At 41.3% G+C, this 115,232-nt stretch overlaps 4 protein-coding genes and 1 pseudogene across 10 annotated transcripts; all 5 read right to left on the reverse strand.

Moving 5' to 3' along the window:
• Window positions 1-4: 4 nt before the first annotated feature.
• On the reverse strand, window positions 5-9,674 carry LOC129845655 (zinc finger protein 239-like; the record flags this gene model as incomplete). The annotated part of the gene is made up of 6 exons (XM_055913523.1): window positions 9,172-9,674; window positions 8,636-8,733; window positions 8,324-8,501; window positions 2,390-2,487; window positions 2,082-2,259; window positions 5-706 (listed from the first exon to the last, which is right to left on the reverse strand). Coding segments are annotated over exons 1-6 (1,471 nt in total), but the record flags the coding sequence as incomplete, so codon positions are not given.
• Window positions 9,675-12,570: 2,896 nt separating this feature from the next.
• On the reverse strand, window positions 12,571-52,024 carry LOC129845651 (zinc finger protein 70-like). Of its 4 annotated transcripts, XM_055913518.1 has the most exons (5): window positions 35,943-36,422; window positions 35,406-35,500; window positions 35,093-35,270; window positions 30,480-30,570; window positions 27,327-30,146 (listed from the first exon to the last, which is right to left on the reverse strand). In XM_055913518.1, exons 1-5 carry the CDS (start codon window positions 36,157-36,159, stop codon window positions 29,687-29,689), a joined length of 1,041 nt encoding a protein of 346 aa, XP_055769493.1. In that variant the 5' UTR covers window positions 36,160-36,422; the 3' UTR covers window positions 27,327-29,686. The 4 variants fall into 4 exon arrangements, with proteins under 4 accessions (XP_055769491.1, XP_055769490.1, XP_055769493.1 ...); XM_055913516.1 differs by lacking the exons at window positions 27,327-30,146; window positions 30,480-30,570 and adding an exon at window positions 12,571-17,850; XM_055913515.1 differs by lacking the exons at window positions 27,327-30,146; window positions 30,480-30,570; window positions 35,406-35,500; window positions 35,943-36,422 and adding exons at window positions 12,571-17,850; window positions 51,076-52,008.
• Window positions 52,025-59,117: 7,093 nt separating this feature from the next.
• LOC129845650 (zinc finger protein 345-like) lies at window positions 59,118-72,540 on the reverse strand. 4 transcript variants are annotated; one of them, XM_055913512.1, is made up of 6 exons: window positions 72,070-72,540; window positions 71,531-71,628; window positions 71,219-71,396; window positions 66,077-66,174; window positions 65,769-65,946; window positions 59,118-61,198 (listed from the first exon to the last, which is right to left on the reverse strand). In XM_055913512.1, exons 1-6 carry the CDS (start codon window positions 72,281-72,283, stop codon window positions 59,928-59,930), a joined length of 2,037 nt encoding a protein of 678 aa, XP_055769487.1. In that variant the 5' UTR covers window positions 72,284-72,540; the 3' UTR covers window positions 59,118-59,927. The 4 variants fall into 4 exon arrangements, with proteins under 4 accessions (XP_055769487.1, XP_055769486.1, XP_055769489.1 ...); XM_055913511.1 differs by having other exon boundaries at window positions 71,525-71,628; XM_055913514.1 differs by lacking the exons at window positions 65,769-65,946; window positions 66,077-66,174 and having other exon boundaries at window positions 71,525-71,628.
• A 2,314-nt stretch (window positions 72,541-74,854) lies between these two features.
• Window positions 74,855-85,899, reverse strand: LOC129845653 (zinc finger protein 239-like). Its single transcript, XM_055913519.1, has 2 exons — window positions 84,736-85,899; window positions 74,855-80,628 (listed from the first exon to the last, which is right to left on the reverse strand). The coding sequence occupies exons 1-2, from the start codon at window positions 84,902-84,904 to the stop codon at window positions 80,006-80,008; spliced, it is 792 nt and encodes a 263-aa protein (XP_055769494.1). The 5' UTR covers window positions 84,905-85,899; the 3' UTR covers window positions 74,855-80,005.
• A 7,314-nt stretch (window positions 85,900-93,213) lies between these two features.
• Window positions 93,214-113,088, reverse strand: LOC129845649 (zinc finger protein 850-like; annotated as a pseudogene).
• Window positions 113,089-115,232: the final 2,144 nt, after the last annotated feature.

A 115,232-nucleotide genomic window follows, 5' to 3' on the forward strand; every position in this document is an offset into this window, starting at 1 on the left:
CTCTCATGTCGTTTCAGCTCCCCTGATCTGCTGAAACACTTTCCACACTGGGAGCAGTGGTAAGGCTTCTCCCCGGTGTGTATATTTCCGTGAGCTTTAAGGGTTTCTAACACATTAAAACTCTTTCCACATTGGGAGCAGTGGTAAGGCTTCTCCCCTGTGTGTATTCTCTCGTGTTGGTTCAGCTTTCCTTTCTGGCTGAAACACTGTCCACACTGGGAGCAGTGGTAAGGCTTCTCCCCAGTGTGTATTCTCTCATGTCGTTTCAGCTCCCCTGAACTGCTGAAACACTTTCCACACTGGAAGCAGTGGTAAGGCTTCTCCCCTGTGTGTATTCTGTCATGTCGTTTCAGCTCCCCTGACCGCTTGAAACACTGTCCACACTGGGAGCAGTGGTAAGGCTTCTCCCCTGTGTGTATTCTGTCATGTTGTTTCAGATGACAAGGCCGTTTGAAACTCTTTCCACACTGGGCGCAGTGGTAAGGCTTCTCCCCTGTGTGTATTCTCTCGTGGGCTTTAAGGGTTCCTAAAAGCTTAAAACTCTTTCCACACTGGGAGCAGTGGTAAGGCTTCTCCTTTGTGTGTATTTTCTCGTGTTGTTTCAGGTTCCATAACCGGTTACAACCCTTTCTAAAGTGGGAGCACTGGTGTCGTCTTGCTGGTTTGGACGTCCCTGGCTCTGGTTCCTCTGAGTCTGGTCTTTCTCCTGCCAAAGACACTGTGTTATTTTTAAATTAGAGACCCGAATGGAACCTCCACATGATAAAACAACCTTGCTACGAGGGTAAATCCTAAATCAGATCTCTCAATAACCTGAGGCCAGTTTTAACAATTATAGTGTGATTTTAAAACAAATGTAGAGCTTCCTGGCAATTACTGCTACGTTTACATTACTTATTTTATTCATCCTGTTTTACAAGTCAGAACACAAACTAGACAGTTCTAGGACACTGAAGACACAGACGTCGCTAGATTCCAATCAAGCAGGTGGTTCTAAATATATGACTTTCATAGCTGTATGATACAGAATGTGACCTACACACTTCCTTAAACATAAAATAACTAAAGAAGTAATGTTTGTGCTTTGTCGAAGATACAAAGCACAAGATACAAAGCACTTGAACTTTGTGAAGCTGTTTTTACGTTGAAAATACAAAGCACAAGATACAAAGCACTTGAACTGCATGTATTGTGTAACATGAAGTCCTATGAGAATCATCTGATGAAGATAATCAAAGGTTAGTGATTCATTTATCTATATTTCTGCTATTTGTGAAAGCTATCTTTCGCTGGAAAAATGGCTGTGCTTATTGTGGTTTGGTGTGACGTAAACATAATAATTTGTAGTGCTTTCGCTGAAAAGCATATTTGAAATCGGACACTTTCGTGGGATTAACAACAAGATTATTTTTAATTATGAGATTTCTGTTGTTTTTGAATTTGGCGCCCTGCACTTTCACTGGCTGTTGTCATATCGATCCCGGTAGCGTGATGCAGCCATAAGAAGTTAACAGTGTCTTGAGTTTAGTTTGCCTGTTCTACAGTCTTGTAAAGATAGGGGAGTTGACTGGGACAGGCAATGTAACATCCATAATGTTTTAAGGAAAAGTTTTTGTAAAACCTTACAACAGATCATTGAAACTTTCTCTCCAAAACTAACTTTCATCAAGGTTTTATATGGTCTATTGGTTTCTCTCTTTTCATTGGCAGAATCCTTTTTCAGTGTTATGATATTCATAACATCCATATCCACCAGTCTATCTTCATGTCAACTAACAGAACTCTGCTGGTTGTCCTGGTAACAGATACCAGTCTATCTTCATGTCAACTAACAGAACTCTGCTGGTTGTCCTGGTAACAGATACCAGTCTATCTTCATGTCAACTAACAGAACTCTGCTGGTTGTCCTGGTAACAGATACCAGTCTATCTTCCTGTCAACTAACAGAACTCTGCTGGTTGTCCTCGTAACAGATACCAGTCTATCTTCATGTCAACTAACAGAACTCTGCTGGTTGTCCTGGTAACAGATACCAGTGGGCAGATCTATTGTATTTGTCCAAACTAAATTACAGCACTTACTTTGATGTGTCAAATCTGATCCTTTCTTCTCTTCTCCTCCTCTCACAGTTCCACTCAGCCCTGTTGTTTTCCTGCAGTCCACCAGCAGCACAGACAACCTCTTCATACCCAGCAGTAAGGCGCTACCGGGAGAGGCACGACACGGGGACTCCGGGAGGGAGGAAGGGCTAGCGTTGTCCTGGTAACCATAAAGAGGGGACACAGACACATATCCTTATGGATGCTGATGTCACTGTTGTCATAAAGTGCTTTACAGAAACCCAGCCCCCGATAGAGCAAGCTGTATGCTAGACCAGACCAAGCTGTACCATCTGGTGTTCTGTTCTGGAGAGACTCTTCTCTGCCTCGTCAGCATCAGGATGTTGTTGAGGCTCCCCAGAGAATCCATGATAGTCACATCTCTCTCCTGTGTGAATGACAACATCAAACAGACAGTCAACTTATGATCTTCTATTGCAATCATAGGGTCTTACCAGAGACATTAATATGTCTAAAAAGGGCCTAAATTGGCCACTTTCATTATGCTTTTTTAAAAAACGGTTTGTGATGCAAATGTAAAAGGTTGTACCACGAAATGGGTGCCTTTTGCATTCCTTTGATATTTTATGTAGAAATTATGCACCAGAATTGGATTGTAAAATCCTGTTATACAAGATGAAGTGCGCTTTAATATAGACCACGTCCTGGTCCTAAAAAAAGATGTACCAATGGCAGATTGAAACTAACAACTTATACAGTACAGAACAACATATTCATGTGTAGAACTTCAGTAGAATCCCCCTTTAAAACCCCACAGTTCAACAACTGCTGTTTGTGCCCCTGTTTTTAAGACAGTACTCACTGATGGTAATCGGATATTCTGACTCCTCCTCCTCCCTTTTCACTCCTAAAACGTCTTCCTCCTCTTTTATTGAGATAGCCTCCTCTTCCTCTTTTACTCCAAAAGGTTCTTCCTCGTCTTTCACTACATTCTCCTCCTTCAATATTACGGCATCTTCCTCCTTTTTCATTCTGAAGCTTCTTCCTCTCCTTTCACCAGAACTTATTTTCTCCGTCTAGTTTAGTGAGCTCATGCTCTGGGCGATTAGCCTAGTGCAGTATGAAGTTAACACATTCCCTAATTTAAGAAGCAAATTACGTTAAAATGAACTATTAGATACGTAAACAGAATTGTGTTCTAAACACCATATAATATAATATACACAGGATTAGTCTAAAGAGCTTAAATGCTCCTGTTTTATCTTCGCTAGCAAACCACCGCGTTGGTTGAATCAGAGGCCTTTTGTCGCTGTTGAAGAAGCCTCCCGCCCCGTCCATTAAATTATACGTCACGCAAGAAGCATTACCTGAAAAACTCACATTGCCATCTGCTGACTGGAGTGGGTAACACAGATTGGAACAAAAATAAAGCAATGTCAAAAAAAGTAATTTAAAAACGACCAGATGTTATGTTAACTTACTTCTTAGAGCCAAAACGTTCCTCCAGGGCTGACCTGCCCATTAGGTGACAGATTAAAGAGGGCGACATTAGCTTGGAATATGCCATCCTCGTCAAATTGACCAAGGCTCATCGCTAACAACACCTCACATAATTCTGCCCAAAAACAATGAAAACTTCTCACCCAGTGGCATATGGGATATTTAGGTGAGTGTTAGCACATAAAGCAGTGCCCACTTTGCAAAAGGCAACATGGACAGATAGGACTCTACCTGTGTAGAGCACATGCCCCTTTGCCCTTCCTGTCTCTAAAGTGCCCTTTTGGGTGGTGGTATAATTTGTATTCATTTTTTGTCATAGTTATTTTTAACCCACTGCCTGCAAGTCGTTTTTAAATTCACCTCAGTGATTTGTATTTTCCTTCAACTTTCTGAAGAGGAAACAGCCAGGAAATGCCCCTGTCTGAGTCCATTTGTCTACCACTATGTGTAGTTTTTAGCGATGATGCTAATGACAACCATCTTCTGGTTGATGGAAAAGTTTTACATTTACATTTAAGTCAAGTTTTCCCACAAACCTTTTCAATTAAATGTCAACTACAAAGTAGTCTATGCCTACCTGGCAGAATGATATCATGATTATTTGCATCAATCCAGTTGTGATTTGTTCAGCAAACTCTGCAATCACATGTGTGCTACAGAGACACCACTAACCAAGCAAGGCTCTTGCTGGTGCCACTTGAATTAAAGGGTATCTACACCCAAAAATGAAAATGTCTTAGATTTTTCTCAGGCGACAAAAGTGGTCTCCTTTTGTTGTTTTTCTATTAACAATGTGATTTTGAGAGCGAAAAACTGAAAAACAGAAACAAATCAGAAACCTGGAAAATTACTAAACGGAGAAAACGGAATTTGAGAAAATATATTAAATATTCTATTGGTTCTCTCTCATTATGTCACACCAGACTTCGCTTTGGCTCCCCCTCCTGTCCAGTTTAGGCGTTCAGCGTTGCCGGCCTTCTAGCTGCTGCCGAACCTACTGCTGTCAAACGCCCTTCACTCATCAACCCCCGGCCTTCTAGCTGCTGCCGAACCTACTGCTGTCAAACGCCCTTCACTCATCAACCCCCGGCCTTCTAGCTGCTGCCGAACCTACTGCTGTCAAACGCCCTTCACTCATCAACCCCCGGCCTTCTAGCTGCTGCCGAACCTACTGCTGTCAAACGCCCTTCACTCATCAACCCCCGGCCTTCTAGCTGCTGCCGAACCTACTGCTGTCAAACGCCCTTCACTCATCAACCCCCGGCCTTCTAGCTGCTGCCGAACCTACTGCTGTCCAACGCCCTTCACTCATCAACTCCCGGACTTGTCTCGTCATCATTACACACACCTGGTTCCAATCGCCCCTCTATCACTGTATATATACACTCCCTCTGACATTTGTCTTTTTGTCGGTCATTTGTAAATGTTACTTGTTTTCCTGAGAGGAATCTCTCCTACTATTTCCTGAGTACTTTATATAGTTCACCCTGGGCCTTTTTGTTTATGAAGATATCAGTTGAGCACAACAACGTTTGGGTTTTGTTCCGCTTTGATCTGTTGGTGCTGAAATAAATTCAGTCTTTCCAAACCTGAGACTGCATCCTTCCTACTCCTCTCTACACCAGTAACACATTATCTAGGAGAGTGTAGAGCAGTGTTAACCAATCCTACTCCTCTCTACACCAGTAACACATTATCTAGGAGAGTGTAGAGCAGTGTTAACCAATCCTGGTCCTCCACTACCCCCAACAGTAACACATTATCTAGGATAGTGTAGAGCAGTGTTAACCAATCCTGGTCCTCCACTACCACCAACAGTAACACATTATCTAGGATAGTGTAGAGCAGTGTTAACCAATCCTGCTCCTCTCTACACCAGTAACACATTATCTAGGATAGTGTAGAGCAGTGTTAACCAATCCTGGTCCTCCACTACCACCAACAGTAACACATTATCTAGGATAGTGTAGAGCAGTGTTAACTAATCCTGGTCCTCCACTACCACCAACAGTAACACATTATCTAGGAGAGTGTAGAGCAGTGTTAACCAATCCTACTCCTCTCTACACCAGTAACACATTATCTAGGATAGTGTAGAGCAGTGTTAACCAATCCTGCTCCTCTCTACACCAGTAACACATTATCTAGGAGAGTGTAGAGCAGTGTTAACCAATCCTACTCCTCTCTACACCAGTAACACATTATCTAGGATAGTGTAGAGCAGTGTTAACCAATCCTGGTCCTCCACTACCACCAACAGTAACACATTATCTAGGATAGTGTAGAGCAGTGTTAACCAATCCTGGTCCTCCACTACCACCAACAGTAACACATTATCTAGGATAGTGTAGAGCAGTGTTAACCAATCCTACTCCTCTCTACACCAGTAACACATTATCTAGGAGAGTGTAGAGCAGTGTTAACCAATCCTACTCCTCTCTACACCAGTAACACATTATCTAGGATAGTGTAGAGCAGTGTTAACCAATCCTGGTCCTCCACTACCACCAACAGTAACACATTATCTAGGATAGTGTAGAGCAGTGTTAACCAATCCTGGTCCTCCACTACCACCAACAGTAACACATTATCTAGGAGAGTGTAGAGCAGTGTTAACCAATCCTACTCTTCTCTACACCAGTAACACATTATCTAGGAGAGTGTAGAGCAGTGTTAACCAATCCTACTCCTCTCTACACCAGTAACACATTATCTAGGATAGTGTAGAGCAGTGTTAACCAATCCTACTCCTCTCTACACCAGTAACACATTATCTAGGAGAGTGTAGAGCAGTGTTAACCAATCCTACTCCTCTCTACACCAGTAACACATTATCTAGGAGAGTGTAGAGCAGTGTTAACCAATCCTACTCCTCTCTACACCAGTAACACATTATCTAGGAGAGTGTAGAGCAGTGTTAACCAATCCTACTCCTCTCTACACCAGTAACACATTATCTAGGAGAGTGTAGAGCAGTGTTAACCAATCCTACTCCTCTCTACACCAGTAACACATTATCTAGGAGAGTGTAGAGCAGTGTTAACCAATCCTACTCTTCTATACACCAGTAACACATTATCTATGTGTTGGGTGGACGAGAGGAAAGCAAGTGTGAAACAGGGGAGACAGATGGACATCTGTGGATTAGATGAAGGAGGGGTTGAGGTCAGGACAGATTCTCATCAGGGAGACAAAGGTTTGGTATCCTGTTACCCTCTTTACTCTCTTCCTGTGGAACCATAAGATGTAAGGATTGGAGAGAAGGAGGAATGTCTTACGTGAGATATAACGTGGGGCAAAAAAGTATTTAGTCAGCCACCAATGAACCTTGTGAAGACTTACAGAAAACGTTTAACCTCTGTCATTGCCAACAAAGGGTATATAACAAAGTATTGAGATAAACTTTTGTTATTGACCAAATACTTATTTTCCACCATAATTTGCAAATAAATTCATTAAAAATCCTACAATGTGATTTTCTGGATTTTTTTTCTCATTTTGTCTGTCATAGTTGAAGTGTACCTATGATGAAAATTACAGACCTCTCTCATCTTTTTAAGTGGGAGAACTTGCACAATTGGTGTCTGACTAAATACATTTTTGCCCCACTGTATATCTGGATGGAACAAATGTTGGGTTGTCTGAATTACAGCTGTACAAAACCTTTGGGAATAATTAAACTTGGTTAAAGCTTCTCTAGTGTCCGTGAGTTATTTACTGTGAAAAAAAATAACCCAACAACATCAACAACATAGGAATCACTACAAACAATTGTATGACCTCTTAAATAGCACATTAGGTCCAGCCTTTTGGAACTTTGGTTTTCCTAGATATGGCTACTATATTGTGATCACTACATCCAAAGAATCTGGATACTGCTTTCAAACAAATTTCTGCAGCATTAGTAAAGATATGATCAAAATATGTTGATGATTTCATTTCTGTACTGTTTGTAACTACCCTGGTAGGTTGATTGATAACCTGATCAAGGTTGCAGGCACTGGTTACAGTTCAAAGCTTTCTCTTGAGAGGGCAGCCTGATCACAGCTTTCCTCCAATATTAGTTAATTAATTAACAGTGTCTGGAGTTAAGTTTGCCTGTTCTACAGTCTTGTAAAGATAGGGGGGTTGACTGGGACAGGCAATGTAACATCCATAATGTTTTAAGGAAAAGTTTTTGTAAAACAAGCACCTTACAACGGATCATTGAAACTTTCTCTCCAAAACGAACTTTCATCAAGGTTTTATATGGTCTATTGGTTTCTCTCTTTTCATTGGCAGAATCCTTTTTCAGTGTTATGATATTCATAACATCCATATCCACCAGTCTATCTTCCTGTCAACTAACAGAACTCTGCTGGTTGTCCTGGTAACAGATACCAGTCTATCTTCATGTCAACTAACAGAACTCTGCTGGTTGTCCTGGTAACAGATACCAGTCTATCGTCCTGTCAACTAACAGAACTCTGCTGGTTGTCCTGGTAACAGATACCAGTCTATCTTCATGTCAACTAACAGAACTCTGCTGGTTGTCCTGGTAACAGATCCCAGTCTATCTTCGTGTCAACTAACAGAACTCTGCTGGTTGTCCTGGTAACAGATACCAGTCTATCTTCCTGTCAACTAACAGAACTCTGCTGGTTGTCCTGGTAACAGATACCAGTCTATCATCCTGTCGACTAACAGACCTCTGCTGGTTGTCCTGGTAACAGATACCAGTGGGCAGATCTATTTATTTGTTCAAACTGAACTACAGAACTTACTTTGATGAGTCAAATCTGATCCTTTCTTCTCTCCTCTTCCTCTCACAGTTCCACTCAGCCCCGTTGTTTTCCTGCAGTCCACCAGCAGCACAGACAACCTCTTCATACCCAGCAGTAAGGTGCTACCGGGAGAGGCACGACACGGGGACTCCGGGAGGGAGGAAGGGCTAGTGTTGTCCTGGTAACCACAAAGAGGGGACACAGACACATATCATTATGGATGCTGATGTCACTGTTGTCACAAAGTGTTTTACAGAAGCCCAGCCCAGACCCGATAGAGCAAGCTGTATGCTAGACCAGACCAACCTGTACCATCTGGTGTTCTGATCTGGAGAGACTCTTCTCTGACTCGTCAGCATCAGGATGTTGTTGAGGCTCCCCAGAGGATCCACGATAGTCATGTCTCTCTCCTGTGTGAACGAGGACATCAAACAGATGGTAAACTTATGACCATCTATTGCAATCTTAGAGTCTTACAAGGGGCATGAATATGTCTAAAATGGCCACTTTCATCATGATTTCCTAAAATGTTCTTTGTGGTGCAAATGTAAAAGGGTCGTTCCACAAAATGGGTGACTTTTGCATCCCTTTTATATTTTAAGTAGAAAATATGCACCAATATTGAATTTTAAAAGCCTGTTATATTAGATGAGGGGAACTTTAATATAGACCACATGGAGAATTCAATACATCTAATTGAAAAGTCCCAACAAAAATGTACCAATGGCAGATCGAACCGTTAACAATTTATACAGTACTGAACAACATATTAAAATATATAACTTCAGTAGAACGCCCCCACAGTTCAACAACTGCATAGTTTGTGCCCCTGTTAAGACAGTACTCACTGGTGTTAATCGGATATTCTGTCTCCTCCTCTTTCACTCCCAAAACGTCTTCCTCCTTCACCTTTACTGAGATAGCATCCTCTTCCTCTCTAAAAGGTTCTTTCTCTTCTATCACTATAACAGCCTCCTCTTCCTCCTTTTTCATTCTGAAAGATTCTTTCTCCATACAGCAGACCCCCTCTTCATTAGCAAGGGAGGAGTAGTTTGGTGTGCTCATTGTCAGGGATGTTAGCTAGCTAGGTAGCATTAGCGACTAGCCTAGTGCTAGGCTCAGTATCAATCTTTAACAAGTTTGCAAATTGAACAAGCAAATTAGGTTAAAGTTAAGCAGTTGATACGTCAACCGAAATTTGTTTAAAACACTGGGATTAGCTAATGTACACAAACATGGTCTAAAACGTAAACCTTTCAGTTTTATGTTGGCTAGCAAGCTACCGGGGTGGTTGAAAGAGTATCCGCGTTGTTGTTCCTGAATAAGCGTCCGGTCCAGAAAATGACACGTCACGCAAGAAGCATCACCTGAAAGACGCACATCGCCATCTGCTGGCTGGAGTGGGTAACGCAGTTTGGAAACAATAGTTTCTACACTTTTTTGTATTGGAAAGAACGTCATAATAATTTAACAATAAGCTGATATATTTTCTCTTCCAAATAATACGTTCCTGTACACAGACGTAGAAGCTCAATATGAATATGTAGATGATGAATAAATACTTATATGAATAGGTAGTGTGTTATTAATACACATTTTCTCTGTTTATTTTTCACATTCGTTTTTATCTAGATGTGACCATACTATTCCCTTAAAGCCACGCTCTATAAGATACAAATCATCCTGTAAACAACAGAGCAAATGCATCACATGCAAATAGCACTTGATTATCTGTAGTGCTATACACTGAGTCTACAAAACATTAAGAACACCTGCTCCTTCCATGACTTAGACTGACCAGGTGAATCCAGGCTAAATCTATGATCCCTTACTGATGTCACTAGTTAAATCCACTTCAATCCGTGTAGATGAAGGGGGGAAACAGGTTAAATAAGGATTTTTAAGCCTTGAGACATGATACATGGATTGTGCATGTGTGCCATTTAGAGAGTGAATGTGAAAGACAAAATATTTAAGTGTCTTTGAACGGGGTATTGTAGTAGGTGCCAAGCGCATCGGTTTGTGTCAAGAACTGCAACGCTGCTGGGTTTTTCAGCTCAACAGTTTCCCATGTTTACCAAGAATGGTCCACCACCCAAACAGTGGTGGTCAGTGCCGTTTAAGATGAGGCAGGACGATTGGTTTTTTTCATGAGCATGGCCTTAATTCTATTACAGCATATTGGATGACTGTCATTCATATTTCACTCACCCTGTTCAATGTAACAGCAATAGGTTTAGGCTACTACATGATACTCTAATTGTCCCTATACCCATCATGAGGTAGCAACCTAGCCTAAACCTTTGCAGTGACACATGGACAGACACATTCAATATCGGCTTGCACACTCTCGCCTGCATCTAGCTAAGATAGAGAAGGTGAACAGTATAACTTTAGACCGTCCCATCGCCCATACCCGGGCGCGAACCAGGGACCCTCTGCACACATCAACAACAGTCACCCACGAAGCATGGTTACCCATCGCTCCACAAAAGCCGCGGCCCATGAGGTAGCAACCTAGCCTATGAATGAAAGTTTAGAATGTAGGTCACACTGGTCGAGAGCGAATTTTGCGGTGACAGACAGTGACACATGGACAGACAGTGACACATTCAATATCGCCTTGCACACTCTTGCCTGCATCTAGCTGAAATAGAGATATTACTGGACAAATTCAGGTATGTTTATCCTGGTTTTGTTCCGTTTAAGAAACATTTGTCAACAGAATCGGCGGAATGAATACAACCCTGATCAGGCATAAACACAGTTCACTTTCATAACAGCCACGTTGTATTCCTTCTCTCCTGCTCTCACCTTCTCCCTTTGCTTCTGGACTTCAATGCACAACACATCAGCTGTGTGTGACCAGGCGAAAAAACCCTTCCAAGCCAAACCATTTCATAACTGCTACACACAGCCTATATCCTTGTCACCATATTAGCTAAAGTAACATCATAGTCAACATAGTTAATAGAACTAACGCGTTAGTAAACCTGGTACAATCATGCAGTAACATTACAGTGTACAGTCAGTAAGCAGTTTAGCACTTACATTGGCAGGTCCCAGTGGCAATAAATTAGTAAAACCAAAAGCTTGCCTTGACTTGGAAGAGTTCCAGTGTTTTGTTGGATAGTCATAGCCAGCTAGCTAACATAGCATCCCTTTGTTTGAGCCAAGTGTTTGAGTAGGCTAAACTAGATAGCTGCATTTGCTAGCTAAGTAAGTGAAAGTGGAAAATAAGTGATGAAATATCTCTCTCTCGCTTCTCCTTCATTTTGGAATAAAATAATTTGTTCAAAACTGTTCAACTATTGTCTTTCTCTCTCTTTGAGTCAACTACTCACCACATGTTATGCACTGCAGTGCTAGCTAGCTGTAGCTTATGCTTTCAGTCCTAGATTCATTCTCTGATCCTTTCATTGGTTGGACATCAGTTCATGCTGTAAGAGCTCTGATAGGTTGGAGGACGTCCTCCGGAAGTTGTCATAATAATAATAAGTCTATGGAAGCCTTGAGGATCCTCCTAGGTGTTGTATTGAAGTCAATGTAACCAGAGGAGGATGCAAAGTAGTATGTTTAATTCAATTATTATTTGGTGATAAAAGTATACTAAATATAATTACATCTAAACTGAAACTGACATACTCCATATTTAGTTCAAATAAATTGTTATTTCCCACATGCGCTGATTACAACAGGTGTAGTAGACCTTACCGTGAAATGCTGAATACAACCTTACTGTGAATTACTTACTTACAAGCCCTTAACCAACAATGCAGATTTAAGAAAAATAAGAGTTAAGAAAATATTTAGTAAATAAACGAAATAAAAAAAGTAACACAATAAAGAATACAGTAGGTACCTGTACAGAGTCAATGTGGAGGCTATATACAGGGGGTACCAGTACAGAGTTAATGTGGAGGCTATATACAGGAGGTACCAGTACAGAGTTAATGTGGAGGCTATATACATGGGGTACCAGTACAGAGTCGAGTCAATGTGGAGGCTATATACAGGGGGTACCAGTACAGAGTTAATGTGGAGGCTATATACAGGAGGTACCAGTACAGAGTTAATGTGGAGGCTATATACAGGAGGTACCAGTACAGAGTCAATGTGGAGGCTATATACAGGAGTTAGCAGTACTGAGTCAATGTGGAGGCTATATACAGGAGGTAACGGTACAGAGTCAATGTGGAGGCTATATACAGGGGGTAACTGTACAGAGTCAATATACTGAGGTACAGCTTAGGAGCAGGTGTTGAAATAAAAAACATACAGCTTTATACAGTTTGATTTAATGAGGCTTAATGACCAAAAGCACAATTATATTTTTGTAGAAAAACATGAGACAAGTGTACGAGCAGTATGCCTGTTCTCTCATGAACTTTAAGTAGCCTACATTTGATGTGATATATTCTTTTCGAGACAGGATTGTGTGACGGCACAGATCTGGGGAAGTGGACCAAAACATTTCTGCAGCATTGAAGGTCCCAAATAACACATCATTCTTACATACATTTTCTAATAGAAAAAAAACAGAATTAAACAAATAAAATTATTATATACCTGAGTATCTTCAACATGGACAATCTGGTTGATTCTCTGCTCAACAACACTGACTGTGAATCAATCTGGTTGATGCTCTGCTCAACAACACTGACTGTGAATCAATCTGGTTGATTCTCTGCTCAACAACACTGACGGTGTCAAACTTTGCTGTGTGTCCAGGCTGTCACTTCTGTCATCAACTACTAACACCAAGTGCTGCACCTTTGTCCTTGAGAGACTGGATGATGGCTGCCTGCTCCCTCTTCCATAGTGACAACACTGATGGCTCTACATGGGTTTCTGATAGACTGGATGACGGCTTCCTGCTCCCTCTTCCATAGTGACAACACTGCTGGCTCAACATGGGTTTCTGAGAGACTGGATGATGGCTGCCTGCTCCCTCTTCCATAGTGACAACACTGATGGCTCTACATGGGTTTCTGATAGACTGGATGACGGCTTCCTGCTCCCTCTTCCATAGTGACAACACTGCTGGCTCAACATGGGTTTCTGAGAGACTGGATGATGGCTGCCTGCTCCCTCTTCCATAGTGACAACACTGATGGCTCAACATGGGTTTCTGAGAGACTGGATGACGGCTGCCTGCTCCCTCTTCCATAGTGAGAACACTATTTTCATTCCCACAGCCTTCATCACCGTCCATGGCACCTTCGCTGCACATCAGACAAGTTCTGAAGAGTTCCAGAAGCTGTGATTGAAACATGATGTACTTCATCTCCTTGTTAGGAGCAGAGTTTCAGACTCTCTGAAATAATATTATGAGTGGCAATACATCAACAGCACAAAGTTAATATGCTACTATGTCCAGTAATGGCACCACCACCCATCAGCCCATTCTCTTCTTTATGTCAAAGCTCCAGTGTATTATTGCTGTAGGAGTTTATGATTAATAATCCTATTTATTTAAAGCCCCACTAAGATGTCACCATACTATTCCTTTAAAGCCCCTCTGTCAGATATAAATCATCAGAGTGGGAAACCAACTGACATGGAAACAATGGAGCAAATGGATCACTATCAGAAGGGTGTATTATGACCTCTTATAGAACTACTCAGACATTCCAAATATCACTTGATTATCAGAGGGGTGTATTATGACATCAGATAGAACTACTCAGACATTCCAAATATCACTTGATTATCAGAGGGGTGTATTATGACATCATATAGAACTACTCAGACATTCCAAATATCACTTGATTATCAGAGGGGTGTATTATGACATCATATAGAACTACTCAGACATTCCAAATCAGGCTTCATCCATATCATGAAGGTGGATATTGATCCAACCATTTCAAAAGTAATGACCAGGCTGACGGAAACAGGATATGCACTTTTATGAATGCCAACAGACAATTTGTTAGTTTGTTTGACAAGTTGTTAGTTGTCTTTTTGTGTCAGTAAAAAATGTATAAGCGAGAAATGGAGGTGGAAACGGCTTTATAAGCAAATATGTCTATAATAACTGTAGTGTCTCTTTGTCTTAGCTCTTATTACTTATTTATATCATAAGACTCCGCATACAAGGAATGGAACTGCAGCTTCACATTTACTAAAACGAGTTAGTACCAGATTAACATAGAACAACACTGCGCATGACCAAGGCTGCTCCGTTCTTAAAGGGGACATCAGTAATTAACATAACATTCCTTCTCTTATTCAATCAGACTTTAACCAAACCACAACTGAAACACTTCCCAGAACTTGTTGTAGTTATTTTGTATCTTTTTAATTTGAACTTGAACAGTTCGTTTTTGTTTGTGTTTGTTTATAAGTCCAGTCTGTCTGGTGGACGGTGCCTTCGTTCTGGGCAGCGCCTAGGATTGAAAAGTGAAATTTGTAAGGCTTCTTTCTCCCTGTGTGTATACGCTCATGAGCTTTCCGCTTCCCTAACTCCGTAAAACTCTTTCCACACTGAACGCAATGGTATGGCTTCTCCCCTGTGTGTATTTCGCTCATGATATTTCATGTTTCCTAACATGTTAAAACTCTTTCCACAATGGGAGCAGTGGTACATCCCTGTTAGTGAACATTTATCCTTTGCCAAGATAATCCATCCACCTGACAGGTGTGGCATATCAAGAATCTGATTAAACAGCATTATCATTACACATGTGCACCTTGTGCCGGGGACAATAAAAGGCCACAAAAATGTGCAGTTCTGTCACATAACACAATGCACAGATGTCTCATAGGGAGCGGGCAATTGGCATGCTGACTGCAGGAATGTCCATTGAGGCGGTTGCCAGGGGATTTTATGTACAGCACCAGTCAAAAGTTTGGACACACCTACTCATTCAAGGGTTTTTCTTTATTTTCACTATGAACTATGAAATAAGACATATGGAATCAGTAACCAAAAAAAGTGTTAAATAAATCAAAATATATTTTAGATTCTTCAACTTGCCACCTTTTGCCTTGATGACAGCTTTGCAACACTCCTGGCTTTCTCTCAACCAACTTCACCTGGAATGCTTTTCCAACAGTCTTGTAGGAGTTCCAACACATGCTGATAATGCTGTTGGCCACTTTTCCTAACCTCTGTGGTCCAATTCATCCCAAACCATCCCAAACCATCTCAATTGGATTGAGGTCAGGTGATTGTGGAGGCCAGGTCATCTGATGCAGCACTCCATCACTCTCCTTTGTCAAATAACTATATCACAATCTAATTTTTCTCTCTCTCAATCTCCAAATCTCTACTCCTTATCTCATCTCTCTCCTCTCTCAATCTCTCAATCTCTCCCATCTCTTGGGGCAGAACACTGGCTTTTATCTTCAGGTGGCAATGGTGATTAGTGTCAGCTGCTTCTTGACGAGGGGGCGGGGTCAGCTCCAATCATCAATTAGCCTGGGGTAGACCAATCAGCTGGTTGGGGAGTACTTCCGGAAGCCATCTCCTGAAACACACACTCAAATACAAAACAGAACACAGAAACTGGGGAACGTAACACGCCCACCACAAAAATTGCAAACATACAGTTTGTAATAACAAAAACCAACGCTTCCCCAGTTAGTAAACCCGTTATAGAGCGTCAGCAACCACATTCGCTGAGCCCTTCATATAGGCTATCTGTACATTATTGTTAATAGGAACTGGTTACCTGACCTGGTTTTCGGCAACGGACCTACACAATCAACTATCACTCTTTCAAAACGGTTCCCCCACCACAGGAATCGGGTAGAGCGGTGCTATAGGAACTGTTTGATTCGCTTTCCCAGTGAGTTGACATACGTGACACGTTTTACAAAATTGGACCACGTCAGACTTCAAACCTGGCCAGAAAAAATGACGAAGGACCCGGTTATAAGTCTTTGTGATCCCCAAATGTCCAGACCACGCCTGGTCATGGGCGAGTGACAGCACCTGCTGTCGGAACGGTGTAGGAACAACCACTTGACACACTTCACTCCAGTCATTAACGGTGTCATGAGCTGCCCATTTACGCATCAAAACTCCTGCTTCCATAAAGTAGGCAGTCTCTCTAGTTTTAGCTTCCTCAATGGAAATTACCGAAGCAAAACACTTGCGAAGACTGGTGTCTCCTTTTTTGACATTCAATCACCTTCTCAGGGGTGACAGACAAAAGAATGTCATGTAATTGGGGTGCGATTTCGCAGTCCTCTGCCTTAGTTTTTACAGGAGTAAAAACTGTCGGACTTGCAGAAGGAATACTCGGTGCATTGTCTTCTACTTCAACATTCTCAAAAATGGAACTAGCCAAATCCACCACATCTCCAAGCTTGCGAGATTGTGCCCTCGTTAAGACACAAGCAGGAAAAACATGTGGAAATGCTTGAACCAATTTCTCATCTGCAATTTTGATTTCTGGGTTGTCTACTATCTCTAACACAGGAGTAACGTTACCACCAGCAATATCATTCCCTAATAGCAATGTGACTCCTGTGTTAGAGGTAGTAGACAACCCAGAAATCAAAATTGCAGATGAGAAATTGGTTCAAGCATTTCCACATGTTTTCTTACACAGCCTGGACGTGTGTTGGGTCATTGTCCTGTTGAAAAACAAATGATAGTCCCACTAAGCCCAAAACAGATGGGATATCGCTGCAGAATGCTGTGGTAGCTGCTGGTTAAGTGTGCCATAAACTGAAAATAAAATCACTGACAGTGTCAACAGCAAAGCACCCGCACACCTCCTTCTCTATGCTTCACGGTGGGAACCCCACATGCGGAGATCCTACTCTGCATCTCACAAAGACATGGTGGTTGGAATTAAATTTGGATTCATCTGTCCCACCATGTATTGGGCATTCTCCTGTCCTATGACCTACTGTTCAGAAGCCTACATCTGTCCTATGTCATACTGTTCAACAGCCTACACCCTTACCTCCTGTGTGGTTTATCTCATGTCTTCTCAGGTTACCCAACTCCTTAAAACTCTTTTCACACTGGGAGCAGTGGTAAGGCTTCTCCCCTGTGTGTATTCTCTCATGTGTTTTCAGGTTACATAACTGGGTAAGACTTTTTCCACACTGGGAGCAGTGGTAAGGCTTCTCCCCTGTGTGTATTCTCTCATGTCTTTTCAGGCCACTTAAGTGGTTACTACCCTTTCCACACTGGGAGCAGTGGTACGGCTTTTCTCCTGTATGTATTGTCTCATGAATCTTCAGGCCCCCTAACCTTGTAAAACTCTTTGCACACTGTGAGCAGTGGTATGGCTTCACACATGGGTGTATTCTGTCATGTTGGATCAGGTGTCCTTTCTGGTTGAAACTCCTTGCATGTATTCTCTCATGTTTTTTCAGGTATCCTCTCTGGTTATAGCTCTTTCCACACTGGGAGCAGTGGTATGGCTTTTCTCCTGTATGTATTCTCTCATGTTGTTTCAGGTCCCGTAACTGTTTAAAACCCTTTCCACAGTGGGAGCAGTGGTGTCCTCTTGCTGGTTTGGACGTCTCTGGCTCTGGTTCCTCGGAGTCTGGTCTTTCTCCTGTCAAAGACAAACAGAGTGTTTATTTAAATAGAGACCTGAATGAAACCTCCACATGATAAAACGGCCTTGCTACGAGGGTAAATCCTAATCAGATCCCTCAATAATCTGAGGCCAGTTTTAATCTTTGTGTGATTTTAAAACAAATGTTGTAGAGCTTCCTGGTAATTACTGATATGTTTACATTACTTATTTTATTCATTCTGTTTTTACAAGTCAGAACACAAAAATTAAACAGTTCTAGGACACTCAAGACACAGACATCGCTGGATTCCTATCGAGTAGGTGGTTCTTAATATATAACCTTCATAGCTGTATGATACAGAATCCAACCTACACACTTCCTTAAAACTTCTTGTCAATAGGGGGAGCTGTTAGCATTATTTTTTTTATTGTTGTTTACAAATTAAACTGCCTCTTACTCAATTCTTGCTCGTACAATATGCATATTCTTATTATTATTGGATAGAAAACACTCTCTAGTTTCTAAAACCGTTTGAATTATGTCTGTAAGTGAAAGAGAACTGGACTTAGAGCACTTTTCCTATGTCTGTGTGAGAATGGCAAATTTTATCATCTGCTCTGAGAGCTGTCTTTAACTTTGCCTGTCTTCTATTGGTTGAGATGCACTGCATACGCCTTCCCCTGGGTGTCAGCGAATAGAGGGCCTTCAAACGGAGTCTCTACACAGTTCAGAAAGTCTATAAATTGGTTGGAACCGAGATGACCAGCCTTTTGGAACTGCGCCCTGACGCAAAGAGCGACTTGCCATGTCTTTTTAGAATCTCTGGTTTTAGAAACTAGATATATCCGGCTCTATTTTTATTCGCTATAGGCTTTAAAGACATCATAATCTTGTTATTTTAAACCGATAGTTATCAGTTTGTCAATATATAGCAATTTTCGGCCATTTCATTTTGTGACGTTGTAGAAAGTTGGGTATCTCTCTCAAATGCCATGGTGTACTGCTAATTGCTACTTCGAAGGAAACATTCTCCAACCCAGCAACGATTCTTTTGGCCAACGGAAACCTTTACCAAGATTCTGATGGGAGTTCAGCTAATAGTAAGTACTATTTATGCTGATAAATCGTTGGTCTGTTGAAAAAGTAAAATGTAAATGACGCCATAATTTTCCGTGTAGCGTTGCGCTATCGCACCCTGTATTGTACCCAGTATTGCGCAGTAAGGTTAATTTAAAAAATGTAATTCAGCAATTGCATTAAGAACAAATTTGTCTTTCAATTGCTGTCCAACTTGTATTTTTTTAGTCAAGTTTATGAATAGTTTTCGATAAAAATAGGTGTCTTTCCAAGATGGCGCCGGGCAGATTGCTTGAGTAGTTGGACAGTATTTCCATTGTATAAGCACGATTTGTGACGCTAAATATGCACATTTTCGATCAAACTCTATATGGATTGTGTAATATGATGTTACAGGACTGTCATCTGAAGAATTCTGAGAAGGTTAGTGAAAAAATTAATAGCGTTTGGTGGTTTATAACGTTATTGCTATTTTTGCCTTGAATCAATGCTACTGTGTGACTGACTATTGTAGTAAGCTAAGATAACGCTATGTTGTGTTTTCGCTGTAAAACACTTAGAAAATCTGAAATATTGGCTATATTCACAAGATCTGTGTCTTTCATCTGCTGTACGCTGTGTATTTTTAAGAAATATTTTATGATGAGTAATTAGCTAATACACAATGGTCTCTGTAGTTATTCTAGTCGCTTTGGGGAGAGTTGGGATGGTGGCTGCAATGGTAAACTCTGATTTATACCTGAAATATGCACATTTTTCTAACAAAACATATGCTATACAATAAATATGTTATCAGACTGTCATCTGATGAGGTTGTTTCTTGGTTAGTGGCTATGTTTATCTTTATTTGGCCGAATATGTGATAGCTACTGATGCAGTAAGAAAATGGTGGAGTAAAAAAAAAGTTGTCTTTTGCTAACGTGGTTAGCTAATAGATTTACATATTTTGTCTTCCCTGTAAAACATTTTAAAAATCAGAAATGATGGCTTTATTCACAAGATCTGTATCTTTCATTTGGTGTCTTGGACTTGTGATTTAATAATATTTAGATGCTACTATTTACTTGTGACGCTATGCTAGCTATGCTAGTCAGTGGGGGGTGGTGGGGGGTGCTCAAGGACCCGGGTTTCTGAGGTGGTAGAAGTTAAACCTAAAATAAGTAAAGTAATTTAAGTGGAAGTCTAAAACTTGTTTTTACATCGAAGACACAAAGCACATCAGTAACATCTCCCCGTTGTCGAAAGGGTTCGAAACGCTATTGAAAAGGCCCAATTTATTTAGACGTTCACAAATGTTCAACATTTTGACTAAACGCTGATGTCGTTAACTTTTTGGGTAAAGTAAAAAAAATAGGGTGAAATATTTTGGGTAGATGTTCCTAAAACTGATAGTAACTATATATAAACTCAGCAAAAAAAGAAACGTCCTCTCACTGTCAACTGCGTTTATTTTCAGCAAACTTAACATATGTTCATACAAATATTTACACAAGATTCAACAACAGACATAAACTGAACAAGTTTCACAGACATGTGACTAACAGAAATGGAATAATGTGTCCCTGAACAAAGGGGGGTTCAAAATCAAAAGTAACAGTCAGTATCTGGTGTGGCCATCAGCTGCATTAAGTACTGCAGTGCATCTCCTCATGGGCTGCACCAGATTTGCCAGTTCTAGGTGTGAGATGTTACCCCACTCTTCCACCAAGACACCTTCAAGTTCGGACATTTCTGGGGGGGAATGGCCCAAGCCCTCACCCTCCGATCCAACAGGTCCCAGACATGCTCAATGGGATTGAGATCCGGGCTCATTGCTGGCCATGGCAGAACACTGGCATTCCTGTCTTGCAGGAAATCATGCACAGAATGAGCAGTATGGCTGGTGGCATTGTCATGCTGGAGCGTCATGTCAGGATGAGCCTGCAGGAAGGGTACCACATAAGGGAGGAGGATGTCTTCCCTGTAACGCACAGCGTTGAGATTGCCTGCAATGACAACATGCTCAGTCCGATGATGCTGTGACACCGCCCCAGACCATGACGGACCCTCCACCTCCAAATTGATCCCAATCCAGAGTATAGGCCTCAGTGTAACGCTCATTTATCCTTCGACGATAAACGCAAATCCGACCATCACCCCTGGTGAGACAAAACCGCGACTCGGCAGTGAAGCACACTTTTTGCCAGTCCAGTCTGGTCCAGCGACGGTGGGTCTGTGCCCATAGGCAACATTGTTGCCGGTGATGACCTGCCTTATAACAGGCCTACAAGCCCTCAGTCCACTCTCTCTCTGTCCTCAATAGGCTGTCTAAGCACTGATGGAGGGGTTGTGCGTTCCTGGTGTAACTCGGGCAGTTTTATTTTTTTGAATTTTACCCCCCAATTTTGTAGTATCCAATTGTTAGTAGTTACTATCTTGTCTCATCGCTACAACTCCCGTACGGGCTCGTGAGAGACGAAGGTCGAAAGCCATGCGTCCTCCGAAACACAACCCAACCAAGCCGCACTGCTTCTTAACACAGCGTGCATCCAACCCGGAAGCCAGTCGCACCAATGTGTCGGAGGAAACACCGTGCACCTGGCGACCTTGGTTAGCGTGCACTGCGCCCGGCCCGCCACAGGAGTCGTTGGTGCGCGATGAGACAAGGATATCCCTACCGGCCAAACCCTTCCTAACCCGGACGACGCTAGGCCAATTGTGCGTCGCCCCACGGACCTCCCGGTCGCGCCCGGCTTCGACAGAGCCTGGGCGCGAACCCAGAGACTCTGGTGGCGCAGCTAGCACTGCGGCTCTAGACCACTGCGCCACCCGGGAGGCCCCATTCCTTTGATATTTTATGTAGAAATTATGCACCAGAATTGGATTTTAAAATCCTGTTATACAAGATGAAGTGCGCTTTAATATAGACCACATGGAGAATAAAATAAATCGAATTAAAAAAAATATATGTACCAATGGCAGTACTGAACAACATATTCAAGTGTAGAACTTCAGTAGAATCCCCCTTTAAAACCCCACAGTTCAACAACTGCTGTTTGTGCCCCTGTTTTTAAGACAGTACTCACTTATGGTAATCGGATATTCTGACTCCTCCTCCTCCCTTTTCACTTCCAAAACGTCTTCCTCCTCTTTTATTGAGATAGCCTCCTCTTCCTCTTTGACTCCAAAAGGTTCTTCCTCGTCTTTCACTACATTCTCCTCCTTCAATGTTACGGAATCTTCCTCCTTTTTCATTCTGAAAGCTTCTTCCTCTCCTTTCACCAGAACTTCTTTTCTCCGTCTAGTTTAGTGAGTTTATGCTCTGGGCGATTAGCCTGGTGCAGTATGAAGTTAACACATTCGCTAATTTAAGAAGCAAATTACGTTAAAATGAACTAGTAGATACGTAAACAGAATTGTGTTCTAAACACCAAGATTAATACACACAAGGTTAGTCTAAAGAGCTTAAAGAGCTTAAATGCTCCGGTTTTATGTTCGCTAGCAAACCACCGCGTTGGTTGAATCAGAGGCCTTTTGTCGCTGTTGAAGAAGCCTCCCGCCCCGTCCATTAAATTATACGTCACGCAAGAAGCATTACCTGAAAAACTCACATTGCCATCTGCTGACTGCAGTGGGTAACACAGATTGGAACAAAAATAAAGCAATGTCCAAAAAAGTAATTTAAAAACAACCAGATGTTATGTTATCTTACTTCTTACAGCCAAAACGTTCCTCCAGGGCTGACCTGCCCATTAGGTGACCGATTGAAGAGGGCGACATTAGCTTGGAATATGCCATCCTCGTCAAATTGACCAAGGCTCATCGCTAACAACACCTCACATAATTCTGCCCAAAAACAATGAAAACTTATCACCCAGTGGCATATGGACTATTTAGGTGAGTGTTGGTGTTTGTACATAAAGCAGTGCCCACTTTGCAAAAGGAAACATGAACAGATAGGACTCTACCTGTGTAGACCACATGCACCTTTACCATCTTCTGGTTGTTGGAAAAGCTTTCCCCAAAACCTTGTCAATTAAATGTTAACTACAAAGTAGTCTATGCCTACCTGGCAGAATGATATCATGATTATTTGCATCAATCCAGTTGTGATTTGTTCAGCAAACTCTGCAATCACATGTGTGCTACAGAGACACCACTAACCAAGCAAGGCTCTTGCTGGTGCCACTTGAATTAAAGGGTATCTACACACAAAAAATGAAAATGTCTTAGATTTTTCTCAGACTACAAAAGTGGTCTCCTTTTGTTGTTTTTTTATTAACAATGTGATTTTGAGAGCGAAAAACTGAAAAACAGGGACAATATCAGAAACCTGGAAAATTACTAAACGGAGAAAACGGAATTTGAGAAAATATATTAAATATTCTATTGTTTTCTCTCATTATGTCACACCAGACTTCGCTTTGGCTCCCCCTCCTGTCCAGCTCAAGCGTTCAGCGTTGCCGGCCTTCTAGCTGCTGCCGAATGTACTGCTGTCAAACGCCCTTCACTCATCAACCCCCGGACTTGTCTCGTCATCATTACACACACCTGGTTCAAATCGCCCCTCTAGCACTGTATATATACACTCCCTCTGCCATTTTGTCTTTTGTGGGTCATTGTAAATGTTACTTGTTTTCCTGAGAGGAATCTCTCCTAATATTTCCTGAGTACTTTATATAGTTCACCCTGGGCCTTTTTGTTAATGAAGATATAATTTGAGCACAACAACGTTTGGGTTTTGTTCCGCTTTGATCTGTTGGTGCTGAAATAAATTCAGTCTTTCCAAACCTGAGACTGCATCCTTCCTACTCCTCTCTACACCAGTAACACATTATCTAGGAGAGTGTAGAGCAGTGTTAACCAATCCTACTCCTCTCTACACCAGTAACACATTATCTAGGAGAGTGTAGAGCAGTGTTAACCAATCCTACTCCTCTCTACACCAGTAACACATTATCTAGGAGAGTGTAGAGCAGTGTTAACCAATCCTGGTCCTCCACTACCACCAACAGTAACACATAATCTAGGATAGTGTAGAGCAGTGTTAACCAATCCTACTCCTCTCTACACCAGTAACACATTATCTAGGAGAGTGTAGAGCAGTGTTAACCAATCCTGGTCCTCCACTACCACCAACAGTAACACATTATCTAGGAGAGTGTAGAGCAGTGTTAACCAATCCTACTCCTCTCTACACCAGTAACACATTATCTAGGAGAGTGTAGAGCAGTGTTAACCAATCCTACTCCTCTCTACACCAGTAACACATTATCTAGGAGAGTGTAGAGCAGTGTTAACCAATCCTACTCCTCTCTACACCAGTAACACATTATCTAGGAGAGTGTAGAGCAGTGTTAACCAATCCTGGTCCTCCACTACCCCCAACAGTAACACATTATCTAGGAGAGTGTAGAGCAGTGTTAACCAATCCTACTCCTCTCTACACCAGTAACACATTATCTAGGAGAGTGTAGAGCAGTGTTAACCAATCCTACTCCTCTCTACACCAGTAACACATTATCTAGGAGAGTGTAGAGCAGTGTTAACCAATCCTACTCCTCTCTACACCAGTAACACATTATCTAGGAGAGTGTAGAGCAGTGTTAACCAATCCCACTCCTCTCTACACCAGTAACACATTATCTAGGAGAGTGTAGAGCAGTGTTAACCAATCCTACTCCTCTCTACACCAGTAACACATTATCTAGGAGAGTGTAGAGCAGTGTTAACCAATCCTGGTCCTCCACTACCACCAACAGTAACACATAATCTAGGAGAGTGTAGAGCAGTGTTAACCAATCCTGGTCCTCCACTACCACCAACAGTAACACATAATCTAGGAGAGTGTAGAGCAGTGTTAACCACTCCTACTCCTCTCTACACCAGTAACACATTATCTAGGATAGTGTAGAGCAGTGTTAACCAATCCTGATCCTCCACTACCCCCAACAGTAACACATTATCTAGGAGAGTGTAAAGCAGTGTTTCATTTTTACTGTTGTAGAGTAACAGCTGTATCCTGAAGTGACCTTTAACCTCCCTGCTCCTTAATACTTCTTCCATTGGATCAAAGCTTCAGCCAAGTAGGATACATGATAGTGGCAACACATGGAGCTTGGTTGGATATAGTCATGGTAGGATACATGATAGTGGCATTACATGGAGTTGGGTTGGATATAGTCATGGTAGGATACATGATAGTGGCATTACATGGAGTTGGGTTGGATATAGTCATGGTAGGATACATGATAGTGGCAACACATGGAGTTGGGTTTGATATAGTCATGGTTAACAAAATACTTTACTCAACATATTGTGCAGCTTTCTGTCGCAGGATCTTTTTATGGGGGGGGGGGGGGGGTGCCCTTTGTTGTTTACACATCACACACATGGTTATGGGCTTTAAAAAAGAAGACACCAGTACCATGTCAGATACAGATTAAATGTATTCATGTTTGAGTTTGCATCCCAATATGACACTTCATCACAGAAGACTGAAATGTAACAAAACTACTATTGTGTTTATTGAGCTGTACACTGAGATGCTCAGTTGGTCAATATTCCCCTCCAGTGATTCCCCAACATCTTGTCAACATGTGCCCCAAAAATGGTTCAGATATCTAATACCAGTCTATCTTTATAGACATGTATCCATAACAAGGCTTATTCCTCTCATATAGTCTGCAAAAAACTCTCCAAAATGTCAAAATTTTTTTAACATCTTTATTTTCATGCATATAACTTGTCAAAAATCCTTTTTATTACCAAATTCAGTCTTTCGTGTGGACAATATTTTTTTCATGTTTTCATGACTGCTTGAGATTAGGTCTCTGAATGGTCAAAAAGCTCTTCAAATAGAAGTACGTTTATAGCACAAAATATCTTACAAGTCGGCCCTCTCTCACTCTCTCTCATCATGTCACAAGCTGACAGGCTCCCAGAGGCAGGGCCATAAAAGGCCCCAGCTCACTCAACTGCCCCTCCCCTCTCCAACAGCCATCAACCCAGAACATCCTGAAGACAGAACATCTAAAAGATCATCTGGGAATCCTTTCTTCCTCATGGAGCTTTTCAAAAGTGAGGTGAATATTCAATGTGATGTTTGTTCAGCGCATTCGGAAAGTATTCAGACCCCTTTACTTGTTCCACATTTTGTTACGTTACAGCCTTATTTGAAAATGGATTTAAAAATATATATATATATTCAGCAATCTACACACAATAGCCCATCATTTGGGGTGGCAGGTAGCCTAATGGTTAGAGCATTGGGCTAGTAACCAAAAGGTTGATGGATCGAATCCCTGAGCTGACAAGGTAAAACTCTGTTGTTCTGACCCTGAACAAGGCACTGTTCAGCGGTAGGCCGTCATTGTAAATAAGAAATTGTTCTTAACTGACTTGCTTAGTTAAATATAAAACATCTAATTACAAAGCAAAAACAGTTTTTTAGAAACATTTATTAAAGATAAAAAATATACCTTCTTTACAAAACAGTAAGTATTCAGACCCTTTATTATGAGACTGTCAGGGTAAAAACCAAGCCATGAGGTAGAAGGAATTGTCTGTAGAGCTCCGAGACAGGATTAGGTCGAGGCACAGATCTTGGGAAGGGTCCCAACACATTTCTGCAGCATTGAAGGTCCCCAAGAACACAGTGGCCTCCATCATTCTAAAATGGAAGAAGTTTGGAACCACCAAGACCCTTCCTAGAGCTGGCGGCACAGCCAAACTGAGCAGTCGGGGGAGAAGGGCCTTGTTCAGGGAGGTGACCAAGAACCCGATGGTCACTCTGACAGAGCTCTAGAGTTCTTCTGTGGAGATGGGAGAACCTTCCAGAAGGACAACCATCTCTCCACCTCTCCACCAATCAAGCCTTTATGGTAGAGTGGCCTGACGGAAGCCCCCCCTCAGTACAATGCACATAACAGCCCACTTGGAGTTTGCCAAAAGGCACCAAAAGGACTTTCAGACCATGAGAAACCAGATTATCTGGTTTTGGCTTGACGCTTTGGCCTGAATGCCAAGCGTCACGTCTGGAGGAAACCTGGCACCATCCCTAGGGTGAAGCATGGTGGTGGCAGCATCATGCTGTGGGGATGTTTTTCAGCAGCAGGGACTAGGAGATTAGTCAGGATCAAGGGAAAGATGAACCGAGCAAAGTACAGAGAGATCCTTGATGAAAACCTGCTCCAGAGCACTCAGGACCTCAGACTGGGGGCGAAGGTTCACCTTCCAACAGGACAACAACCCAAAGCACACAGCCAAGACAATGCAGTAGTGGCTTCGGGTCAAGTCGCTGGTCTCTGAATGTCCTTGAGTGGCCCAGCCAGAACCCGGACTTGAACCCGGTCTAACATCTCTGGAGAGACCTGAAAATAGCTGTGCAGCGACGCTCCCCAACCAACCTGACAGAGCTTGTGAGAGTCTGCAGAGAAGAATGGGAGAAACTCCCCAAATACAGGTGTGCCAAGCTTGTAGCGTCATACCCAAGAAGACTCAATGCTGTAATCGCTGCCAAAGGTGCTTCAACAAAGTACTGAGTAAAGGGTCTGAATACTTATGAACATTTTATTTTTCAGTTGTTAAAAAATAAAATAAAATTTGCAACAATTTCTAAAGACCTGTTTTTGTTTTGTCATTATGGGATATTGTGATGTCATAATGGGATATTGTGTGTAGATTGATGAGGGGAAAAAATGATTTAATACATTTTAGAATAAGGCTGTAACGTAACAAAATGTGGAAAAAAGTCAAGGGGTCTGAATACTTTCTGAAGGCATTGTATATAGCCATGTTATAAAGTATGAAAAGGCTTGTTCATTCACATGTCATGAAATCACTATGACATCATCATATTTGTATATACCCTAATGAATAAACTTTGGCTGGAAACATGGTTATTATTTATTTATTTAACAAGGTAAGTCAACTGAGAACACATTGTCATTTACAGCAACAACCTGGGGAATCATTACAGGGGAGAGAAGGGAGGATGCATGAGCCAAATTGTAAACAGTTTATATAGTTTACACAAATATTAGTCTCTTAGCTCTTATTGCAGGACTTTGACTGTGGTACATCACCTCCCCAGTCAACCTATTGTCAGAGGGGTGTATTATGACATCATATAGAACTACTCAGACATTCTAAATATCACTTGATTATCAGAGGATCATCCATATCATGAAGGTGGATATTGATCCAACCATTTCAAAAGGTATGACCAGGCTGATGGAAACAGGATATGCCTTTACAATTTTATAAAAGCCGACAGACGATATGTTAGTTCGTTTGACATGGTGGGGTCTTTTTGTGTCAGTAAAAATGTTTAAGCGAGAAATGGCGGTGGAAACTCCTTTATGCTCAAATATTTATATTTAAGTTTTGTCGCGCAAAGCCTTTTATCTGCAATGAGTCTGTTTGATAGAAACATTTCTGGTGGGAAAATGCGTATATTGTTTTATGCAGATTTTAGAATATTCACATGACAATCTGTCGCAAATTGCATGGAAACTTAGCTACTAAGGTGGATATTGATCCAACACCTGCCACGTATTCAAACCAGCCCACTGGGCACAGACGTCAGTTCAACATCTAGTTTCTATTTACATTTCTTTGAGTCGTCAACTAAAGTGAATTCAACATGAAATCAACACAAAATGTCACCTGTCATTGGATTTAGGTTGCCAGTTGGATGAAAAATAACAAAAAATACCTGATGTTGATGGCTTTTTACAAATCCAATCAGTTTTCTACATCTATCATCATCACATGGATTTGTTTTGTTGAAAGTACGTGGAAACAACGTTTATTCAACCAGTGGGAGGCTTGTAATTGCCCCCAGGAAAGTGGAACGAGGAACTCTTCATTGAGACAATGATAAACAGCAATCCGTGGGAGAGTTGAGGTGGATATTATAAAATAAGGATCTGCTGGAGTCCAAGTCAAACCAAGATTCTTTATTTCTGAGCTCAGAGAGAATAACAGTTACAAAGCGCAGTGTAGACAGTCTGAATTCCTGAAGCATTGGGTGATGAGCACATATCTTTATAGTTTCCTGTTCCTGGGAGGGACTTTATTCATACAAGGACCCAGGTGCAAATTGGTTTGCAACACAGAATGATACTCCTAAGAACAGGAGCTTATAATAGGACAGTTTCACAAGGTTAGTCACATAATCAGTTATGTGGACACACATACAATTAACATTTTCCATTACAGAGTCTGAACATTTTAATTTCATTAAATCATCAGTGGGCCAACAATGCAAATGTCAACAATGGAGCAAATGCATCACATCCAAATATCACTGTATTATCTGTAGTGCTGGAGGAATGACACACCCAGATAAACACACAGTCAGAGTTTTAAAAGGACCATTTAAACACATGGAATCTGATCTACTCTATATTCAAAATGACAGACTCCATATTAAAGTCATGTTTTCTAATAAAAACAAACAAATATATGTTTGAGTATACCTTGTACCATTTAATTTCATACGGTAAAAACAAGTAAACACATTATCAGTCAACAATATAAGACAATGAGAGCACTGTGTATGTTCTCTGATGAATTTTAAGTCAATGAGATGTGAAATATCAATATACAAGTAATTCTTCTCTTCTGTGTGGATTCTCTCATGACGTTCAAGTGACTGTGATGAGTAATATGTTTTCCCAGTCTGAGCAATTTCTAAGCCTTCTCCTCTGTGTGTAGTCTCATGTGTTTTTACATTTAAGTCATTTAGCAGACGCTCTTATCCAGAGCGACTTACAAATTGGTGCATTCACCTGTGTTCTTTCAGGCTTCCTAAATGGGCAAAAACGTTGCACCCTGGGAGGAGTGGTAAGGCTTCTCCCCTCTGTGTATTTTCTCATGCTGTTTCTTCTCCCCTGTGTGTAGTCTCTCATGTTGTTTCAGCTCTCCTGACTGGCTGAAACACTTTCCACACTGGGAGCAGTGGTAAGGCTTCTCCCCTGTGTGTATTCTCTCATGAGCTTTAAGGTTTCCTAAACCCTTAAAACTCTTTCCACACTGGGAGCAATGGTAAGGCTTCTCCCCTGTGTGTATTCTCTCATGTTGTTTCAGATGAAAAGGCCGTTTGAAGCTCTTTCCACACTGGGAGCAGTGGTAAGGCTTCTCCTCTGTGTGTATTCTCTCGTGTTGGTTCAGGTCTCCTTTCTGGCTGAAACACTGTCCACACTGGGAGCAGTGGTAAGGCTTCTCCCCTGTGTGTATTCTCTCATGTCGTTTCAGCTCCCCTGAACGGCTGAAACACTTTCCACACTGGAAACAGCGTTAAGGCTTCTCCCCTGTGTGTATTCTCTCATGGGCTTTAAGGGTTCCTAAAAGCTTAAAACTCTTTCCACACTGGGAGCAGTGGTAAGGCTTCTCCCCTGTGTGTATTTTCTCGTGAGCTTTAAGGGTTCCTAAAAGCTTAAAACTCTTTCCACACTGGGAGCAGTGGTAAGGCTTCTCCCCTGTGTGTATTTTCTCGTGAGCTTTAAGGGTTCCTAAAAGCTTAAAACTCTTTCCACACGGGGAGCAGTGGTAAGGCTTCTCCCTTGTGTGTATTTTCTCGTGTTGTTTCAGGTTCCATAACCGGTTACAACCCTTTCTAAAGTGGGAGCACTGGTGTCGTCTTGCTGGTTCGGACGTCCCTGGCTCTGGTTCCTCTGAGTCTGGTCTTTCTCCTGCCAAAGACACTGTGTTATTTTTAAATTAGAGACCCGAATGAAACCTCCACATGATAAAACAACCTTGCTACGAGGGTAAATCCTAAATCAGATCTCTCAATAACCTGAGGCCAGTTTTAACAATTATAGTGTGATTTTAAAACAAATGTAGAGCTTCCTGGCAATTACTGCTATGTTTACATTACTTATTTTATTCATCCTGTTTTACAAGTCAGAACACAAACTAGACAGTTCTAGGACACTGAAGACACAGACGTCGCTAGATTCCAATCAAGCAGGTGGTTCTAAATATTTTGTGTGGAAGTCCAAAACTTGTTTTTACGTCGAAAATAAAAAAGCACAAGATACAAAGCACTTGAACTTTGTGAAGCGTTTATTTGGGCTGCAATTTCTAAGGCTGGTAACTCTAATGAAGTTATGCATCAGAAGTAACTCTGGGCTTTCCATTCCTGTGATGGTCCTTAAAGTAATGATGGACTGTTGTTTCTCTTTGCTTATTTGAGCTGTTCTTGACATAATATGGACTTCGTCTTTTACCCAATAGGGCTATCTTCTGTATACCACCCCTACCTTGTCACAACACAACTGATTGGCTCAAACACATTAAAACCTGTTATGGCTAGGGGTTCCGCTAGCGGAACGTTTCGACAACATCCGGTGAAATTGCAGAGCACAAAATATTTTTTTATTCACAAGTGCAATACACCAAATTAAAGCTTAACTTCTTGTTAATCTAGACACCATGTCAGATTTCAAAAAGGCTTTACGGCAAAAGCAAACCATGCGATTATCTGAGGACAGCACCCCATCAAACAAACACATGACAATCATATTTCAACCCGCCAGGTGCGATACAAAACTCAGAAATAAGTATATAATTTGTGCCTTAAGTTTGAAGAGCTTCTTCTGTTGGCACTCCAATATGTCCCATAAACATCACAAATGGTCCTTTTGTTCAATTAATTCCATCGTTATATCTCCAAAATGTCCATTTATTTGGCGCGTTTGATTAAAAAAAAAACGGTTCCAACTCACCCAGCATGACTACAAATATCTAACAAGTTAAGTTACCTGTAAACGCTGTCCAAACATTTCAAACAACTTTCCTAATCCAACTTTAGGTATTTTAAAATGTAAATAATCGAGAAAATTTAAGACGGGATAAACTGTGTTCAATACAGGATAAAAACAACGTGAAGCGTGTGACCTGGAGCGCGGATCAAAACTTTAGAGAGCACTAGGCTGGACCCTCGTTCTGAATAGCCGTACTTCTTCATTCTCTAAAGAAAAACATCAACCAATTTCTAAAGACTGTTGACATCTAGTGGAAGCAATAGGAACTGCAACCAAGTGCCACAGAAAAGTGCCACACAAAGCCATTTGAAAACAGAGTCACCTCAACAACAAAAAATTCCTCCTGGATGGTTTGTCCTTGGGGTTTCACCTGCCAAATAAGTTCTGTTATACTCACAGACATTATTTTAACAGTTTTAGAAACTTTTGAGTGTTTTCTATCCAAATCTACCAATTATATGCATATCCTAGCTTCTGGGCCTGAGTAGCAGGCAGTTTACTTGGGCACGCTTTTCATCCAGACGTGAAAATACTGCCCCCTATCCCAAACAGGTTAAGACTCCATTCTACAGTCCTCCTTTAAGACTCCATCATGTTTAGAATGTGTCTGGAAGCGCTACTCTATCTACTCTCATCCTTTCGGTTTTAATCATATTTATATTAATAATGTTATAATAGCTAATAACTAACTTTAATAACTAGGGTTAATACCTGCCTGGCGCCCCAACAAAATCTTTATCTTTACCCCCATCTAACAATACCGCTACAGAATTAGCATAGTAGGCCATGTAACTTAAGGTAATCTGAAATATTTAGGACTAACTTATTCCTTGCCACCCATTCTGAAACTAACTGCAGCTCTATGTTAAGTGTTGCAGTCATTTCAGTCGCTGTAGTAGCTGACGTGTACAGTGTTGAGTCATCCGCATACATAGATACACTGGTTTAACTCAAATGTCATTGGCATGTTGTTGGTAAAGATTGAAAAAAGAAGGTGCCAAACAGCTGGCATGGGGAATTCCTGATTCTACCTTGATTTTGTTGTACAGGCTTCCATTAAAGAACACTGTGTTCTGTTAGACAGGTAGCTCTGGGGCGGCAGGTAGCCTAGAGGTTAGAGCGGTAGGCCAGTAACCGAAACATTGCTGGATCGAATCCCCGAGCTGAAAAGGTAAAACTCTGTCGTTCTGCCCCTGAACAAGGCAGTCCTAGGCCGTCATTGGAAAAAATAATTTGTTCTTAACTGACTTGCCTAGTTAAATAAAGTTTACATTTAAAAAAAAACCTCTTTATCCACAATATAGCAGGGGGTGTAAAGCCATACGTTTTTTTCAGCAGCAGACTATGATCGATAATGTCAAAAGCCGCACTGAAGTCTAACAAAACAGCCCCAACAATATTTCTATCGTCATCAACTTCTCTCAGCCAATCAGTCATTTGTAAGTGCTGTGCTTGTTGAATGTCCTTCCCTATAAGCTGAAAGTCTCAATTTGTTTACTGTAAAATAGCATTGTATCTGTCCAAACACCATTTATTATTTTTAAATGTAAGGGTTGGTAACAGGTTGATTGGTCGGCTATTTAAACCAGTAAAGGGAGCTTTACTATTCTTGGGTAGTGGAATGACTTTAGCTTCCCTCCAAGCCTGAGGGAACACACTTTCTAGTAGGCTTAAATTGAAGATAAGGCAAATAGGAGTGGCAATATCGGCCGCTATTATCCTCAATCATTTTCCATCAGACACCGGTGACATGACATTGTTGACATGACATTGTTGATTTTTTTGCCCAAAATGTCAGTGAAGATGCTCCAAAGATTTTTACTATCATTCTTCATGTCATTTATCTTTGTTTTATAGTGTAGTAGTTATTTTTATTCAGTTTAGTCACATGATTTCTCAATTTGCAATAGGTTTGCCAATCAGTTATACAGCCAGACCTATTTGCCATCTCTTTTGCCTCCCTCTTCATTATACCATTTTTAAATTCCTCATCAATCCACATGGATTTAACAGTTTTTACAGCCATTTTTCTTAATGCTTATTAGTAACTGGGATAAGCAATTTCATAAATGTGTCAAGGGCAGCGTCTGGTGGCTCATCATTACACACCACGGATCAACAGATTTTATTTCCATTGTTGGAATCGGCTAAACTTTGAGACATTAAAGAGACATTAAAAAAGTGATAGGAAGTGAAAGAGACTGGGTGTTATGTCAGAAGTTAATGGTTCTCTGAAGAAAGACAGATGGCTTCGGAATGTGTTGGGTGACGAGAGGAGAGCAAAGTGTGAAACAGAGGAAACAGATGGACATCTGTGGATTAGATGAAGGAGGGGTTGAGGTCAGGACAGATTCTCATCAGGGAGATAAAGGTGTGGTATCCTGTTACCCTCTTTACTCTCTTCCTGTGGAACCATAAGACGTAAGGATTGGAGAGAAGGAGGAGTGTCATAAGTGAGATATATATCTGGATGGAACAAATGTTGGGATGTCTGAATTACAGCTGTACATAACCTTTGGGAAAAATTAAACTTGGTTAAAGCTTCTCTAGTGTCCGTGAGTTATTTACTGTGAAAAAAAATAACCAAACAACATCAACAACATAGGAATCACTACAAACAATTGTATGACCTCTTATATAGAACAGTAGGCCCAGCCTTTTGGAACTTTGCTTTTCCTAGATATGGCTACTATATTGTGATCACTACATCCGATGAATTTGGATACTGCTTTCAAACAAATTTCTGCAGCATCCGTAAAGATATGATCAAAATATGTTGATGATTTAATTTCTTTACTGTTTGTAACTACCCTGGTAGGTTGATTGATAACCTGAACAAGGTTGCAGGCACTGGTTACAGATCAAAGCTTTCTCTTGAGTGGGCAGCCTGATCACAGCTTTCCTCCAGTATTAGTTAATTAATTAACAGTGTCTGGAGTTTAGTTTGCCTGTTCTACAGTCTTGTAAAGATAGGGGGGTTGACTGGGACAGGCAATGTAACATCCATAATGTTTTTAGGAAAAGTTTTTGTAAAATTTGCAGCTTACAACAGATCATTGAAACTTTCTCTCCAAAGCTAACTTCCATCAAGGTTTTATATGGTCTATTGGTTTCTCTCTTTTCATTGGCACAATCCTTTTTCAGTGTTATGATATTCATAACATCCATATCCACCAGTCTATCTTCCCGTCAACTAACAGAACTCTGCTGGTTGTCCTGGTAACAGATACCAGTCTATCTTCCTGTCAACTAACAGAACTCTGCTGGTTGTCCTGGTAACAGATACCAGTCTATCTTCCTGTCAACTAACAGAACTCTGCTGGTTGTCCTGGTAACAGATACCAGTATATCTTCCTATCAACTAACAGAACTCTGCTGGTTGTCCTGGTAACAGATACCAGTGAACAGATCTATTTAATTGTTCAAACTGAACTACAGCACTTACTTTGATGAGTCAAATCTGATCCTTTCTTCTCTTCTCCTCCTCTCACAGTTCCACTCAGCCCCGTTGTTTTCCTGCAGTCCACCAGCAGCACAGACAACCTCTTCATACCAAGCAGTAAGGTGCTACCGGGAGAGGCACGACACAGGGGCTCCGGGAGGGAGGACGGGCTAGCATTGTACTGGTAACCATAAAGAGGGGACACAGACACATATCATTATGGATGCTGATGTCACTGTTGTCATAAAGTGCTTTACAGAAGCCCAGCCCAGACCCAGATAGAGCAAGCTGTATGCTAGACCAGACCGAGCTGTACCATCTGGTGTTCTGATCTGGAGAGACTCTTCTCTTCCTCGTCAGCAGGATGTTGTTGAGGCTCCCCAGAGGATCCACAATAGTCATGTCTCTCTCCTGTGTTAACGAGGACATCAAACAGATCGTAAACTTATGACCATCTATTGTAATCTTAGAGTCTTACAAGAGGCATGCATATGTCTAAAATGGCCACTTTCATCACGATTTCCTAAAATGTTGTTTGTGATGCAAATGTTAAAGGGTCGTTCCACAAAATGGGTGACTTTTGCATCCCTTTGATATTTTAAGTAGAAAATATGCACCAATATTGAATTTTAAAAGCCTGTTATATTAGATGAGGGGAACTTTAATATAGACCACATGGAGAATTCAATACATCTAATTGAGAAGTCCCAACAAAAAATGTACCAATGGCAGATCGAACCTTTAACAATTTATACAGTACTGAACAACATATTAAAATATAGAACTTCAGTAGAACGCCCCCACAGTTCAACAACTGCCTAGTTTGTGCCCCTGTTTTTAAGAAAGTACTCACTGGTGTTAATCGGATCTTCTGTCTCCTCCTCTTTCACTCCCAAAACGTCTTCCTCCTTCACCTTTATTGAGATAGCATCCTCTTCCTCTCTAAAAGGTTCTTTCTCTTCTTTCACTATAACAGCCTCCTCTTCCTCCTTTTTCATTCTGAAAGATTCTTTCTCCATACAGCAGACCCCCTCTTCATTAGCAAGGGAAGAGTAGTTTGGTGTGCTCATGGTCAGGGACGTTAGCTAGCTAGATAGGTAGCATTAGCGACTAGCCTAGTGCTAGGCTGAGTATCAATCTTTAACAAGTTTGCAAATTGAACAAGCAAATTAGGTTAAAGTTAAGCAGTTGATACGTCAACCGAAATTTGTTTAAAACACTGGGATTAGCTAATGTACACAAACATGGTCTAAAACGTAAACCTTTCAGTTTTATGTTGGCTAGCAAGCTACCGAGGTGGTTGAAAGAGTATCCGCGTTGTTGTTCCTGAAGAAGCGTCCCGTCCAGTAAATTATACGTCACGCAAGAAGCAACACCTGAAAGACGCACTTCGCCATCTGCTGGCTGGAGTGGGTAACGCAGTTTGGAAACAACAGTTACTACACTTTTTGTATTGGAAAGAACGTCATAATAATTTAACAATAAGCTGATATATTTTCTCTTCCAAAATAATACGTTCCTGTACACAGACGGAGAAGCTCAATATGTAGATGTAGATGATGAATAAATACTTATATGAATAGGTAGTGTGTTAATACACATTTTCTCTGTTTATTTTTCACATTCGTTTTAATCTAGATGTGACCATACTATTCCCTTAAAGCCACGCTCTATAAGATACAAATCATCCTGTAAACAACAGAGCAAATGCATCACATGCAAATAGCACTTGATTATCTGTAGTGCTATACATTGAGTCTACAAAACATTAAGAACACCTGCTCCTTCCATGACTTTGACTGACCAGGTGAATCCAGGCTAAAGCTATGATCCCTTACTGATGACACTAGTTAAATCCACTTCAATCTTTGTAGATGAAGGGGGGAAACAGATTAAATAAGGATTTTTAAACCTTGAGACATGATACATGGATTGTGCATGTGTGCCATTTAGAGAGTGAATGTGGAAGACAAAATATTTATTTACTTTGCACGGGGTATGGTAGTAGGTGCCAAGCGCATCGGTTTGTGTCAAGAACTGCAACGCTGCTGGGTTTTTCAGCTCAACAGTTTCCCATATTTACCAAGAATGTTCCACCACCCAAATAGTGGTGGTCAGTGCCGTTTAAGATGAGGCAGGACGATTGTTTTTTTCATGAGCATGGCCTTAATTCTATTACAGCATATTGGATGACTGTCATTCATATTTCACTCACCCTGTTCAATATAACAGCAATAGGTTTAGGCTACTACATGATACTCTAATTGTCCCTATACCCATCATGAGGTAGCAACCTAGCCTAAACCTTTGCAGTGACACATGGACAGATACATTCAATATCGCCTTGCACACTCTCGCCTGCATCTAGCTAAGATAGAGAAGGTGAACAGTATAACTTTAGACCGTCCCCTCGCCCATACCCGGGCGCGAACCAGGGACCCTCTGCACACATCAACAACAGTCACCCACGAAGCATCGTTACCCATCGCTCCACAAAAGCCGCGGCTCATGAGGTAGCAGCCTAGCCTATGAATGAAAGTTTAGAATGTAGGTCACACAGGTCGAGAGCAAATTTTGCGGTGACAGACAGTGACACATGGACAGACAGTGACACATTCAATATCGCCTTGCACACTCTCGCCGGCATCTAGCTGAAATAGAGTTATTACTGGACAAATTCAGGTATGTTTATCCTGGTTTCGTTCCGTTTAAGAAACATTTGTCAACAGAATCGGCGGAATGAATACACCCCTGATCAGGAATAAACACAGTTCACTTTCATAACAGCCACGTTGTATTCCTTCTCTCCTCCTCTCACCTTTTCCCTTTGCTTCTGGACTTCAATGCACAACACATCAGCTGTTTGTGACCAGGCGAAAAAACCTTTCCGAGTCAAACCATACCATAACTGCTACACACAGCCTACATCGTTGTCACCATATTAGCTAAAGTAATGTCATAGTCAACATAGCTAATAGAACTAACGTGTTAGTAAACCTGCTACAATCATGCAGTAACATTACAGTGTACAGTCAGTAAGCAGTTTAGCACTTACATTGGCGGGTCCCAGTGGCAATAAATTAGTAAAACCAAAAACTTACCTTGACTTGGAAGAGTTCCAGTGTTGTGTTGGATAGTCATAGCCAGCTAGCAAACATAGCATCCCTTTGTTTGACCCAAGTGTTTGAGTAGGCTAAACTAGATATCTGCATTTGCTAGCTAAGTAAGTGAAACTGAAAGTGGAAAATAAGTGACGAAATATCTCTCTCTCGCTTCTCCTTCATTTTGGAATAAAATAATTTGTTCAAAACTGTTCAACTATTGTCTTTCTCTCTCTTTGAGTTAACTACTCACCACATGTTATGCACTGCAGTGCTAGCTAGCTGTAGCTTATGCTTTCAGTCCTAGATTTATTCTCTGATCCTTTCATTGGTTGGACATCATGTCAGTTCATGCTGTAAGAGCTCTGATAGGTTGGAGGACGTCCTCCGGAAGTTGTCATAATAATAATAAGTCTATGGAAGCCTTGAGAATCCTCCTAGGTTTTGTATTGAAGTCAATGTAACCAGAGGAGGATGCAAAGTAGTATGTTTAATTCAATTATTATTTGGTGATAAAAGTATACTAAATATAATTACATCTAAACTGAAACTGACATACTCCATATTTAGTTCAAATAAATTGTTATTTCCCACATGCGCTGATTACAACAGGTGTAGTAGACCTTACCGTGAAATGCTGAATACAACCTTACTGTGAATCGCTTGCTTACAAGCCCTTAACCAACAATGCAGATTGAAGAAAAATAAGAGTTAAGAAAAAATAAACGAAAGAAAAAAAGTAACACAATAAAGAATACAGGAGGTACCTGTACAGAGTCAATGTGGAGGCTATACACATGGGGTACCAGTACAGAGTCAATGTGGAGGCTATACTCATGGGGTACCAGTACAGAGTTAATGTGGAGGCTATATACATGGGGTACCAGTACAGAGTCAATGTGGAGGCTATATACATGGGGAACCAGTACAAAGTTAATGTGGAGGCTATACACATGGGGTACCAGTACAGAGTCAATGTGGAGGCTATATACAGGGGGTACCAGTACAGAGTCAATGTGGAGGCTATATACAGGGGGTACCAGTACAGAGTTAACGTGGAGGCTATATACAGGGGGTACCAGTACAGAGTTAATGTGGAGGCTATATACAGGAGGTACCAGTACAGAGTCAATGTGGAGGCTATATACAGGAGTTAGCAGTACTGAGTCAATGTGGAGGCTGTATACAGGGGGTACCAGTACAGAGTCAATGTGGAGGCTATAAACAGGAGGTAACGGTACAGAGTCAATATACTGAGGTACAGCTTAGGAGCAGGTGTTGAAATAAAAAACATACAGCTTTATACAGTTTGATTTAATGAGGCTTAATGACCAAAAGCACAATTCTATTTTTGTAGAAAAACATGAGACAAGTGTACGAGCATTATGCCTGTTCTCTAATGAACTTTAAGTAGCCTACATTTGATGTGATATATTCTTTTCGAGACAGGATTGTGTTACGGCACAGATCTGGGGAAGTGTACCAAAACATTTCTGCAGCATTGAAGGTCCCAAAGAACACATCATTCTTACATACATTTTCTAATAGAAAAAAACAGAATTAAACAAATAAAATGATTATATACCTGAGTATCTTCAACATGGACAATCTGGTTGATTCTCTGCTCAACAACACTGACTGTGAATCAATCTGGTTGATTCTCTGCTCAACAACACTGACTGTGAATCAATCTGGTTGATTCTCTGCTCAACAACACTGACTGTGAATCAATCTGGTTGATTCTCTGCTCAACAACACTGACGGTGTCAAACTTTGCTGTGTGTCCAGGCAGTCACTTCTGTCATCAACTACTAACACCAGTGCTGCACCTTTGTCCTTGAGAGACTGGATGACGGCTTCCTGCTCCCTCTTCCATAGTGACAACACTGATGGCTCAACATGGGTTTCTGAGAGACTGGATGACTGCTTCCTGCTCCCTCTTCCATAGTGACAACACTGATGGCTCAACATGGGTTTCTGAGAGGCTGGATGACGGCTGCCTGCTCCCTCTTCCATAGTGACAACACTGATGGATCAACATGGGTTTCTGAGAGACTGGATGACTGCTTCCTGCTCCCTCTTCCATAGTGACAACACTATTTTCATTCCCACAGCCTTCATCACCGTCCATGGCACCTTCGCTGCACATCAGACAAGTTCTGAAGAGTTCCAGAAGCTGGGATTGAAACATGATGTACTTCATCTCCTTGTTAGGAGCAGAGTTTCAGACTCTCTGAAATAATATTATTAGTGGCAATACATCAACAGCACAAAGTTAATATGTTACTATGTCCAGTAATGGCACCACCACCCATCAGCCCATTCTCTTCTTTATTTCAAAGCTCCAGTATATTGTTGCTGTAGGAGTTTATGATTAATAATCCTATTTATTTAAAGCCCCACTAAGATGTCACCATACTATTCCTTTAAAGCCCCTCTGTCAGATATAAATCATCAGAGTGGGAAACCAACTGACATGGAAACAATGGAGCAAACGGATCACTATCAGAGTGTATTATGACATCAGATAGAACTACTTAGACATTCTAAATATCACTTGATTATCAGAGGGGTGTATTATGACATCATATAGAACTACTCAGACATTCTAAATATCACTTGATTATCAGAGGGGTGTATTATGACATCAGATAGAACTACTCAGACATTCCAAATCAGGCTTCATCCATATCATCAAGGTGGATATTGATCCAACCATTTCAAAAGTAATGACCAGGCTGATGGAAACAGGTTATGCCTTTACAATTTTATAAAAGCCGACAGACGATATGTTAGTTCGTTTTACATGGTGGGGTCTTTTTGTGTCAGTAAAAATGTTTAAGCGAGAAATGGCGGTGGAAACTCCTTTATGCTCAAATATTTATATTTAAGTTTTGTCACGCAAAGCCTTTAATCTGCAATGAGTATGTTTGATAGAAACATTTCTAGTGGGAAAAGGCGTATATTGTTTTATGCAGATTTCTGAATATTCACATGAAAATCTGTCTCAAATTACATGTAAACTTAGCTACTAAGGTGAATATTGATCCAACACCTGCTACTTATTCAAACCAGCCCACTGGGCACAGACGGCAGTTCAACATCTAGTTTCTATTTACATTTCTTTGAGTCGTCAAATAAAGTGAATTCAACATGAAATCAACACAAAATGTCACCTGTCATTAGATTTAGGTTGCCAGTTGGATGAAAAAAAAACTAAAAATAACTGATGTTGATGGCTTTTTACAAATCCATTCAGTTTTCTACATCTATCATCATCACATGGATTTGTTTTGTTGAAATGACGTGGAAACAACGTTTATTCAACCAGTGGGAGGCTTGTAAATGACCCCAGGAAAGTGGAACGAGGAACTCTTCATTGAGACAATAATAAACAGCAATCCGTGGGAGAGTTGTGGTGGATATTATAAAATAAGGATCTGCTGGAGTCCAAGTCAAACCAAGATTCTTTATTTCTGAGCTCAGAGAGAATAACAGTTACACAGCGCAGTGTAGACAGTCTGAATTCCTGAAGCATTGGGTGATGAGCACATATCTTTATAGTTTCCTGTTCCTGGGAGGGACTTTATTCATACAAGGACGCAGGTGCAGCTGGTTTGCAACACAGGATGATACTCCCAGGGACAGGAGATTATAATAGGACAGTTTCACAAGGTTAGTCACATAATCAGTTATGTGGACACATACAATTAACGTTTTCCATTACAGAGTCTGAACATTTTCATGTCATTAAATCATCAGTGGGCCAACAATACAAATGTAAACAATGGAACAAATGCATCACATCCAAATATCACTTGATTATCTGTAGTGCTGGAGGGATGACACCCAGATAACCACACACAGAGTTGAAGAAAATGACCATTTAAAACAAGGAACCTGATCTTCTTTATATTCAAACTGACAGACTCCATATTAAATTCATGTTTTCTAATAAAAACAAACAAATATATGTTTGAGTATACCCTGTACCATTTAATTTCATACGGTAAAGACAGGTAAACACATTATCAGTCAACAATATAAGACAACGGGAGCACTGTGTATGTTCTCTGATGAATTTTAAGTCAATGAGATGTGAAATATCAATATACAAGTAATTCTTCTCTTCTGTTTGGATTCTCTCATGACGTTAAAATGACTGTGATGAGTAATATGTTTTCCCAGACTGAGCAATTTGTAAGCCTTCTCCTCTGTGTGTAGTCTGTTTTTTAAGGCTTCCTAATTTGTTAAAATGCTTTGAACACTGGGAGCAGTGGTAAGGCTTCTCGACTGTGTGTATTCACTTATGTGTTTTCAGTTGACATAAGTGGGAAAAACTCTTTCCACACTGGTAACAGTGGTACAGCTTTTCTCCTGTAGGTATTCTCTCATGTATTCTCAGAGTCCCTAACATTGTAAACCGCTTTCCAAACTGGGAGCAATGGTAGGACATCTCCCCTATGTGTATTCTCTCATGTGTTTTCAGGTCCCTTAACTGGTTACAACCCTTTCCACACTGGGAGCAGTGGTAAGGCTTCACCCCTGTGTGTATTTTCAGGGGTTGGTTTGGGTGTCCTTTCTGGTTAAAACTCTTTCCAGGCCCTCTACTCTTTTCTATTTGTGACCATACAGTTTTTAAATTCCTCATCAATCCATGGAGCCTTAACAGTTCTAACAATCAGTTTCTTAACAGGTACAGGTTTATCAATAATTGGAAGAAACAATTTCATATAGTGAAAACAGGGAAACACATTATCAGTCAACAGGAGCACTGTGTATGTTCTCTGATGAATTTTAAGTCAATGTGATGTGAAATATCAGTATACACACTAAGAAAAGTAATTTCTCTCTCCTGTGTGGATTATCTAATGACGTTTAGGTGACTGTTATGAGTAATATGTTTTCCCACAGTCTGGGCTTCTGTAAGCATTCTCCGCTCTGTGTGCAGTCTAATGTGTTCTTTCAGGCTTCCTAAATGGGCAAAAGCTTTGCACCCTGGGAGGAGTGGTAAGGCTTCTCCCCTGTGTGTATTCTCTCATGTTGTTTCAGCTCCCCTGACTGCTTGAAACACTGTCCACACTGGGAGCAGTGGTAAGGCTTCTCCGCAGTGTGTATTCTCTCGTGTTGTTTCAGCTCCCCTGACTGGCCAAAACACTTTCCACACTGGGAGCAGTGGTAAGGCTTCTCCCCTGTGTGTATTCTCTCGTGCCGTTTCAGCTCCCCTGACTGGCTAAAACACTTTCCACACTGGGAGCAGTGGTAAGGCTTCTCCCGTGTGTATTCTCTCATGCCGTTTCAGATGCCCTGGCTGTTTGAAACACTTTCCACACTGGGAGCAGTGGTAAGGCTTCTCCCCTGTGTGTATTCTCTCATGTTGTTTCAGCTCCCCTGACTGGTTGAAACACTTTCCACACTGGGAGCAGTGGTAAGGCTTCTCCCGTGTGTATTCTCTCATGCCGTTTCAGATGCCCTGGCTGTTTGAAACACTTTCCACACTGGGAGCAGTGGTAAGGCTTCTCCCCTGTGTGTATTCTCTCGTGGGCTTTCAGGTGTGCTTTCTGGTTAAAACTCTTTCCACTCTGGGAGCAGTGGTAAGGCTTCTCCCTTGTGTGTATTTTATCCCCTGTGTGTATTCTCTCATGAGCTTTAACTTCTTGAGAATACAGGGGGTGCTGTTTTCACATTAGCATAATTGCCTCTACAGATAAAACTGCCTCTTATTCAATTATTGCTGTTACTATATGCATATAACCATATACCATTGGATAGAAAACAAGCTATGGTTTCTAAAACCGTTCCAATTGAGTCTCTGAGTCAAACACAGGTCATTTCACAGCACTTTCCCTGAGCCAGAAGAAGATTGCAAGATGTGTATGCTCGCTTCAACGCTCTGCCTATATATGGTCACGCCACCTATGACCCGAAACACACTTCCTTCTTCTTCCTCTGTGTGTCTGGAAGACGTCAGAGGAGAAATTTTTTGTTTATCTTGTACTGACGTGAAATAAGACCTATTTCTTTAGCGTGACCGACAACTTCCGGTTTCCTGAGATGCGCGTTTTAGAGAAGCCATTGTCTTATGTTATGCTGACGTTACGGATGAAAACTATCTCCGTCTCGAAGTTTGTTTGATACATGTGACCATATCACCGTAATGTATGTTTTTTCAATATAGTTTAATCAGATTATTAGAATTTTTTCGGGAGTTTTGCCGTGTTCCGTTCTTTGAGTTTTTTAACTTTGGACAGAGCCGTGCTAGTCGACCAGTACCCAGGCTAAATGAAGAGGGGAAGTTGCCATTGTGAATGGATTGAACGACTCATCAGGACTAAGGACACCTTGATCAACATTCTGATGAAAGACCAGCAATAGTAAGACCCAATTTACGATGTTATTTCATATATCTGTCGTGCATGTGAACTGGTCGGGCGCGTCCAGCCGGTTCTGGCTGGCCTGGTTATGCTAATTTAGCGCTACATTTTGTTTTCGCTATAAAACATTTAAAAAATCTGAAATATTGTTTGGATTCACCAGATGTTGGGCTTTCAATGTCTGTACGCTGTGTATTTTTTCTGAAATGTTTTAAGACAAGTAATTAGTTATATAACGTTGGTCTCTGTAATTGTTCTAGCTGCATCAGCACTATATCAGATTGCAGCTGCAATGTAGAACTGTGATTTATACCTGAAAAATGCACATTTAAAAAAAAAAAACTATGCTATACCATAAATATGTTATCAGACTGTCATCTTATGAATTTGTTTGTTGGTTAATGGCTATCAATATCTTAGTTTAGCCGAATTGGTGATAGCACCTGATGGAGTAAGAAACTGTTGGAGTAAGAAAATGGTGTCTTTTGCTAACGTGTTTAGCTAATAGATTTACATAGTGTCTTCCCTGTAAAACATTTAAAAAATCTGAAATGGTGGTTTTATTCACAAGATCTGTGTCTTTCATTGGGTGTCTTGGACTTGTGATTTAATGATATTTAGATGCTACTATTTAATTGTGACGCTATGCTAGCGATGCTAATCAGTGTGGGGGGTGTGGGGGGTGCTCCCGGATCCGGGTTAGGTACTCTGTAGAGGTTAAGGGTTCCTAAAAGCTTAAAACTCTTTCCACACTGGGAGCAGTGGTAAGGCTTATCCCTTGTGTGTATTTTCTCATGTTGTTTCAGTTCCCATAAACGGTTACAACCCTTTCTACAGTGGGAGCACTGGTATCGTCTTGCTGGTTTGGACGTCCCTGGCTCTGGTTCCTCTGAGTCTGGTCTTTCTCCTGCCAAAGACACTGTGTTATCTTTAAATAGAGACCCGAATGAAACCTCCACATGATAAAACAACCTTGCTACGAGGGTAAATCCTAAATTAGATCTCTCAATAACCTGAGGCCAGTTTTAACAATTATAGTGTGATTTTAAAACAAATGTAGAGCTTCCTGGCAATTACTGCTATGTTTACATTACTTATTTATTCATCTTGTTTTACAAGTCAGAACACAAACTAGACAGTTCTAGGACACTGAAGACACAGACGTCTCTAGATTCCAATCGAGCAGGTGGTTCTAAATATATAACTTCATAGCTGTATGATACAGAATGTGACCTACACACTTCCTTGAACATAAAATAACTAAAGAAGTAATTTTGTGTGGATGTCCAAAACTTGTTTTTACGTCAAAAATACAAAGCACAAGATACAAAGAACTTGAACTTTGTGAAGCATTTATTTGGGCTGCAATTTCTAAGGCTGGTAACTCTAATGAACTTATGCATCAGAAGTAACTCTGGGTCTCCCATTCCTGTGATGGTCCTTAAAGTAATGATGGACTGTTGTTTCTCTTTGCTTATTTGAGCTGTTCTTGACATAATTTGAACTTCGTCTTTTACCCAATAGGGCTATCTTCTGTATACCACCCCTACCTTGTCACAACACAACTGATTGGCTCAAACACATTAAAACCTGTTATGGCTAGGGGTTCCGCTAGCGGAACGTTTCGACAACATCCGGTGAAATTGCAGAGCGCAAAATATTTTTTTATTTATTAAAATAATTAACTTCCATGCATTCACAAGTGCAATACACCAAATTAAAGCTTAAGGAAAGAAATTCCACAACTTAACTTCTAAAAAGGCACACATGTTAATTGAAATGCATTTCAGGTGACTACCTCATGATGCTACAGTCCTCCTTTAAGACTCCATGCTACAGTCCTCCTTTAAGACTCCATAATGTTTCATCATTAGATGCTACAGTCCTCCTTTAAGACTCCATCATGTTTAGAATGTGTCTGGAAGCGCTACTCTATCTATTCTACTCTTATCCTTTCAGTTTTAATCATATTTATAATAATAATAATGTTATAATAGGTAATAACTAACTTTAATAACTAGAGTTAATACCTGCCTGGCGCCCAGACAAAACCTTTATCTTTACCCCCCTCTAACAATACCGCTACAGAATTAGCATAGTAGGCCATGTAACTTAAGGTCATCTGAAATATTTAGGACTAACTTATTCCTTGCCACCCATTCTGAAACTAACTGCAGCTCTATGTTAAGTGTTGCAGTCATTTCAGTTGCTGTGGTAGCTGACGTGTACAGTGTTGAGTCATCCGCATACATAGACACACTGGCTTAACTCAAATGTCATTGGCATGTTGTTGGTAAAGATTGAAAAAAGGTGCCAAACAGCTGCCCTGGGGAATTCCTGATTCTACCTTGATTTTGTTGTACAGGCTTCCATTAAAGAACACTGTGTTCTGGTAGACAGGTAGCTCTGGGGCGGCAGGTAGCCTAGTGGTTAGAGCGGTAGGCTAGTAACCGAAACATTGCTGGATCGAATCCCCGAGCTGACAAGGTAAAACTCTGTCGTTCTGCCCCTGAACAAGGCAGTCCTAGGCCGTCATTGAAAAAAAGACTTTGTTCTTAACTGACTTGCCTAGTTAAATAAAGTTTACATTTAAAAAAAAAACTCTTTATCCACAATATAGCAGGGGGTGTAAAGCCATACGTTTTTTTCAGCAGCAGACTATGATCGATACTGTCAAAAGCTGCACTGAAGTCTAACAAAACATCCCCAACAATATTTTTATCATCAATTTCTCTCAGCCAATCAGTCATTTGTAAGTGCTGTGCTTGTTGAACGAACTTCCCTATAAGCTGAAAGTCTCAATTTGTTTACTGTAAAATAGCATTGTATCTGGCCAAACACCATTTTTTTATTTTTTATGTAAGGGTTGGTAACAGGTTGATTGGTCGGCTATTTAAGCCAGTAAAGGGAGCTTTACTATTCTTGGGTAGTGGAATGACTTTAGCTTCCCTCCAAGCCTGAGGGAACACACTTTCTAGTAGGCTTAAATTGAAGATAATGCGAATAGAAGTGGAAATATCGGCCGCTATTATCCTCAATCATTTTCCATCCACGTTGTCAGACACCAGTGACATGTCATTGTTGATTTTTTTGCCCAAAATGTCATTTAAGGTGCTCCAAAGCATTTTACAATCATTCTTCATGTCATTTATCTTTGTTTCATAGTGGAAGCTCTTTGCCACCTTCTCCTCCCTCCTGAATCCTCCTCCCCCCCCTCCTCCCTCTCTGCGGATGACTTCGTCAACCATTTTGAAAAGAAGGTCGACGACATCCGATCCTCGTTTGCTAAGTCAAACGACACCGCTGGTTCTGCTCACACTGCCCTACCCTGTGCTTTGACCTCTTTCTCCCCTCTCTCTCCAGATGAAATCTCGCGTCTTGTGACGGCCGGCCGCCCAACAACCTGCCCGCTTGACCCTATCCCCTCCTCTCTTCTCCAGACCATTTCCGGAGACCTTCTCCCTTACCTCACCTCGCTCATCAACTCATCCTTGACCGCTGGCTACGTCCCTTCCGTCTTAAAGAGAGCGAGAGTTGCACCCCTTCTGAAAAAACCTACACTCGATCCCTCCGATGTCAACAACTACAGACCAGTATCCCTTCTTTCTTTTCTCTCCAAAACTTTTGAACGTGCCGTCCTTGGCCAGCTCTCCTGCTATCTCTCTCAGAATGACCTTCTTGATCCAAATCAGTCAGGTTTCAAGACTAGTCATTCAACTGAGACTGCTCTTCTCTGTGTCACGGAGGCGCTCCGCACTGCTAAAGCTAACTCTCTCTCCTCTGCTCTCATCCTTCTAGACCTATCGGCTGCCTTTGATACTGTGAACCATCAGATCCTCCTCTCCACCCTCTCCGAGCTGGGCATCTCCGGCGCGGCCCACGCTTGGATTGCGTCCTACCTGACAGGTCGCTCCTACCAGGTGGCGTGGCGAGAATCTGTCTCCGCACCACGTGCTCTCACCACTGGTGTCCCCCAGGGCTCTGTTCTAGGCCCTCTCCTATTCTCGCTATACACCAAGTCACTTGGCTCTGTCATATCCTCACATGGTCTCTCCTATCATTGCTATGCAGACGACACACAATTAATCTTCTCCTTTCCCCCTTCTGATAACCAGGTGGCGAATCGCATCTCTGCATGTCTGGCAGACATATCAGTGTGGATGACGGATCACCACCTCAAGCTGAACCTCGGCAAGACGGAGCTGCTCTTCCTCCCGGGGAAGGACTGCCCGTTCCATGATCTCGCCATCACGGTTGACAACTCCATTGTGTCCTCCTCCCAGAGTGCTAAGAACCTTGGCGTGATCCTGGACAACACCCTGTCGTTCTCAACTAACATCAAGGCGGTGACCCGTTCCTGTAGGTTCATGCTCTACAACATTCGCAGAGTACGACCCTGCCTCACACAGGAAGCGGCGCAGGTCCTAATCCAGGCACTTGTCATCTCCCGTCTGGATTACTGCAACTCGCTGTTGGCTGGGCTCCCTGCCTGTGCCATTAAACCCCTACAACTCATCCAGAACGCCGCAGCCCGTCTGGTGTTCAACCTTCCCAAGTTCTCTCACGTCACCGCGCTCCTCCGCTCTCTCCACTGGCTTCCAGTTGAAGCTCGCATCCGCTACAAGACCATGGTGCTTGCCTACGGAGCTGTGAGGGGAACGGCACCTCCGTAACTTCAGGCTCTGATCAGGCCCTACACCCAAACAAGGGCACTGCGTTCATCCACCTCTGGCCTGCTCGCCTCCCTACCTCTGAGGAAGTACAGTTCCCGCTCAGCCCAGTCAAAACTGTTCGCTGCTCTGGCACCCCAATGGTGGAACAAACTCCCTCACGACGCCAGGTCAGCGGAGTCAATCACCACCTTCCGGAGACACCTGAAACCCCACCTCTTTAAGGAATACCTAGGATAGGATAAAGTAATCCTTCTACCCCCCCCCCCCTTAAAAGAGTTAGATGCACTATTGTAAAGTGGTTGTTCCACTGGATATCATAAGGTGAATGCACCAATTTGTAAGTCGCTCTGGATAAGAGCGTCTGCTAAATGACTTAAATGTAAATGTAAATGAGAGCAAAGTGTGAAACAGGGGAGACAGATGGACATCTGTGGATTAGATGAAGGAGGGGTTGAGGTCAGGACAGATTCTCATCAGGGAGACGAAGGTTTGGTATCCTGTTACCCTCTTTACTCTCTTCCTGTGGAACCATAAGATGTAAGGATTGGAGAGAAGGAGGAGTGTCTTAAGTGGGATATTTATCTGGATGGAACAAATGTTGGGTTGTCTGAATTACAGATGTACAGAACCTTTGGGAATAATTAAACTTGGTTAAAGCTTCTCTAGTGTCCGTGAGTTATTTACTGTGAAAAAAAAGAACCAAACAACATCAACAACATAGGAATCACTACAAACAATTGCATGACCTCTTACATAGCACATTAGGCCCAGACTTTTGGAACTTTGGTTTTCCTAGATATGGCTACTATATTGTGATCACTACATCCAATGAATCTGGATACTGCTTTCAAACACATTTCTGCAGCATTAGTAAAGATATGATCAAAATATGTTGATGATTTCATTTCTGTACTGTTTGTAACTACCCTGGTAGGTTGATTGATAACCTGATCAAGGTTGCAGGCACTGGTTACAGTTTGAAGCTTTCTCTTGAGTGGGCAGCCTGATCACAGCTTTCCTCCAGTATTAGTTAATTAATTACCAGTGTCTGGAGTTTAGTTTGCCTGTTCTACAGTCTTGTAAAGATAGGGGTGTTGACTGGGACAGGCAATGTAACATCCATAATGTTTTAAGAAAAAGTTTTTGTAAAATTTGCACCTTACAACGCATCATTGAAACTTTCTCTCCAAAGCTAACTTTCATCAAGGTTTTATATGGTCTATTGGTTTCTCTCTTTTCATTGGCAGAATCCTTTTTCAGTGTTATGATATTCATAACATCCATATCCACCAGTCTATCTTCATGTCAAGATACCAGTCTATCTTCCTGTCAACTAACAGAACTCTGCTGGTTGTCCTGGTAACAGATACCAGTCTATCTTCCTGTCAACTAACAGAACTCTGCTGGTTGTCCTGGAAACAGATACCAGTCTATCTTCATGTCAACTAACAGACCTCTACTGGTTGTCCTGGTAACAGATACCAGTGGGCAGATCTATTTTATTTGTTCAAACTTCAGCACTTACTTTGATGAGTCAAATCTGATCCTTTCTTCTCTCCTCCTCCTCTCACAGTTCCACTCAGCCCCATTGTTTTCCTGCAGTCCACCAGCAGCACAGACAACCTCTTCATACCCAGCAGTAAGGTGCTACCGGGAGAGGCACGACACGGGGACTCCGGGAGGGAGGAAGGGCTAGCGTTGTCAAGTAACCATAAAGAGGGGACACAGACACATATCATTATGGATGCTGATGTCACTGTTGTCATGAAGTGTCTTTACAGACACCCAGCCCAGACCCAGATAGAGCAGGCTGTATGCTAGACCAGACCAAGCTGTACCATCTGGTGTTCTGATCTGGAGAGACTCTTCTCTGCCTCGTCAGCATCAGGATGTTGTTGAGGCTCCCCAGAGGATCCACGATAGTCATGTCTCTCTCCTGTGTTAATGAGGACATCAAACAGATGGTAAACGTATGACCATCTATTGCGATCACAGAGTCTTACAAGAGGCATGAATATGTCTAAAATGGCCACTTTCATCATGATTTTGTAAAATATTCTTTGTGATGCAAATGTAAAAGGTTGTTCCACGAAATGGGTTCCTTTTGCATTCCTTTGATATTTTATGTAGAAATTATGCACCAGAATTGGATTGTAAAATCCTGTTATACAAGATGAAGTGCGCTTTAATATAGACCACATGGAGAATAAAATAAATAGATTAAAACATATATATATGTACCAATGGCAGAACTGAACAACATATTCAAGTGTAGAACTTCAGTAGAATCCCCCTTTAAAACCCCACAGTTCAACAACTGCTGTTTGTGCCCCTGTTTTTAAGACAGTACTCACTGATGGTAATCGGATATTCTGACTCCTCCTCCTCCCTTTTCACTCCTAAAACGTCTTCCTCCTCCTCTTTTATTGAGATAGCCTCCTCTTCCTCTTTTACTCCAAAAGGTTCTTCCTCGTCTTTCACTACATTCTCCTCCTTCAATGTTACGGAATCTTCCTCCTTTTTCATTCTGAAAGCTTCTTCCTCTCCTTTCACCAGAACTTATTTTCTCCGTCTAGTTTAGTGAGTTTATGCTCTGGGCGATTCGCCTAGTGCAGTATGAAGTTAACACATTTGCTAATTTAAGAAGCAAATTACGTTAAAATGAACTAGTAGATACGTAAACAGAATTGTGTTCTAAACACCAAGATTAATTTACACAAGATTAGTCTAAAGCGCTCAAATGCTCCGGTCTTATGTTCGTTAGCAAACCACCGCGTTGGTTGAATCAGAGGCTTTTTGTCGCTGTTGAAGAAGCCTCCCGCCCCGTCCATTACATTATACGTCACGCAAGAAGCGTTACCTGAAATACTCACATTGCCATCTGCTGACTGGAGTGGGTAACACAGATTGGAACTAAAATAAAGCAATGTCAAAAAAAGTAATTTAAAAACAACCAGATGTTATGTTAACTTACTTCTTACAGCCAATACTTTCCTCCAGGGCTGACCTGCCCATTAGGTGACAGATTGAAGAGGGCGACATTAGCTTGGAATATGCCATCCTCGTCAAATTGACCAAGGCTCATCGCTAACAACACCTCACATAATTCTGCCCAAAACAATGAAAACTTCTCCCACCCAGTGGCATATGGGATATTTAGGTGAGTGTTGGTGTTAGCACATAAAGCAATGCCCACTTTGCAAAAGGAAACATGGACAGATAGGACTCTACCTGTGTAGAGCACATGCCCCTTTACCCTTCCAGGCTTTAAAGTGCCCTTTTGGTTGATGGTATAATTTGTATTCATTTTTTGTCATAGTTATTCTGAACCCACTGCCTGCAAGTCGTCTAAATTAGCCTAAGTGATTTGTATTTTCCTTCAACTTTCTGAAGAGGAAACAGCCAGGAAATGCCCCTGTCTGAGTGCATTTGTCTACCACTATGTGTAGCTGTTAGCGATGATGCTAATGACAACCATCTTCTGGTTGATAGAAAAGCTTTCCCCAAAACCTTGTCAATTAAATGTTCACTACAAAGTAGTCTATGCCTACCTGGCAGAATGATATCATGATTATTTGCATCAATCCAGTTGTGATTTGTTCAGCAAACTCTGCAATCACATGTGTGCTACAGAGACACCACTAACCAAGCAAGACTCTTGCTGGTGCCACTTGAATTAAAGGATATCTACACACAAAAATGAAAATGTCTTAGATTTTTCTCAGACTACAAAAGTGGTCTCCTTTTGTTGTTTTTTTATTAACAATGTGATTTTGAGAGCGAAAAACTGAAAAACAGAAACAAATCAGAAACCTGGAAAATAACTAAACGGAGAAAACGGAATTTAAGAAAATATATTAAATATTCTATTGATTTTCTCTCATTATGTCACACCAGACTTCGCTTTGGCTCCCCCTCCTGTCCAGTCTAGGCGTTCAGCGTTGCCGGCCTTCTAGCTGCTGCCGAACCTACTGCTGTCAAACGCCCTTCACTCATCAACCCCCGGCCTTCTAGCTGCTGCCGAACCTACTGCTGTCAAACGCCCTTCACTCATCAACCCCTGGACTTGTCTCGTCATCATTACACACACCTGGTTCCAATCGCCCCTCTATCACTGTATATATACACTCCCTCTGACATTTTGTCTTTTGTCGGTCATTGTAAATGTTACTTGTTTTCCTGAGAGGAATCTCTCCGATTATTTCCTGAGTACTTTATATAGTTCACCCTGTGCCTTTTTGTTAATGAAGATATAATTTGAGTACAACCACGTTTGGGTTTTGTTCCGCTTTGATCTGTTGGTGCTGAAATAAATTCAGTCTTTCCAAACCTGAGACTGCATCCTTCCTACTCCTCTCTACACCAGTAACACATTATCTAGGAGAGTGTAGAGCAGTGTTAACCAATCCTACTCCTCTCTACACCAGTAACACATTATCTAGGAGAGTGTAGAGCAGTGTTAACCAATCCTGCTCCTCTCTACACCAGTAACACATTATCTAGGATAGTGTAGAGCAGTGTTAACCAATCCTGGTCCTCTCTACACCAGTAACACATTATCTAGGAGAGTGTAGAGCAGTGTTAACCAATCCTACTCCTCTCTACACCAGTAACACATTATCTAGGAGAGTGTAGAGCAGTGTTAACCAATCCTACTCCTCTCTACACCAGTAACACATTATCTAGGATAGTGTAGAGCAGTGTTAACCAATCCTGGTCCTCCACTACCCCCAACAGTAACACATTATCTAGGAGAGTGTAAAGCAGTGTTAACCAATCTTACTCCTCTCTACACCAGTAACACATTATCTAGGAGAGTGTAGAGCAGTGTTAACCAATCCTACTCCTCTCTACAACAGTAACACATTATCTAGGATAGTGTAGAGCAGTGTTAACCAATCCTGGTCCTCTCTACACCAGTAACACATTATCTAGGAGAGTGTAGAGCAGTGTTAACCAATCCTACTCCTCTCTACACCAGTAACACATTATCTAGGAGAGTGTAGAGCAGTGTTAACCAATCCTACTCCTCTCTACACCAGTAACACATTATCTAGGAGAGTGTAGAGCAGTGTTTCCCAATCCTGGTCCTCCACTACCCCCAACAGTAACACATTATCTAGGAGAGTGTAAAGCAGTGTTTCCCAATCCTGGTCCTCCAGTACCCCCAACAGTAACACATTATCTAGGAGAGTGTAAAGCAGTGTTTCCCAATGCTGGTCCTCCAGTACCCCCAACAGTACACATTTTTACTGTTGTAGAGTAACAGCTGTATCCTGAAGTGACCTTTAACCTCCCTGCTCCTTAATACTTCATCCATTGGATCAAAGCTTCAGCCAAGTAGGATACATGATAGTGACAACACATGGAGTAGGGTTTGATAGAGACAACACATGGAGTAGGGTTGGATATAGTCATGGTAGGATACATGATAGTGACAACACATGGAGTAGGGTTGGATATAGTCATGGTAGGATACATGATAGAGGCAACACATGGAGTAGGGTTTGATATAGTCATGGTAGGATACATGATAGTGGCAACACATGGAGTAGGGTTGGATATAGTCATGGTAGGATACATGATAGTGGCAACACATGGAGTAGGGTTGGATATAGTCATGGTAGGATACATGATAGTGGCAACACATGGAGTAGGGTTGGATATAGTCATGGTAGGATACATGATAGTGACAACACATGGAGTAGGGTTTGATATAGTCATGGTAGGATACATGATAGTGACAATACATGGAGTAGGGTTGGATATAGTCATGGTAGGATACATGATAGTGACAACACATGGAGTAGGGTTGGATATAGTCATGGTAGGATACATGATAGTGACAACACATGGAGTAGGGTTGGATATAGTCATGGTAGGATACATGATAGTGACAACACATGGAGTAGGGTTGGATATAGTCATGGTAGGATACATGATAGTGACAACACATGGAGTTGGGTTGGATATAGTCATGGTAGGATACATGATAGTGACAACACATGGAGTTGGGTTGGATATAGTCATGGTAGGATACATGATAGTGACAACACATGGAGTAGGGTTGGATATAGTCATGGTAGGATACATGATAGTGGCAACACATGGAGTTGGGTTGGATATAGTCATGGTAGGATACATGATAGTGGCAACACATGGAGTAGGGTTGGATATAGTCATGGTAGGATACATGATAGAGGCAACACATGGAGTAGGGTTGGATATAGTCATGGTTAACAAAATACTTTACTCAACATATTGTGCAGCTTTCTGTCGCAGGATCTTTTTATGGGGGGGTGCCCTTTGTTGTTTACACATCACACACATGGTTATGGGCTTTAAAAAAGAAGACACCAGTACCATGTCAGATACAGTTTAAATGTACACATATTTGAGTTTACATCCCAATATGACACTTCATCACAGAAGACTGAATGTAACAAAACTACTATTGTGTTTATTGAGCTGTACACTGAGATGCTCAGTTGGTCAACATTCCCCTCCAGTGATGCCCCAACATCTTGTCAACATGTGCCCCAAAAATGGATCAGATATCTAATACCAGTCTATCTTTATAGACATGTATCCACAACAAGGCTTAGGCCTCTCATATAGTCTGCAAAAAACTCTCAAAAATGTCACATTCTTTTTAACATCTTTATTTTCATGCATATAACTTGTCAAAAATCAGTTTTATTACCAAATTCAGTCTTTCGTATATTTTTTTCATGTTTTCATGACTGCTTGAGATTAGGTCCCTGAATGGTCAAAAAGCTCTTCAAATAGAAGTACGTTTATAGCACAAAATATCTTACAAGTAGGCCCTCTCTCACTCTCTCTCATCATGTCACAGCTGAGAGGCTCCCAGAGGCAGGGCCATAAAAGGCCCCAGCTCACTCAACTGCCCCTCCCCTCTCCAACAGCCATCAACCCAGAACATCCTGAAGACAGAACATCTAAAAGATCATCTGGGAATCCTTTCTTCCTCATGGAGCTTTTCAAAAGTGAGGTGAATATTCCATGTGATGTTTGTACAGTGCCTTCGGAAAGTATTCAGACACCATGACTTTTTCCACATTTTGTTACGTTACAGCCTTATTTGAAAATGGATTTTAAAAATATATATATATATTCAGCAATCTACACACAATAGCCCATCATTTGGGGTGGCAGGTAGCCTATTGGTTAGAGCATTGGGCTAGTAACCATAAGGTTGATGGATCGAATCCCTGAGCTGACAAGGTAAAACTCTGTTGTTCTGACCCTGAACAAGGCAGTGTTCAGCGGTAGGCCGTCATTGTAAATAAGAAATTGTTCTTAACTGACTTGCCTAGTTAAATATAACACATCTAATTACAAAGCAAAAACAGGTTTAGAAACATTTATTAAAGATAACAAATATACCTTCTTTACATAACAGTAAGTATTCAGACCCTTTATTATGAGACTGTCAGGGTAAAAACCAAGCCATGAGGTAGAAGGAATTGTCTGTAGAGCTCCGAGACAGAATTGGGTCGAGGCACAGATCTTGGGAAGGGTCCCAACACATTTCTGCAGCATTGAAGGTCCCCAAGAACACAGTGGCCTCCATCATTCTAAAATGGAAGAAGTTTGGAACCACCAATACCCTTCCTAGAGCTGGCGGCACAGCCAAACTGAGCAATAGGGGGAGATGGGCCTTGGTCAGGGAGGTGACCAAGAACCCGATGGTCACTCTGACAGAGCTCTAGAGTTCCTCTGTGGAGATGGGAGAACCTTCCAGAAGGACAACCATCTCTCCACCTCTCCACCAATCAAGCCTTTATGGTAGAGTGGCCTGACGGAAGCCCCCCCTCAGTAAAATGCACATGACAGCCCACTTGGAGTTTGCCAAAAGGCATCAAAAGGACTTTCAGACCATGAGAAACCAGATTCCCTCGTCTGATGAAACCAAGATTGAACTCTTTGGCCTGAATGCCAAGCGTCACGTCTGGAGGAAACCTGGCACCATCCCTGGGGGGGAAGCATGGTGGTGGCAGCATCATGCTGTGGGGATGTTTTTCAGCAGCAGGGACTAGGAGATTAGTCAGGATCAAGGGAAAGATGAACCGAGCAAAGTACAGAGAGATCCTTGATGAAAACCTGCTCCAGAGCACTCAGGACCTCAGACTGGGGGCGAAGGTTCACCTTCCAACAGGACAACAACCCAAAGCACACAGCCAAGACAATGCAGTAGTGGCTTCGGGTCAAGTCTCTGGTCTCTGAATGTCCTTGAGTGGCCGAGCTAGAGCCCGGACTTGAACCTGGTCTAACATCTCTGGAGAGACCTGAAAATAGCTGTGCAGCGACGCTCCCCATCCAACCTGACAGAGCTTGAGAGAGTCTGCAGAGAAGAATGGGAGAAACTCCCCAAATACAGGTGTGCCAAGCTTGTAGCGTCATACCCAAGAAGACTCAATGCTGTAATCGCTGCCAAAGGGGCTTCAACAAAGTACTGAGTAAAGGGTCTGAATACTTATGAACATTTTATTTTTCAGTTGTTAAAAAATAAAATAAAATTTGCAACAATTTCTAAAGACCTGTTTTTGTTTTGTCATTATGGGATATTGTGATGTCATAATGGGATATTGTGTGTAGATTGATGAGGGGAAAAAATGATTTAATACATTTTAGAATAAGGCTGTAACGTAACAAAATGTGGAAAAAAGTCAAGGGGTCTGAATACTTTCTGAAGGCATTGTATATAGCCATGTTATAAAGTATGAAAAGGCTTGTTCATTCACATGTCATGAAATCACTATGACATCATCATATTTGTATATATCCTAATGAATAAACTTTGGCTGGAAACATGGTTATTATTTATTTAACAAGGTAAGTCAACTGAGAACACATTGTCATTTACAGCAACAACCTGGGGAATCATTACAGGGGAGAGAAGGGAGGATGCATGAGCCAAATTGTAAACAGTTTATATAGTTTACACAAATATTAGTCTCTTAGCTCTTATTGCAGGACTTTGACTGTGGTACATCACCTCCCCAGTCAACCTATTATCAGAGGGGTGTATTATGACATCATATAGAACTACTCAGACATTCTAAATATCACTTGATTATCAGAGGTTCATCCATATCATGAAGGTGGATATTGATCCAACCATTTCAAAAGTAATGACCAGGCTGATGGAAACAGGATATGCCTTTACAATTTTATAAAAGCCGACAGATGATATGTTAGTTCGTTTGACATGGTGGGGTCTTTTTGTGTCAGTAAAAATGTTTAAGCGAGAAATGGCGGTGGAAACTCCTTTATGCTCAAAAATGTATATTTAAGTTTTGTCACGCAAAGCCTTTTATCTGCAATGAGTCTGTTTGATAGAAACATTTCTGGTGGGAAAAGGCGTATATTGTTTTATGCAGATTTTAGAATATTCACATGAAAATCTGTCTCAAATTACATGGAAACTTAGCTACTAAGGTGGATATTGATCCAACACCTGCCACGTATTCAAACCAGCCCACTGGGCACAGACGGCAGTTCAACATCTAGTTTCTATTTACATTTCTTTGAGTCGTCAACTAAAGTGAATTCAACATTAAATCAACACAAAATGTCACCTGTCATTGGATTTAGGTTGCCAGTTGGATGAAAAATAACTAAAAATAACTGATGTTGATGGCTTTTTACAAATCCAATCAGTTTTCTACATCTATCATCATCACATGGATTTGTTTTGTTGAAAGTACGTGGAAACAACGTTTATTCAACCAGTGGGAGGCTTGTAATTGCCCCCAGAAAAGTTGAACGAGGAACTCTTCATTGAGACAATGATAAACAGCAATCCGTGGGAGAGTTGAGGTGGATATTATAAAATAAGCATCTGCTGGAGTCCAAGTCAAACCAAGATTCTTTATTTCTGAGATCAGAGAGAATAACAGAGTTACACAGCGCAGTGTAGACAGTCTGAATTCCAAAGCATTGGGTGATGAGCACATATCTTTATAGTTTCCTGTTCCTGGGAGGGACTTTATTCATACAAGGACGCAGGTGCAGCTGGTTTGCAACACATAATGATGGTCCAAAGAACAGGAGATTATAATAGGACAGTTTCACAAGGTTAGTCACATAATCAGTTATGTGGACACACATACAATTAACATTTTCCGTTACAGTCTGAATATTTGAATTTCATTAAATCATCAGTGGGCCAACAATGCAAATGTAAACAATGGAACAAATGCATCACATCCAAATATCACTGTATTATCTGTAGTGCTGGAGGAATGACACACCCAGATAAACACACACAAAGAGTTTTAAAAAGGACCATTTAAACACATGGAATCTGATCTACTTTATATTCAAAGTGACATACTCCATATTAAATTCATGTTTTCTAATAAAAACAAACAAATATATGTTTGAGTATACCTTGTACCATTTAATTTCATATGGTAAAAACAAGTAAACACATTATCAGTCAACAATATAAGACAATGGGAGCACTGTGCATGTTCTCTGATGAATATTAAGTCAATGTGATGTGAAATATCAGTATACACGCTAAGAGAAGTAATTTCTCTCTCCTGTGTGGATTCTCTAATGACGTTTAAAAGACTGTTATGAGTGATATATTTTCCCTAAGTCTGGGCTTTTGTAAGCATTCTCCGCTCTGTGTGCAGTCTAATGTGTTATTTCAGGCTTCCTAAATGGGCAAAAGCTTTGCACCCTGGGAGGAGTGGTAAGGCTTCTCCCCTGTGTGTATTCTCTCATGTCCTTTCAGCTCCCATGACTGGTTGAAACACTTTCCACACTGGGAGCAGTGGTAAGGCTTCTCCCCTGTGTGTATTCTCTCGTGCCGTTTCAGATGCCCTGCCTGTTTGAAACACTTCCCACACTGGGAGCAGTGATAAGGCTTCTCTCCCGTGTGTATTCTCTCATGTTGTTTCAGCTCCCCTGACTGGCGGAAACACTTTCCACACTGGGAGCAGTGGTAAGGCTTCTCCCCGGTGTGTATTCTCTCATGTTGTTTCAGCCCCCCCGACTGGCTGAAACCCTTTCCACACTGGGAGCAGTGGTAAGGCTTCTCCCCGGTGTGTATTCTCTCATGTCGTTTCAGCTCCCCTGACCAGTTGAAACACTTTCCACATTGGGAGCAGTGGTAAGGCTTCTCCCCTGTGTGTATTCTCTCATGTTGTTTCAGCTCCCCTGACCGGTTGAAACACTTTCCACATTGGGAGCAGTGGTAAGGCTTCTCTCCCGTGTGTATTCTCTCATGTCGTTTCAGGTCCCGTGACATTTTGAAACACTTTCCACACTGGGAGCAGTGGTAAGGCTTCTCCCATGTGTGTATTCTCTCATGTTGTTTCAGCTCCCCTGACTGGTTGAAACACTTTCCACACTGGGAGCAGTGGTAAGGCTTCTCCCCGGTGTGTATTCTCTCATGTCGTTTCAGCTCCCCTGGCCAGTTAAAAAACTTTCCACATTGGGAGCAGTGGTAAGGCTTCTCTCCCGTGTGTATTCTCTCATGTCGTTTCAGGTTCAGTGACATTTTGAAACACGTTCCACACTGGGAGCAGTGGTAAGGCTTCTCCCCTGTGTGTATTCTCTCGTGCTGTTTCAGTTGCCCTGGCTGTCTGAAACACTTTCCACACTGGGAGCAGTGGTAAGGCTTCTCCCCTGTGTGTATTCTCTCGTGCTGTTTCAGATGCCCTGGCTGTCTGAAACGCTTTCCACACTGGGAGCAGTGGTAAGGCTTCTCTCCCGTGTGTATTCTCTCATGTCGTTTCAGGTCCCGTGACATTTTGAAACACTTTCCACACTGTGAGCAGTGGTAAGGCTTCTCCCCTGTGTGTATTCTCTCATGTTGTTTCAGGTCCCATAACCGGTTACAACTCTTTCTACAGTGGGAGCACTGGTGTCGTCTTGCTGGTTTGGATGTCCCTGGCTCTGGTTCCTCTGAGTCTGGTCGTTCTCCTGCCAAAGACACTGTGTTATTTTTAAATAGAGACCCAAATGAAACCTCCACATGATAAAACAACCTTGCTACGAGGGTAAATCCTAAATCAGATCTCTCAATAACCTGAGGCCAGTTTTAACAATTATAGTGTGATTTTAAAATAAATGTAGAGCTTCCTGGCAATTACTGCTATGTTTACATTACTTATTTTATTCATCCTGTTTTACAAGTCAGAACACAAAAAACTAGACAGTTCTAGGACACTGAAGACACAGACGTCGCTAGAATCCAATCGAGCAGGTAGTTCTAAATATATAACTTTCATAGCTGTATGATACAGAATGTGACCTACACACTTCCTTAAACATAAAATAACTAAAGAAGTACTTTTGTGTGGAAGTCCAAAACTTGTTTTTACGTCGAAGATACAAAGCACAAGATACAAAGCACTTGAACTTTGTGAAGCATTTATTTGGGCTGCAATTTCTAAGGCTGGTAACTCTAATGAACTTATGCATCAGAAGTAACTCTGGGTCTCCCATTCCTGTGGTGGTCCTTAAAGTAATGATGGACTGTTGTTTCTCTTTGCTTATTTGAGCTGTTCTTGACATAATATGAACTTCGTCTTTTACCCATTAGTGCTATCTTCTGTATACCACCCCTACCATGTCACAACACAACTGATTGGCTCAAACACATTAAAACCTGTTATAGCTTGGGGTTCCGCTAGCGGAACGTTTCGACAACATCCGGTGAAATTGCAGAGCGCAAAATATTTATTTATTTGAAATAATTAACTTCCATGCATTCACAAGTGCAATAAACCAAATTAAAGTTTAAGGAAAGAAATTCCACAACTTAACTTCTAAAAAGGCACACATGTTAATTGAAATGCATTTCAGGTGACCACCTCATGATGCTACAGTCCTCCTTTAAGACTCCATGCTACAGTCCTCCTTTAAGACTCCATTATGTTTCATCATTAGATGCTACAGTCCTCCTTTAAGACTCTATCATGTTTAGAATGTGTCTGGAAGCGCTACTCTATTCTACTCTCATCCTTTCAGTTTTAATCATATTTATAATAGTAATAATGTTATAATAGGTAATAACTAACTTTAATAACTAGAGTTAATACCTGCCTGGCGCCCAGACAAAATCTTTATCTTTACCCCCCTCTTACAATACCGCTACAGAATTAGCATAGTAGGCCATGTAACTTAAGGTAATCTGAAATATTTAGGACAAACTTATTCCTTGCCACCCATTCTGGAACTCACTGCAGCTCTATGTTAAGTGTTGCAGTCATTTCAGTCGCTGTAGTAGCTGAAGTGTACAGTGTTGAGTCATCCGCATACATAGATACACTGGCTTAACTCAAATGTCATTGGCATGTTGTTGGTAAAGATTGAAAAAAGAAGGTGCCAAACAGCTGCCCTGGGCAATTCCTGATTCTACCTTGATTTTGTTGTACAGGCTTCCATTAAAGAACACTGTGTTCTGTTAGACAGGTAGCTCTGGGGCGGCAGGTAGCCTAGTGGTTAGAGCGGTAGGCCAGTAACCGAAACATTGCTGGATCGAATCCCCGAGCTGACAAGGTAAAACTCTGTCGTTCTGCCCCTGAACAAGGCAGTCCTAGGCCGTCATTGAAAAAAAGACTTTGTTCTTAACTGACTTGCCTAGTTAAATAAAGTTTACATATAAAAAAAACCTCTTTATCCACAATATAGCAGGGGGTGTAAAGCCATACGTTTTTTTCAGCAGCAGACTATGATCGATACTGTCAAAAGCCGCACTGAAGTCTAACAAAACAGCCCCAACAATATTTTTATCATCAATTTCTCTCAGCCAATCAGTCATTTGTAAGTGCTGTGCTTGTTGAATGAACTTCCCTATAAGCTGAAAGTCTCAATTTGTTTACTGTAAAATAGCATTGTATCTGGCCAAACACCATTTATTTTTTTAAATGTATGGGTTGGTAACAGGTTGATTGGTCGGCTATTTAAGCCAGTAAAGGGAGCTTTACTATTCTTGGGTAGTGGAATGACTTTAGCTTCCCTCCAAGCCTGAGGGAACACACTTTCTAGTAGGCTTAAATTGAAGATAATGCGAATAGAAGTGGAAATATCGGCCGCTATTATCCTCAATCATTTTCCATCCACGTTGTCAGACACCAGTGACATGTCATTGTTGATTTTTTTGCCCAAAATGTCATTTAAGGTGCTCCAAAGCTTTTTACAATCATTCTTCATGTCATTTATCTTTGTTTCATAGTGTAGTTTCTTCTTTTTATTCAGTTTAGTCAAATGATTTCTCAATTTGCAATAGGTTTGCCAATCAGTTATACAGCCAGACCTATTTGCCATCTCTTTTGCCTCCCTCTTCATCATACCATTTTTAAATTCCTCATCAATCCACGTGGATTTAACGTTTTTTACAGTCATTTTCTTAATGGGTGCATGCTTATGAGTAACTGGGATAAGCAATTTCATAAACGTGTCAAGGGCAGCGTCTGGTGGCTCGTCATTACACACCACGGACCAACAGATATTGTTTCCATTGATGGAATCGGCTTAACTTTGAACATGGAGACATTAAAGAAGTGATAGGAAGTGAAAGAGACTGGGTGTTATGTCAGAAGTTAATGGTTCTCTGAAGAAAGACAGATGGCTTCGGAATGTCCCGTGTAGCTCAGTTGGTAGAGCATGGCGCTTGCAATGCCAGGGTTGTGGGTTCGATTCCCACGGGGGGCCACGGGGGGCCAGTACAAAAAAGTTTGAATATATGTACTTGTAAGTCGCTCTGGATAAGAGCGTCTGCTAAATGACTTAAATGTAAATGTAAATGTAATGTGTTGGGTGACGAGAGGAGAGCAAAGTGTGAAACAGGGGAGACAGATGGACATCTGTGGATTAGATGGAGGAGGGGTTGAGGTCAGGACAGATTCTCATCAGGGAGACAAAGGTTTGGTATCCTGTTACCCTCTTTACTCTCTTCCTGTGGAACCATAAGATGTAAGGATTGGAGAGAAGGAGGAATGTCTTACGTGAGATATAACGTGGGGCAAAAAAGTATTTAGTCAGCCACCAATGAACCTTGTGAAGACTTACAGAAAACGTTTGACCTCTGTCATTGCCAACAAAGGGTATATAACAAAGTATTGAGATAAACTTTTGTTATTGACCAAATACTTATTTTCCACCATAATCTGCAAATAAATTCATTAAAAATCCTACAATGTGATTTTCTGGATTTTTTTCTCATTTTGTCTGTCATAGTTGAAGTGTACCTATGATAAAAATTACAGACCTCTCTCATCTTTTTAAGTGGGAGAACTTGCACAATTGGTGGCTGACTAAATACATTTTTGCCCCACTGTATATCTGGATGGAACAAATGTTGGGTTGTCTGAATTACAGCTGTACAAAACCTTTGGGAATAATTAAACTTGGTTAAAGCTTCTCTAGTGTCCGTGAGTTATTTACTCTGAAAAATAAGAACCTAACAACATCAACACCATAGGAATCACTACAAACAATTGTATGACCTCTTATATAGCACATTAGGCCCAGCCTTTTGGAACTGTGGTTTTCCTAGATATGGCTACTATATTGTGATCACTACATCCAAAGAATCTGGATACTGCTTTCAAACAAATTTCTGCAGCATTAGTAAAGATATGATCAAAATATGTGGATGATTTCATTCCTCTACTGTTTGTAACTACCCTGGTAGGTTGATTGATAACCTGAACCAGGTTGACGGCACTGGTTACAGTTCAAAGCTTTCTCTTGAGTGGGCAGCCTGATCACAGCTTTCCTCCAATATTAGTTAATTAATTAATAGTGTCTTGAGTTTAGTTTGCCTGTTCTACAGTCTTGTAAAGATAGGGGAGTTGACTGGGACAGGCAATGTAACATCCATAATGTTTTAAGGAAAAGTTTTTGTAAAACAAGCACCTTACAACGGATCATTGAAACTTTCTCTCCAAAGCTAACTTTCATCAAGGTTTTATATGGTCTATTGGTTTCTCTCTTTTCATTGGCAGAATCCTTTTTCAGTGTTATGATATTCATAACATCCATATCCACCAGTCTATCTTCATGTCAACTAACAGAACTCTGCTGGTTGTCCTGGTAACAGATACCAGTCTATCTTCATGTCAACTAACAGAACTCTGCTGGTTGTCCTGGTAACAGATACCAGTCTATCTTCATGTCAACTAACAGAACTCTGCTGGTTGTCCTGGTAACAGATACCAGTCTATCTTCCTGTCAACTAACAGAACTCTGCTGGTTGTCCTCGTAACAGATACCAGTCTATCTTCATGTCAACTAACAGAACTCTGCTGGTTGTCCTGGTAACAGATACCAGTCTATCTTCATGTCAACTAACAGAACTCTGCTGGTTGTCCTGGTAACAGATACCAGTCTATCTTCATGTCAACTAACAGAACTCTGCTGGTTATCCTGGTAACAGATACCAGTCTATCTTCCTGTCAACTAACAGAACTCTGCTGGTTGTCCTGGTAACAGATACCAGTGGGCAGATCTATTGTATTTGTCCAAACTAAATTACAGCACTTACTTTGATGTGTCAAATCTGATCCTTTCTTCTCGTCTCCTCCTCTCACAGTTCCACTCAGCCCTGTTGTTTTCCTGCAGTCCACCAGCAGCACAGACAACCTCTTCATACCCAGCAGTAAGGCGCTACCGGGAGAGGCACGACACGGGGACTCCGGGAGGGAGGAAGGGCTAGCGTTGTCCTGGTAACCATAAAGAGGGGACACAGACACATATCATTATGGATGCTGATGTCACTGTTGTCATAAAGTGCTTTACAGAAACCCAGCCCCCGATAGAGCAAGCTGTATGCTAGACCAGACCAAGCTGTACCATCTGGTGTTCTGTTCTGGAGAGACTCTTCTCTGCCTCGTCAGCATCAGGATGTTGTTGAGGCTCCCCAGAGAATCCATGATAGTCACATCTCTCTCCTGTGTGAATGACAACATCAAACAGACAGTCAACTTATGATCTTCTATTGCAATCATAGGGTCTTACCAGAGACATTGATATGTCTAAAAAGGGCCTAAATTGGCCACTTTCATTATGCTTTTTTTTTAAATACGGTTTGTGATGCAAATGTAAAAGGTTGTACCACGAAATGGGTGCCTTTTGCATTCCTTTGATATTTTATGTAGAAATTATGCACCAGAATTGGATTGTAAAATCCTGTTATACAAGATGAAGTGCGCTTTAATATAGACCACGTCCTGGTCCTAAAAAAAGATGTACCAATGGCAGATTGAAACTAACAACTTATACAGTACAGAACAACATATTCATGTGTAGAACTTCAGTAGAATCCCCCTTTAAAACCCCACAGTTCAACAACTGCTGTTTGTGCCCCTGTTTTTAAAGACAGTACTCACTGATGGTAATCGGATATTCTGACTCCTCCTCCTCCCTTTTCACTTCCAAAACGTCTTCCTCCTCTTTTATTGAGATAGCCTCCTCTTCCTCTTTTACTCCAAAAGGTTCTTCCTCTTCTTTCACTACATTCTCCTCCTTCAATGTTACGGAATCTTCCTCCTTTTTCATTCTGAAAGCTTCTTCCTCTCCTTTCACTACATTCTCCTCCTTCAATGTAACGGAATCTTCCTCCTTTTTCATTCTGAAGCTTCTTCCTCTCCTTTCACCAGAACTTATTTTCTCCGTCTAGTTTAGTGAGCTCATGCTCTGGGCGATTAGCCTAGTGCAGTATGAAGTTAACACATTCCCTAATTTAAGAAGCAAATTACGTTAAAATGAACTATTAGATACGTAAACAGAATTGTGTTCTAAACACCATATAATATAATATACACAGGATTAGTCTAAAGAGCTTAAATGCTCCTGTTTTATGTTCGCTAGCAAACCACCGCGTTGGTTGAATCAGAGGCCTTTTGTCGCTGTTGAAGAAGCCTCCCGCCCCGTCCATTAAATGATACGTCACACAAGAAGCATTACCTGAAAAACTCACATTGCCATCTGCTGACTGGAGTGGGTAACACAGATTGGAACAAAAATAAAGCAATGTCAAAAAAAGTAATTTAAAAACAACCAGATGTTATGTTATCTTACTTCTTAGAGCCAAAACTTTCCTCCAGGGCTGACCTGCCCATTAGGTGACAGATTGAAGAGGGCGACATTAGCTTGGAATATGCCATCCTCGTCAAATTGACCAAGGCTCATCGCTAACAACACCTCACATAATTCTGCCCAAAAACAATTAAAACTTCTCACCCAGTGGCATATGGGATATTTAGGTGAGTGTTAGCACATAAAGCAGTGCCCACTTTGCAAAAGGCAACATGGACAGATAGGACTCTACCTGTGTAGAGCACATGCCCCTTTGCCCTTCCTGTCTCTAAAGTGCCCTTTTGGGTGGTGGTATAATTTGTATTCCTTTTTTGTCATAGTTATTTTTAACCCACTGCCTGCAAGTCGTTTTTAAATTCACCTCAGTGATTTGTATTTTCCTTCAACTTTCTGAAGAGGAAACAGCCAGGAAATGCCCCTGTCTGAGTCCATTTGTCTACCACTATGTGTAGTTTTTAGCGATGATGCTAATGACAACCATCTTCTGGTTGATGGAAAAGTTTTACATTTACATTTACATTTAAGTCAAGTTTTCCCACAAACCTTTTCAATTAAATGTCAACTACAAAGTAGTCTATGCCTACCTGGCAGAATGATATCATGATTATTTGCATCAATCCAGTTGTGATTTGTTCAGCAAACTCTGCAATCACATGTGTGCTACAGAGACACCACTAACCAAGCAAGGCTCTTGCTGGTGCCACTTGAATTAAAGGATATCTACACCCAAAAATGAAACTGTCTTAGATTTTTCTCAGACGACAAAAGTGGTCTCCTTTTGTTGTTTTTCTATTAACAATGTGATTTTGAGAGCGAAAAACTGAAAAACAGAGACAATATCAGAAACCTGGAAAATTACTAAACGGAGAAAACGGAATTTGAGAAAATATATTAAATATTCTATTGATTTTCTCTCATTATGTCACACCAGACTTCGCTTTGGCTCCCCCTCCTGTCCAGTCTAGGCGTTCAGCGTTGCCGGCCTTCTAGCTGCTGCCGAACAAACTGCTGTCAAACGCCCTTCACTCATCAACCCCCGGCCTTCTAGCTGCTGCCGAACCGACTGCTATCAAACGCCCTTCACTCATCAACCCCCGGCCTTCTAGCTGCTGCCGAACCTACTGCTGTAAAACGCCCTTCACTCATCAACCCCCGGCCTTCTAGCTGCTGCCGAACCTACTGCTGTCAAACGCCCTTCACTCATCAACCCCCGGCCTTCTAGCTGCTGCCGAACCTACTGCTGTCAAACGCCCTTCACTCATCAACCCCCAGCCTTCTAGCTGCTGCCGAACCTACTGCTGTCCAACGCCCTTCACTCATCAACCCCTGGACTTGTCTCATCATCATTACACGCACCTGGTTCCAATCGCCCCTCTATCACTGTATATATACACTCCCTCTGACATTCGTCTTTTTGTCGGTCATTTGTAAATGTTACTTGTTTTCCTGAGAGGAATCTCTCCTACTATTTCCTGAGTCCTTTATATAGTTCACCCTGTGCCTTTTTGTTAATGAAGATATAATTTGAGCACAACAACGTTTGGGTTTTGTTCCGCTTTGATCTGTTGGTGCTGAAATAAATTCAGTCTTTCCAAACCTGAGACTGCATCCTTCCTACTCCTCTCTACACCAGTAACACATTATCTAGGAGAGTGTAGAGCAGTGTTAACCAATCCTACTCCTCTCTACACCAGTAACACATTATCTAGGAGAGTGTAGAGCAGTGTTAACCAATCCTACTCCTCTCTACACCAGTAACACATTATCTAGGAGAGTGTAGAGCAGTGTTAACCAATCCTACTCCTCTCTACACCAGTAACACATTATCTAGGATAGTGTAGAGCAGTGTTAACCAATCCTGGTCCTCCACTACCACCAACAGTAACACATTATCTAGGATAGTGTAGAGCAGTGTTAACCAATCCTACTCCTCTCTACACCAGTAACACATTATCTAGGATAGTGTAGAGCAGTGTTAACCAATCCTGGTCCTCCACTACCACCAACAGTAACACATTATCTAGGATAGTGTAGAGCAGTGTTAACCAATCCTGGTCCTCCACTACCACCAACAGTAACACATTATCTAGGAGAGTGTAGAGCAGTGTTAACCAATCCTACTCCTCTCTACACCAGTAACACATTATCTAGGATAGTGTAGAGCAGTGTTAACCAATCCTACTCCTCTCTACACCAGTAACACATTATCTAGGAGAGTGTAGAGCAGTGTTAACCAATCCTACTCTTCTATACACCAGTAACACATTATCTATGTGTTGGGTGGACGAGAGGAAAGCAAGTGTGAAACAGGGGAGACAGATGGACATCTGTGGATTAGATGAAGGAGGGGTTGAGGTCAGGACAGATTCTCATCAGGGAGACAAAGGTTTGGTATCCTGTTACCCTCTTTACTCTCTTCCTGTGGAACCATAAGATGTAAGGATTGGAGAGGAGGAGGAATGTCTTACGTGAGATATAACGTGGGGCAAAAAAGTATTTAGTCAGCCACCAATGAACCTTGTGAAGACTTACAGAAAACGTTTGACCTCTGTCATTGCCAACAAAGGGTATATAACAAAGTATTGAGATAAACTTTTGTTATTGACCAAATACTTATTTTCCACCATAATTTGCAAATAAATTCATTAAAAATCCTACAATGCGATTTTCTGGATTTTTTTTCTCATTTTGTCTGTCATAGTTGAAGTGTACCTATGATGAAAATTACAGACCTCTCTCATCTTTTTAAGTGGGAGAACTTGCACAATTGGTGTCTGACTAAATACATTTTTGCCCCACTGTATATCTGGATGGAACAAATGTTGGGTTGTCTGAATTACAGCTGTACAAAACCTTTGGGAATAATTAAACTTGGTTAAAGCTTCTCTAGTGTCCGTGAGTTATTTACTGTGAAAAAAAATAACCCAACAACATCAACAACATAGGAATCACTACAAACAATTGTATGACCTCTTAAATAGCACATTAGGTCCAGCCTTTTGGAACTTTGGTTTTCCTAGATATGGCTACTATATTGTGATCACTACATCCAAAGAATCTGGATACTGCTTTCAAACAAATATCTGCAGCATTAGTAAAGATATGATCCAAATATGTGGATGATTTCATTTCTGTACTGTTTGTAACTACCCTGGTAGGTTGATTGATAACCTGAACAAGGTTGCAGGCACTGGTTACAGTTCAAAGCTTTCTCTTGAGAGGGCAGCCTGATCACAGCTTTCCTCCAATATTAGTTAATTAATTAACAGTGTCTGGAGTTAAGTTTGCCTGTTCTACAGTCTTGTAAAGATAGGGGGGTTGACTGGGACAGGCAATGTAACATCCATAATGTTTTAAGGAAAAGTTTTTGTAAAACAAGCACCTTACAACGGATCATTGAAACTTTCTCTCCAAAACGAACTTTCATCAAGGTTTTATATGGTCTATTGGTTTCTCTCTTTTCATTGGCAGAATCCTTTTTCAGTGTTATGATATTCATAACATCCATATCCACCAGTCTATCTTCCTGTCAACTAACAGAACTCTGCTGGTTGTCCTGGTAACAGATACCAGTCTATCTTCATGTCAACTAACAGAACTCTGCTGGTTGTCCTGGTAACAGATACCAGTCTATCTTCCTGTCAACTAACAGAACTCTGCTGGTTGTCCTGGTAACAGATACCAGTCTATCTTCATGTCAACTAACAGAACTCTGCTGGTTGTCCTGGTAACAGCTACCAGTCTATCTTCGTGTCAACTAACAGAACTCTGCTGGTTGTCCTGGTAACAGATACCAGTCTATCATCCTGTCGACTAACAGACCTCTGCTGGTTGTCCTGGTAACAGATACCAGTGGGCAGATCTATTTATTTGTTCAAACTGAACTACAGAACTTACTTTGATGAGTCAAATCTGATCCTTTCTTCTCTCCTCCTCCTCTCACAGTTCCACTCAGCCCCGTTGTTTTCCTGCAGTCCACCAGCAGCACAGACAACCTCTTCATACCCAGCAGTAAGGTGCTACCGGGAGAGGCACGACACGGGGACTCCGGGAGGGAGGAAGGGCTAGTGTTGTCCTGGTAACCACAAAGAGGGGACACAGACACATATCATTATGGATGCTGATGTCACTGTTGTCACAAAGTGTTTTACAGAAGCCCAGCCCAGACCCGATAGAGCAAGCTGTATGCTAGACCAGACCAACCTGTACCATCTGGTGTTCTGATCTGGAGAGACTCTTCTCTGACTCGTCAGCATCAGGATGTTGTTGAGGCTCCCCAGAGGATCCACGATAGTCATGTCTCTCTCCTGTGTGAACGAGGACATCAAACAGATGGTAAACTTATGACCATCTATTGCAATCTTAGAGTCTTACAAGGGGCATGAATATGTCTAAAATGGCCACTTTCATCATGATTTCCTAAAATGTTCTTTGTGGTGCAAATGTAAAAGGGTCGTTCCACAAAATGGGTGACTTTTGCATCCCTTTTATATTTTAAGTAGAAAATATGCACCAATATTGAATTTTAAAAGCCTGTTATATTAGATGAGGGGAACTTTAATATAGACCACATGGAGAATTCAATACATCTAATTGAAAAGTCCCAACAAAAATGTACCAATGGCAGATCGAACCGTTAACAATTTATACAGTACTGAACAACATATTAAAATATAGAACTTCAGTAGAACGCCCCCACAGTTCAACAAATGCATAGTTTGTGCCCCTGCTTTTAAGAAAGTACTCACTGGTGTAAATCGGATCTTCTGTCTCCTCTTTCACTCCCAAAACGTCTTCCTCCTTCACCTTTACTGAGATATCATCCTCTTCCTCTCTAAAAGGTTCTTTCTCTTCTATCACTATAACAGCCTCCTCTTCCTCCTTTTTCATTCTGAAAGATTGTTTCTCCGTACAGCAGACCCCCTCGTCATTAGCAAGGGAGGAGTAGTTTGGTGTGCTCATTGTCAGGGATGTTAGCTAGCTAGGTAGCATTAGCGACTAGCCTAGTGCTAGGCTCAGTATCAATCTTTAACAAGTTTGCAAATTGAACAAGCAAATTCGGTTAAAGTTAAGCAGTTGATACGTCAACCGAAATTTGTTTAAAACACTGGGATTAGCTAATGTACACAAACATGGTCTAAAACGTCAATCTTTCAGTTTTATGTTGGCTAGCAAGCTACCGGGGTGGTTGAAAGAGTAGCCGTGTTGTTGTTCCTGAAGAAGCGTCCGGTCCAGAAAATGACACGTCACGCAAGAAGCAACACCTGAAAGACGCACATCGCCATCTGCTGGCTGGAGTGGGTAACGCAGTTTGGAAACAATAGTTACTACACTTTTTTGTATTGGAAAGAACGTCATAATAATTTAACAATAAGCTGATATATTTTCTCTTCCAAATAATACGTTCCTGTACACAGACGTATAAGCTCAATATGAATATGTAGATGATGAATAAATACTTATATGAATAGGTAGTGTGTTATTAATACACATTTTCTCTGTTTATTTTTCACATTCGTTTTTATCTAGATGTGACCATACTATTCCCTTAAAGCCACGCTCTATAAGATACAAATCATCCTGTAAACAACAGAGCAAATGCATCACATGCAAATAGCACTTGATTATCTGTAGTGCTATACACTGAGTCTACAAAACATTAAGAACACCTGCTCCTTCCATGACTTAGACTGACCAGGTGAATCCAGGCTAAATCTATGATCCCTTACTGATGTCACTAGTTAAATCCACTTCAATCCGTGTAGATGAAGGGGGGAAACAGGTTAAATAAGGATTTTTAAGCCTTGAGACATGATACATGGATTGTGCATGTGTGCCATTTAGAGAGTGAATGTGAAAGACAAAATATTTAAGTGTCTTTGAACGGGGTATTGTAGTAGGTGCCAAGCGCATCGGTTTGTGTCAAGAACTGCAACGCTGCTGGGTTTTTCAGCTCAACAGTTTCCCATGTTTACCAAGAATGGTCCACCACCCAAACAGTGGTGGTCAGTGCCGTTTAAGATGAGGCAGGACGATTGGTTTTTTTCATGAGCATGGCCTTAATTCTATTACAGCATATTGGATGACTGTCATTCATATTTCACTCACCCTGTTCAATGTAACAGCAATAGGTTTAGGCTACTACATGATACTCTAATTGTCCCTATACCCATCATGAGGTAGCAACCTAGCCTAAACCTTTGCAGTGACACATGGACAGACACATTCAATATCGGCTTGCACACTCTCGCCTGCATCTAGCTAAGATAGAGAAGGTGAACAGTATAACTTTAGACCGTCCCATCGCCCATACCCGGGCGCGAACCAGGGACCCTCTGCACACATCAACAACAGTCACCCACGAAGCATGGTTACCCATCGCTCCACAAAAGCCGCGGCCCATGAGGTAGCAACCTAGCCTATGAATGAAAGTTTAGAATGTAGGTCACACTGGTCGAGAGCGAATTTTGCGGTGACAGACAGTGACACATGGACAGACAGTGACACATTCAATATCGCCTTGCACACTCTTGCCTGCATCTAGCTGAAATAGAGATATTACTGGACAAATTCAGGTATGTTTATCCTGGTTTTGTTCCGTTTAAGAAACATTTGTCAACAGAATCGGCGGAATGAATACAACCCTGATCAGGCATAAACACAGTTCACTTTCATAACAGCCACGTTGTATTCCTTCTCTCCTGCTCTCACCTTCTCCCTTTGCTTCTGGACTTCAATGCACAACACATCAGCTGTGTGTGACCAGGCGAAAAAACCCTTCCAAGCCAAACCATTTCATAACTGCTACACACAGCCTATATCCTTGTCACCATATTAGCTAAAGTAACATCATAGTCAACATAGTTAATAGAACTAACGCGTTAGTAAACCTGGTACAATCATGCAGTAACATTACAGTGTACAGTCAGTAAGCAGTTTAGCACTTACATTGGCAGGTCCCAGTGGCAATAAATTAGTAAAACCAAAAGCTTGCCTTGACTTGGAAGAGTTCCAGTGTTTTGTTGGATAGTCATAGCCAGCTAGCTAACATAGCATCCCTTTGTTTGAGCCAAGTGTTTGAGTAGGCTAAACTAGATAGCTGCATTTGCGAGCTAAGTAAGTGAAAGTGGAAAATAAGTGATGAAATATCTCTCTCTCGCTTCTCCTTCATTTCGGAATAAAATAATTTGTTCAAAACTGTTCAACTATTGTCTTTCTCTCTCTTTGAGTCAACTACTCACCACATGTTATGCACTGCAGTGCTAGCTAGCTGTAGCTTATGCTTTCAGTCCTAGATTCATTCTCTGATCCTTTCATTGGTTGGACATCAGTTCATGCTGTAAGAGCTCTGATAGGTTGGAGGACGTCCTCCGGAAGTTGTCATAATAATAATAAGTCTATGGAAGCCTTGAGGATCCTCCTAGGTGTTGTATTGAAGTCAATGTAACCAGAGGAGGATGCAAAGTAGTATGTTTAATTCAATTATTATTTGGTGATAAAAGTATACTAAATATAATTACATCTAAACTGAAACTGACATACTCCATATTTAGTTCAAATAAATTGTTATTTCCCACATGCGCTGATTACAACAGGTGTAGTAGACCTTACCGTGAAATGCTGAATACAACCTTACTGTGAATTACTTACTTACAAGCCCTTAACCAACAATGCAGATTTAAGAAAAATAAGAGTTAAGAAAATATTTAGTAAATAAACGAAATAAAAAAAGTAACACAATAAAGAATACAGTAGGTACCTGTACAGAGTCAATGTGGAGGCTATATACAGGGGGTACCAGTACAGAGTTAATGTGGAGGCTATATACAGGAGGTACCAGTACAGAGTTAATGTGGAGGCTATATACATGGGGTACCAGTACAGAGTCGAGTCAATGTGGAGGCTATATACAGGGGGTACCAGTACAGAGTTAATGTGGAGGCTATATACAGGAGGTACCAGTACAGAGTTAATGTGGAGGCTATATACAGGAGGTACCAGTACAGAGTCAATGTGGAGGCTATATACAGGAGTTAGCAGTACTGAGTCAATGTGGAGGCTATATACAGGAGGTAACGGTACAGAGTCAATATACTGAGGTACAGCTTAGGAGCAGGTGTTGAAATAAAAAACATACAGCTTTATACAGTTTGATTTAATGAGGCTTAATGACCAAAAGCACAATTCTATTTTTGTAGAAAAACATGAGACAAGTGTACGAGCAGTATGCCTGTTCTCTCATGAACTTTAAGTAGCCTACATTTGATGTGATATATTCTTTTCGAGACAGGATTGTGTGACGGCACAGATCTGGGGAAGTGGACCAAAACATTTCTGCAGCATTGAAGGTCCCAAATAACACATCATTCTTACATACATTTTCTAATAGAAAAAAAACAGAATTAAACAAATAAAATTATTATATACCTGAGTATCTTCAACATGGACAATCTGGTTGATTCTCTGCTCAACAACACTGACTGTGAATCAATCTGGTTGATGCTCTGCTCAACAACACTGACTGTGAATCAATCTGGTTGATTCTCTGCTCAACAACACTGACGGTGTCAAACTTTGCTGTGTGTCCAGGCTGTCACTTCTGTCATCAACTACTAACACCAAGTGCTGCACCTTTGTCCTTGAGAGACTGGATGATGGCTGCCTGCTCCCTCTTCCATAGTGACAACACTGATGGCTCTACATGGGTTTCTGATAGACTGGATGACGGCTTCCTGCTCCCTCTTCCATAGTGACAACACTGCTGGCTCAACATGGGTTTCTGAGAGACTGGATGATGGCTGCCTGCTCCCTCTTCCATAGTGACAACACTGATGGCTCTACATGGGTTTCTGATAGACTGGATGACGGCTTCCTGCTCCCTCTTCCATAGTGACAACACTGCTGGCTCAACATGGGTTTCTGAGAGACTGGATGACGGCTGCCTGCTCCCTCTTCCATAGTGAGAACACTATTTTCATTCCCACAGCCTTCATCACCGTCCATGGCACCTTCGCTGCACATCAGACAAGTTCTGAAGAGTTCCAGAAGCTGTGATTGAAACATGATGTACTTCATCTCCTTGTTAGGAGCAGAGTTTCAGACTCTCTGAAATAATATTATGAGTGGCAATACATCAACAGCACAAAGTTAATATGCTACTATGTCCAGTAATGGCACCACCACCCATCAGCCCATTCTCTTCTTTATGTCAAAGCTCCAGTGTATTATTGCTGTAGGAGTTTATGATTAATAATCCTATTTATTTAAAGCCCCACTAAGATGTCACCATACTATTCCTTTAAAGCCCCTCTGTCAGATATAAATCATCAGAGTGGGAAACCAACTGACATGGAAACAATGGAGCAAATGGATCACTATCAGAAGGGTGTATTATGACATCTTATAGAACTACTCAGACATTCCAAATATCACTTGATTATCAGAGGGGTGTATGATGACATCATATAGAACTACTCAGACATTCCAAATATCACTTGATTATCAGAGGGGTGTATTATGACATCATATAGAACTACTCAGACATTCAAAATATCACTTGATTATCAGAGGGGTGTATTATGACATCATATAGAACTACTCAGACATTCCAAATCAGGCTTCATCCATATCATGAAGGTGGATATTGATCCAACCATTTCAAAAGTAATGACCAGGCTGATGGAAACAGGATATGCACTTTTATAAATGCCAACAGACAATTTGTTAGTTTGTTTGACAAGTTGTTAGTTGTCTTTTTGTGTCAGTAAAAAATGTATAAGCGAGAAATGGAGGTGGAAACGGCTTTATAAGCAAATATGTCTATAATAACTGTAGTGTCTCTTTGTCTTAGCTCTTATTACTTATTTATATCATAAGACTCTGCATACAAGGAATGGAACTGCAGCTTCACATTTACTAAAACGAGTTAGTACCAGATTAACATAGAACAACACTGCGCATGACCAAGGCTGCTCCGTTCTTAAAGGGGACATCAGTAATTAACAGAACATTACTTCTCTTATTCAATCAGACTTTAACCAAACCACAACTGAAACACTTCCCAGAACTTGTTGTAGTTATTTTGTATCTTTTTAATTTGAACTTGAACAGTTCGTTTTTGTTTGTGTTTGTTTATAAGTCCAGTCTGTCTGGTGGACGGTGCCTTCGTTCTGGGCAGCGCCTAGGATTGAAAAGTGAAATTTGTAAGGCTTCTTTCTCCCTGTGTGTATACGCTCATGAGCTTTCCGCTTCCCTAACTCCGTAAAACTCTTTCCACACTGAACGCAATGGTATGGCTTCTCCCCTGTGTGTATTTCGCTCATGATATTTCATGTTTCCTAACATGTTAAAACTCTTTCCACAATGGGAGCAGTGGTACATCCCTGTTAGTGAACATTTATCCTTTGCCAAGATAATCCATCCACCTGACAGGTGTGGCATATCAAGAATCTGATTAAACAGCATTATCATTACACATGTGCACCTTGTGCCGGGGACAATAAAAGGCCACAAAAATGTGCAGTTCTGTCACATAACACAATGCACAGATGTCTCATAGGGAGCGGGCAATTGGCATGCTGACTGCAGGAATGTCCATTGAGGCGGTTGCCAGGGGATTTTATGTACAGCACCAGTCAAAAGTTTGGACACACCTACTCATTCAAGGGTTTTTCTTTATTTTCACTATGAACTATGAAATAAGACATATGGAATCAGTAACCAAAAAAAGTGTTAAATAAATCAAAATATATTTTAGATTCTTCAACTTGCCACCTTTTGCCTTGATGACAGCTTTGCAACACTCCTGGCTTTCTCTCAACCAACTTCACCTGGAATGCTTTTCCAACAGTCTTGTAGGAGTTCCAACACATGCTGATAATGCTGTTGGCCACTTTTCCTAACCTCTGTGGTCCAATTCATCCCAAACCATGCCAAACCATCTCAATTGGATTGAGGTCAGGTGATTGTGGAGGCCAGGTCATCTGATGCAGCACTCCATCACTCTCCTTTGTCAAATAACTATATCACAATCTAATTTTTCTCTCTCTCAATCTCCAAATCTCTACTCCTTATCTCATCTCTCTCCTCTCTCAATCTCTCCCATCTCTTGGGGCAGAACACTGGCTTTTATCTTCAGGTGGCAATGGTGATTAGTGTCAGCTGCTTCTTGACGAGGGGGCGGGGTCAGCTCCAATCATCAATTAGCCTGGGGTAGACCAATCAGCTGGTTGGGGAGTACTTCCGGAAGCCATCTCCTGAAACACACACTCAAATACAAAACAGAACACAGAAACTGGGGAACGTAACACGCCCACCACAAAAATTGCAAACATACAGTTTGTAATAACAAAAACCAACGCTTCCCCAGTTAGTAAACCCGTTATAGAGCGTCAGCAACCACATTCGCTGAGCCCTTCATATAGGCTATCTGTACATTATTGTTAATAGGAACTGGTTACCTGACCTGGTTTTCGGCAACGGACCTACACAATCAACTATCACTCTTTCAAAACGGTTCCCCCACCACAGGAATCGGGTAGAGCGGTGCTATAGGAACTGTTTGATTCGCTTTCCCAGTGAGTTGACATACGTGACACGTTTTACAAAATTGGACCACGTCAGACTTCAAACCTGGCCAGAAAAAATTACGAAGGACCCGGTTATAAGTCTTTGTGATCCCCAAATGTCCAGACCACGCCTGGTCATGGGCGAGTGACAGCACCTGCTGTCGGAACGGTGTAGGAACAACCACTTGACACACTTCACTCCAGTCATTAACGGTGTCATGAGCTGCCCATTTACGCATCAAAACTCCTGCTTCCATAAAGTAGGCAGTCTCTCTAGTTTTAGCTTCCTCAATGGAAATTACCGAAGCAAAACACTTGCGAAGACTGGTGTCTCCTTTTTTGACATTCAATCACCTTCTCTGGGGTGACAGACAAAAGAATGTCATGTAATTGGGGTGCGATTTCGCAGTCCTCTGCCTTAGTTTTTACAGGAGTAAAAACTGTCGGACTTGCAGAAGGAATACTCGGTGCATTGTCTTCTACTTCAACATTCTCAAAAATGGAACTAGCCAAATCCACCACATCTCCAAGCTTGCGAGATTGTGCCCTCGTTAAGACACAAGCAGGAAAAACATGTGGAAATGCTTGAACCAATTTCTCATCTGCAATTTTGATTTCTGGGTTGTCTACTACCTCTAACACAGGAGTAACGTTACCACCAGCAATATCATTCCCTAATAGCAATGTGACTCCTGTGTTAGAGGTAGTAGACAACCCAGAAATCAAAATTGCAGATGAGAAATTGGTTCAAGCATTTCCACATGTTTTCTTACACAGCCTGGACGTGTGTTGGGTCATTGTCCTGTTGAAAAACAAATGATAGTCCCACTAAGCCCAAAACAGATGGGATATCGCTGCAGAATGCTGTGGTAGCTGCTGGTTAAGTGTGCCATAAACTGAAAATAAAATCACTGACAGTGTCAACAGCAAAGCACCCGCACACCTCCTTCTCTATGCTTCACGGTGGGAACCCCACATGCGGAGATCCTACTCTGCATCTCACAAAGACATGGTGGTTGGAATTAAATTTGGATTCATCTGTCCCACCATGTATTGGGCATTCTCCTGTCCTATGACCTACTGTTCAGAAGCCTACATCTGTCCTATGTCATACTGTTCAACAGCCTACACCCTTACCTCCTGTGTGGTTTATCTCATGTCTTCTCAGGTTACCCAACTCCTTAAAACTCTTTTCACACTGGGAGCAGTGGTAAGGCTTCTCCCCTGTGTGTATTCTCTCATGTGTTTTCAGGTTACATAACTGGGTAAGACTTTTTCCACACTGGGAGCAGTGGTAAGGCTTCTCCCCTGTGTGTATTCTCTCATGTCTTTTCAGGCCACTTAAGTGGTTACTACCCTTTCCACACTGGGAGCAGTGGTACGGCTTTTCTCCTGTATGTATTGTCTCATGAATCTTCAGGCCCCCTAACCTTGTAAAACTCTTTGCACACTGGGAGCAGTGGTATGGCTTCACACATGGGTGTATTCTGTCATGTTGGATCAGGTGTCCTTTCTGGTTGAAACTCCTTGCATGTATTCTCTCATGTTTTTTCAGGTATCCTCTCTGGTTATAGCTCTTTCCACACTGGGAGCAGTGGTATGGCTTTTCTCCTGTATGTATTCTCTCATGTTGTTTCAGGTCCCGTAACTGTTTAAAACCCTTTCCACAGTGGGAGCAGTGGTGTCCTCTTGCTGGTTTGGACGTCTCTGGCTCTGGTTCCTCGGAGTCTGGTCTTTCTCCTGTCAAAGACAAACAGAGTGTTTATTTAAATAGAGACCTGAATGAAACCTCCACATGATAAAACGGCCTTGCTACGAGGGTAAATCCTAATCAGATCCCTCAATAATCTGAGGCCAGTTTTAATCTTTGTGTGATTTTAAAACAAATGTTGTAGAGCTTCCTGGTAATTACTGATATGTTTACATTACTTATTTTATTCATTCTGTTTTTACAAGTCAGAACACAAAAAATAAACAGTTCTAGGACACTCAAGACACAGACATCGCTGGATTCCTATCGAGTAGGTGGTTCTTAATATATAACCTTCATAGCTGTATGATACAGAATCCAACCTACACACTTCCTTAAAACTTCTTGTCAATAGGGGGAGCTGTTAGCATTATTTTTTTTATTGTTGTTTACAAATTAAACTGCCTCTTACTCAATTCTTGCTCGTACAATATGCATATTCTTATTATTATTGGATAGAAAACACTCTCTAGTTTCTAAAACCGTTTGAATTATGTCTGTAAGTGAAAGAGAACTGGACTTAGAGCACTTTTCCTATGTCTGTGTGAGAATGGCAAATTTTATCATCTGCTCTGAGAGCTGTCTTTAACTTTGCCTGTCTTCTATTGGTTGAGATGCACTGCATACGCCTTCCCCTGGGTGTCAGCGAATAGAGGGCCTTCAAACGGAGTCTCTACACAGTTCAGAAAGTCTATAAATTGGTTGGAACCGAGATGACCAGCCTTTTGGAACTGCGCCCTGACGCAAAGAGCGACTTGCCATGTCTTTTTAGAATCTCTGGTTTTAGAAACTAGATATATCCGGCTCTATTTTTATTCGCTATAGGCTTTAAAGACATCATAATCTTGTTATTTTAAACCGATAGTTATCAGTTTGTCAATATATAGCAATTTTCGGCCATTTCATTTTGTGACGTTGTAGAAAGTTGGGTATCTCTCTCAAATGCCATGGTGTACTGCTAATTGCTACTTCGAAGGAAACATTCTCCAACCCAGCAACGATTCTTTTGGCCAACGGAAACCTTTACCAAGATTCTGATGGGAGTTCAGCTAATAGTAAGTACTATTTATGCTGATAAATCGTTGGTCTGTTGAAAAAGTAAAATGTAAATGACGCCATAATTTTCCGTGTAGCGTTGCGCTATCGCACCCTGTATTGTACCCAGTATTGCGCAGTAAGGTTAATTTAAAAAATGTAATTCAGCAATTGCATTAAGAACAAATTTGTCTTTCAATTGCTGTCCAACTTGTATTTTTTTAGTCAAGTTTATGAATAGTTTTCGATAAAAATAGGTGTCTTTCCAAGATGGCGCCGGGCAGATTGCTTGAGTAGTTGGACAGTATTTCCATTGTATAAGCACGATTTGTGACGCTAAATATGCACATTTTCGATCAAACTCTATATGGATTGTGTAATATGATGTTACAGGACTGTCATCTGAAGAATTCTGAGAAGGTTAGTGAAAAAATTAATAGCGTTTGGTGGTTTATAACGTTATTGCTATTTTTGCCTTGAATCAATGCTACTGTGTGACTGACTATTGTAGTAAGCTAAGATAACGCTATGTTGTGTTTTCAATGTAAAACACTTAGAAAATCTGAAATATTGGCTATATTCACAAGATCTGTGTCTTTCATCTGCTGTACGCTGTGTATTTTTAAGAAATATTTTATGATGAGTAATTAGCTAATACACAATGGTCTCTGTAGTTATTCTAGTCGCTTTGGGGAGAGTTGGGATGGTGGCTGCAATGGTAAACTCTGATTTATACCTGAAATATGCACATTTTTCTAACAAAACATATGCTATACAATAAATATGTTATCAGACTGTCATCTGATGAGGTTGTTTCTTGGTTAGTGGCTATGTTTATCTTTATTTGGCCGAATATGTGATAGCTACTGATGCAGTAAGAAAATGGTGGAGTAAAAAAAAAGTTGTCTTTTGCTAACGTGGTTAGCTAATAGATTTACATATTTTGTCTTCCCTGTAAAACATTTTAAAAATCAGAAATGATGGCTTTATTCACAAGATCTGTATCTTTCATTTGGTGTCTTGGACTTGTGATTTAATAATATTTAGATGCTACTATTTACTTGTGACGCTATGCTAGCTATGCTAGTCAGTGGGGGGTGGTGGGGGGTGCTCAAGGACCCGGGTTTCTGAGGTGGTAGAAGTTAAACCTAAAATAAGTAAAGTAATTTAAGTGGAAGTCTAAAACTTGTTTTTACATCGAAGACACAAAGCACATCAGTAACATCTCCCCGTTGTCGAAAGGGTTCGAAACGCTATTGAAAAGGCCCAATTTATTTAGACGTTCACAAATGTTCAACATTTTGACTAAACGCTGATGTCGTTAACTTTTTGGGTAAAGTAAAAAAAATAGGGTGAAATATTTTGGGTAGATGTTCCTAAAACTGATAGTAACTATATATAAACTCAGCAAAAAAAGAAACGTCCTCTCACTGTCAACTGCGTTTATTTTCAGCAAACTTAACATATGTTCATACAAATATTTACACAAGATTCAACAACAGACATAAACTGAACAAGTTTCACAGACATGTGACTAACAGAAATGGAATAATGTGTCCCTGAACAAAGGGGGGTTCAAAATCAAAAGTAACAGTCAGTATCTGGTGTGGCCATCAGCTGCATTAAGTACTGCAGTGCATCTCCTCATGGGCTGCACCAGATTTGCCAGTTCTAGGTGTGAGATGTTACCCCACTCTTCCACCAAGACACCTTCAAGTTCGGACATTTCTGGGGGGGAATGGCCCAAGCCCTCACCCTCCGATCCAACAGGTCCCAGACATGCTCAATGGGATTGAGATCCGGGCTCATTGCTGGCCATGGCAGAACACTGGCATTCCTGTCTTGCAGGAAATCATGCACAGAATGAGCAGTATGGCTGGTGGCATTGTCATGCTGGAGCGTCATGTCAGGATGAGCCTGCAGGAAGGGTACCACATAAGGGAGGAGGATGTCTTCCCTGTAACGCACAGCGTTGAGATTGCCTGCAATGACAACATGCTCAGTCCGATGATGCTGTGACACCGCCCCAGACCATGACGGACCCTCCACCTCCAAATTGATCCCAATCCAGAGTATAGGCCTCAGTGTAACGCTCATTTATCCTTCGACGATAAACGCAAATCCGACCATCACCCCTGGTGAGACAAAACCGCGACTCGGCAGTGAAGCACACTTTTTGCCAGTCCAGTCTGGTCCAGCGACGGTGGGTCTGTGCCCATAGGCAACATTGTTGCCGGTGATGACCTGCCTTATAACAGGCCTACAAGCCCTCAGTCCACTCTCTCTCTGTCCTCAGTAGGCTGTCTAAGCACTGATGGAGGGGTTGTGCGTTCCTGGTGTAACTCGGGCAGTTTTATTTTTTTGAATTTTACCCCCCAATTTTGTAGTATCCAATTGTTAGTAGTTACTATCTTGTCTCATCGCTACAACTCCCGTACGGGCTCGTGAGAGACGAAGGTCGAAAGCCATGCGTCCTCCGAAACACAACCCAACCAAGCCGCACTGCTTCTTAACACAGCGTGCATCCAACCCGGAAGCCAGTCGCACCAATGTGTCGGAGGAAACACCGTGCACCTGGCGACCTTGGTTAGCGTGCACTGCGCCCGGCCCGCCACAGGAGTCGTTGGTGCGCGATGAGACAAGGATATCCCTACCGGCCAAACCCTTCCTAACCCGGACGACGCTAGGCCAATTGTGCGTCGCCCCACGGACCTCCCGGTCGCGCCCGGCTTCGACAGAGCCTGGGCGCGAACCCAGAGACTCTGGTGGCGCAGCTAGCACTGCGGCTCTAGACCACTGCGCCACCCGGGAGGCCCCATTCCTTTGATATTTTATGTAGAAATTATGCACCAGAATTGGATTTTAAAATCCTGTTATACAAGATGAAGTGCGCTTTAATATAGACCACATGGAGAATAAAATAAATCGAATTAAAAAAAATATATGTACCAATGGCAGTACTGAACAACATATTCAAGTGTAGAACTTCAGTAGAATCCCCCTTTAAAACCCCACAGTTCAACAACTGCTGCTTGTGCCCCTGTTTTTAAGACAGTACTCACTTATGGTAATCGGATATTCTGACTCCTCCTCCTCCCTTTTCACTTCCAAAACGTCTTCCTCCTCTTTTATTGAGATAGCCTCCTCTTCCTCTTTTACTCCAAAAGGTTCTTCCTCTTCTTTCACTACATTCTCCTCCTTCAATGTTACGGAATCTTCCTCCTTTTTCATTCTGAAAGCTTCTTCCTCTCCTTTCACCAGAACTTATTTTCTCCGTCTAGTTTAGTTAGCTCATGCTCCGGGCGATTAGCCTAGTGCAGTATGAAGTTAACACATTCGCTAATTTAAGAAGCAAATTACGTTAAAATGAACTAGTAGATACGTAAACATAATTGTGTTCTAAACACCAAGATTAATATACACAAGATTAGTTTAAAGAGCTTAAATGCTCCGGTTTTATGTTCGCTAGCAAACCACCGCGTTGGTTGAATCAGAGGCCTTTTGTCGCTGTTGAATAAGCCTCCCGCCCCGTCCATTAAATTATACGTCACGCAAGAAGCATTACCTGAAATACTCACATTGCCATCTGCTGACTGGAGTGGGTAACACAGATTGGAACAAAAATAAAGCAATGTCAAAAAAAGTAATTTAAAAATAACCAGATGTTATGTTAACTTACTTCTTAGAGCCAAAACGTTCCTCCAGGGCTGACCTGCCCATTAGGTGACAGATTGAAGAGGATTAGGTGACAGATTGAAGAGGGCGACATTAGCTTGGAATATGCCATCCTCGTCAAATTGACCAAGGCTCATCGCTAACAACACCTCACATAATTCTGCCCAAAAACAATGAAAACTTCTCACCCAGTGGCATATGGGATATTTAGGTGAGTGTTGGTGTTGCCACATGAAGCAGTGCCCACTTTGCAAAAGGGAACATGGACAGATAGGACTCTACCTGTGTAGAGCACATGCCCCTTTACCCTTCCAGGCTATAAAGTGCCCTTTTGGGTGGTGGTATAATTTGTATTCATTTTTTTGTCATAGTTATTTTTAACCCACTGCCTGCAAGTCGTTTTTAAATTCACCTAAGTGATTTGTATTTTCCTTCAACTTTCTGAAGAGGAAACAGCCAGGAAATGCCCCTGTCTGAGTGCATTTGTCTACCACTATGTGTAGCTGTTAGCGATGATGCTAATGACAACCATCTTCTGGTTGATGGAAAAGCTTTCCCACAAACCTTTGTCAATTAAATGTTAACTACAAAGTAGTCTATGCCTACCTGGCAGAATGATATCATGATTATTTGCATCAATCCAGTTGTGATTTGTTCAGCAAACTCTGCAATCACATGTGTGCTACAGAGACAACACTAACGAAACAAGGCTCTTGCTGGTGGCACTTGAATTAAAAGGTATCTACACCCAAAAAGGAAAATGTCTTAGATTTTTCTCAGACTACAAAAGTGGTCTCTTTTTGTTGTTTTTCTATTAACAATGTGATTTTGAGAGCGAAAAACAGAGACAAATCAGAAACCTGGAATTGCTAAACAGAGAAAACGGAATTTGAGAAAATATAATAAATATTCTATTGATTTTCTCTCATTATGTCACACCAGACTTCGCTTTGGCTCCCCCTCCTGTCCAGCTCAGGCATTCAACGTTGCCGGCCTTCTAGCTGCTGCCGAACCTACTGCTGTCAAACGCCCTTCACTCATCAACCCTCGGCCTTCTAGCTGCTGCCGAACCTACTGCTGTCAAACGCCCTTCACTCATCAACCCCCGGCCTTCTAGCTGCTGCCGAACCTACTGCTGTCAAATGCCCTTCACTCATCAACCCCCGGACTTGTCTCATCATCATTACACACACCTGGTTCCAATCGCCCCTCTATCACTGTATATATACACTCCCTCTGCCATTTTGTCTTTTTGTCGGTCATTGTAAATGTAACTTGTTTTCCTGAGAGGAATCTCTCCTAATATTTCCTGAGGACTTTATATAGTTCACCCTGTGCCTTTTTGTTAATGAAGATATAATTTGAGCACAACCACGTTTGGGTTTTGTTCCGCTTTGATCTGTTGGTGCTGAAATAAATTCAGTCTTTCCAAACCTGAGACTGCATCCTTCCTACTCCTCTCTACACCAGTAACACATTATCTAGGAGAGTGTAGAGCAGTGTTAACCAATCCTACTCCTCTCTACACCAGTAACACATTATCTAGGATAGTGTAGAGCAGTGTTAACCAATCCTACTCCTCTCTACACCAGTAACACATTATCTAGGAGAGTGTAGAGCAGTGTTAACCAATCCTACCCCTCTCTACACCAGTAACACATTATCTAGGATAGTGTAGAGCAGTGTTAACCAATCCTACTCCTCTCTACACCAGTAACACATTATCTAGGAGAGTGTAGAGCAGTGTTAACCAATCCTACTCCTCTCTACACCAGTAACACATTATCTAGGAGAGTGTAGAGCAGTGTTAACCAATCCTACTCCTCTCTACACCAGTAACACATTATCTAGGATAGTGTAGAGCAGTGTTAACCAATCCTGGTCCTCCAGTACCCCCAACAGTAACACATTATCTAGGAGAGTGTAAAGCAGTGTTAACCAATCCTACTCCTCTCTACACCAGTAACACATTATCTAGGAGAGTGTAGAGCATTGTTAACCAATCCTACTCCTCTCTACACCAGTAACACATTATCTAGGAGAGTGTAGAGCAGTGTTCACCAATCCTACTCCTCTCTACACCAGTAACACATTATCTAGGAGAGTGTAGAGCAGTGTTAACCAATCCTGGTCCTCCAGTACCCCCAACAGTAACACATTATCTAGGAGAGTGTAAAGCAGTGTTAACCAATCCTACTCCTCTCTACACCAGTAACACATTATCTAGGAGAGTGTAGAGCATTGTTAACCAATCCTACTCCTCTCTACACCAGTAACACATTATCTAGGAGAGTGTAGAGCAGTGTTAACCAATCCTACTCCTCTCTACACCAGTAACACATTATCTAGGAGAGTGTAAAGCAGTGTTTCATTTTTACTGTTGTAGAGTAACAGCTGTATCCTGAAGTGACCTTTAACCTCCCTGCTCCTTAATACTTCTTCCACTGGATCAAAGCTTCAGCCAAGTAGGATACATGATAGTGGCAACACATGGAGTACGGTTGGATATAGTCATGGTAGGATACATGATAGTGGCAACACATGGAGTTGGATATAGTCATGGTAGGATACATGATAGTGGCAACACATGGAGTAGGGTTGGATTTAGTCATGGTAGGATACATGATAGAGGCAACACATAGAGTTGGGTTGGATATAGTCATGGTAGGATACATGATAGAGGCAACACATGGAGTTGGGTTGGATATAGTCATGGTAGGATACATGATAGTGGCAACACATGGAGTAGGGTTGAAAATTGTCATGGTAGGATACATGATAGTGACAACACATGGAGTTGGGTTTGATATAGTCATGGTAGGATATATGATAGTGGAAACACATGGATTAGGGTTTGATATAGTCATGGTAGGATACATGATAGTGGCAACACATGGAGTTGGGTTGGATATAGTCATGGTAGGATACATGATAGTGGCAACACATGGAGTTGGGTTGGATATAGTCATGGTAGGATACATGATAGTGGCAACACATGGAGTTGGGTTGGATATAGTCATGGTAGGATACATGATAGTGGCAACACATGGAGTTGGGTTTGATATAGTCATGGTAGGATATATGATAGTGGAAACACATGGATTAGGGTTTGATATAGTCATGGTAGGATACATGATAGTGGCAACACATGGAGTTGGGTTGGATATAGTCATGGTAGGATACATGATAGTGGCAACACATGAAGTTGGGTTTGATATAGTCATGGTAGGATACATGATAGTGGTAACATGTGGAGTTGGGTTGGATATAGTCATGGTAGGATACATGATAGTGTTAACACATGGAGTAGGGTTTGATATAGTCATGGTAGGATACATGGTAGTGGCAACACATGGAGTAGGGTTTGATATAGTCATGGTAGGATACATGATAGTGGCAACACATGGAGTTGGGTTGGATATAGTCATGGTAGGATACATGATAGTGGCAACACATGGAGTAGGGTTTGATATAGTCATGGTAGGATACATGATCGTGGAAACACATGGAGTAGGGTTTGATATAGTCATGGTAGGATACATGATAGTGGCAACACATGGAGTTGGGTTGGATATAGTCATGGTAGGATACATGATAGTGGCAACACATGGAGTAGGGTTTGGTATAGTCATGGTAGGATACATGATAGTGGTAACATGTAAAGTAGGGTTGGATATAGTCATGGTATGATACATGATAGTGGTAACATGTGGAGTAGGGTTTGATATAGTCATGGTAGGATACATGATAGTGGCAGCACATGGTGTAGGGTTTGATATAGTCATGGTAGGATACATGATAGTGGCAACACATAGAGTTGGGTTGGATAAAGTCATGGTAGGATACATGATCGTGGAAACACATGGAGTAGGGTTTGATATAGTCAGGGTTAACAAAATACTTTACTCAACATATTGTGCAGCTTTCTGTTGCGAGATCTTTTTATGGGGGGGTGCCCTTTGTTGTTTACACATCACACACATGGTTATGGGCTTAAAAAATAAGACACCAGTACCATGTCAGATACAATTTAAATGTATTCATATTTGAGTTTACATCCCAATATGACACTTCATCACAGAAGACTGAAATGTAACAAAACTACTATTGTGTTTATTGAGCTGTACACTGAGATGCTCAGTTGGTCAACATTCCCCTCCAGTGATTCCCCAACATCTTGTCAACATGTTCCCCAAACATGGATCAGATATCTAATACCAGTCTATCTTTATAGACATGTATCCACAACAAGGCTTAGGCCTCTCATATAGTCTGCAAAAAACTCTCCAAAATGTCTAATTTTTTTAAACATCTTTATTTTCATGCATATAACTTGTCAAAAATCATTTTTATTACCAAATTCAGTCTTTCGTGTGGACAATATTTTTTTCATGTTTTCATGAGTGTTTGAGATTAGGTCCCTGAATGGTCAAAAAGCTCTTCAAATAGAAGTACGTTTATAGCACAAAATATCTTACAGGTAGGACTTCTCTCGCTCTCTCTCATCATGTCACAAGCTGACAGGCTCCCAGAGGCAGGGCCATAAAAGGCCCCAGCTCACTCAACTGCCCCTCCCCTCTCCAACAGCCATCAACCCAGAACATCCTGAAGACAGAACATCTAAAAGATCATCTGGGAATCCTTTCTTCCTCATGGAGCTTTTCAAAAGTGAGGTGAATATTCAATGTGATGTTTGTTCAGCGCATTCGGAAAGTATTCAGACCCCTTTACTTGTTCCACATTTTGTTACGTTACAGCCTTATTTGAAAATGGATTTTAAAAATATATATATATTCAGCAATCTACACACAATAGCCCATCATTTGGGGTGGCAGGTAGCCTAATGGTTAGAGCATTGGGCTAGTAACCATAAGGTTGATGGATCGAATCCCTGAGCTGACAAGGTAAAACTCGGTTGTTCTGACCCTGAACAAGGCAGTGTTCAGCGGTAGGCCGTCATTGTAAATAAGAAATTGTTCTTAACTGACTTGCCTAGTTAAATATAAAACATCTAATTACAAAGCAAAAACAGGTTTTAGAAACATTTATTAAAGATAAAAAATATACCTTCTTTACATAACAGTAAGTATTCAGACCCTTTATTATGAGACTGTCAGAGTAAAAACCAAGCCATGAGGTAGAAGGAATTGTCTGTAGAGCTCCGAGACAGGATTAGGTCGAGGCACAGATCTTGGGAATGGTACCAACACATTTCTGCCGCATTGAAGGTCCCCAAGAACACAGTGGCCTCCATCATTCTAAAATGGAAGAAGTTTGGAACCACCAAGACTCTTCCTAGAGCTGGCGGCACAGCCAAACTGAGCAGTCGGGGGAGAAGGGCCTTGGTCAGGGAGGTGACCAAGAACCCGATGGTCACTCTGACAGAGCTCTAGAGTTCTTCTGTGGAGATGGGAGAACCTTCCAGAAGGACAACCATCTCTCCACCTCTCCACCAATCAAGCCTTTATGGTAGAGTGGCCTGACGGAAGCCCCCCCTCAGTAAAATGCACATGACAGCCCACTTGGAGTTTGCCAAAAGGCACCAAAAGGACTTTCAGACCATGAGAAACCAGATTCTCTCGTCTGATGAAACCAAGATTGAACTCTTTGGCCTGAATGCCAAGCGTCACGTCTGGAGGAAACCTGGCACCATCCCTGGGGGGAAGCATGGTGGTGGCAGCATCATGCTGTGGGGATGTTTTTCAGCAGCAGGGACTAGGAGATTAGTCAGGATCAAGGGAAAGATGAACCGAGCTAGGTACAGAGAGATCCTTGATGAAAACCTGCTCCAGAGCACTCAGGACCTCAGACTGGGGGCGAAGGTTCACCTTCCAACAGGACAAACACCCTAAGCACACAGCCAAGACAATGCAGTAGTGGCTTCGGGTCAAGTCTCTGGTCTCTGAATGTCCTTGAGTGGCTGAGCCAGAGCCCGGACTTGAACCCGGTCTAACATCTCTGGAGAGACCTGAAAATAGCTGTGTAGCGACGCTCCCCATCCAACCTGACAGAGCTTGAGAGAATCTGCAGAGAAGAATGGGAGAAACTCCCCAAATACAGGTGTGCCAAGCTTGTAGCGTCATACCCAAGAAGACTCAATGCTGTAATCGCTGTCAAAGGTGCTTCAACAAAGTACTGAGTAAAAGGTCTGAATACTTATGTAAATGTTATTTAAAATAAAAAAAATAAAAAATAGCAACAATTTCTAAAGACCTGTTTTTGTTTTGTCATTATGGGATATTGTGTGTAGATTGATGAGGGGGGAAAATGATTTAATACATTTTAGAATAAGGCTGTAACGTAACAAAATGTGGAAAAAGTCAAGGGGTCTGAATACTTTCTGAAGGCATTGTATATAGCCATGTTATAAAGTATGAAAAGGCTTGTTCATTCACATGTCATGATTTATTTAACAAGGTAAGTCAACTGAGAACACATTGTCATTCACAGCAACAACCTGGGGAATCATTACAGGGAGAGAAGGGAGAATGCCTGAGCCAAATTGTAAACAGTTTATATAGTTTACACAAATATTAGTCTCTTAGCTCTTATTGCAGGACTTTGACTGTGGTACATCACCCCCCCCCCCCCCCCCCCCAGTCAACCTATTGTGTGTATTGAACATTCATATTGAACAGCCTTACCTATATAGTAGCACCACCACCCATCAGCCTATTCTCTTCTTGATGTCAAAGCTGCAGTGTATTGTATCTGTAGGAGTTCATGATTAATAATCCTATTTATTTCAAGCCCCACTAAGATGTCACCATAATATTCCTTTAAAGCCCCTCTGTTAGATATAAATCATCAGAGTGGGAAACCAACTGACATGGAAACAATGGAGCAAATGTGTCACTATCAGAGTATTATGACATTATATAGAACTACTCAGACATTCCAAATATCATATGATTATCAGAGGGGTGAATTATGACATCATATAGAACTACTCAGACATTCAAAATATAACTTAATTATCAGATGGGTGTATTATGACATCAGATAGAACTACTCAGACATTCAAAATATAACTTGATTATCAGAGGGGTGTATTATGACATCAGATAGAACTACTCAGACATTCCAAATCAGGCTTCATCCATATCATGAAGGTGGATATTGATCCAACCATTTCAAAAGTAATGACCAGGCTGATGGAAACAGGTTATGCCTTTACACTTTTATAAAAGCCGACAGACGATATGTTAGTTCGTTTTACATGGTGGGGTCTTTTTGTGTCAGTAAAAATGTTTAAGTGAGAAATGGCGGTGGAAACTCCTTTATGCTCAAATATTTATATTTAAGTTTTGTCACGCAAAGCCTTTTATCTGCAATGAGTCTGTTTGATAGAAACATTTCTGGTGGGAAAATGCGTATATTGTTTTATGCAGATGTTTGAATATTCACATGAAAATCTGTCTCAAATTACATGGAAACTTAGATACTAAGGTGGATATTGATCCAACACCTGCTACTTATTCAATCCAGCCCACTGGGCACAGACGGCAGTTCAACATCTAGTTTCTATTTACATTTTGAGTCGTCAACTAAAGTGAATTCAACATGAAATCAACACAAAATGTCACCTGTCATTGGATTTAGGTTGCCAGTTGGATGAAAAATAACTAAAAATAACTGATGTTGATGGCTTTTTACAAATCCAATCAGTTTTTCACATTGATCTAACATCACATGGATTTGTTTTGTTGAAATGACGTGGAAACAACGTTTATTCAACCAGTGGGAGGCTTGTAAATGACCCCAGGAAAGTGGAACGAGGAACTCTTCATTGAGACAATGATAAACAGCAATCCGTGGGAGAGTTGAGGTGGATATTATAAAATAAGCATCTGCTGGAGTCCAAGTCAAACCAAGATTCTTTATTTCTGAGTTCAGAGAGAATAACAGTTACACAGCGCAGTGTAGACAGTCTGAATTCCTGAAGCATTGGGTGATGAGCACATATCTTTATAGTTTCCTGTTCCTGGGAGGGACTTTATTCATACAAGGACGCAGGTTCAGATGGTTTGCAACACATAATGATGGTCCCATGAACAGGAGATTATAATACCAATACTACCATAATACCACTATAATTTCACAAGGTTAGTCACATAATCAGTTATGTGGACACACATACAATTAACATTTTCCGTTATAGTCTGAATATTTGAATTTCATTAAATCATCAGTGGGCCAACAATGCAAATGTAAACAATGGAACAAATGCATCACATCCAAATATCACTTGATTATCTGTAGTGCTGGAGGAATGACACACCCAGATAAACACACACAAAGAGTTTTAAAAAGGACCATTTAAACACATGGAATCTGATCTACTTTATATTCAAACTGACATACTCCATATTAAATTCATGTTTTCTAATAAAAACAAACAAATATGTGTTTGAGTATACCTTGTACCATTTAATTTCATATGGTAAAGACAGGTAAGCACATTATCAGTCAACAATATAAGACAATGGGAGCACTGTCTATGTTCTCTGATGAATTTTAAGTCAATGAGATGTGAAATATCAATATACAAGTAATTCTTCTCTTCTGTGTGGATTCTCTCATGAAGTTCAAGTGACTGTGATGAGTAGTATGTTTTCCCAGTCTGAGCCATTTCTAAGCCTTCTCCTCTGTGTGTTGTCTCATGTGTTCTTTCAGGCTTCCTAAATGGGCAAACACTTTGCACCCTGGGAGGAGTGGTAAGGCTTCTGCCTTCTGTGTATTTTCTCATGTTGGTTCAGGTTGCTTTTCTGGTTAAAACTCTTTCCACACATGGAGCGGTGGTAAGGCTTCTCCCCTGTGTGTATTCTCTCATGCTGTTTCTTCTCCCCTGTGTGTATTCTCTCATGTTGTTTCAGCTCCCCTGACTGGCTGAAACACTTTCCACACTGGGAGCAGTGGTAAGGCTTCTCCCCTGTGTGTATTCTCTCGTGTTGGTTCAGATTTCCTTTCTGGCTGAAACACTGTCCACACTGGGAGCAGTGGTAAGGCTTCTCCCCTGTGTGTATTCTCTCATGAGCTTTGTGGTTTTCTAAACCCTTAAAACTCTTTCCACACTAAGAGCAGTGGTAAGGCTTCTCCCCTGTGTGTATTCTCTCGTGTTGTTTCAGATGACAAGGCCGTTTGAAACTCTTTCCACAATGGGAGCAGTGGTAAGGCTTCTCCCCTGTGTGTATTCTCTCATGTTCTTTCAGCTCCCCTGAACGGCTGAAACACTTTCCACACCGGGAGCAGTGGTAAGGCTTCTCCCCTGTGTGTATTCTCTCATGTTGGGTCAGGCTTCCTTTCTGGCTGAAACACTGTGCACACCGGGAGCAGTGGTAAGGCTTCTCCCCTGTGTGTATTCTCTCATGTTCTTTCAGCTCCCCTGAACGGCTGAAACACTTTCCACACTGGGAGCAGTGGTAAGGCTTCTCCCCTGTGTGTATTCTCTCATGTTGGGTCAGGCTTCCTTTCTGGCTGAAACACTGTGCACACTGGGAGCAGTGGTAAGGCTTCTCCCCTGTGTGTATTCTCTCGTGTTGTTTCAGATGACAAGGCCGTTTGAAACTCTTTCCACAATGGGAGCAGTGGTAAGGCTTCTCCCCTGTGTGTATTCTCTCGTGTTCTTTCAGCTCCCCTGAACGGCTGAAACACTTTCCACACTGGGAGCAGTGGTAAGGCTTCTCCCCTGTGTGTATTCTCTCGTGCTGTTTCAGATGCCCCGGCAGTTTGAAACACTTTCCACACTGGGAGCAGTGGTAAGGCTTCTCCCCTGTGTGTATTTTCTCGTGTTGTTTCAGGTTCCATAACCGGTTACAACCCTTTCTAAAGTGGGAGCACTGGTGTCGTCTTGCTGGTTCGGACGTCCCTGGCTCTGGTTCCTCTGAGTCTGGTCTTTCTCCTGCCAAAGACACTGTGTTATTTTTAAATAGAGACCCGAATGAAACCTCCACATGATAAAACAACCTTGCTACGAGGGTAAATCCTAAATCACATCTCTCAATAACCTGAGGCCAGTTTTAACAATTATAGTGTGATTTTAATACAAATGTAGAGCTTCCTGGCAATTACTGCTATGTTTACATTACTTATTTTATTCATCCTGTTTTACAAGTCAGAACACAAACTAGACAGTTCTAGGACACTGAAGACACAGACGTCGCTAGATTCCAATCAAGCAGGTGGTTCTAAATATTTTGTGTGGAAGTCCAAAACTTGTTTTTACGTCGAAAATACAAAGCACAAGATACAAAGCACTTGAACTTTGTGAAGCGTTTATTTGGGCTGCAATTTCTAAGGCTGGTAACTCTAATGAACTTATGCATCAGAAGTAACTCTGGGCTTTCCATTCCTGTGATGGTCCTTAAAGTAATGATGGACTGTTGTTTCTCTTTGCTTATTTGAGCTGTTCTTGACATAATATGAACTTCGTCTTTTACCCAATAGGGCTATCTTCTGTATACCACCCCTACCTTGTCACAACACAACTGATTGGCTCAAACACATTAAAACCTGTTATGGCTAGGGGTTCCGCTAGTGGAACGTTTCGACAACATCCGGTGAAATTGCAGATGGCAAAATATATATTTATTTATTCGAAATATTTAACTTCCATGCATTCACAAGTGCAATACACCAAATTAAAGCTTAAGGGAAGAAATTCCACAACTTAACTTCTAAAAAGGCACACATGTTAATTGAAATGCATTTCAGGTGACCACCTCATGATGCTACAGTCCTCCTTTAAGACTCCATAATGTTTCATCATTAGACGCTACAGTCTTCCTTTAAGACTCCATCATGTTTAGAATGTGTCTGGAAGCGCTACTCTATCTATTCTACTCTCATCCTTTCGGTTGTAATCATATTTATGATAATAATGTTATAATAGGTAATAACTAACTTTAATAACTAGGGTTAATACCTGCCTGGCGCCCCAACAAAATCTTTATCTTTACCCCCATCTAACAATACCACTACAGAATTAGCATAGTAGGCCATGTAACTTAAGGTAATCTGAAATATTTAGGACTAACTTATTCCTTGCCACCCATTCTGAAACTAACTGCAGCTCTATCGGCTATGAAAAGCCAACTGAATATTATTCATGATTATTATTTGACCATGCTTGTCACTTATGAACATTTTTGAACATCTTGGCATAGTTCTGTTATAATCTCCACCCGGCACAGCCAGAAGAGGACTGGCCACCCCTCATAGCCTGGTTCCTCTCTAGGTTTCTTCCTAGATTTTGGCCTTTCTAGGGAGTTTTTCCTAGCCACCGTGCTTCTACACCTGCATTCTAGCTGTTTGGGGTTTTAGGCTGGGTCTCTGTACAGCACTTCGAGACATTAGCTGATGTACGAAGGGCTATATAAAATAAACTTGATTGATTGATTGATTGCTCTATGTTAAGTGTTGCAGTCATTTCAGTCGCTGTAGTAGCTGACGTGTACAGTGTTGAGTCATCCGCATACATAGACACACTGGCTTTACTCAAATGTCATTGGCATGTTGTTGGTAAAGATTGAAAAAAGGTGCCAAACAGCTGGCATGGGGAATTCCTGATTCTACCTTGATTTTGTTGTACAGGCTTCCATTAAAGAACACTGTGTTCTGTTAGACAGGTAGCTCTGGGGCGGCAGGTAGCCTAGTGGTTAGAGCGGTAGGCCAGTAACCGAAACATTGCTGGATCGAATCCCCGAGCTGACAAGGTAAAACTCTGTCGTTCTGCCCCTGAACAAGGCAGTCCTAGGCCGTCATTGAAAAAATAATTTGTTCTTAACTGACTTGCCTAGTTAAATAAAGTTTACATTTAAACAAAAAAAACTCTTTATCCACAATATTGCAGGGGGTGTAAAGCCATACGTTTTTTTCAGCAGCAGACTATGATCAATACTGTCAAAAGCCGCACTGAGGTCTAACAAAACAGCCCCAACAATATTTCTATCATCATCAACTTCTCTCAGCCAATCAGTCATTTGTAAGTGCTGTGCTTGTTGAATGAACTTCCCTATAAGCTGAAAGTCTCAATTTGTTTACTGTAAAATAGCATTGTATCTGGCCAAACACCATTTATTTTTTTAAATGTAAGGGTTGGTAACAGGTTGATTGGTCGGCTATTTAAGCCAGTAAAGGGAGCTTTACTATTCTTGGGTAGTGGAATGACTTTAGCTTCCCTCCAAGCCTGAGGGAACACACTTTCTAGTAGGCTTAAATTGAAGATAATGCGAATAGAAGTGGAAATATCGGCCGCTATTATCCTCAATCATTTTCCATCCACGTTGTCAGACACCAGTGACACGTCATTGTTGATTTTTTGGCCCAAAATGTCATTGAAGATGCACCAAAGATTTTTACAATCATTCTTCATGTCATTTATCTTTGTTTTATAGTGTAGTTTCTTCTTTTTATTCAGTTTAGTCACATGATTTCTCAATTTGCAATACGTTTGCCAATCAGTTATTCAGCCAGACCTATTTGCCATCTCTTTTGCCTCCCTCTTCATCATACCATTTTTAAATTCCTCATCAATCCACGTGGATTTAACAGTTTTTACAGCCATCTGTGGATTAGATGAAGGAGGGGTTGAGGTCAGGACAGATTCTCATCAGGGAGACAAAGGTGTGGTATCCTGTTACCCTCTTTACTCTCTTCCTGTGGAACCATAAGATGTAAGGATTGGAGAGAAGGAGGAGTGTCTTAAGTGGGATATTTATCTGGATGGAACAAATGTTGGGTTGTCTGAATTACAGATGTACAGAACCTTTGGGAATAATTAAACTTGGTTAAAGCTTCTCTAGTGTCCGTGAGTTATTAACTGTGAAAAAAAATAACCAAACAACATCAACAACATAGGAATCACTACAAACAATTGTATGACCTCTTATATAGAACAGTAGGCCCAGCCTTTTGGAACTGTGGTTTTCCTAGATATGGCTACTATATTGTGATCACTACATCCAAAGAATTTGGATACTGCTTTCAAACAAATTTCTGCAGCATTGGTAAAGATATGATCAAAATATGTTGATGATTTAATTTCTGTACTGTTTGTAACTACCCTGGTAGGTTGATTGATTGATAACCTGAACAAGGTTGCAGGCACTGGTTACAGTTCAAAGCTTTCTCTTGAGTGGGCAGCCTGATCACAGCTTTCCTCCAGTATTAGTTAATTAATTACCAGTGTCTGGAGTTTAGTTTGCTTGTTCTACAGTCTTGTAAAGATAGGGGTGTTGACTGGGACAGGCAATGTAACATCCATAATGTTTTAAGAAAAAGTTTTTGTCAAATTTGCACCTTACAACAGATCATTGAAACTTTCTCTCCAAAGCCAACTTTCATCAAGGTTTTATATGGTCTCTTGGTTTCTCTCTTTTCATTGGCAGAATCCTTTTTCAGTGTTATGATATTCATAACATCCATATCCACCAGTCTATCTTCCTGTCAACTAACAGACCTCTGCTGGTTGTCCTGGTAACAGATACCAGTGGGCAGATCTATTTTATTTGTTCAAACTAAACTACAACACTTACTTTGATGAGTCAAATCTGATCCTTTCTTCTCTTCTCCTCCTCTCACAGTTCCACTCAGCCCCGTTGATTTCCTGCAGTCCACCAGCAGCACAGACAACCTCTTCATACCCAGCAGTGAGGTGCTACCGGGAGAGCCACGACACAGGGACTTCTCGTGTTGGTTCAGGCGGCTTTTCTGATTAAAACTCTTTCCACACATGGAGCAGTGGTAAGGCTTCTCCCCTGTGTGTATTCGTTCATGTCGTTTCAGCTCCCGTGAACGGCCGAAACACTTTCCACAAATGGAGCAGTGGTAAGGCTTCTCCCCTGTGTGTATTCTCTCATGAGCTTTAAGGTTTCCTAAACACCTAAAACTCTTTTCACACTGGGAGCAGTGGTAAGGCTTCTCCCCTGTGTGTATTCTCTCGTGTCGTTTCAGCTCCCCTGAACATCTGAAACACTTTCCACACTGGGAGCAGTGGTAAGGCTTCTCCCCTGTGTGTATTCTCTCATGAGCTTTAAGGATTCCTAAATGCTTAAAACTCTTTCCACACTGGGAGCAGTGGTAAGGCTTCTCCCCTGTGTGTATTCTCTCATGAGATTTAAGGGATACTAAACACTTTAAACTCTTTCCACACTGGGAGCAGCGGTAAGGCTTCTCTCCTGTGTGTATTCTCTCATGCAGTTTCAGATGACAAGGCCCTTTGAAACACTTTCCACACTGGGAGCAGTGTAAAGGCTTCTCCCCTGTGTGTATTCTCTCATGAGCTTTAAGGTTTCCTAAACACTTAAAACTCTTTCCACACTGGGAGCAGTGGTAAGGCTTCTCCCCTGTGTGCATTCTCTCTTGAGCTTTAAGGTTTCCTAAACACTTAAAACTCTTTCCACACTGGGAGCAGTGGTAAGGCTTCTCCCCTGTGTGTATTCTCTCGTCGTTTCAGCTCCACTGAACTTCTGAAACACTTTCCACACTGGGAGCAGTGGTAAGGCTTCTCCCCTGTGTGTATTCTCTCATGAGCTTTAAGGTTTCCTAAACACTTAAAACTCATTCCACACTGGGAGCAGTGGTAAGGCTTCTCCCCTGAGTGTATTCTCTCATGTCGTTTCAGCTCCCCTGAACTTCTGAAACACTTTCCACACTGGGAGCAGTGGTAAGGCTTCTCCCCTGTGTGTATTCTCTCATGGGCTTTAAGGGTTCCTAAATGCTTAAAACTCTTTCCACACTGGGCGCAGTGGTAAGGCTTTTCTCCTGTATGTATTCTCTCATGTTGTTTCAGGTATCCTTTGTGGTTAAAATTCTTTCCACACTGGGCGCAGTGGTAAGGCTTTTCTCCTGTATGTATTCTCTCATGTTGTTTCAGGTCCCGTAACTGTTTAAAACCCTTTCCACAGTGGAAGCAGTGGTGTCCTCTTGCTGGTTTGGACGTCTCTGGCTCTGGTTCCTCGGAGTTTGGTCTTTCTCCTGTCAAAGACAAACAGAGTGTTTATTTAAAGAGACCTGAATGAAACCTCCACATGATAAAACAGCCTTGCTACAAGGGTAAATCAGATCTCTCAATAACCTGAGGCCAGTTTTAACAATCTTGGTGTGATTTTAAAACAAATGTAGAGCTTCCTGGTAATTACTGATATGTTTACATTACTTATTTTATTCATCCTGTTTTACAAGTCAGAACACAAAAAATAAACAGTTCTCGGACACTCAAGACAGACGTCGCTGGAATCCAGTCGAGCAGGTGGTTCTAAATATATAACCTTCATAGCTATATGATACAGAATCCGACCTATACACTTCCTTGAACCAAAAATAAGTAAAGTAATTTTGCGTGGAAGTCCAAAACTAGTTTTTATGTCGAAGACACAAAGCACATCAGTAACATCTCCCCGTTGTTGAAAGGGTTCAAAACGCTTTTTAAAAGGCCCAATTTATTTAGACGTTCACAAATGTTAAACATTTTTACTAAATGCTGATGTCGTGAACTTTTTGGGTAAAGTAAAAAATAGGGTGAAATGTTTTGGGTAGATGTTCCTAAAACTGATAGTAATTATATATAAACTCAGCAAAAAAAAGAAACGTCCTCTCACTGTCAACTGCGTTTATTTTGAGCAAACGTGTTCATACAAATATTTACACAAGATTCAACAACAGACATAAACTGAACACGTTTCACAGACATGTGACTAACAGAAATTGAATAATGTGCCCCTGAACAAAGGGGGGTTCAAAATCAAAAGTCAGTATCTGGTGTGGCCACCAGCTGCATTAAGTACTGCAGTGCATCTCCTCCTCATGGACTGCACCAGATTTGCCAGTGCTTGTTGTGAGATGTTACCCCACTCTTCCACCAAGGCACCTGCAAGTTCCCGGACATTTCTGGGGGGGAATGGCCCAAGCCCTCACCCTCCGATCCAACAGGTTCCAGACGTGCTCAATGGGATTGAGATCCGGGCTCTTTGCTGGCCATGGCAGAACACTGGCATTCCTGTCTTGCAGGAAATCATGCACAGAACGAGCAGTATGGCTGGTGGCATTGTCATGCTGGAGGGTCGTGTCAGGATGAGCCTGCAGGAAGGGTACCACATGAGGGAGGAGGATGTCTTCCCTGTAACGCACAGCGTTGAGATTGTCTGCAATGACAACAAGCTCAGTCCGATGATGCTGTGACACCGCCCCAGACCCTCCACCTCCAAATCGATCCCGATCCAGAGTATAGGCCTCAGTGTAACGCTCATTCCTTCGACGATAAACGCGAATCCGACCATCACCCCTGGTGAGACAAAACCGCGACTCGGCAGTGACGCGCACTTTTTGCCAGTCCAGTCTGGTCCAGCGACGGTGGGTCTGTGCCCATAGGCAACGTTGTTGCCGGTGATGTCTGGTGATGACCTGCCTTATAACAGGCCTACAAGCCCTCAGTCCACTCTCTCTTTGTCCTCAATAGGCTGTCTGAGCACTGATGGAGGGATTGTGCATTCCTGGTGTAACTCGGGCAGTTGTTGTTGCCATCCTGTACCTGTCCCGCAGGTGTGATGTTCGGATGTACCGATCCTGTGCAGGTGTTGTTACACGTGGTCTGCCACTGCGAGGACGATCAGCTGTCTGTCCTGTCTCCCTGAAGCTCTGTCTTAGGCGTCTCATAGTACAGACATTGCAATTTATTGCCCTGGCCACATCTGCAGTCCTCATGCCTCCTTGCAGCATGCCTAAGGCACATTCACACAGATGAGCAGGGACCCTGGGCATCTTTCCTTTGGTGTTTTTCAGAGTCCGTAGAAAGGCCTCTTTGATGTGGAACGGTCGTTAAGACACAAACAGCTGACGGAATTAAAGGTCACAGTTATGACATCAAAGAGGCAAATATTTATTTTCCACCATCATTTGCAAATAAACTCATTAAAAATCCTACAATGTGATTTTCTGGATTTTATTTTCTCATTTTGTCTGTCATAGTGAAGTGTACCTTTGATGATGAATTACAGGCCTCTCTCATCTTTTTAAGTGGGAGAACTTGGACAATTGGTGGCTGACTAAATACTTTTTTGCCCCAAAAAGCTTATTTCTCTCAAATTGGGCATTATTATTACACAGGTGCACCTTGTGCTGGGGACAAAACGTTTTGCCACACAACACAATGTCACAGATGTCTCAGAGGGACTGCAGAAATGTCCACTGGAGCTGTTGCCAGGGAATTTAATGTACAGTACCAGTCAAAAGTTTGGACACGCCTACTCATTCAAGGGGTTTTCTTTATTTTTACTATTTTCTACATTGTAGAATAACAGTAAAGACATCAAAGCTATGAAAAAACATAAGGAATCATGTAACCAAAAAAGTGTTAAACAAATCAAAATATATTTTACAACTTATTGTGGGAAGCTTGTGGAAGGCTACCAAAAACGTTTGACCCAAGTTAAACAATTTAAAGGCAATGCTACCAAATACTAATTGAGTGTATGTTAACTTCTGACCCACTGGGAATGTGATGAAAGAAATAGAAACTGAAATAAATTATTCTCTCAACTATTATTCTGACATTTCACATTCTTAAAATAAAAAGTGGCAAACTGACCTAAGACAGGGCATTTTTACTAGGATTAAATGTCAGGAATTGTGAAAAACTGAGTTTAAATGTATTTGGCTAAGGTGTATGTAAACTTCCGACTTCAACTGTAGATGAAAACTCTCTTGGTAGATGGTGTGGTCTACAGCTTATCATGTTATACTCTACCTCAGGTGAGCAAAACCTTGAGACTTCCTTAGATATTGTGCACAAGCTGTTGTTCACAAATATACATAGACCGCCGCCCCTTTTCTTACCAGAGGCTACTGTTCTATCCTGCACCCAGCTGTTGTTTACAAATATACATACGTGATCGTAGTTTGTCTATTTTATTATCCAATGATTGTACGTTGGCTAATAGTACCGATGGTAAAGGCAGATTACCCACTCGTCCCCAGATCCTTACAAGGCACCCCGACCTCTGTCCGCGATATCTCCGTCTCTTTCTCCTGCGAATTATGGGGTTGAGGGCCTTGTCGGGTGTCTGGAGTAAATCTCGTCCGAATCATTCAAAAGAAAAATTCTTCCCCCAGTTCAAGGTGAGAAATCGCTGTTCTGATGTCCAGAAGCTCTTTTCGGTCATAAGAGACGGTAGCAGCAACATTATGGACAAAATAAGATACAAACAACGTGAAAAAACAAACTAAATAGCACGGTTGATTAGCAGCCCATAAAACAGCAGCCGTCATCTCTGACGCCATTCTCTTTTATTATGTAATAGATCATATGGGTTGAAAGGTGTTTTATTAGACTTTTATTATGTAATAGATCATATGGGTTGAAAGGTGTTTTATTAGACTTTTATTATGTAATAGATCATATGGGTTGAAAGGTGTTTTATTAGACTTATTATGTAATAGATCATATGGGTTGAAAGGTGTTTTATTAGACTTTTATTATGTAATAGATCATATGGGTTGAAAGGTGTTTTATTAGACTTTTATTATGTAATAGATCATATGGGTTGAAAGGTGTTTTATTAGACTTTTATTATGTAATAGATCATATGGGTTGAAAGGTGTTTTAGACTTTTAATATGTAATAGATCATATGGGTTGAAAGGTGTTTTATTAGACTTTTATTATGTAATAGATCATATGGGTTGAAAGGTGTTTTATTAGACTTTTATTATGTAATAGATCATATGGGTTGAAAAGTGTTTTATTAGACTTTTGTTATGTAACAGATCATATGGGTTGAAAGGTGTTTTATTAGACTTTTATTATGTAATAGATCATATGGGTTGAAAAGTGTTTTATTAGACTTTTATTATGTAATAGATCATATGGGTTGAAAGGTGTTTTATTAGACTTTTATTATGTAATAGATCATATGGGTTGAAAAGTGTTTTATTAGACTTTTATTATGTAATAGATCATATGGGTTGAAAAGTGTTTTATTAGACTTTTATTATGTAATAGATCATATGGGTTGAAAGGTGTTTTATTAGACTTTTATTATGTAATAGATCATATGGGTTGAAAGGTGTTTTATTAGACTTTTATTATGTAATAGATCATATGGGTTGAAAGGTGTTTTTTTCTCAAGGTGAAAGACAAAGGCCAATAGCTTTAATAAAACAAATTTGTCCACACACTTTGTGGATTTCTGAATCATGAATTAACTGGCAAAGCAGAAAAGCGACGGCCGCATCCAGAAACGTCACAAGTCCCATTTTTGCAGCTGTTTCAGTACAACACTACAGGGAGAGAGAGGGGGAGAGGACAAACTCCACTGGACTAGTTTCATAGTATGGAATCACTTAGGAGTTTCTGGATGTTGGGTAAACTTTTCCTTTAAAGCATCATTGAGAAATAATTAATTAAAGTTGGAACATTTGTAGACTAACGGTTAAGAGTGTTGAGCCAGTAACCGAAAGGTCACTGGTTCGAATCCCCACGACGTCAAGTAGGAAAAATCTGCCGGTCTGCCCTTGAGCAAGGCAAATAACCCCAACAACAAGTAGTCCCCTGGGCGCCGATGACGTGGACGTCGATTAAGGCTGTCTCCAGCACCTCCCCGATTCAGAGGGGTTCAATGGGGAAGACAGGTTTATGGTGAATGGATTCAGTTGTACAACTGACTAGGTATCCCCTTTCCCTTACCTTTTAATCATTAGACTCTATAATGTTTAAACATCAGATGCTACAGGCCTCCAACAATGGGTTTCATGAAGCATTACCACCTTTTCTGTAATATGAGTAGTATTTTGATTTAATTCAAACAATTCTGACATGAATTTATGAATATTGAAAAATATGAATATTGAAAATATAAATGTTTAGATAAGTATTCAGACCCTTTGCTATGAGACTCGAAATTCAACTCAGGTGCATCCTGTTTCCATTGATCATCCTTGAGATGTTTCTACAACTATTCATACAATCGAATAGAATCCACAGATCGCGAGTTGAAGATAACTACTTTACTAAGAATGATATAGTATATATGGGATATTAGTAATTGACATACCCGTTCTCTCCAGATCTCCCAACAATACTATTTCTAGGTTTCCTGAACCTGAGAACAGAAACAGGCAATACCAAAACACATTATCTAATGACTCTGCCTCCTCACAGCAAAATCTGCAGAGCTGGGAAGATTGTATGTATGTATGTAAGATTGTATGATATATATATATAACATTCTGTTGGTTGACAGAATTTTGTAAAGTATTTTAAATTGAAAACTTTGAAGTTTTGAATCCGGCGTTGTTTTGCGTATCAATTCATAAACCATGTGCCATGGAATTGGGTTCATCGAAAATCTCTTCCCAACTATTTTGCAATTTATATGGCACAGCTGTCAGTTTTTTGGTCCTGAAATGAAATTGGTAAATGCTTTTATTTATCATACTTTTCTTTAACCATTTATGTTCTTTAATACAGAGGCCGACATACAAAGCTCCTTACTTTTCCCCCATTTTTGTGGTAATGCTGCAATTAGTTGAAAGCAGACATTTCCATATGTCTGTGTTAGCTGTATGTGTGGTATAACTCCACCAGTCCTATTTATGATATCATTCACTAAAATTATACCTTTTTTTAAATTTAAATTTCTTAGAAAAATACGTTTTTTTAAATCAATTAGTATATTTGAGTTTAACCACAATATTTGTTGTACCATGACTATATCAAATCCTACTCCATGTGTTGCCACTATCATGTATCCTACCATGACTTTATCCTACCCAACTCCATGTGTTGCCACTATCATGTATCCTACCATGACTATATCCAACCCAACTCCATGTGTTGCCACTATCATGTATCCTACCATGACTATATCAAATCCTACTCCATGTGTTGCCACTATCATGTATCCTACGATGACTATATCCAACCCAACTCCATGTGTTGCCACTATCATGTATCCTACCATGACTATATCCAACCCAACTCCATGTGTTGCCACTATCATGTATCCTACCATGACTATATCCAACCCTACTCCATGTGTTGCCACTATCATGTATCCTACCATGACTATATAAAACCCTACTCCATGTGTTGCCACTATCATGTATCCTACCATGACTATATCCAACCCAACTCCATGTGTTGCCACTATCATGTATCCTACCATGACTATATCCAACCCAACTCCATGTGTTGCCACTATCATGTATCCTACCATTACTATATCCAACCCAACTCCATGTTCTGCCACTATCATGTATCCTACCATGACTATATCCAACCCAACTCCATGTGTTGCTACTATCATGTATCCTACCATTACTATATCCAACCCAGCTCCATGTGTTGCCACTATCATGTATCCTACCATGACTATATCTAACCCTACTCCATGTGTTTCCACTATCATGTATCCTACCATGACTATATCCACCCAACTCCATGTGTTGTCACTATCATGTGTCCTACCATTACTATATCCAACCCAACTCCATGTTCTGCCACTATCATGTATCCTACCATGACTATATCCAACCCAACTCCATGTGTTGCCACTATGATGTATCCTACCATGACTATATCAAACCCAACTCCATGTGTTTCCAATATCATGTATCCTACCATGACTATATCCAACCCTACTCCATGTGTTGCCACTATCATGTATCCTACCATGACTATATCCAACCCAACTCCATGTGTTGCCACTATCATGTATCCTACCATGACTATATCAAACCCTACTCCATGTGTTGTCACTATCATGTATCCTACCATGACTATATCCAACCCATCTCCATGTGTTGTCACTATCATGTATCCTACCATGACAATATCCAACCCAACTCCATGTGTTGCCACTATCATGTATCCTACCATGACTATATCCAACCCAACTCCATGTGTTGCCACTATCATGTATCCTACCATGACTATATCCAGCCCAACTCCATGCGTTGCCACTATCATGTATCCTACCATGACTATATCCAACCCAGCTCCATGTGTTGACACTATCATGTATCCTACCATGACTATATCCAACCCAAGTCCATGTGTTTCCACTATCATGTATCCTACCATGACTATATCCAACACAACTCCATGTTTTGCCACTATCATGTATCCTACCATGACAATATCCAACCCAACTCCATGTTCTGCCACTATCATGTATTCTAGTTAAATGTTGCAATTCTTCAGTGATTCCTGGACCTATGACCAAAAAACGAGCTACAGATGGACAGTACCAAAATAAATAATCTAATGACTGCCTCCTCGCAGCAAAATCTGCAGAGCTGGGAATATTATATCCCCATATATAACAGTCTATTGGTTGCAAGGATTTTGTATAATAATTTAAGCTTTGAATCCGGCATCATTTTGCGTGTCAATTCATAAACCACGTGCCATGGAATCAGTACATTGAAAATCTCTTGCCAACCATTTTGAAATTTATATGGAAAATTAAATGTATATGGCACAGCTGTCAGTTTTTTGGTCCTTAAATGGAACTGGTATACAGTTCCATTTATCACAATGTTGGTCCTTAATGCAGGGCTGACAAGTTCCTGTTCTACAGTCTTGTAAAGATAGGGGGGTTGACTGGGACAGGCAATGTAACATCTATAATGTTTTGAGAAAATGTTTTTGTAAAACACGCACCTTACATCAGATTATCTTGAAACTTTCTCTCTAAAACTAACTTACATCAAGATTTTACATGTCAACTAACAGAACTCTGCTGGTTGTCCTGGTAACAGATACCAGTCTATCTTCATGTCAACTAACAGAACTCTGCTGGTTGTCCTGGTAACAGATACCAGTCTATCTTCCTGTCAACTAACAGAACTCTGCTGGTTGTCCTGGTAACAGATACCAGTCTATCTTCCTGTCAACTAACAGAACTCTGCTGGTTGTCCTGGTAACAGATACCAGTCTATCTTCCTGTCAACTAACAGAACTCTGCTGGTTGTCCTGGTAACAGATACCAGTGGGCAGATCTATTTTATTTGTTCAAACTAAACTACAGCACTTACTTTGATGAGTCAAATCTGATCCTTTCTTCTCTTCTCCTCCTCTCACAGTTCCACTCAGCCCCGTTGTTTTCCTGCAGTCCATCAGCAGCACAGACAACCTCTTCATACCCAGCAGTAAGGTGCTACCGGGAGAGGCACGACACGGGGACTCCAGGAGGGTGAAAGGGCTAGCGTTGTCCTGGTAACCATAAAGAGGGGACACAGACACATATCATTATGGATGCTGATGTCACTGTTGTCATAAAGTGTCTTTACAGAAACCCAGCCCAGACCCAGATAGAGCAGGCTGTATGCTAGACCAGACCAAGCTGTACCATCTGGTGTTCTGTTCTGGAGAGACTCTTCTCTGACTCGTCAGCATCAGGATGTTGTTGAGGCTCCCCAGAGGATCCACCATAGTCATGTCTCTCTCCTGCTTGAATGACAACATCAAACAGATAGTCAACTTATAACCGTCTATTACAATCATAGGGTCTCAAAACAAATGGTAACTTTCATCATGATTTTTAAATATATTGTTTGTGATGCAAATGTGAAAGGGTGACTTTCACGTTTACTTGAGTCCTTTTCTATTAAGGTATCTTTACTTATATTCAAGTATGACAATTGGGTACTTTTTCCACCACTGTGATTCATTGGTTCTTACAATAGGCATGAATGTGTCTAAAAAGGGCCTATAAAATATTATTTGTGATGCAAATGTTAAAGGGTCGTTCTACTAAATGGGTGCCTTTTGTGTCCCTTTGATATTTTAAGTAGAAATTATGCACCAATATTGAATTTTAAAAGCCTGTTATATTAGATATAGGGGAACTTTAATATAGACCACATGGAGATTTCAATACATCTAATTTAAAAGTCCCCAAAATAAATGTACCAATGGCAGATTGAACCTTTAAGAATGTATACAGTAGGAAACGGGTGGGTATAATTTGTGGAACGTTCAAACACGAATCTTCATAAATAACAAGGATGCTCATAAACAACGCATACAAAGTAGATCAATTCACCAAGCTAACTAGCTGCCAAATAGGCATCAACTCATCTCAATGGTTGTCCATAGGCTACCAGAGTGAGGACAGACATTTTTCGGAATAAACGTGGTGAGTGAAAAACGTAATTACATAGCTCACTCCCTACCCGGTATGTCATTCAGTCAATCACGGATTACAAAAAGAAAATCCGCCCCGTCGAGGACCAGGATGTCTTGCTCCCAGACAGGCTAAACAACTTTTTTGCCCGCTTTGAGGACAATACAGTGCCACTGACACGGCCCCCTACCAAAACCTGCGGGCTCTCCTTCACTGCAGCCGAGGTGAGTAAAACATTTAAACGTGTTAACCCTCGCAAGGCTGCAGGCCCAGACGGCATTCCCAGCCGCGTCCTCAGAGCATGCGCAGACCAGCTGGCTGGTGTGTTTACGGACATATTCAATCAATCCTTATCCCAGTCTGCTGTTCCCACATGCTTCAAGAGGGCCACCATTGTTCCTGTTCCCAAGAAAGCTAAGGTAACTGAGCTAAACGACTACCGCCCCGTAGCACTCACTTCCGTCATCATGAAGTGCTTTGAGAGACTAGTCAAGGACCATATCACCTCCACCCTACCGGACACCCTAGACCCACTCCAATTTGCTTACCGACCCAATAGGTCCACAGACGACGCAATCGCAACCACACTGCACACTGCCCTAACCCATCTGGACAAGAGGAATACCCATGTGAGAATGCTGTTCATCGATTACAGCTCAGCATTTAACACCATAGTACCCTCCAAACTCGTCATCAAGCTCGAGACCCTGGGTCTCGACCCCGCCCTGTGCAACTGGGTCCTGGACTTCCTGACGGGCCGCCCCCAGGTGGTGAGGGTAGGTAACAACATCTCCACCCCGCTGATCCTCAACACTGGGGCCCCACAAGGGTGCGTTCTGAGCCCTCTCCTGTACTCCCTGTTCACCCACGACTGCGTGGCCATGCACGCCTCCAACTCAATCATCAAGTTTGCGGATGACACTACAGTGGTAGGCTTGATCACCAACAACGACGAGACGGCCTACAGGGAGGAGGTGAGGGCCCTCGGAGTGTGGTGTCAGGAAAATAACCTCATACTCAACGTCAACAAAACAAAGGAGATGATTGTGGACTTCAGGAAACAGCAGAGGGAGCACCCCCCTATCCACATCGACGGGTCAGTAGTGGAGAAGGTGGAAAGTTTTAAGTTCCTCGGTGTACACATCACGGACAAACTGAACTGGTCCACCCACACAGACAGCGTTGTGAAGAAGGCGCAGCAGCGCCTCTTCAACCTCAGGAGGCTGAAGAAATTCGGCTTGTCACCAAAAGCACTCACAAACTTCTACAGATGCACAATCGAGAGCATCCTGTCGGGCTGTATCACCGCTTGGTACGGCAACTGCTCCGCCCACAACCGTAAGGCTCTCCAGAGGGTAGTGAGGTCTGCAGAACGCATCACCAGGGGCAAACTACCTGCCCTCCAGGACACCTACACCACCCGATGTCACAGGAAGGCCATAAAGATCATCAAGGACAACAACCACCCAAGCCACTGCCTGTTCACCCCGCTATCATCCAGAAGGCGAGGTCAGTACAGGTGCATCAAAGCAGGGACCGAGAGACTGAAAAACAGCTTCTATCTCAAGGCCATCAGACTGTTAAACAGCCACCACTAACATTTAGCGGCCGCTGCCAACATACTGACTCAACTCCAGCCACTTTTAAAATGGGAATTGATGGAAATTATGTAAAAATGTACCACTAGCCACTTTAAGCAATGCCACTTAATACAATGTTTACATACCCTACATTACCCATCTCATATGTATATATACTGTACTCTATATCATCTACTGCATCTTGCCATCTTTATGCAATACATGTACCACTAGCCACTTTAAACTATGCCACTTTATGTTTACATACCCTACAGTACTCATCTCATATGTATATACCGTACTCTATACCATCTACTGCATCTGCCATGCCGTTCTGTACCACCACTCATCCATATATCTTTATGTACATATTCTTTATCCCTTTACACTTGTGTGTGTGTGTAAGGTAGTAGTGTGGAATTGTTAGGTTAGATTACTGTTGGTTATTACTGCATTGTCGGAACTAGAAGCACAAGCATTTCGCTACACTCGCATTAACATCTGCTAACCATGTGTATGTGACTAATAAAATTTGATTTGATTTGATTTGATTCTACTGTTATACGACTGTATGCGTTGTTTGTTGGCAACCTTGATACTTACGAAGTTTTTGGAACGGATTCCTGTTGGAACGTTCCTCAAATTATACCCACCCTTATGAAATAGCCCACTCCCTACCCGGTATCCTATTCTGCCACTATACAACTGTGTATGCGTTGTTTGTTGGCATCCTTGCTCGAAACATATTCAAGTATAGAACTTCAGTAGAATGCCCCACAGTTCAACAACTGCATAGTTTGTGCCCCTGCTTTTAAGTCAGTACTCACTGGTGATAATCTGATATTCTGTCTCCTCCTCTTTCAACTCCAAAAACGTCTTCCATCTTCACCTTTATTGAGATAGCCTCCTCTTCCTCCTTTTTCATTCTGAAAGGTTCTTTCTCTCCTTCCTTCACTATAACAGCCTCTTCTTCCTTCACTATAACAGCCTCTTCTTCCTTCACTATAACAGCCTCTTCTTCCTTCACTATAACAGCCTCTTCTTCCTTCACTATAACAGCCTCTTCTTCCTTCACTATAACAGCCTCTTCTTCCTTCACTATAACAGCCTCCTCTTCCATTCTGAAAGGTTCTTTCTCTCCTTTCACGGTAATACCCTCCTCTTCTTCTTCCACGACAATGTTCAGCGCCAGAGCTTTTTTCTCCGTACAGCAGACCTCCTCTTCTTTAGCAGGGGATGAGTAGTTTAGTGAACTCATGGTCAGGGATGTTAGCTAGCGAGTTAGCATTAGCGACTAGCCTAGTGCTAGGCTCAGCATCAATCTTTAACAAGTTTGCAAATTGAACAAGCAAATTAGGTTAAAGTTAACCAGTTAATACGTCTACAGAATTGTGTTTACAACATTGAGATTAGATAATTTACATTAACGTGGTCTAAAGCCTCAATCTTTCAGTTTTATGTTGGCTAGCAAGCTACCGAGATGGATGAAAGAGTAGCCGTGTTGTTGTTCTTGAAGAAGCGTCCGGTCCAGTAAATTATACGTCACGCAAGAATCATCACCTGAAAGACGCACATCCGCCATCTGCTGACTGGAGTGAGTAACGCAGTTTGGAAACAACAGTTACTACACTTTTGTATTGGAAAGAACGTCATAATAATTTAACAATAAGCTGATGTTTTTTCTCTTACGTCTTACAAATAATACTTTCCTGTACACAGACGTAGATGCTGAATATGAATATCAAATAAAATAAAAAGTATTTATATAGACCTTCGTACACCAGCTGATATCTCAAAGTGCTGTACAGAAACCCAGCCTAAAACCCCAAACAGCAAGCAATGCAGGTGTAGAAGCACGGATGATGAATAAATACTTCCATGAATAGGTAGTGTGTTAAAGCACATTTGCTCTGTTCATTTTTCACATTCGTTTTTATCTAGATGTGACCATACTACTCCCTTAAAGCCACGCTCTATAAGATACAAATCATCCTGTAAACAATAGAGCAAATACGGTGAAGCATTGTGGTGGCAGCATCATGACTGGGAGACTAGTCATGATCGAGGGAAAGATGAACAGAGCAAATGTATTCTTATTTTGAATCCCAGCCGCCGTAGGAGGCCTTTCGCCTTTTGGTAGGCCGTCATTGTAAATAAGAATTTGTTCTTAACTGACTTGCCTAGTTAAATAAAGGGTAAATAATAAATAAATCAAATAAAAATAAAGTACAGAGAGATCTGAAAACCTGCTCCAGAGCACTCAGGACCTCAGACTGGGACAAAGGTTCACCTTCCAACAGAACAACGACCCTAAGCACACAGCCAAGACAACGCAGAAGTGGCTTCGGGACAAGTCTCTGAATGTCCTTGAGTGACCCAGCCAAAAATACAGGTGTACCCAAGAATACTCTAGGCTGTAATTGCTGCCAAAGATGCTTCAACAAAGTACTGAGTAAAGGGTCTGAATACTTATGTAAATGTTATATTTCAGTTTTAATTATAAAATACATTTGCAAAAATTTCTAAAACCCTGTCTTTGCTTTATCATTATGGGGTGTTGTGTGTAGATTGAAGAGGAAAACATCCCAATTTAATCCATTTTAGAATAAGGATGTAACATAACAAAATGTGGAAAAAGTCAAGAGGTCTGAATACCTCCCGAATGCACTGTAAGTGATTGTGTATGTAGACCAGAATATCAGGAACAGGCTGGATGTGAGAAGGAGGATGGCATCTCACTGCCATTCAGCATTCAGGAAGTAAACTGAAAATGCCAATTCTCATCTATGGTTTTCAATGAGGAATATGTGGAATTGGAATTTGGTTTACTTCCTGAATTGACTGGAATTGAAATGGAATTAACTCCAACCCTGGTTTTACTACAAAGCTGTCAACGTCATCATTTAGTCAATCGATGTTATAATGCATAACGCTCACAGATGTGCTTGTTCTCATTCAGACTACATTTTCTAATTGAATAACAGAATAGAAGAAAAACATTGTATTATGCACCTGAATAACTTTCGACATGGACAACCTGGTTGATTCTCTGCTCAACAACACTGACTGGGGTGTATTATGACATCATATAGAACTACTCAGACATTCCAAATATCACTTGATTATCAGAGGGGTGTATTATGACATCAGATAGAACTACTCAGACATTCCAAAAATAATATGATTATCAGAGGCGTGTATTATGACATCAGATAGAACTACTCAGACATTCCAAATATCATATGATTATCAGAGGGGTGTATTATGACATCAGATAGAACTACTCAGACATTCCAAATATCACTTGATTATCAGAGGAGTGTATTATGACATCAGATAGAACTACTCAGACATTCCAAATCAGGCTTCATCCATATCATGTAGGTGGATATTGATCCAACCATTTCAAAAGTAATGACCGGGCTGACGGAAACAGGATATGCACTTTTATAAATGCCAACAGACAATTTGTTAGTTTGTTTGACAAGTTGTTAGTTGTCTTTTTGTGTCAGTAAAAATGTCTAAGCGAGAAATGGCTGTGGAAACGGCTTTATGCGCAAATATTTCTATAATAACTGTCGTGTCTCTTTGTCTTAGCTCTTATTACTTATTTATATCATAAGACTCCGCATACAAGGAATGGAACTGCAGCTTCACATTTACTAAAACGAGTTAGTACCAGATTAACATAGAACAACACTGCGCATGACCAAGGGTGCTCCGTTCTTAAAGGGGACATCAGTAATTAACAGAACATTGCTTCTCTTATTCAATCAGACTTTAACCAAACCACAACTGAAACATGTCCCAGAACTTGTTGTAGTTGTTTTGCATCTTTTAATTTGAACTTGATCAAATCGGTTTTTTTTGTGTTTGTTTATAAGTCCAGTCTGTCTGGTGGATGATGCCTTCGTTCTGGGTAGCGCCTAGGATTGAAAAGTGAAATTTGTAAGGCTTCTTTCTCCCTGTGTGTATACGCTCCCTGTGTGTATGAGCTTTCTGCTTCCCTAACTCCGTAAAACTCCTTCCACACTGAACGCAATGGTATGGCTTCTCCCCTGTGTGTATTTCGCTCATGATACTTCATGTTTCCTAACATGTTAAAACTCTTTCCACAATGGGAGCAGTGGTACATCCCTGTTAGTGAACATTTATCCTTTGCCAAGATAATCCATCCACC

Source organism: Salvelinus fontinalis, unplaced genomic scaffold (assembly GCF_029448725.1).
Source record: "Salvelinus fontinalis isolate EN_2023a unplaced genomic scaffold, ASM2944872v1 scaffold_0332, whole genome shotgun sequence".
Classification (NCBI taxonomy): Eukaryota; Metazoa; Chordata; class Actinopteri; order Salmoniformes; family Salmonidae; genus Salvelinus; species Salvelinus fontinalis.

Excerpts from the sequence above, each read along its gene's own strand:
- LOC129845653 (XM_055913519.1), bottom strand. The coding sequence starts at position 84,904 with ATGAAAAAGGAGGAAGATTCCGTAACATTGAAGGAGGAGAATGTAGTG. Across the intron at positions 80,629-84,735 it reads AGAATATCCGATTACCATAA|GAGAAAGACCAGACTCCGAG; the intron begins GTGAGTACTGTC and ends TGTCTTTGACAG.
- LOC129845651 (XM_055913515.1), bottom strand. The coding sequence starts at position 51,438 with ATGTGGTCTATATTAAAGCGCACTTCATCTTGTATAACAGGATTTTAC. Across the intron at positions 35,271-51,075 it reads CCAGATCAGAACACCAGATG|TACAATGCTAGCCCGTCCTC; the intron begins GTACAGCTTGGT and ends TATGGTTACCAG. Across the intron at positions 17,851-35,092 it reads ATCAGATTTGACTCATCAAA|GAGAAAGACCAGACTCCGAG; the intron begins GTAAGTGCTGTA and ends TGTCTTTGACAG.
- LOC129845650 (XM_055913511.1), bottom strand. The coding sequence starts at position 72,283 with ATGAGCACACCAAACTACTCCTCCCTTGCTAATGACGAGGGGGTCTGC. Across the intron at positions 71,629-72,069 it reads AGAAGATCCGATTTACACCA|GAGAGAGACATGACTATCGT; the intron begins GTGAGTACTTTC and ends TCGTTCACACAG. Across the intron at positions 65,947-66,076 it reads CCAGAACAGAACACCAGATG|GACAACGCTAGCCCTTCCTC; the intron begins GTACAGCTTGGT and ends TATGGTTACCAG.